This window comes from Haemorhous mexicanus, chromosome 8 (assembly GCF_027477595.1).
Source record: "Haemorhous mexicanus isolate bHaeMex1 chromosome 8, bHaeMex1.pri, whole genome shotgun sequence".
Taxonomy (NCBI): domain Eukaryota; kingdom Metazoa; phylum Chordata; class Aves; order Passeriformes; family Fringillidae; genus Haemorhous; species Haemorhous mexicanus.
In genome coordinates, this window is record NC_082348.1 from 9023865 (window position 1) to 9133941 (window position 110077).

Consider the following 110077-nt stretch of genomic DNA (forward strand, 5'->3'; position numbering starts at 1 on the left):
GAGCACTCTTTGTTGTTCCTGGTTTTGTTTCTGTGGCAAAAAGGGTCTGTGTGCTTAGCTGGGTGTGAGCTCCCAGCTGCCAAGGCCGGGACTCCAAACCCTTGCTGGTCACATTCACTTCTAGCACAATACTGAATACAGCTTCAAAAAAGAGCCAAAGTTTGCATCGTGTACCAGTGCTCTTCCTCAAAGCACGACAGTCCTCAGCTTGTCTCAAAACATCTTTTACCACCTATTCCAATTTGCCACCACCAGACAGGTGAAATTTAATGAAGGGCTGCCCAGAACACAGATGTGCTCCAGGTTTACCAGTAAAGTCAATGACTAGGAAAAATATATGGCTAATTGCCCGTGCACTGAAAATCCTGCCTTTGGATTAAACAAGTTATCCACTGAGCAGCACAATGAAGGAATTTGGGTTGCCTAGCAAGTGCTGCCCTTTCCATGCTCATCCTGGCTCCAGCTCATCTCTATATGTGCTCATGAAGATCGCTGAGCTGCAATGCTCCCTCTTTCCCTGCACACCACCCTCATCTCTCCCCACAGTCCCAGACCAGCAGTCAGGCAAGCAGCAGCATTTACTTAACCCCACACTGGCTCTGTCCTGCTCATCCAGCACACTCACACAGCATCCTTTCCCCCCCAAATGGCAAATGCTTCAGTCTTCCTCGCCCCAGTCCACACTAAACTTGTAGTGATTTTCATTTCTTGAAGGTATCTGCTCCCCCACAGAGTTTGGTTGAAAATATCAAAGGGTTAAACAAACTGTTAAGAGGGGGCCTGAGAGGCAGACAGACAATAGTCGCTGTATAGTCTGAAGAAACCACACTGATAATGCTGCATCATCTCGGTGGGGCGCCAAGTCCTTCTCTCTCTTCCTTTGGCTGAAGGAATATTTTATTATTCCATTCATTTTGCAGCATCTTCCCCTGAAAGCCAGCACTCTTTCTTGCATTTATGTAATTGAGAGAGCTTTGCTTCTGAATGTACTTTGGAATGTGGCACTTTTTCCAAAATAGGCCCAGGAGTCTGGAGAGTCAATGCTGGATTTAAATGCCAACAGTGTGAATTAATATTTTGTGATCCTCCCACTTTATTGACATGCAGGCTGGGTGTTTGAAAGAAGATGAATATAAAATAAAACCTGGGAGATTCTCACCTGTGCAAACCACTGCTTGACTCACAGCAGATGTCAGCCCAATGGGACAGACAGGGAGAGCTGGGAAACCTAACAGCAGCAGCAGACTACAAAGAATTATTACCAAGAATTCACAGAGCCCCAAATGAGGTGTTTGTTTAATTAAACAATAGCTGTGTGCATTTGCTTTTATACCTGCTATGTATACTCCTTGTAAATTTGTCACAGCTGGAATTTATTTTAAGTCTGATATCTAAACCAGGAAAGAAACATCTGAATTTGTTCCCACCATTTCAAAACACTTTTCGCTTTAACTTTAGGAGTAAATAAAAGAAATTGCTTTGTACTATTCTGATTGTAGGATTGTTTACTTATCAAACACTAACCAACTTCGACTATAAACATTTATTTATTAATGCTTAAAAATTCCATTAGTCCTTGAAACAACTAAATTTTCTCCTCCCTTTGCTAAATAATTAAATTGTTTGCAATGACTTTATGACAGCTTGACAATCAGGCCACACAGTTTTCATCTGACACTTGGAATACAGAGACAAAACTGAGGCTAGAATCACCTACTTAAACCCTGGTTAACATTTTTTATTTATATCAGCCTTCCCAAGGAAATCTGAAGGTTTGTTGGCTGATAACCCACTCTTTTCACCTACCTTTTCCACGCGCAGGAAACTTTACAGAGTGCTTCTCCAGAGGTGCATCATGTTTAGACCCTCTGATGTGGAAGCAGACATGGTTTTTGGTTTGCACTCAGCTATCACTGTCCAAACAGACTGATGTACATGTGAATTGTGAGGAGACATATGCTCTATTTTACCTCTATGTTAGAAAAACTGAAAGTGAACAATTTTATTCTTAGAATATGAAAGTAAAAAACTCATTGTAGAAACAATTCTGGCTTTCTATATTAAGCCTCTATTTAAGACATCATGTCAAGGGTATAGGAATAGTTTTTTCTAACCATAAGCAATTACATCTTACTAAGTAGGGGAACTGTGTTCTGGGATCTGAATTTTATGATCTGAAGCTTTTCTGGCTTATGTTTTTATCCAAAATGAATGCACTACTTCTGGACACATTTTACCCCTGTGGTAGAAAAACTGAAAATAAATTATTTTATTCTTAATCCAGATCACCTGTCTGAAGGGGAAAAGGGAAAAAAAATTTTAAAAAGGAAGTAAACTTTGCTTTCTTTGCTTTCCCTTCTCCCCTGTACCCATTTAGTTAAAAAACCCTCATAATTTATGGGTGGTATGAATAATACACTGAAGAAAGGTTTACAGGAGTACTTTCCAAGGGATGGACCTTTAATGCTGAAAGCAAGAACATAAAAGTGGGGAAGGGAAAGGAGAAGGGAGGGGAAAAGAGGGTTTTTTTAAAAAAACAATATTGTAATAAACCTTTCAAAATCTATTTTAAACCAAGTAAGAACAATTTAGGTGTTAATAGGTGAGAGTTTTTAAAGGGAAAGAAGTGCCTCTGCTCTGTCTGCGGCCACACTGGGAATCCTGAAAACGACAAAACGACGCTTACGGGGGAGAAGGATAAAGGAGGAAAAAAAAAAAAAAAAAAAAAAAGGGGTGTGCTTTTTACACTTTTTTTTTTTTACTTTTCGCCCTAAGATGAGCCGGAGTGCCGCTGTCGGGATCGTGCGCAGCCTAACCGCGAGTGGTGCGGCCCAGCCCGGCTGCCCCGTTGCCCAGCGACCGCCGCGGGGCCACCGTGAGGGCAGCGCCGGGCCAGGCCGGGCCGCGGGGCTCCGGGAGGGCCAGCACAGTCCGGCAGGGGCAACCGGACTGTGCCGGGGCTCCGGGAGGGCCGACGGGGGCAATCGGGCTGGGGGCTGTGGCAGCGGCAGGTACGGGCTGTGCACAGCGATGCCTTTTCCAGCATTACAGCTCTCGCAGCTGTAATGGCTTTGCACCGCGTCCTTCGGTGTGGTGAGGTGTGCGAGGAGCTCCGAGAGGCGAGAAGGGATTGGAAAGCCCGAGAAAGGGATTAGAAAGCTCCGCTGAGAAGAAGGGCGATAACCTGGTCTGAGGGCGTTTGGGGTGAGTTTTGCCATGGGCTCCCAGGGTTTCGCAGTTCTATTCACACATGCACACGAAGTCTCGAAAGACACAGCTGTCGTGGAAAATTTAAGAACATCAGGTATTCTGACAGTCCAGGACCTTAAGCATTTGTCCTGTATTAGCCCTTTGAGCGACATGCAATGTGTTACTGAAGTTGGTGAGCCATGATTCCACCATCACTGTAAATTACTGAAAAGTTTGTACCAGGAATCCTTTGAGGAGACTTATGTCTCCCTACACCTTTTCCAGCCTTGCATTCCTGATGCGGAATGCTGACCAGGAGAATGAGGGTGGCAGTGGTGTAAGTTAGAGTTGAAGAACACAAGTGGAAAAAAATGTAAGCTTTATCCTTGTGTTTTGAAATTTTTTTGCAGTGTTTTTTGTCTGAGTTTGGTCTTGCTACATCAGAAGGAATTTACTGTTGTGCACAATAATGCAGCTCCTCTTGCAGGTTTTCTGTTATGAGTGGAAAATTTGTGCTTGGTGTTATTGAGTGGAAAATATTATGAAGTCCAGGGTCCTAGCAGCACATTATTTTAAGCTTCTTGCTTATTTATTATTTAATACTGAACAAAACCATAAATCAAAACAGCACTTTATGAGCTTGAAGCACCTCTCAAGTTGTGCCTGAAAGATCTAAAGCAGACTGGAAAATCAGACAAATACCAGAGATGAGACCATAACATGTAATGGGGGAGGTGGAGTAATGATTCAGCTTTGAAAATGTTGAGTGCTGCCTGCTTGAGGGCTGAAAATCCCAGCACAGCTTTTGAATTCAGTATTTGTTCCAAAAGTATTGTGTCTTTGTCTCCATGCAGTTCTCCAGTTCATACAAGAGCCAAGGGCTCTGTGTGCTCTATCTATGAGGATAATTTCTGGTGGATGGATCATGCCTGGTGTCTTTATTATGTAAAATTTGCACTTGTCATTAGAGAAGTTTATGTTCTGATAACTCTGCATACTTAACACAGGATCTGTAGTGCCTGTGGCTTTCTGTGTTTACAGTTATCTTCACTGAACAAATGACCCAGATGATGCTATCCAAATGAAATATTCAAATGCCAGATTTCTTATCCCCTATATTAATATTTAAAAATTAAAAATTAATCTGCAAGTTAACAACTCAAATACCCAGGAGAGATTGAAAGAACATGTCTGCAGAAATCAGTTCTGATAGTGGAATTAACAGAACCTGCTCCCTTCCTCTCTGCTGGGGGATATGAGGGAAGACAGAGATGTTATACACAGACCTGAAAGGCAAATGTCCCCAGCAGGCCTTAGAACAGATGCCCAGAGTGCTAGGCCTTGCTGTGGGGGCAAGCTTTTCTGGAATCCTTCTCTCCTTGTGCTTAGCACACACAGAGTACTCTACTTCATCAGGGAAAAAAAGTAGCTCCCTCTCCTAAATGTTTTTAGGCAGTTTTAGGCAACAGATACTACCAGTGTGAAAGAAGATATTTTCATCATTATGCTGTTTTCATTTGTCCACAGGCACTGAGGAATTTTAGTGCCCTTGAGAGCCTGTTTCTGTGCTAACATGGACCTGGTTCAGTCAGCCTCCCCAGACATCACGGTCACTCAGGGGTCCTTGAAGAAAGTACCCAGTGTCCTGAGCAGCCTCATGGAGGAACCTAAAAAAAGACCTGCTGTACCCAATCACCTGCTGGAATCAAGTAAGTTCCTGCTCTCTGATACTTCCCAGCCTTGTGGCAATTCTAGGACAGCTTGGCTGTTATTTTTTTTTGCAACTCCCATCCTGTTGCTTAAATTGCAGCTTCCTGAGAGCCTAAATCATGGGAGGGGTAGTCAGGAAAGAAATAGTGGCTGTTTTGATCTCGGCTGACCCTAAAGTTTTGGGAGGCTTGTTGAAGCTGTGATGCCAAGAGATGAACCGGTGGCAGGATCATGGATCTGCTGGGGTAGTGGATGGTGCAATAACTTTCCATTTATAAATTCATGCATGCTTAAAAGGAGAAATAATATCTTTTTTTTTTTTCCTTGATAATTAATCAGTGTAGCATAACTAGACTGCTTCAATGTAAGTACCACTCATGTGGGTTTCTGGTCTCCTCCCTGTTTTGTGATCTGTAGAGATTTATTCAGAACATCAGAGGAGCAGGGTTGTACAGGCTGAGCCTGCCGTGTTACACTATGGAGGGTATGAAGTTGGAAAACATCACCAACAGATGCTGGTAAGTTCTGGAGCAGGGATCCCCTTGGGGGTCATAAAAGAACAGCAGAATCTGATATGACTCCTTGTGGTCATGAGGCCTTTGCCCTGTGGAGTGCTCAAAAAGCAGCACTTTAGTTCAGTGGTCCTGCAGTAACAAAAGAGATGAGTCCCAGGCTGTGAGCATCACCTTCCTTTAAACTCCCTGTTTCCCATGTCTGCATCAGTGTTTGTCATATGTGACTTACACATCGTGAATAAAGGATTTGGGCTTGAACTTCACAAGAGACTTGCTTTCAAAATGTCCTTGGACTGTCACTGTGTCTGCAAACATGTTTACTGGTGGGAAAGTTTTGAAAGCACTTCTGGTCTTTTGCCAAGAACAATTTATTCTGAGAAAGGAAATTCTGTGCATAGATTTGATTGCCTTTCCTTGTGAATGGTTTGGGTATTTCCTTTTCTACTCTCTGCTTTCCCTCTGTGGGTCTTTGTTATTCATGTTCTAAGTGTATGGAGACAAAGGTTGGTAGTTATATTGGACCAGGTTCTCTGAATGTAATGAAAGTAAACAAATGCAGGGGGCTTTGCAGGCTGAACTGTCACTGTCCAAAAGTTTGTTGGTTATACACCAAAACAGAACCATGATGTATTATGTAATTCTTGTAATTCTTGTTGTTAGATATCCCTAAAAGTGATCAATAAATTGTTTGTTCCAAATAAAATATTTGTTCCTTTTGCACATAAGCAAAACAGCATCGTAATTTGATTCAATAGTAGCATCTTTCTAGCAAAACTAACTGTTACTCCTTGGTTAAAAATTGTGACTTGTTTCCAAAGAATAAAAATGCAGGATGTAAGTTTTGCATAGTTTTATTTTAAATTCAGAGCATATTTAGAATTATTCCTGCTAAAGTAAAAATTATTACTTCTTGCAATGGAAGGTTTTACAAAACCTTCCTATAGTTGGCATTCTTAACTGACGTCTTATATTGTAAAGTGTTTTGTGTTTTTTTTTTCTTTTGTTCTGCAGAAGCTGATAAATATTTCTACTAATGCAGTAAACCTTAACATACTACCACCCCAGACAATGTATTTTCAGATCAAATACAACAAAACAGTAAGTGCCAGAAAGTCTTCACACTGCTCTTTGCATGCAGCACAGGTTTTGTGCCATATAAGCAGCTTTTACATGGCTTCTGTCTTGATTTGGGTCATTTTCTAGCACCGGCTTGTCCCTGGTTTGTCCCTTGTGGTTACTGTTGATTTTTGCCCTGATGAATGGAGGTATTACTATGACTGCATCCGAATTCACTGTCAGGTGAGGATTCATTGCAAAACATAGTTAGAGTTGTAATGGAATAAAACAAATATTAGAGCATAATGATAAAGGTATAGTTAATCTTCTAGAGTCACATAGATTTATTCCCAGTGGGTCTTGATTGGAGTGTTTAACTTAAAGCACTAAAAAAATGTTCTCTGTAAACATCCCAGAGCAGTAGGCAAGATTATATAACTTATTCTGCTATTCTTTGCCAGTAGATCAGTCTTTGTGCCACATTGATGCAATGACTTAGCTGAGCAGCTCAGAGGAGCTCTAGAAAGTTGCATAAAATATGGAAAGATAGAAAGATACTGAAAGCAGGTAGAATATTAATGTTCTGAGGTACAACACAATGATAATTTTGAAGATGTTTTATGCCCACTTACTGGCCAACTACTAGAGAAAGTTTTTATTTCCATAACAGGCTGAGAAAGCTGGGGCTGTTCAGCCTGGGGGAGAGAAGGTTGCATGGAGATCTCATTGCAGCCTTCCAGTATCTGAAACCGGGTACCTGGAGAGGGACTCGTCATTAGGAACTGTAGTGGTAGAACAAGGACTAATGGGTACAAATTGAAAGACAGGAAATTTAGGTTAGGAGAGAAGAAAGGAAGAAATTCTTTACTCTGAGGGTGATGAGACCCTGGAGCAGTTGCCCAGGAGGGCTGTGGATGCCCCAAGCCTGGCAGTGTTCAAGGCCAGGTTGGATAAGGCCTTGGTGAACCCGGTCTAGTGTGAGGTGTCACTGCCTTAAGGGATCCTTAATGTTCCTTAAGGTTCCTTCCAACCCTTAACATTATGTGATTCTATGATTTACTAATTGTAAGGTATAAATATTTGCACTTGTTTGTTTGCTTGCAGGGAGATGATACCTTAGTTGTTCCCATGCATGCTTACCCTGCTGTGAATGTTGTAGAATTTCCATCATTTATAAATCTGTCTGATGTATCAATTGGTCAGAGGTGAGTTAAGGACAGACATTTGTCCACATTTTGCAAGACCTGTCCAAACCCTGAAAAATCCCATTTTCCTCTATTCATACAAGATAATGCTGAAAGCCTTAAGAAACTCAGCTACCATCTAGACTGCAAAATAATTCTGTATGAACTGTTTCAGGTGCACATTCACCATAACATAAATGCAATGTAAACTAAACATATATGAAGATGGGGCTGGTTATTTTTGCTTCTTGTATTTAAAAGTATTTTTAATGAGCTAGACTTCATTGTACTTTGTCTATTGCATGGATACAGCACTGACTGTTCTCATGAATTAATCAGTAGTAGTTGCTAATAGGAACTGAGAAGGGGGAAAGGAGAAGGCAGATTCTGTTTATTAGGGCCTAGTTGTGCAGCATATTTGCTATATTAGTTGTAATTATGGTGATTTGTGTTCTTGTAAAGATTTGAGTGAATTCTAGGAAGTGAAAGTCCTAGAAGTGAAAGCAGGTGGTTTGTCTTAGCCTATGAGTTGATAGTAACTCATGAATTTTACTGAAGCACAGAAATATGAATAGGAAAGGTACATACAAGAAACATACAAAATTCTGTAGTAAAAATTAGCCAGCATTGCAGAATACCATTTGTATCTTTTTGTTTGTTTGTTTTTCTATGCCCTTTGGTCTGTTAAACTTCAGTGAATCATAACATTGCAAGTTTTTCACAGGACTGTACATAACTCCTGATATTCTGGGGCCTCTAGCATGATGTGATTCTGTTATTTGCTCCATTTGGTGCTGGAGTACACAGAATTTTCATCTCTCAGATTGCAGAGAAGATATTAGAAAGAGAACACTTGCATGCAAAGGCAAGACAGGTTGAAAAGATGTGTGTTAATGCTCTTCACACAACCTGCATGAGACATAAAGGGCTATTCTGAAAATGAGGCTCCAGCACCATTACTTCTATAGTGGTTAAAGTTCAGCCATTCTGATGTGTTGGAGTTTTCAACACTTTCTTTTCTCATCATCTTTCATGAGGAGGGCCATGGGAAAAGGCTGATTTCTGGTTCTGTACTCATTGTTGCTCCAGTTTGCATTGTTTGTACTTGCTAGATATTACAGTCTGTAAGAATTTGAGGATGGGCATAAATAACTTCCACAAAGTAATTTTTAAAAATTTTATATAATCAAATTCCGTAGGGGTAACAGAAAGTAATGTACAGCATTCAAATCAAGATTTAGCTCTTATTTCCTGGAGGGATGAAAGATCTGAAATATTTTGCTATTTTGTCACAGTGAGAAATTATGATTTTCACATTAATAAGTAACCCACCCCTCTGAATGCAGGTAATTTAGTGTGTGGTGTGTATAATACAATTTCCCAGCTTGTAATTGATGAACAACTGTACTTCGATTAACATAGTTTTTCCTTTCTCTCTTTTCAGTAAGGAGTATGTTATCCCACTGCAGTGCAGCTGTCCCATAGATTTTGAATTCCACATTGATATTATTCAGCCTCACAGAGCCTTCACTGTCCAGCCAACATTTGGTAGACTGACTTCTTTAAAATTCTAAATGTTAAATCTGTATTTATTAAGTGTAGTTACCTGTGACAGTGTATTCAGTGCTGTACAGAAAAAAACCTTTTCCTCAGGCAAAGCTTTTGCAGGTAAGTGCTGCCAGTCATTTTCAGCTTCATGGCAAATAGCCATCTTGGCTGTAAGTTTCTTTAGGCAATGTCCAGCTTTGACAAAATATGGGATGTTCCAAACAGTCCATGCAACCTTTATTTTCCCAGAAAAATATCCCTGAAATAGGGTCATCCCAGTAAAACTTAAGTCAGAAATTTTAGTAGCCTGAAACTATGGCTGAAGGCCATCTGAGAAGCACTAAAAAGTTTCAGCTCCTACTCAAAGCCATTGTGCTCAGAGTAATCATAGCATCATAGAATCACTTAGGTTGGGAAAGGCCCTGAATGTTTAGGGATCTGAATGGTGATTAAAGTGTTTGAGAAAATAATGGAATAAGTAGTAAGGAAATAAGGTCAAGCAGAGACAGGTAATGCATCAAATCCAGATGAGTCCCCTAGCTTGGAAAAGCTCAGAGGAATATGTTTATAAATGCTTTGCCCATGAAAGCAGAAAGTGCCAAAGACTTAAAACTAGCAGATGCAAGTGCAGAATTTCTACGTATAAACAGGCAGTCATTTTCACAGCAGTATGAAATATTATAGCCCTACTGTCAAATCTCTCTGCTATTGCAAAATATCTTCTATTATCTGGCAGCAAGACACAGTTTTTGAAAGGTGCTTTGAGACCAGAAAGATTTTCCATGCTTACTGCCATCCATTCAAACAATTAGGTTGTTTTAAAAAAAGTAGCTCAGAATGAGTTCCAATACATTTAAGTGGGCTCATGTTATATGGACTCTTACTGTTTTTCTCCTCTAATCACAGGAATCATTCCAGCCAATGGAAAAGTCAAAGTAACTGTGAAGTATTCCCCACTTGAGTATGGAACAGCACAAATGGCAATGCAGTTACGGATTTCAGAGTTTCACTCAAAACCCTATGTGTGTGTATTCACAGGAACATCAATACCACATGTGGCTCTGATGTATGTGTGGCTGAGAGGTCTTGGAGTGGTTTTGCCCAGTTTGAAAAGATATTAATGTAATAGGATTTCATACAATTTTGCTATGATCTTTTAAAGCATTGGTTTCTTTTTGAGACTTACAATGCATTGAAGTAATTCTACTGTTGATACATGTACCTGCTTTTTTACACTGTTTGGTTAGAACATCCTTAATCTACATGAAATAAAACAAACAAAATAAATATAATGAGAAGTTACATATCCTTAAAGAAAGGATATGTTGAGGATCCTCAGCTTCTATCATTCTCACTCATTATTCTTATTGTTGAGGCCTTGCAAGATGCAGGGGGTTTTGAGCCTTTTGAACTGTACTTAATGTTTTTGTGAAAAAATTGGACTTATATGCCATTTAGAGAATACTTATGAAAGGAATATATGTCCTTCTGACATCTAGAAAAGAATATTTTGATGAACAACAAAGTCATCCAGAGAAAAAAGCTGTGTCTGGAAAACCTGTGTTGTGGAGAAGAGACCAGTTCAGCCAACTACAGTCAAAGCCTGCTCAAAAACTAAAGGTGTGAAAAGATAATAATAACAAGTACTTTTCTGGGCTGGAAATCTTCCATGTTTCAGTTTCTTCCTATTAATTTATATCTCATAGGAAATCGAATACCAGAACCTCAGATTCCCCACAGACTTGTCAAATCCGTATGCTGTAGCTACTGTTTTGATTCAGGAACCAGGCAAATTGAAGTTAAAGGACATAAAAGAAGGTAAAGTAATTAAGCAGCATAAACTTGGTCTTAGCATTATTTGTAGCTCTGATGAGGAGCTTGGCTTCAGAATTGCTGATGTGATGTGACTGTTGTTTCTGTGAGAACTCTTTCCTTAGCTTTATGTATTAATGGGTACAGTTATCTTAATGGATGTTTTTCGCAATTAAAAATCCAGTCTAGACTGAGGTGTGATATGGCTTTCTGATGTTCCTGCAGCCCTGTCCCAAGGCAAAGAAGGAAAAAAAACAAGACAGATGAAGGATGCTGTATTTCAACTAAAAGTCAAACAAAATGTTCAGGAGGAGGAAGCAAACTATCTAAAGTGGTAAGTGCTAGTTAACCATGTTAATTAACCAAGTTAACAAGACTGGGATTTGCTTAACCAAGGCCTCTATGAATGATATATGCAATGTCCACTAGTGCAGAATGCTGCCATTTTGTGTCTCAATACATTTGGTTTAAGCTTAAATTACTGATGTTTTATTTATTTTTTTTCTCTCCTGCTTAAGAGCAGACTCGGTAGCATCCACAGTAGTACCCAATGAGGACTTTGATTGCCTTATTGTTCCATTCAAAAAGAAACCTGCTGAAAACCTGGTTTGCCTAACCTTGTTCTCAGGCATCTCATCTTGTGCCCTTAAGGTCAAAGGAAGATTTTGTCATGGTTGTCAATAAGTTGTGGCTAAAAATAATGGAGTAAGAGCAGAATTACACTTGGAAGTGTTCAAAAAAGCATGTATATGTAGTGCTGATAGATGTAGACATAGTTTAGTGAAGTGTTAGGTGGTGTTAGGTTAATGGACTAAAAGATTTTAGAGGATTTTTCCAACCTTAATGATTTCTTTATTCTATTGTACATCAACTGGTGCAAAGCAGAACTCAGTTGATCTTTAAGCACATGATGGTTTCATTTGAAATCCACAGATCATCTCATACACGGAATGTCATTGACACCTAGGCACCTCAGGAAGAGGGGAATAAGTCTGCTTGCCTTTGAATAAAGCAAACTGTGCATTAAGTGAAGCATTTTTCTTGTCTCCACTGTAAATGCAGGCAAGTTCATAAGGGAAGTGATCCAATCTCTGCCGAGTTTAAAAAAGAGATTATTGAAAGCCGACAAAGGGAAGAAGAGCAATACAAGGTTAGCCTTTTATATTTTTTCTGTAAATTTAAAATCTTATACTTCAAGATGATGTAGTGAACTGCGCTGTGAACTGCATCAAGCTCTCTACATGTTCAGTTTTTCTTCATTAATCAGTGCAAACCTGTGCTAGTTGTGCTTGTTACTGCAGTCATATCTTTATCTGTGCATCACTGTTTCAGGGCTGGTTTTATCTTGAAGGTAGACAGAGAGAAGGGTAAGGTATTATCAGAAATGTAACAATATTTGCCCAAGTGAGCAGATTTGCACCCAGCCACCTAATCACATCAGAGTGCCACATTCCAGCATAATCCTATCAGAACCAAGGCCACATCCAACATTCTGTTTGTATTGTACCTCTGAGGAGCTGCTGTCCTGAATGTCTTGGATTCAAAGAGCTAGATCCAGTCAGTACTCCAACGCAGAGCCATGGGGAGATAATTCATCGGGTTGCACTTCTGCATTTTCACCCTCTCGCTCTTTGGTTTCTTCCAGTCACTGCAGACTTCAGGTCCTCTTCCACAGAGGTGACAACAGCAATAAGCAATACCTGGTGGCAGGAAATATTTTTCCCAGTGTGGCACAGCCCTCAGGGAGAAGTGAAGCCTGTCCCTCTTATCCTGCCTCCTGGGTATTCAAGTAGCTTCTGGCATCCCACTGACTTCCAGCTGTTTGTGGGAGTGAAATTATTTATACATAGGGTAAAGGCTTGATTTGTACACTGATTTAGGCAATATAAAATGTTATATTTAATACTAAGAAGAAGGAAATGGGTGAAAAAGGATCTAAATTGTGAGATTGATGTATCACTGAATTAGTTGTAGAAGCACTTATTTCCTATCCTGCTGATTTGGCTATGCAAAGCAAACTGTGTTTCATTAGAACAGAGATTTGATTGAAATTCAGACCTGAAAAGACATTATTTTACTTTGTTTGACTTGTTTAAGGGTTGCAATAATCACACCCTAAAAGGGAATGAAATCTGTGTTTCTTTAAACACCTCCAGAGTGTTACATTGTGAGTTTCTCTGATTTTAATGGAGGAAATAATTCACTGGATGCTTTGTGCTAATGTGATTTTTTCTTTAAATTAGCTCCAAAGAGGAGATCCTATCCTAGAACAGGAGTTTCAGAGGGGTGAAGTAGAAGTTTCCTTCAGACGTGTTACCCGGCACGTTGACCAGGTTTGTTCATATGTTTTTAGAGCCTGCTATATGCATGCTAAATTATCACCTCCCAAGCTAACAAATTAGCCATAGATTTTTGATACTGAATACTTTTCCTCCTGATATTCCTATTTCTGTGTCAGTGCCTTATTTCCTATTTTACTTTTAGGTAGGCCAAGCACCATGCTACGTGCACAGCTCATCTTCTAATGTTCTGATCTAATTATGAGAGTCAAGTGGAAATCTTCAGGCCTGACCTGAGATTTATATTGCTTGTTTCTGAAAGACCTCTCAGGAGAAGCTTTTTCATGCCTCATTGTAAGGTCAAGCATATCACAAGATTTCCAACTTTTACCTGCAGGTCAGATTGACAGGAACCTTTCTGGTACTTAGATTTTTTTGCCCTTCTCTTTGGCATCTTTCACTCTCCTTTGGGTATGTGCCATTATGGAGAAAGGATACTGGTTTTGCTGGGTGCCTGATTTGAGTCCTTACAGCTGTTTCAACTTCATGTCTGTCCAAGATAAATTGTGTTTTTGTTAGAGCCCCTGTCCATTCTCTTTGCTGTCCAACTGCCTTGAGAGTACACTGCAGTCCTAGTCTGCATTGGTCATTTGTGTGGATGCAGACCATGCCACCCTGTCTCTGCATTCTCTGTGCTCCATCTGCAAATACTTGGTGATTACCTCCCATTAAGCCCTGCAGTGAAGCCTTCTGGTTAAATGCCAGTGATGCAAATATTTTCACTGGACCAATTTCAATATTTAGAAATAACATACGGATTCAGGCCAAAGTATGGCTTGGGATGGAGAAAAGTTCTACCTTATCTAGTTGTAAAAAGTTGTTTTGCTTTTCTGTTTCCTTTTTTAAAAATACACTGTGCAGCAACCAAGTGTCCATCCCACATTCGACTTGCTCCATAATGACCCTTGGGACAGCAGAAAGAGGATGTTCAGGAAATTCCAACAAGCAGCATACAAGGTAAAATGAACAACCAGAATGCAGTGAGAGGGCATGACACCTGTGAAACAGCACAAAAGAACATGCAACAGGCATGTGAGGACTGTTCACAGCCAGCTAGGAATTTGGCAATTTGATAAATATGCCCCTACCTCACCAGGAAATAAGGATCTGGAGTAAGATTTGTATTCAATTAATCTGTCATTTTGCAATTGATACTAAACAAATGCAGATAAATTCAGATTATTTTTTTTAAGTAAAAAATACTTCTGTACAAAAAAGATTTGAAAATGCATACAGAGTACTGCACCCTGTTTTGAGTCCCTAGTACAAGAAAGAATTTAACAAGCTGAAGTGAGTTCTGTTTAGAGCCACCAAGATGTTCAGGGCTTAAAGCACTTACTCTGTAAGGAGACACTTAATCTGGAGAGGGAAGGTTGAGGAAGAGAACAGCAGCTTCCAGCTCCTCTGAGGTTACTGATGATGGAGGATCTTTGCAATGGTGCTTGATGGGAACATGGAAACAACAGGTAGAAATTCAAATAAGGGAGGTATAGACCTGGAGACTAAAGGATCAATCAGTAAAATAGTTTATTTCATTTGTTTTCAATATTATCTCTCATCACCACTGCTGTTTCCTCAGTAAATCCTAATGTAGCAAGCAAGATGGAAATGTCCTGCTCTTCTAGTGTCCAGTTTGGATATTCTTCAATCTATTCATAATACTGAGGTCTTGAAATTAAATGCTCTTTTTTATTGTACAAATAAAGAGATGAACAAATGGCCCCATCTGGTATTAAAACCTAGAATTCTTCATTTTTACCTTGTAGGGTATGGGCAAAAACACAGTGCAGGTTGTTGTTTACTCTCCTCATTCTCAGAGCTACAAAAATTCATGTGACCCTAGTTAACTGACTGTATATGCCAGTAAACACAGCTGAAGGATTATGATCTAGCCAAAAAAAAAAAAAAAAAAAAAAAAAAAAAAGCACGGGGAAAAAAAAGAAAAGAAAAAGAAAAAAACAAAAAAAACACCCCAAACCAACCAAACAAACAAGTCTGATTAACCTGTAAGACTACATTAAAAATTTTAACTGTATTTTTTGTGTAATGTCATTATAGAGTTGAGATCTGTTCTACATCTTTCCTTCCCACTTTCTCTGAACAGAAAACTATATTAAAAACTCTCAAATAGAGACGCCTGAATGAGCTCTGGAGAATAAATACAGGTGTAACATATACAGTATTTCAATGGCTGTAAATCCTAGGGCGTTTGACTTACATTTAAAAATCATTCTCTCAGATTTTGGTTCAGATTCGTCTAAAACGTTTATTGCTTCTGTTCCGTGGACTGCCCAGGGAGGCTGGAGGTCTGGAGGAAGGCTCTGGGTCTGGTAAGAATTGGAAGAACAAGTTCACATTTTGGCCATGGCTATGATAATTCAGGGTGTGCTGCAGTGTGTTGGGTGCATTACATATAAACATAAAGACAGAGTCCTTATAAAGGAGTCTTCCAGAAAGAAATAAAGTATGACAAGGAAGAGGCATAGAGAGATTTGGATTGCATGGCCTTTAAAGGCCGTCCAGTCCAACCTCCCTGCAATAAGCATGGACATCTTCAATGAGAGCAGGTTGCTCAGAGCCCTGTCCAGCCTGACCTTAAATGTTTTCAGGGATGGGACATCCACCACCTCTTTGGGCAACTTGTTCCAGTGTTTTACCATCCTGGTTGCAAAAAATTTCTTCCTTATCTAGTCTGAAACTGCCTTATTTTAGTTCAAGACCATTGCCACTTATCCTATGGCAACAGGACCTGCTAAAATGTGGAAATGGCTGTAGTCAAGATACATCTATTTTCCATACACATTATTTACCATGTTTAAGAAATGTGATTAGCTATTCTTAGGAACCTTGCAGTTTATCTACTTAATGACAGGGCAGAAGCTGTGGATACTCCATCACTGGAACTGTTCAAGGCCAGGTTGGGTGGGGCTTTGGGCAACCTGATGTGGTGATAGATGTCCCTGCCCTGGCAGAAGGGTTGGACAAGGTGATCTTTAAAGGTCCCTTCTAACCCACACCATTCTGTGGTTCTGTGTGTAGGCCTGAGGAGCAATGAAAGGACAGATGGGACTGTGTGAGAGACAGGGAGATGAACAGATCAGGTGGAGCCCGAGAGGTGAGAGTCGCAGGATGAGAGGAGCTTACGGCAGGGGGGATGGAAGGGGGAAAGACTTGAATGTGATGAAGGGAGGATGTCTGAACTCAGTGAAATGAGACAGTAGGAGCCATGAGACACATTGCCAGGTAGCCAGTACTGGGTTGAGTTTTTGTCTTCATTGTTTTCTCATAGAAGTGTTTTTAATCAATTGGGTTTTTTTACATGAAAACGAAAGTGCTGGTCTGGAAAAGTGACTTGTTATTTAACATCATAGAAGAAAACTGGCTTTGGATGGGAGTCACAGTTGGGTAAATAGGAGACAGAATAATTTGTGTCTCCTATTTCCCACTCCCTTGTAGACACACAACAGCTCCTGAGACACACTGTTCCATATTAGGCCTTTTTCTGCTTCTGCAGATAGGCACTTTTAATTCCCAGGATGCAGGAGATGCAGGAATGCTGCAAATAGAAGGTGTAATGACATTTAGTATAAGAGAGGCCTCTGACTTGACTCAGCTTTGCTGTGAACCATGATGGAAGGAGTGGGCTGTGATGTCTTTTTAGGAAAGGGGAGATTAAATCTGTCTGCTATTCAAAGTATTGTGCTCATATCTTATAGATGTGACATTTAAAGACTTTAGGAAGTATTACCTAACTTTTTTATATTTAAATTACTAGACATCCTGGTTTAGGAAAATGTTAAATACATTTTGTGGCTTGATTCTATTTCTGAAACAGTATATTAAGATATATTACAAAATCTTAATATTTGGTTTCTACTCATGACAGAAAGCAGGAGTTTTGGCAAAGAAGATAAGAGTGAAGAACATAAAGACTTTTCTTCTAGAATATCTGAAGATCATATATTGCCTTTTGAATTCCCCTTTTACAGGTCCCATGAACTACACAGTTATCTGGTATGTACAGTAACTCAAATATTAGTCAGCACTCTAGATAGAATTTTGTTGAAGATATTGGCCCCAGGGCTGATAGTTGTTTTATTAAAATTTCACCGTGTGACTGGTGTTCCAGGGTTCTGGCAAATTAATTCAGGATTTCAGATTTACTAACGGTTCTGCTGAAAACAGTAAAAAAATCTTTTCATTCTCTTTATTGTATCCTAAAATTGTGATCAATATATTAATGCTCAGAGTTAGTTCTAACATCCATTTTTCAGAAGCAAAGAAAAAAATAACTGAAATGCTGGAGTCCAAGAAAGAACAACAGAAATATCAAGCTGTATAAAGTAAATATTTGCATAATTATTTCCATATGTTTTCAATTAGCTGTGCTCATGGATTGCTGCCAATACAAAACAAATTGCCCACCATATTACTGGTTTTAAATGCTGCTCTGTTCCAGGCACCTGATGCTCTTGGCCCAGTTCCTATTGAATCTGTAGACGTGAAAGTTGAGCATGTTCTTCCTTTTCACGACTTGAAGGTGAGTCAGTACAGATCCCTCATGTTTCTCTTACCTGTGCATTTAAAAGGCCTCTGCACAGCCCAGTAAAAATGTTGCCTTAATAAGGCTGTATGATTATCATGCGTTTATTAAAACCAAAGCTCACCAGTTTCCATAAGTACCCAGCTTACAGCCAGCTGTATTCCCCTCTCTCCAGACAGACATTAATCACCTCAGCTGAAATTATTGTATCTCAAAGATCAAAGTCCTGGTGAAGTATGGCTTCTCAAAGTTTTGGTTATGTATCATGTCCTGGGAGAGTGCTCCAAGTGTCTTTTACCATGGAGATGTGATTTGTCCGTGATAAAGCCAAATGTTCCACTCCATTTATGAGTTAACTGAAAGTGATTATTGTCACTTTCTGCAGCACATCTTTTTTCTTTGCACTTAGGTTCCTCAGCATTGCAACATTATGAAGTATCAGCCATTTTGTACACACTATGCAGCTACAAGTTACAAACCTGTAAAACTTTCCCGACCCCTGAGACAGGGAGCCCAGGTAACAAAGTCACTCCGAACCCTACATTTCCACATTTGATTAATTTTGCCTCAACATTTTATACTGTAAGATTTACTACACTCTAAAAATCTTTGATATCTGTGTTTTTCAAGGATGAATTGTTTCAAGTAGCTCCTTCTCTTGAGGGGCAGCTCTCCCAGAGGAGAGATTTTGACAAAGAAGCAGCAGAAGGGGATATCAGCCTGTTAAACCTGGTTCCTCCCCAAGCTTTAGTCCACCCAAGAGAGGGCAACCCACTTCGCATTTTTGTAAGTAGGAGTTGGCTTCCATAAAGAACTTAAGAAAGGAGCAGAAGTGTGTTTGTTTCATCAGAAGCCTGGTGTGGAATTTGTGGGCAGTTTTCTTACTCAGATTGGTTTTAAAACTATCAAGAGTGAGAGTAATCCTTCGTGGTGCAAGTTCTGATAGATAGGAGTCACAGAGTTCATCCCACTGAGAGGGGCACTATTTCGGTTTAGAGTGGGTTTTGATCAGTTTAGGGGAGGGATGATAAGACAAAATTGCAGTGAAAGCAGAGAACTGGAGACTCTTCCAGCCTGACACTCCACAAATTATCAGTGATCACAGGATTTCTGGGAACACCATGGAACTCCTTTCTTTTTCTCCATTTGTTTCCCCATTTGGATGTTAGAGGAGAGGCCATGATCCTTGCATCTCAGTCCATCTGTAACCTCACATTCTTGCCCAGGTAGGTAGAATAGGTGCAGTCTTTTCCTGCTGTTCAGCTGGATGACTACAGATCTGCCTAATCCTTGGGTAAACAGAAAAGTGAAATCAAACTCTGTTCACGTTGCATCCTGCTGCCTTATAGTTTCTAAAAGTTTTCATAGCATCCCAAACCACATTTCCAAGTAGTTAGGCACAGGGATTCAAAAAATCACTGCCACTTGCATGGGAGGGTTTTCTGTTACTGTTGTGATTTTGATTATGCTACAGCTGCAGGAGGTATTTCCCACAGTGCAGCACAGCCTGGAGGTCTGGAGGTGCCTCTGAGCAGGCAGAGACAGCTGTAGGGCTCAGTGCAGGGCTGTGCATGGGCACAGGCAGATCTCCCACCCAGTGTGGCACTGTGCCTGCTGTGGGGGCTCTGGCTCCCAGCCCTGCCCACTGTGCTGGTCTGGTGACCTTGGCATAACATCTATGATGTAGACTCATCCTCCTCACATACAGCCAGGACTCCAGTGGACGTGCTGATGAGATCCTCTGTGCACCTCTTTCATCCCTCTGTCATAGCAGTGTGAGAGCCAGGCACAGCTTGATCCCACACTACCCAGCACTGGGCTTTATCCAGAAACAGATGCTAATGGAGGGAAATGGATGGCAAAATGTGAAGCCATGTGTGCTGTGGCTTCCACCATAGCAAGTCCATTTTCCGTTCTTGGATTCTGAACTATTCAGGAATCAGCAATGAATTTCAGAATAATTAGGCAATAGTTTTTTCTTCCAGACTTGGAGACAACAGCTAAATTGCTTTATTTTAGACAGTAGGGAGCATGAATAAATCAGACAACATTGTAGGATGAGGGGAAGGTGCAGAAAGTGAAGGATCATACCAAACAGAGCAGTCAGAGTAAAACAAAGCTGTGAATCTGGGGAGATTACATTAGTTGTAAGAACTGAATTTTCATCAGTTAGATTTGTTATGGTACTCAGAAATATTTATTAAAATAATCTCTTCATTGTTTTTAGAACCCCCTTCCAGGATTAGTTCCATTTTTACTTCCTTTGGCCTATTGTGAATCAGATATTGAATATCATCTTTGTCCTCATCCAAAATATACTGTTACCAAGAAATGCCCCAAAGGATCCAGTATTCCAGTCACACAAAAGAAATTTCTGGATCACAAGGTATGGCCTTTTGGGTTTATTGTATGAGTACCTGTCTTGGGTATGTTCTTCCTGAGAACTTGCTCTAAGGAATCAAAATGGAAGGTGGAGTCATTCTACATGGAAAAAAAAATTCAAATAAAAATTATGCATACGCCTAAATAGTCAGTACATGGGTCAGAATAACTAATTCTGCTTAGGCTTTATCCATGTCTCTTATGCCTGTTTTATTTTCATGTCCTTACAGTGGTGGAAAGATCTTTGAAATATTCAGCTTCCCAAATTCAATTCTCAGCCAAGATGCTTTGTCCTGCAAGTCTCTCTCCCTATAGTATTATGTATTAGAGATCTGATTATGTATCACTTGTCATTTCAGGAAGTGATTTGTGGAGTAATGGAATGGAGAAAATTCTCGCCACTGGAGTATTCCACTTTTTCTAACATTCCCACATTGACAAATACAGCACTTAGGTAAGAAAGAATTTGAAAATACAAATCCTCTGTCCTGCACTAGTTTCTGCTGCCTGTAACTATATTGATCAGTCACTAGTCCCACAAGTGAAAGTGGGCCTACAAGTGGAATTATTTGCTGCTCATAAATCCAAAACCAACAGAAAAAAAACTCCTACTGAACTCCTAGAAAGGTGGATTAGAAGCAATATCATTAAAAGAAATGCCTAGCCCAGGAAGGAGAATTCCAGTCTGGGCTTTCAATAACGTCTCTCCTGAAAGCTTGTTGTCTCAGTCCGAGAAGACCTCAGGACGTACAAACTCTGTCTGTCTGAAAAACCTTTAACTTATGGACACTTGCACCCAGTGGTACCAACATCTCTCAGGCTCACATTCCCCCATATCACAGCAGTTTCTGATGCAGGCGGATTTTCCACAAATATTTAAAAGCACATCATCTTCATTGTAACTGCAATTGTTGTGAAGCTTCAAAATATCAAAACACCATTAGTATTAATACATTAAACTAATACCATTTCCATCACAGGGATCCTTACAGTTCAGATATGCTTCCAGGAGATGTACCACCAGTGCTGAATGACTTACCTGAGAGAGACAAAGAGAACATAATTGACCAGTAAGTTTCTCCTCTATTCTGTATATGGTGTTATTGTCTGTGTGAAAAACACTTATATGGATGTGCCAAAACCTGCCCCAGGAGATCCTCAAAGGCAAAAGCACAAAGTCTCTTTTGCATAAAACATACTTTTGTTCTTGTTGGCTAAAAAAAAATACTTTCAAAAGGACGAAGGCAAATTGTTCATAATCTTACTAATTTTTAGTGAGACAGATGAAGCTGAGTTCAACATGATTCTTACTCCAGAGATGGTGAAAGCTGAATTTCCACAGATTGGGGGGGCACTCTCAGAAGATGAAGAACAATCAGTACAAATAGAAAGGTAGGTATATTTTGAAATTAGGAGAGAGGAATGGAATCTAAAGTCAAACATCCCTTTCAGAATTGCATAGAAAGTCATACTGAGATGCTCTAGGGGTTCCATCAGAAGTGGGAAGCAGATCTAGTACTTTGAGCAAATTTGTACTGCATATTCAGTCTCTGGATTTTACTTCAGAAAGCAGCTGTGAAAGTGATGCATTAGCCTGTATCTCTGACTGTGGTTATATCAGCATGATCTAACACTTGAGACAGTTTGCTTACTTTCTCTGAGATGTTCAACATTTTTGGACCACTGACTTTTGCTTTTCATTGACCCTTTTGGTTAGATATTTATTAATGCTGGCAGAGAAAAGGGCCCTTAGAATTTCCCCTTGGCCTGGTGCTTTTCTCCCTGGCTTTTCTTAGTAGTGTTTCATGTTTGCTCTGCTCAAAATTCACACTCCCCCCACACACATCACAGCAGGCAGCATGGGTGACAAGTGACTGCAGAGCAGCACAGGTGAAAGTGCTGAGTACTAACCTTGGAGCAAGTGAATTCATTTCTGTCCAACAGTTATCCCCCTCTTTAAAGTGGTCATGATGTGGCTTAGATACCAGGATGTTCAAGACCACCTCAAACTTTCAGAGCTATCAAGAGATTTGAATGTCTGCTTTACTTTTACATGGGAAGAATTTGCTGTAAAAATATAGATGTGTTGCACTCAGTGCTGGTTTTTATATTTTATGACACTGGTTGTCAGAACATGGAGATTTGGGACAGCTTAAGTAACTAAAGAGTGATCTTTTTCTCCCATAGTGATATAGAGCTGGATGGTGCTTTTCCTGGGTGAGTCATTTTATAACCTTCTTTCTTTCTTAAATCTTAGATGTTTTCAGAAAAAAAATTAAAATAATTTTCAATATTAGACAACTCTGGGTATTGATATTTACTTGTTGAAATCTTCCCTATTATTTTGGGTTTGTAAAGAGGGTAGCAAAAATTTCTTATCAAACAATGAAGTCCCAATCCTTTACGTTGTCCCTGAAAGGTTCTTTGTTGTTATTGAGGGGGTGGTGTTTCACTAGGTGACAGAGAACATATTGCTTCTCTACAGCAGTTTTAGCATTTTTGTCCTTAAGGCAAACCAGGTTTTCATGTGGCTGCCCTTGTTCTGGCAATCACAGCATGTGTTCTTACATGGATAAAATGTAATAGCCAGTCAGTTTGTGTTTACCTGTCAGATGGTTAACTTTCCTGACTAGCTAAGCCAAGAGTTAAGTTTTCTTACTCAGATTCACCAGCTTTTCAGTTCTGCATCAGTAATGGAGTACCCTGTGTTCATTATGAGAAAAGAAATCACAAGTGCCTCTTTCTTTGGATTTTGAAGACACTTCTAAGTAGTTTCCCTGATTATTATAAATACAAATGATGCTTTAAATTTCTTGCAGAGACCCAGACAATGGTCCAGATGGACATTTTCAACTCCAGAACAGTGAGATCGGAGAGAAAATTAGAAAACATCTGGAGACATTGAAGCTGAAAGCACTTAATAAAACCCTTATTCTGGGATAAAAGAATTTTACAAAGTTCATGGCCTGGCCCTGCTTATCCTGTTAATGTATGAGGCCTCCCCTGTCCCAGCTACATTTACTTTTGTTCAGTGAGATCAGCAACTTCATATGCAAAGAGAAGAGAACCACCAGTAATGCCACCTCTGTCAAGGACTTTCACTGTGCTCACTACCCCAAACACAAAAATAACTCCAGTGAGAAACCTCAGCCTTGCACCTGCTTATTTTGTTGTGGTGTGAAGGACTAGAAAACCTCAGTACTACCATGTAAATAGTTTGGTAATTAGTTTACAGCCCACAGTTTTCAAATAAAATGTAAAAAGACCTCATGATCAAAATCTTCTGATTTTTTTTTTTTTAAGTTATGACCTGTTCTTGAATTTTTGCAGGTAAGTTGCTAAATCTCAGACTTGACAGTAAACTATACATTTGATATTTTTAAGGAAAAGGAAACCTTGAACACCATTATTGTCTGCAAAGACAATGTCCAAACAAGTCTCATTAGCTGTTCAGGGATTTAATTCAGTGCACACGTCTTGGCAGAAGCATGCATGGGTTGAGTGAATGAACGACAGAGCCTCATGAGAAACCTGTAATGCTCTGGGTGTATTTCCTAGGAAATGAGATTTCTCAGCATATCATCTTGGAGCTAAGATGTCTCCTACTTTCTTGTCAGCAAGCTGGACTTCAGACAAAATTGTTTTTATCCATAGTGAATTGATTACTCATTTTACAGAGTGATCCAGGTTGTTTGTGCTGAAAAGCATAAATCTTCAGTACTAAAAGGCATGCAAATTACAGCAATACCCACTACATTTCTAGGAGCCATACTTCTTTCCAGGCATACTTAAAGCGCCGAGGAAAATAAGTTTCTTTCAGAGAGTGACAGTGTAGACAAGCTGTAAAAAGCCCAGGGAGATAGAAAATGGGAAAGCAGGGTGAAAAAGGTGTAGAATCGCCTGTATTACACTAGCTACAAACTATCTCTGCTCACTTCAAAGAAATAAAAAGCTATTAAGTTTCTGCTAACTGTCTAATTGACAAGGGAGTGTTCAGAATGCAGGTCTGGATATCTGCAGATTTCTCTAACTACAAACAACTGCCTGAACTTGTACACATAGCTTTTTTTCTTCTAGGAGTTCTGAGGGAAGCAGTTGATCTTTTAAAAGATGAGCTAAGAGTTGAGTATATCTTTTAAATGACCGTGACAAAAACATTATCAGAGTTTACAGTGAAAGCATTCACAGTTCATAATTCACTGCTTAAGTAAATCAAACAGATAATTCTTTGGAACTGTTATCTATCAGCTAAATATCTAGTCTAGTAAAGATGGAATAAGTGTCCAGAAACAATAGTGATTAAACAAAGTTAATCTCTTTTTCCTGCAGCAGTATCACCCTGCCTCCCTTCTCCAGAACAGTTTCCTGGTCATCCGAATGGAAATTAATCATGCTTCTCCATTGTCCAGCGAAAGACACCAACCTTTCAAAGAAATCAACTCCCTTTCTGAGAAGTCATCCTCCTTTCTATGTTTTAAAGTTTTTAGGGACCAGGTTTCAGTGTGCAGAGAAGGTAAGAAACTCTATTACCTTGCACTAAAATCTTCTTAAAATTCAAAAGGACAGGTGGTAATGTGCAGATGTCTGTGCCTTATATTTCTCTAGGTTATGGAGGTGATAAACCATCAGAGCCAGTCCAGCTGTGTCTAAGAACATGAAATTTGGCTAAATTATTTGAAGTCTTAGGTTTTCATGAGACCACTTAAGTCAACCCCCGGTTAACTACTGAACACTTCCAGAAATGGGACATAAACCTTAAGAATCATAACCTGTAGTTTGTGGCTTTTCACAGTTCTGTGTTCAGTGTTTGATGAAAAGGACTGAGCTGTTACAGAAAATTAATTGGAAGAGAAAGGAGTGATATAATGGAAAATGTGCCTTATTTGGGGAATCTAAGGGCTGCATTTTTACTGATGAAAGTGGTAAAGTCAGAATGTGTAAATTAATGTGCAGAGTGTGCAGACAAGTTTACTTCCATTCACTGCAAGTAAAATTGCTACTGCTTCCCTTGTTTGGAAAGGATTAATTGGCTAAATGACAATGCAACTGTTTCACTAATTAAGATATATCCGTTTTGCCTGAAAAAGCCTGTCCTATTAGCAAGGTTAATAAACACTGACTCACTCTTCAGCTTTTCTCCCTCTTATTACATAAATTAGCACTAACCTCTAAATCAAATAAAAGGTACATTTAAAAAATTAAGAAAATGTTACTGTGGAAATGATCTATGAGTTTAAGTGCTCAGTAACAGGATTATTGATCTCACTTACTGTTCCATGATGAGAAAACCCATCAAAGTCTTTAAAATGTAAATTAATTATATTTTATTAGAAGGCTGGGAGAAAAACAGCAATGTGTCTGAAGTAAAGAAATGGGGGAAATAGTATTCTCAGCTCATAAGAATATTTCATAAGCTAAAGAAACCTTGTTACCTTTGAATTTGTAATGCAGGGTTCAGTTATTCTAAGGTTCAGTTGAAGGTTTTTTGTCATCTGGTCTCTTTTCTGCACAGGTTTTCTTCTATTTATGCTCACACTGCATCCTTTGCCTTATGGAAACACCTCAAATGCTTCTTTCCACTGTTTAACCATGGAGAATTTTAGCTCTTGCTGAGCCCTCTCCTGCTCTTTCCATTTAGTTGAAAACAGCAGGCAGGTTCATAATTTATTGGGGGATATGCAAATGGTGTCATTTCCTTGGGAGGCTGGATAAAGGTAGAGAATAAGGACTTCTCTGTGTACAAGTGTGGGTAAATTTCTTTGCAAATGTAATTGTAAAGTGCTGCTCTGCAATCTGTGAGTGCATAATTCTTATGGTTCCTTTAGAAACACCAAACAGCCCATGTGAGGGCTTCTATGATCTTTGAAAATCACAGCTCTCTCTGATGTACCTAGGTTTTTTATAGAAGTTATTTTAAGGCAGAATTGGTTTAAAAGTTGGAGTTTTTCCCCTCTGTTTTCTGCTTTTCCTGTTGTCAGTTGTCTGTGCTCTTGGTACCAGCACTGGTTGCTTGGAATAAGTCCTTTTCTTCAAGCAAATGCAGCTTTATAAGACAGCCTTCTCAAAATATTTTTGTTGTTCTGGGATTTTTTTTTCCTGAAGTATAAAAAGCCTTCAGAGAGGAATCTAAGCAGTGACCAGTGTCTGCAACTGTTTGGTCTGGTATGGAATCAGCTCTTCCAGCCTGAGCAACTTCCTTGGCATCCTCCAGCTCTGCCTGCTGCCAAAGTGTGGTCAGTAGTAGCTGCTTTGGTGTGGGGCCTGGAGAGCCATCCGGAGTACAGTGCTACAGTCACACAATCCTTCTCTTGGCCTTGTGGTTTGGAATATTGTCAGTAGCAGAGTCTCTTGAGTTGCTCAGAAGGACCTCCTGTCATTCCCAGGAATGCAGTTCCATTCATACCACTCCCACAGACTGAAGGACTTGGTCAAAATCGTCTCCTGAGTCTTCATTTTTATGGACTTCTCAAATAATGTGTCATTTCTCCAAAGCTGGAATTGGTCAAAAGTTGCATAAATATTGCAGTGCAGCTGCATAAATATTGCTGTACTGAGCCATTCATTGGCTATGTTCCTCTGTGTCCTCCAAGAAAGCTGAATTTGGCCAAAAAAGAAGCCAGGCACATCTGACAGGACTATCTTTACCACTTAACACCTGCAGAAGGTAATTGGTCGTAAGGGACCTACCAGATTATATCTGTATGACCACAGCAGGGACTTGAAAATTAAATCAAGCAGCTCCTGAAAAACTCCAGGTGATTTCAGAACACCTGCAGGAAGTATTTTTCCAAGCACTGGTACATCAGAAAACATCTTCTGAGTTTCTCACTTGTGCCAGGCATGGTTTAATTCCAGCATGTTCATGTTTTACCATCCAAAGGTTAAACTGTGTTTAAGTGAGTGAGAGCTCTCCAAGGTGAAGAGCAATAACATGTCCTTCTGCCTTTAAAGAATTAAAATTTCAAGTTCAGGACTCAAACTTATTTTTAGCTGAGCACATTTTTAAATGGTTACAGTTTTTCCTTATGTTTCTAAATACTTCAGTCAGTTTCTCTGAGTTTTTAATTGCACAAGAGACCAAGTTAACAGTGCATTATTTTTAATCAGTTCATTTTATTTGGCTTCAGAATTCTGAACCAAATTATCACCATCACCAGCTAATTACTGGTTTATAATAATTTCACAGTGTGGTGTCTCCAGTAATCCAATATGCATTGCCTACAAAACAACAATGCACTGTGTCACCTCAGGGATTTTGGCTGTATGTGTTACTGGCTGAATTTCAGAGCACCAGATGAAGAAACCAAGGCTTATTTCCCTTGAGTTTGGATTTGCATGATTACTTCTCTGTATGTTATCCTGAAAATGGACATCAAGTATCAAGAGAGAATTGCTTTCAAACAATTCTCTTTTTGCTTCTCTGCCTCTGAAGTACCTTTCCCTGCAGGCAGCATCACATTTCAACCTCCTTCCTACTTCTGGTGACACAGCAGGAACAGATGTCCCTGTGCAGGTACTGTCAGCAATCACAGATTGTTGTTTTCCACACTGGTACAGGAAAGTCAGGATGCTGCAAAGTGTTGCTGAACTATGTCCACCACCAGAGCTAGTGACTGAAGATCTTCTGATTCCTTGTGTAGGATACAGACCTGAGAATCTCAGATTTCTGAAGTTTGGTTCTTCCTGCTAATAGCCCCTCTATGTCAATGTGAGGAATATTCCCATCCCCTGCTGGAGCACAGCATAATTTGCAGTAGCTGCTTAGTAACACTGTAAAGCAGCTGAAAGGAAACAAAGCTGCTGTGTCTGCCATGACAGCAAAATCCACCTTGGTCATTCATTTATCCCTTCTGCAAGCACCTGACCAGCTGCCTGGATGAACCTTTCCTCTGTGGATCCTTCCTCCTGGAAAATGCTGAAGATCCTACTGATGAGTTGTCTTTCAAACCTGCCTCATAGTGCTGAGGTCCTAATCCAGCAAGGTTTTCCTGTCTGCAGCCTTCCCTTTTAATCTGTGCCACTGGAAATAGTGGTTTATGGAACCAGTGCTGTTCCCAGTGCATCATCCATCATTTTACTATGACTCAAATTAGTACAATCACATTCTTGCCTTGCTAAAAGCAGGTGATACAGAGGCTGTGAGCTTCTATTCATGGTGCAGATATTCACACACTGGCTGAGAGGAGTGATCCAAGCTACCTGAACATTTCCAATCCTGGTAGTAACAAAGACAGGCTTCAGTGCAAACTGGTCATGAACGTCAGTGTCCAGCATCCAAGAAGGCTCATGGTGCTCACATTTAAATCGACCTTGGTTGAAACTGGCATGGACAGCTTCTTGTGCTGCAGTCAGACCTCCCACCTTAGAATAGGCATGCTTGAAGACTCCTGCATTTTGGAGTGCAACTCTGGTTCTTCAGAATTAAAAGTTAGCAGTGACTAATAACGTACATAATAAGTGATCCTGATTACTCAATTAATCAGCAGGAAAAAAGAGAGATCTGAAAGAGCACCCCTGGGTAGCACCATGAAGCTTCAGCTGATGCAATGTGATCCAGCCCTCTGGAGAACACACATGTTTTCTGTGTGTTGGTGTAGTTCACATTTAGAAAGTGAGGCAAGAAGAGGTTCACATGATTACAGCTCTAGGAATGAATGTCAAAAGGCAAAACTGCTGCCCAGATCTTACCCAATGTGCTCAGTATTGCCAAACACAGACATTTAAAGCCCAAGACAGATATCCAGAATGTTGGAATTATATTTAACCAATCTGTACTTCTTTCTATTTTATTTCTGGTTTCTGAGCTGCAGATTCTGCTCCAAGTATGTTTTAAAGCCTTTCCTGAAGTTGTGAAAGCTGGAACCTTGATTTAATTTATATTAAAAGATGTATTGCTTAATCATCTGCAAAACAATTATTTATAACAACACCAGACATTATTACTGCTGATGTCCTAAAACTGGTATTTCTCCTCTAGTGTCAGTCAAGGTGAAGCTTCATCTGAGGACTGGTTTAGGATCAGATCCCATTTTTTATGGAGATAAATGAGCCTCTGAAGAGTGATGGATGGTTACATATATATAAGTTCTTTCTGTCTGTCAGTGTTGTTTGAGAATACTGGCTGTCATCTTTGGTGCTTTCTGGTCCAAAGAAGGTGCAGTAAGGGAGTAGCAGCCCTCAAGGGAACTTCAGCAGAACACCTCTATAAGAAACTGTAAACAGCAGGAGCTCTACTAACATTAAAACTCCTCTTCTGCATTTCCTATGGAGACTCTAACACTGTTGGTCACAAGTTCCTGGTCACATCTTGATCATTGTGGCTATTTCTAGTCATTATTGGATACATTATCCTGATGTATTATTTAGAAGACTGTTTATACCAATAGACAGATAAAAAGAAAGTTAGTTTTGCAAAAGCCACATACTGAAATGTCTTCAGAAGTTCTGAATTTCAGTTCTGATGTGCCTTGGCTGAAAACCAAGGGAATTGTGTCACTGGCATCAATGCCATTTGCATTAGCCTTTTCACATTTGGATGCTTCTCACTGCATTAAACCCTTTGCCATGGACACAGTCCTGTATTTAAGGTGATAGATTGGAACTTGGTTCCCGAGAGATCACTTCACCCTGCTAGGCTGGAATTACACAGAAGGGACCTGACAATAGCCGGCTTCCCTTGGAAAGCCTTTCTTTGTTCTGCTGTTAAATGCTGCTAAATGTTCTTTGTTAAATCTTGTGTGTTTAAGATGGCATCATATGCTGAGGGAGCAGATGGAAAAGAATTCAAGTCCTGTCTCCCTCTGATGCCCCTGGCAATGAAGCATCCAAATATCTTCATAGATCTGAGAGTAAGAGCTGTGCCAGAATGCAAACAAAGGAGTCTTTAACCTCAGGCATTACAGCAGCTTGCTGATTGTGGACAGTCCTCCTTTCAGTCTCAGACCCCACAGGTTGTTTGTGCTTATTGCTCCAGAGTGTTCTAGACTCCCCAAGGGACAGAGGGACATTACTAATTTATACTAATCACTCTAAAAATAACCAACAAGCTGTGGAAAATTATCAGGGAGGAGACAGTGGGAAAGCACAGTGATCCTATCTGCTCCCCTGTAAATACAGCACATCACAGTGAAAATCTCCTTTTTAGCAAAACATGGTGACAGAATTTTGTAAGTACCCTGAAGGACATCACAATTCCCTACTCTGTGTACTGCTGACATCTCACATGGGAGAAGTAAAACTATTCTTGTACTCTGAGGAAAGAAGTAATAAATTGCTGCTGTGCTTATGATTATTATTTAAAGTGAATGTCTGTTGCAGGAGTTGGAGATTGATATACAATTGAATCTCACTGCTGAGGTGGAGTTTATGTACTAGATTAAAACAAATATTCAAGGTAGGGGGGATAGATAGTGGAAGAAACTGCTTCCCAAAAGGATGAAGTGAAAATAAAGGCCACAAGAGTGGCCCATATGAAAAATATCTTCTCTTCATCAAATCAGAGTAACCCAAGTCTGATAAAATGTTCATAAAGAAAACCAAAAGGGAGCATCTGTGATGGAAAAAGGTGCCTGTGTTTGATCACTGAATTTTTTGGCTTTATGCTGAAGTTACTGGATGAGACTGAACACACTGACCATGCAAGAGGTTGTGACAGTTTCTTATCATTAACACAAGGGAATATATACAAGTCTGTCCCTGTTAATCTATGCAAATGCGAGGTGATGTTTGCAATTTGATTTCAGGCCTCTGAAAATGAAGAAATCCAGGCACAATGACACAGAGACAAAAATAGCTATTTACATGAGCTATTATTTTTTTTAACCTGAAGGCAGAACTCAGATCAACCTAAAGTAATTTATACAAAGCTTAGCACTGGAAAGTCTTGCATGTGTCCAGACTCTTGTTTGGTTTTGTAATTTCAACATTTGCCTACCTCTTATCTTGTTCCCTTTGAGTATTTGTTGCACTTCCAATGTGTAACAGAAACAGTGTCATAGATAAAAATGTTCCTTGGCTTGGACATAAACTCTTGGAAGGCCCATTTACAGGTAGTATGCCTGAGGTAAATTCTTACACTGCCAACAGTAGGGCAGTCATGGAGTTTCATAGAGAAGACCCTAATAATGTTTGATTTTTTTATCACTCAATGTAATATTGGAATTACCAGTCCTTTGATTTCACTCATGGTGGTCAGATCTCAGACAGCTTCTTGGACTGTCCTTCACCTAGAAAGATTCCTGGTCACTTGTAACACTTGCACTTCTGAATGCTTTGAGGAGTGTTGCCTTTTACAAATATTCCCCAGAAGAGTCTTTTTCAAATACCTTCTTCCTGTGACTGATACGTAACATGCTGGTTTTGCATTTTCTTGTGTTATACTAAACACTGTCTGGGAGATATTTTGTATTTTTATAAAATCTCTCTCTTTTATCTTTGTTTAAAAATATGATTATACTTCTGGGTTTCTTCTGTGTGGAAAGCCTGACTGTCTCTCAGACCCATGTCTTCAAGATAACATACTTTCAACTGTTTATTTGGGGATTTAACTGTTTGTTTGAGGAATTCTTTCATGTGTTTTCTTTCATGAAATAAGCCACAGCAGCTCAGCTCTAAACACATCCAGAGTTATTCCTAATGAAAGCACCAATATCATCACCTTATTCACATCTCCAGATAAGACTTCAATTCTCATTACAGGAAACAGATTATAATACATGTAAAAACTGCAGCTGTTGACTTGAACAGAAGTCTCACTGGCTTTTAGCAATCTCAGATTGGAGTTGTTCTGATTTATATCCTGATTCTGATTGACATAGACTCTAAACATTTTTGTGACCACTATTAAAAACTATGAGACGTCTATGAACTTACAGACTCCATGGGTTGTAAAGTGTCTCCAGCCAGGCCCTGAGAATTTCTAGTTGATTTTAATATTTGGCTTGATTGATTTCATTAAAAGGCAGCAATTACATCAGAAAACTACTTGAAATAAGGCTGACTGTCTCTGAGCTATGTTTCTAATGCATTTTGAAATCTTTTAACTTAATGTATTTTAGTTTGTCTGCAGCTATTTGAGTAATGTAAGAGGGAACAGCTTGTTTCCTTTGGAATGGAGATACTATTTGTGAAATAGCCTTTCTAGGAGTGAGTCACTGATGAAAGGAGGAAGTTCATTTAATGTACTCCCATAAAAACTGCAAAAAGAAAACTTTTCCGTTTTCTGAAAAGTTTTCAGTTTATCTGAAAGAAAACAAAGGGTTGATAAAGTCAGGCAGCATTAAATATGGGATCTTCAGCTGCCACATGAAATAAACTCTTTCCTTTTGTTGTGAGTTTGATAGCACTTAAAGTCAAAAATGATGTGTGGAGTGCCAAAGGTTTAACATCTCAAACTGCTGAGCCAAACTGCATCCTTGCTAGAAACAAGTACTGCAGGAAGTGCTTGGTCCAGTCACATGTAATTAACTCTGAGGCACAAATACCTCCGTGGAAGCAGGGGGCCTGGCAGTAAGGAGTGCACAGATTGCAAGTCCAGAGAGTGGACATCAGGTACCCACCCAGAGCAGTTCTTTGCTGAGCATGCCCAGGGGCTGGTCTGGCTGTGAGCATGAGGTGGAGCCAGGCTCTACTTCTGCCTGTGCACATCCCCTGTGCCTCTGCATTGCCTGCACAGCATGGAAAGGACCTCCCAGGAGACACCTTTCACCCCAGAGAGCTCAGATCACAAGTCCTGCAGGAGGGTGGTGCTGCCATGGGAACACAGGGAGCCTATAGGCCAAGGTTTGGCTGGACTTCAGCTCCACTGATTGCAGCTGGTGTTGTCTGATCAGCACCATGGGGATCAGTCCTGTTGGGATTTGCTGACTTTAACTAATAATTGTCATGTTAAGTTTGTTTTAGTCAATGGTAATTTTGGTCAATGACAGAAGCTTCATCTAGGGCCCTTATTAGACAAGAATTCTTATTGGAGCCTGTTTTGTAGGCTACAAATTTGTAGTCATGAATCCATTCAGAAAAAGGGCCATCTCCTAGTTCTTCACTGTCCAGTCCTGACTGATTCATGACAGCTTTCATTCAGCAAAATGGAACTTTGGTGTCTTTCCTCCTTGGCCTTTTCAGCACATTCTGCCAGATTCAGGCCTGCCCTCCAGTGGATGCATTTTATGCACTTTGGTCTGACTTGAATTTCCTGTAGGAAAAAACATTATTGAAAAAAGCCAACGAAAATCACACAGTACTACTGGAGAAGCTGAACAGTTTTAAAGGAGATAGTTAAGTCCAGTGGGCCTTTGCCCTGCTGCTCTGAACAAAAGATTTTGTAGTAACAAACACATTAGAAACAAATGCAGTACTGGAAAAAAAGGTTTTTCTAATCTAATTTCTAAGGTAATTTCCAGAAAGAAGATGCAAATAAACTTGGACAGAGAGAAGAATTAGTGCTACTGTTGTGTTTCCAGTTTGAAATCAATCATGACTTTATTGGGTTTTATTTATAGTATATGAAGCCCAAATTTTGTAGGAATTCTCTTGAGCAGAAAAGGAGGGGGTTTTATTATAATTTTTTTTTAACAAAACAATTAACCTTTCACTTTTCTGTATCAACAGGCTTTTCCATAGGCAACTAGTGGAGTCAAGGGACCAGTCTGTAGGAGAATGGAAACAGATTGGAAGGTAAGTGAAAGAACCTGGAGCTATGATACCTCTCAAAGATAAATCCTTCAGTGAAAGAACACCAAACTCCCCCAGAGAAACAAAGAGAAGATACCTGTTTATAATAATAACTTTATATTCTTCTAGCTGCAGAGAATTTACACTCTCTAGAAAAGTAAAATAGAGGCTGGGAAACTGAGTTTTCACTAAGGGAGAACACCAGGAAAGCAGCCCTATTTTTCTTATGTTCAGAAAACAGCAGACATAAGCTTTATGCCTTTTTTTTTTTTCCCTCCCAAGATCTCTCCTGAAGTGCTGAGTAAGCAGAATGATATTTTCCATATTTTTGAGAGCACTTGTATTCACACCTTTACCATAAAAATGCTGTTCTTGGAAAAGTAGATCACTCCCATTCTGTCTTCTTTTGGGCTATTTCTTCAACACCACATAAAGCTGAAGGTTTAAAGATGACTCAGTTTCAAATCCAAAGGCAGCAGTCACATTCAAAGTTTGTCCTCAGTGATTTTCATTTGCACCCATCAAATGATTTTTTTTTTTTTTGCCATAAATATTCCAAGCCTAAAACAAACAGCTATAGTGGAACAGTAATCTCCAGTGAGAAGCTTCTGCTGATGATTAATACAGTCCTGGTGATGTTGTCTCTGCTGCTGTCACCAATAAAATATCTATGTAAATCTTAGCTGGATTCGGGACTGGTGACACTTAAACAGATGCCGGGATCTCAGTCCTGGCCAGCAGAGGCCACTAAAAGATCACTACAAGATCCTGGAGGCCTTGTAGTTCAGCATGCTCACTGCTGAAGAGATAGTATCTGGTATGTGGATCAGGATTTTCCCAAAAAGAATGAATTTTTGGGAGTTTTTCAAACTTTTGAAGATTTTTAAAATAACCTTTGGGTGAATATTGCCTTTACTGCTGATCTGCTCTCTATGTAGGCTGGTACTTGCCAGCAATGAGCTGGAGCAGGTGCAGAGGGAAAAACTCTATAAAAAGTTCCAAGATACTCTTTTGCTTGTGCCCAGTGCTGTGGAGGACTCTGTAACTACACCGTGCAGTTTGGTACAGTCAGCTGAAAAGGCTAAACTCACTAAGCAGAAGATCAGCAGAGCTGGGCGGTGCAGCCTCACAGCGAGGCAAGATGCTGTCATTGCTCTTCTGCAATAAGTTGGCTCAAGGAAAGAGGCTTTGAGTGGATTCCCAGCCCTGTGCCAGCCTGGTGTGCCATTGCAAACTGTGCCTGTGCTGTCCTTGGCAGCCCATACTCCAAGTGGGAGATGGCAGGCAGGATGTTCCTGTGTCAGGATCCATTACAGGGAAGGGATGTTGAGCGGGCAAAACTGGGGACAGCATTCCTCACAGTTTCACATGCACTGCCCTGTTGTCACTCTGTAGGTCTGGATGTGATCTGTGTCCCTTGCTGAGTCAAGCACAGACCACAGACATGGAGAGTCCTCTGGCAAATCTGAGCTTTCAATGCACTTTAAAGGTGTTGTTATGTCTGAATCCTGCAGAAGACAGAGAGGAGCAGAAAGAGTCAGGTTTTACCTCTCTCCTTTCAGTCTGGGGAGAGAAAGTAGCAGATAATGTATCCATTACTTCTTCAAAGCCTGAGTGTGAAAAACACTAGTGGAAGAGGAATAGTGTAATTAGGTAAAGCATAGAATCATAAAATCATTTAGATTGGAAAAGACCTTTAGGATCGTCAAGTCCAATCAGTAACCCAGTGCTGCTGAGCCCACCACTAACCATGTCCCAAAGTGCCACTTCTACACATCCTTTAAACTTCTCCAGGGATGGTGACTCAGCCACTTCCCTGGGCTGCCTGTTCCAGTGCTTGAGAACCCTTCCAGTGAAGAACATTTTCCTAAAATACAATTTAAAGCTCCCCTGGCACAACTTACCCTTTCCTCTCATCTTGTCACTTATTATAAGCAACAAATTGCTACAACCTCCTTTCAAGTAGCTGTGAAGAGCCATAAGATCCAGTTTATTGAGAAACACCTTTGTTTTGTGGCACTCAAGTGGAAGGTGCCAGATCTACAAGATACACTTTCAATGCATTTCATGAAGGCTGAGCACTCAAATTCCTTTAAGATGTTTCTATGAGCTCAGAAAAGTCCCTTAAGCACTTGATACATGGCAAAATCTAAATTGTTCAGATTAGAGACTAAACTGTAGATTATTAATAAGATTGTTCTGGAAATTCATCATGCACTTGAAAGGTAATTTTTATAGCCTAATATCTATCAGTAGCCTGTACCAGCAAGCTCTTTCACTTAGCAGAATCAAGAAGGATTTAAAAGGATGGGAAGACAAATTTTTTTCCTAGGCTTTTCTTGCTTGCCTTTCACTAACTGACAAGAAAATCTCTAAAATACTTTATCCTCCAAGAAATGCATTGTACAAATTTTAGACCAAAGACTTTGTATATTGTGCTCCCAAATCCTGTTGCAGTAACAGTTGTTCAAACAGAAAAAAATAATAAATTCATGTTATAACAATGGCAAAATTTAAACCAAACAGATTTAACAGGCTTTGCTTCTGAGACTGAAATACATAGTACAATAATAGAAGTTTTACTTGGCAAATACTTTAAAAAATAAACTGAATTGTCTCGGGCTCGTTGTAGCTCTCTGATTCTTCTGTGTGTAAAATATAGTTTAATTTCAGCAAGATTTGACTTTTCTGGTGGGAATTTATTTTCCTCAATCCAGATTATAAATGTTCAAATGTTCAGCAGGTGGCACCAGCTCCCCGTGGCCAGTGCTGGCTCCAGGATGACGCCAAGGTGTGCTCATGTGCCTTGTGTGAAAATCTGAGTGGTACCCAGAGCCAGGGAAGTGACAGCTCCACCTAGGCCACCTACAGCAGCCCTGGATAATGCCCTCCTCACTGTAAGAGAAGTTTATTTTTTTCCTTTCTCTTATGCCATTATATCTTGTGCTTTTATTCTTTCACATCCTTGTGCCTCACTGTGCAGTTACATAATTTGTGCATATACAAGGCACAGCTTTTCTCTGTAGGTACACAGTTTGTGGTAATTGGGAGTGGGATGGCCAAGCCTTGTCCCCAAGGGGTACAGCTGTGAAAAGCAGGTGAACAGCACTTAAAGCAATGAGCCAAGGAGTGCCCAGGTGCACTGACCAACCACCAAAGGGAGCAGAGGGCACACAGGTGCAGTGCATGAACATGAGGGGATAAAGGGTTGGGCTAAAGTACAAGAAGGGCAGATGCTTGAAGTCTTCTGATGTGGTGTGACTCTGTGTGGGTGAATGCTTAAAGCCTTCTAAAATTGAATGATGATACTCTGTGTATTGTGGCCACCTCAACTGCAGCATGTGCTGCAGCACTAACCCTGCTGGCCAGTGCCAGGGCAGTGTGGGATTTGCTGGCAGGAGGGGCAAGGCTGGGCAAGGGGCTGTGGGCCACACCACACTCTTGCCTCCTTTGGTGGACACTCTCCATCCTCCTGCACAGCCCTTGCATTAATGAATCTGTTGCAAAATAACAAGTGAATATGTGAAATAAAGTGCTGTAACTGGCTTTGTTATCTTGCCAAAAGTCCCAGCCCTTCAGTGCTTCTCTTCTGCTGGCTGTACAAAAGCAGTGAGGAGCCACCAGCCAGGCATACATGAGGCACAGTATGGGGAGTGAGCCCAGTGGAGCAGAGCCCTTAAAGCAATGGTCACGTACTCCCAGCCTGGCTTTGCACATATTCCCAATGAAAGTCTTGCAGTCTTCTGCTTATTATTTTTCACAGGAGAAGAGATTCAGTAACTTTTCCAATCCAGACCATATTTATAGATAATACCAGTTAGTCCTAGATTTGTAATTTTTATGACAATGTGATGATTGCCAGAACAGGACATATATACATTATTATTTTCATTACCAAATTACAAATGTCCAGCCAGAATAATATCCTTGGCTGAACAATGTAACTTAGACTCTTTTGAGTTGCCCAGCTGATATTTAATTTCTGTACGGAAGCAGCCAGCTTTTCCTGGAGAATTGCACTCCTGATTTGCCTGAGCACAGACAGCAGGAGTAGATACAAGGCCTCTGCCCTAGGATAGAGAGGGTTTGGATTTGGCTTTGCTTGAAGTAGATGGATGGAGAGTATGAAACCACTGAGGTTTCATAGGGGGGAGGAAGCTAAACGAAAATGTTTACACTCTTTGTAAAGTGACTGGGAGTGCCAAAAGGGGCAATAGCTTTAATCAGATCTTGATACAGAAATAATTCTGTTATCACAGGGAGTAAGGTTTTAGCCTTACGTAAGTGTTTTATATTTTGCTATGGAGGCACAGAAAAGACATACTGCACCTCTAACACTTGTTAACACTAAAGTGGGAATCTCACAGTGGTCACAAACCCTGAAGCCACAAGAAAGTTAGAAAGTCATCTTCAATAAACCCTTTCATAGCTTGGTGTGTGCTCCTGTTGATTCCTCAGGTTAGTTCCTTTGCATGTTCTCTGTGGTTAAAAAGCGTTGGCAGTTTTTCATAACTCCCCACCTTTAAAATGGGTTGCCTTAGTTACCATGGCCAGCTTGAGAGACAGCAAATTTAGTACTAATACATTTTCAAATCTCTGCAGTTTCTGTAAAATCTCTGTCATAATCAGCTACAAGACACACTTTTATCATAGTGTTAATAAGCGTAGTGGTGATGCCTAATCAAACTAAATAAGGAGAGAATATTGTCACAGGCCAGAAAAATGGCCTTGGCTCATTACCTTAGTGACTGTCCTGTGAATATTAGGTGAAACAGCTTGTGGACTTCCCCTGTAGCTGGAAATAAGGTTGGCTTCAAGTGGCTGAGATGTCTGGTGCTTGGAAGCAACATGCTGCAGTCAAGGTCATACTTTCCCCAGGAGGAAATTGATAAGTCTTAAGTTGTCATCTTGATTGGTGATTCAGTATTTCCTCTGGCACTTCAGCGAAACAATTAGTATTTTAAAGGTTATTTTTTAAAGGATACTATCCATGATAAACAGAGTTAACAGTTGTCTCAAAGGCTGTTGATTTATCTTGGTCTCCTCAGCACAGTATTTGGTTTGAGAATACCTCTCTGTGTAACATGACATGATAAAAGTAACTTTTCACTTCTACTCTTTTTCTTTTGTTCATCCTTTAAAATTTTAAATAGAGTGAGCTAAACTTTGGTGAGATTTTATATTACTTGTGTAGTTGTTTAAAGTTCCTAAAACCTCTTTAAATTACAGAAAGATATTTCTCAAGCTAAGGAGTTGGCAGTAAAGGAGCAAGCAGTGCCTGAGAAAGTATGGCTGTTTGCAAGCTCAGGCTCTTAGGGGACAGTGGAGGAAGGAACTTGGAGTTCTGCTTTCATGGAAGCATCTCCTTCTGTAAAGAGCAGCTGTAGGCTGTGCTGCAGGACTGGAAGTACTCTGGTCATTTGTACAGAGGTAGTGCTTTTATTGTCCTTAAACCTCAGCCTAGGTTGTTGTGGTCAGCTGAGTGAAGAATAAGAAACCAAAAACTGTGGGTTTATTATTTATTAAATTTAATTGATTAAATTAGCTGGTATGTATTCCACTGCAGCCCCACTGTTTTTCCTGCTCAATAAATTGATACTTTTTGATGCTTCTAAACTGCATGGCTCTCTGAGTTTGAGATAAATATCTCAAACTCAGTAAGAGTAATAATGTGAAGGAGGAAAACACTGAATCTACCTTTTATAGCTTCTCCTAGTAGCAAAAGCAACCTTCCAAGTCTTCAAATCACTAAGAATCCACTTTTTCTTAGAAGCTTCTGTTTTTCTGAAAGATGGGGCTGAGTCTATCCTTGTGAAGCTTCACGTGGCTGAAATGACTTAATGAATACGTTTTACAAAGTTTTAGATGACAGTGAGGAAAAATAAGCAACAAGTCAGCCTCAGTCCTTGGTCACAGTTAGGACAAAACCAGGTGGTTTTGTGCATGTAGATTTATATCCTGATGCATGTAATTGTGCAGACTAACCATTGTGTGTTTTTTAATATATGGTATCAAGAGAGCAGGTACTACTTCAGCTTCTGCCAGTTTCGGGACTTTCCTTCACAGCTTTACAAACAGAAATGCCCTCTGGGGTCAGCCCACTGGTCCAGTTGCTCCCAGTGGTGTTGCTGTTTAGGGGGAGGGCATGAGCCCAGGCATTTCCTGCAGTCCTTTCCCCTCAGCCTCCACAACTGTTGTGTCTATGATGTTAGGGAATACATTTATGGGACCTTTCCTTGAGAGTGTACCTAATCCCTTTCTGAACCTATTGATTACCATCTGCCTTGCAGCCTCTTGCAAGTTCTAGAGATTTACTGCCCACTGTGTACTTAAGTGTGTTTTATAATTATTTAGCTTTGCAACATCCCCAGGAAGAAGAGCATAGTCATCCTCATTTGACAGTAGGGAAAGATTAGGAGGGTTGTTTCCAAAGCACCTGTTAATAGATGTCTCATGCATGAGTTTCTCTAATGTGAGGCATTTGAGTTTTCAGATGCCTGAACTGATTTCTAGCCCAGAGCAGTCATGTGCAATGATTAACAAACAAATGAGGATCACTTGTGGTGTTGTTTGATTTATTGACTGACCCATAATTAAATACTAATTCTGTAGCAAAGCAGAGACCAAACTTCATTCTCCCAGTCATGGTCTACTTCTTTTTCTTGGATGTTTTTATCTGGCTCATCATTTGTTATCTTGTGCAGCCAGTATCAAAAAGGGGCCACAATAAAAGCTGGCATTATTCACTGATGTTCCAGACTTATCCACTGAACAAAGAGTGGCATTTGCCTGATCCAGGAAAAGCTGCAGTGGAAAACACAGTGTAGAACTGTACAATTACAGCCCATCTGTTAAGGCATGTATATAAAGGTATAGAATTAATATTGCTAGGGTGGAAAGCATCTTAAAGAGTGTCTTTGAGAAAACATGTCTTACAAGGAATGGCTGAGGGAGCCAGGCTTACTGAGTGTAGAGGAGATTTAGAGGGGACCTAATCACTCTCTACAATTACCTGACAGGAGGTTGTAGTGTCGTGGGGATCAGTCTCTTCTACTGTGCCTACAGTGAGAAGCCTAGAGGGCAATGGCCTCAAACTGAGGCAGGTGAGATTCAGAATACATGTCAGAAAAAATTTTTCCCTGTGGTCTAGGGGTGAGAGTGCTAGATTGATGGTTGGACTTGTTGATCTCAAAGATCTCTTCCAACCTTGGTGATTCTGTGATTCAGTGATTCCACGATTATCAGTATTTCAAAATCTAAACTGCCACAACATCTCCTTCAAAATCAAAAAGGGACGAGAAGAAAGTGCAAAGGAGGAAGGAAAGCAGAAGTGTCCAGAACCAACAGGTGGTGTGTGCCTCATGTGGTTGCACATCCAGCCGTGACGATGGGTCACAGGGTGACCGTAGCGCCGCAGGAGAGCCGAGCGCCCCGGGGTACCGGGCTGGCCGGGAGGGCGGCGCGGCGGGGCGGGGCGGGGCGGCGGCGGGGCTGGCCCGGGCGGGCGGAGGAGCCGCGGCGGCGGCGCGGGGCGAGCGCACTCGGCAGGGGCGACCCCGGCTCGGGCTATCGCCACCCCGGCTCGGGCTGCGGCCATGGCCCCGCGCCCCGCCGCGCTGCCGCGCCTGCTGCTCTGGTCCGCGGCGCGGGCGCTGCTGTGGCTCGGGCCCGTGTACCTGGCCGGGTACCTGGGGCTGAGCGGCAGCTGGCTGCTGCTGGCGCTGGCGCTGTGGCTCTGCTGGGGACTCAATCGACGGGGGAAGCGCGACCGCCTGGCCGCCGCCTTCGCGCTGCTGGAGGACGAGCGGGAGGCGGTGTGCCGGGGCCTGGCCGCCCGGCACCTGCCGGCCTGGGTGAGTGAGGAGATGCTGCGGGTCCCGGCGGTGCTGCGGGTCCCGGCGGTGCTGCGGGTCCCGGCGGTGCTGCGGGTCCCGGCGGTGCTGCGGGTCCCGGCGGTGCTGCGGGTCCCGGCGGTGCTGCGGGTCCCGGCGGCTCCGGGCGGCCGGAGCAGCACAGAGAGCGCGGTGTCCCGGAGCGAGCAGCCGAAGGGGTGGCAGTGATGCCTTGGGCCGAGCAGTAGCGTCTTTGATTTTGAAGTCTTGCTCAGGAAAGCGAGGATTGAACTAGGAGTTGTTTTAGCCCAGGAGATGTGCTGTAAGTGGGTATGTAAAACAGACTGATGTATCGCCGGAGACACCTCCATTCAAATACATGTTGTTGCATTGCAGGTATTTTGCTGTTGAAGATACTTATTTTAGACTTTCTCATACAGCAGATTTTCTCCCCTTTAGTGTCATTTGGTAACAAACAAAAAAATATATAAACCTTATATTCTCATTCTGCTAAAAACCCAAATATTTAATTTTAAGGAGTCATCTCTGGACAGTATGAAAGGCCAACCCCTGTTTGTTGTTCATATTTGTTTCGAGTCACTCTATATTTTAAAGTGAAGAAACTAGAATTCCTGCCTGCCATTTTATTCTGTGTCTTGGGTTATTAATTGGGCAGCTGTGATTGGCTAATGGAAAGGATGATGAGGTGTTTAGATCTTTTTTCTTTAATCATCATTTACTTAGTATTTAAAAATCTGTCAGGGACTGGTAGGAAAATGCTTTTTTTGTAAAGAGTGTTGCATGGAGGCATTTATAGTTGGCAAACTTTTATATAGCCTACAGCACTTGGCTCTCCTTAATTCTGTGGGAAATTAAGGCAGCTGGCAGTTCTGAGGAGTGAGGCCAGGGTCTCCTGCCAGGCTGATGCAGCTCTCTGCACACGTTCCCTCCTGCCAGGCACTGAAGTCTGTCTCTGAATGAGGTTTCTGCTTGTTTGTATTGACAGAGCGTAAAAAAAAAAAAAAAACAAAACAATTCAGGGCATTAATGAATATGGTGGTGTCAGCTCTTGCCCTGATGCTCTGAGAGCAGTGTTGTGTTTTATCCTCAAGTGCCCTGAATCATTGTAACCAGAAATTGAGCCTCTTATTCACTGTTGAAAAGTCAGGCTTGCCCCCACAGTGCATACAAATGCAAAAAGTTCTGTTTAGTTTTGTGGCTGAAAGTTTCAGGCTTCATTAGTGTGGGAGCAGGTGGTCCATTATTGATTGCCCTTCACAAGGCTGCCCAGAGAGCACTCTGTGACCCAGCCCAGGAGAGGTTTGGGCAAATGGGGAGAATGCAGCAGAGACCACTGAGATGGTCAGGGGCTGGAGTACCTGGGGTCTGACAGCGCTGAGGCTGTTCAGCCTCCTTCAGGAGAAGGGAAGGTTTAAGGGCTATCTCATTTCTATCGCCCACCGCCCAGCATGTGCTCATAGAGATAGTAGAGTCAGACTCTTTCCAGAGGTCTGATTTGTCACTTGTGAATTCTTGGCCCTTACTCCTGGAAGGCAGGATGTAGGACATAATGATAAAGGGGCTGCACAGTGTGGTTTTAGTTTTATCTATATTGCCTCTTCCTTTCCTTTTGTGTCTTGGTAACTTTTGTTCATCAGTTGGGTGTTTGCTTCCACACTACTTGTCCTTGATGCTTTTTAACTCCCCAGTTTTAATTTTCCTTCCATCCCCATCTTCTATTTGATCTACTTCTTCCATGTGCCCATCTTGGAGGCTGATTCTCACCTGATATCTATTCAGTTTATTCTCTGTGGTGTTGTCTTTTTTTATCTTTTGGTTTTGCCTTTCAATGTTCATGGACCTTCAGTTGGGAGCTCTAAAATTGTGCTGAGTTCTTCTCTCCTGTCACACAGAAGTGGCAGTAGTAATACAGTTCAAGGGGAGCATGGTTTGCATTTGCAGTGTTGTAATCTTAGGAAAGGTTCTGAAGGTGTGAAATGATGGCAGTGTCTTGGGATTCATAAATCTTTGTCTCTTCATATGGTCTGTAATAAAATGAGGGGATCCATACAGTGAAGACTTAAGAGCAATCATTGATTTTGCTGTTGGTTAAAAATTGTTCTCCCTAGGAAGTGGCTTCTTTAAATTGGCTCAGGTTCTGCTCAGTCCTGGTATCAGTTGTTGGGAGATATACAGAATGCAGCCTTTCCTTTAGGGGGGCTGCTGGGAGATTTCCCTAATCTACTCGAGCATCTGTTTTGGGGTATTTGCAGGATTGTTTTTCAGCACCAGTTTCTTGGCTGAAACCAGCCAGTGAGTTTGGAATAGATGCATTCCTGTGCTAGACAGTGTACGTGGGCAGGCTGTGCTTCCTTAGGAAACCAGGCTGGAAAGCTGCTCATGGCAGGCACAGTCAGATCCATAGCTTGGAGAGTTGAGACCTTCTGACTTCAGCCTTTGCAGCCTTTAGCATGACTTCTGTACAAGTAGGCAGTGCTTAGAGCAGAGGTAGCCAGGCTTCCACCTTCATTCCAGCTCCTGGGGTGGTGGTGACTACTCTAGGTTGCTTTTGCCACTGGTTATCTGGCTGCACATGGCAGAATCCAAGTATGCTGCATTTTTTTCCTGGTGTTAAACTCCTTTTACCAGGCAAAATACTACTGGGTACAGAACTGTCCTTTTAAAATGTTGCCTTTTAAGTCCTTGTTCATGCAAGCCTTGTTTACACTTTTTTTTCCCCCCCTCATGTATGAATAGCTAAAAACCCAGGCTTCTTGTAAAAAGAAACAAAACACCAAAATTCCCAACAAAACCCAAAACAACCAAACAAACAAGCAAAAAACCAAACCAAACCCTGATGGATAGATTGCTGTGTTGTATTTGAACAGAATGGTGCTGTTGTATCAGACATGGGTTTTGTTGTTGCTGTGATCCTTGCTGTGGCTTGCTCCAGGGCAAGGTGGAGTCATGCAGAATTTACACATTTTCCTTACTTGCTAGTAATTGCCCCTTACCTAGTGTTTTTGATCTTCAAAGCTCTTTTCAAATGCTAAGTAATTTTTACTGCATTCCTTAAATTTTGGCAAGAAGTATGCCTGCTTTTGTAGATAGGTTAAACTGATTCTGATAGTGGGACTTGCCCAAGGCTACAGGATTAAATCTTACTCTGTGTTAGTATTAATTTTGGCAGCTCCTGGTGTCTGGTTCTGGGATTAGTAGGAAGTGTTTTGGTCTCCTCCTACCTGTGCTGTACTGACGACAAACTCGGGGCAAGACCTTGCTGACAAGGCTCTCACCAGTAACAAGGGCCAGAAGGGAGTCTGAAATCCAGAAGTATGGAACTGCAGATGGTTTTACTTTCAAAACATATTAGGACACAATAAATTCTTGGAATAAATGGTTGGGTCAAGAAGAGAGCTTGGTGGTGTCACTGAGCTGAGCTAACCATGTGACATGCTAGCTAGCATGTGTATTATGGGGATGCCCCATGGGTAGGAAAGGACTTGCTCAGAGCTTGTGTCTTGTTACACAGTGGATAATACAGTTGCAAGACCTGGAGACTGAGCTCTGCTTCCTCACAGAACTGCTCATTTAGTTCATACCATTGAGTGGAGCTGAACTTTGGTATTGAGAACCCACTGAAATTTGGTGGCCTGTCATAAAGGACAAAAAGCTGGTTTTCACTATTCATGTAATCAGCCAGTTTCTGTAATGTTCTCTGCAACAAGAGCCCTTTTTGTGTCAGCCCGGGAGCCCCTGGTGGCCTTTGGTCCCAGCCTTTGAGCTCCAGCAGTGCCATTCCTTCCACCTGTCAGAGGAAACTGAGGCGCCAAGTGCCTGGGTGGGACCTGGGTTGCAGACACCTGAATGAGGGGGTGTCAGCTGGGGTGGAAATGTACCTGTACATTTGTGTATAAATGTCTGCTATCACAGCATCTGAGGTGTGACACAGAGCAGTGTGATTCATTGCAGTTGCTTTGGAGGTTTGCTGTGGGCCATTGGTGGTTCGGGTGACTGTGGTGCAAATAATAAATTCAATTTTACTTTTTCTAAAGATGGATCTACCTACAGCCTCATTCTCATGGGTTTTGCCTCTTTCCTGATGCCCCTTTGTGCTGTTTCAAGTCTCTAGGAGCCTTGCCTCTAGTGAATAATCCCAGACAACTGTAATGGTTTATAATGCCCCTGCACAAAAGAGCAGTGACTTTCTCTCTGGGAAGGGGTAGCCTAACTGTTGTCCTGTCCTTTCTTTTGGGTCACATCCCTCTCCTGTCTGTAAGGTGTTTTGAAGAACAAGCTCACCATGCTGCTTCCATCCCTGCTCTATCCTTCCTACATCTGATCCCAAGTTGTGGCCCAAGTGCTCTGCAGGATGTTTTTGCTTGGCAATTACATTGGAGCTGAGAACCCCGGATTTGTGTGCCCTGGTGGAGAGCCTTTAGGTGGAAGATGAAAGGCTGGCAGATGAAGTGGAGGTCCCCTGATTCACATAATCTGCCTCACTGTAAAATATCAGCAGCAGTTTGTCTGTGTTGATTGTCCCTTTTGGTGCTGACATCATGCAAATAGACCTGTGTAGGCTGATATTTCAGTGAACTTCTGTTGTCTTATTTAATGTAAAAGTTGTTATTTAGAGCATCAAAAGAAATTTCTTATAGAGAATATGATAATATTACTTTGGGTTTTTTAATGACATCATTTGAAGCATCATTTGAGCAAGGAAAATAGGCTCTTCAATCATATATGAAGCTGTACTAAAAAACAGGCTACTGTCCATTCCATTCAAACATCGGTGACACCTCTCTGAAAGCTGATGAACAGTAAGGCTTTGCCTGAAAAGTGTAATTCACAGGTCTTGTAAGAGGAGGTATTGTCCTACCCAATTACTATTGTCAGGCTAGATGTTAGTCAGATTCCCTTTGTATTCAGGTGCTCTAATGTCTATTTTAAGAAGCTGCTGCAGTGTCCTTCCCTTCTGCAGTAACATGCTACCAGCTTGTAACACCAGCTGCAAATACCACATCCATAGGCTTTAATGTGTGATTGTAGTAAGGTGATTGTAACTCTCTTCACTTAGCAACTTCTTGCAGGGGTCTGAGAGATCAGTCACTTGAGAGGGTCTCATACCCAGTTGTCCTGATCGTGATTAAGCAAGTCATCACTTCAGCGAACTTGTGGCGTTTTGTAATGGACATAAACACTTCTTGTTGGCATTTAGTGTGTCCAACTTGAAAACATGATTTATAAGTGACTATTTCATTTTAATTTCTCCTTAAAGTCTTAAAAAGCTCTGAGAGGTGAAAACACTGGACTGTTACACATGATAGTGTATACTAACAGACTTGAACTCTTACAGGGCTTTTTTCCCCTGAAGCCATTGGCACCATGTTGGTGTTAGTGGAGAAATGCTGCCACAACATTGAGTTTCCCAAGCAGGTTCTTGTTTTCCAAAGTGTGGTGTCCTGGTTGAGGAGAGCAAGTACAGGAAACAGGTCCTGCACAGCTCATGGTCTTAAAGGGAAGTAGGTTCTCGTGGCTTCCCAAGGCATGACGAAGAGAAGGATGAGAAATCTAATGCTGCTTTACATCATGAACAGGAAGTGACACTTGCTTTAATAATGTAAATGTGCCCAGAGGCATACTGATACATCAGTGCACGTGAGTTCTTTTGCCTTTTACTATTCTCTACTGGCTTCTTTGCATTTTACAATTTTTCAAGGAGGTAGGAAATTATAAAAGATGTATGTATAAAGGCAGAGGGATCTCAGCTTACTTTAACAGTTGTTCCACACTCCCTGCTATCTTTTGCATGTGTTGCAGTGTGCTCAAACAGATGGGACATGGCACTCACTTTATTTTTCTTTGCATCCAGGTTCACTTCCCTGATGTTGAACGAGTGGAGTGGCTGAACAAGGTGAGGAGCTCTGAACTCCAGCTGGTGAGGCCACCTGCTCCCATCCAAACTCTGAGGAACAAGTCTGAGAAAGTTATCAAATTACTACTAAATTAGTGTAGTTCAATTGTATCAGTGTCTATACAGAAGTATGAAGTTACTTAAGTGTGGGGTTGGCACTGAGGTTCAGAGCCAGTGTGAGCCTGGTTGATACAAGTTTGATAAATTCAGCACTTCATTCTGAGACTAAAAAGAAAAAGCGAGTGTTTGTCCATATGTATGGATACCTACATGTGTATGTTATTATTTTAGCAAACTTAGTGATATCTCCTCTTACCAGAAAGGTTCCCAGAGAGCACTGAGGCACATGCTTCCATCAGCAGGTATGGTCAACCTCTCAGAGTAAAACAGCTGAACTTGCAAATTGGCATCCAGTGACTATCTTCTTTTTTGGTGTGTTTTTTATCAAATTTTCTTTTTTATATAAAAGCTCATCTCAATCCTCTAAATAAACCTAACTCCAGGGAACATTGTGACACTTTAGAGTAATTAGGGATTATTGTACTTAAGAAATTTAACCGTGGGCTTCGTTGGCTCCTGTGGTTAGAAGCAGCCTCCATGGTACTGAAAACTCACCCTTCAATTCCTGAAACAAATTCCAGTTCTGAGGAACAGAGATAGATCCTTCCATAAGGATGACTTAAGTGCACAAAGTTGACTTGGTATTTTAAAAGGACAGATATTAATAGCCAGGGTTCTGTAATGGGTGTGCCTGTTTCTCAGCAAAAGTTGTTTTACTCAAAGAATCTTCAGTGTGTTTATGCTTTCACCCTTCTTTAGGTCCTTGTACAGGCTTGGCCATACTTCGGAACAATTATGGAAAAAACGTTTAAAGAAGTTCTTGAACCAAAAATCAGAGCAAAGAGTGTACATCTGAAAACATGCACCTTTACCAAGATCCACTTTGGCGAGAAGGTAGTGGGAGTCTTTTGTAACTCTTATGGTTCACTCTTTTTTGAAAAGTTCAGGGGTAAGGGGAGTGAGATGTTCAACTCTGTAGTAGCTTTGCTCCCTCCTCATGTTGACTTGAGCATCTTCACCATGCTCATGAAGGAAGGATCATACAGGAGAGACACACATCTCTTCCCACTTGCTGATAGCATCCTGGTACTGGAGATAGAAAAAAAGGACCATATCCATATTTATTTCTGTTGTACCCTTGCAGCAGGAGTTTTCAGTGCTTTCTAAGGCTTGCAGGATGGCCTAGGGCTATTTGCAACTAGCCCTGTGTTTGAGGACTGTCAAGGTTGTTCTGTCTTTAAAGGAAAAAAAAACTAGCATGGTATACTCATATTTTACATGCAGTTTTGCAAAGTTTTTAATTAATGCTTCTGTACTCAAATTCATCAAAGTGAGTAGGACTTTTCACTTGTGCTTAGCTTGATAGGTGTTGACTATGTTGTAACTTGTTTGTCTCTATTTCAGTGCCCTAGAATTAATGGAATAAAAGCCTACACCAAAGAAATTGACAGAAGACAAGTTACCCTGGACCTGCAGATCTGGTAACATTGCATCATTGATTATGTTGATGGTTCTTAACTTACTGCCTGTGTATGTGTCATGCTGGACTGGGCACTGTATACTAAGATTAGCCTAGAATGATGTGAGATAATCTGTCTCCCAGCTGGATGTCCTCACTTGTTACAGAAGTGAAATGTGCATCAGCCTCTAGACCAGAAATAACCAGCACAGCTCCAAGTGTTACCTCCTCTGGCCTGTCAGGGCTGCCATGAATAAGAATGTGTCCTTTGGCTTTGCCATTGATGGCAGTGAGAACCCAAGTTTTCAAACTGTTTCCTCTTCTCTGGAAAGCTCTCAGGTCTGGAGATGCTCGGTCTGTCTTGCCTACTGTGGTTTCTCATTAGTCCAACCTCTCCAGTTCTTCCAGAACTACTTGCACTATTTATTTTTTAATTCCTTCCTCTAGATTAATCCTCTGTTTTAGTCATTTGTTCTATGTGCCATCTAACACATTTGCTTTTTTGATTACAGCTATTCTCTGAGCAGAATACTGCCTCTAGCTCTATTAACAACAACAACAAAATTGGATAAAACATTTAATACCTCCCAGGGTGTTTTGAATCAGCTTGTATGTTTTGTTAACATCAGAGCCGTTGCAGAGCTAAAATCTCTCCTGGTTTAGCCCTGGAGAAGGGAATTGCTGGGGGAATTACCACTTTCATGCTTCTGTAGCTCTGTAAGTTTAGTGGGTGACTGAGCTGCCGAATATAAATGGCTTTTCATGGTAGTGCCAGGAAAAAGCTGTGAAATTATGGAATGTATTGGCAACAGCACAGAGCTCCTTAGAACTGTGCCTGCTGCTCACCATGGCAGTGGCATGGCAGCATCCCCAGCCCTGGCAGAGCATCATCACTCCCTAAATTCACATGCTTGATTTTCAGCCAGATGTATCAGTGCTGTTGTAATACCCAGGTCAGTGTTGGGGCCTTTGGCAAATCATTCATGCTTTCCATGTTGAGATTGAGAGATCTGATGCCTTTTAAGCCTTGCAGAATGTTGCTGCTGTTCTCTGCTAAACTGCTTCTCCCACATGCTCATTTTCACTTTCTTTTGCTAATCCTCTGCAGAGGGATTCCCCCACCTCCACATTCCTGTCCCTCTGGCAGACCCATCAGCATCTCCAAACTGGCCAAGCACTTCTGTTCCTCATGCTGATGCTGATAACTCAACCTGAGCTGGTGCCATCTGATAACCCCAGTATTTTCTGTATTCACACAAGAGTGTGGGTTTGCCTTGCCTCTCTGGTGGGGGTCTCTTCTCTAGGGCTGCATTAAGGCCTCAGCTTCATTTGTGTTCATATGTTAACATCAGTGTCTGCAACTAAGCTGTGTTGTGCATCCTGCAGTGTCTGCAGGAGATTGTGTGTTGCTTTCAGGAACAGGGAGAGGCAAATCTATGATCAGTGCTATTATTTCCCTGCCTTTTCCTGGATTGCCAATAGAACAAATTTTTTTGCTACTTAGAGGAGATGGACTTGAGTTACCCCGGTGTGAGGCTGTCCTTCACTCCATCTCTTGGTCACTGTGCTGTTGAGGTTTAAATGTCTGATCTTTTTACATGGCTATGTGCTGGCATCACAGCACTGGAGAGGACTGTTAAGTGCTGTGGGTGCCTGGGGGGTACACTGTGTAGTGCTGACACCACAGTGACTCTTGTGTCAGGTTTCAGTGCTCTGTAAATGCTTCTTGCTTTCAGTCTCTCAATAGTACAGAAGGACAGATTTTTTTCCTCCAGTTTTATCAAGAAGGCAACTAGTTGTTGAAGTCCAGAGTCTTTGATTTGACATGGAGACAATACAGGAAGAGGGTAGGAGTAGAAAAAACCTTTCCTTCTTACCCTTCCTTTGTAGTCTGTATGGAACCATTTGTGTAGTTTATTAGCCACTCACAGACATGTGATCCATGAAGGGCTTTGTTTCACCTTGTGCTCCTGATCTCACCAACATGATGCAACACTGAATGCTGTGGTTCAGTTCTATGGGCTATGTGAAGAGGAGCTTCCTTTCCTCTGTGTTAAGTTTGTGGTATCACAAGTTGCATCCTTTGCTTTGGGAAGTGTGAAAAATAGCACTTAGAGGTCCCTTATTTGTATGGGCTGTAGCTGTCCTTGAGGAGGCTGGGCCAAAGGGGGCTTTCAGCATGGGGGCCATGAGAAGATGGGGCCCTGGGCAGTTGCTTTACAGGCAGGGAATTGCCTGGGCTTTTTCTGAAGGGAGGTGCAGACATCCAGGTTAGTTCAACTTACCAGCTCTGGTAGCAGCCCTGCCTTCAGCCAGTGGATTGCCTTTGTATCATTAACACTGGGCCCAGCTTTTCCAGACAAGTACAGAAGAGACACAGATACTTGCACTTGAAAAAGGTTCTCACCCACAGCACAGGCCTATCTGCATCACCTTGTGCAACAGGTGATGTAGGAGAGAAACAGGTGATTCTTTCACCCTCCACAGGTGGGTAGAGCACAGTCCTATGTAGGGTGGAGGGGCTCAGCATTTTAAGTATCAAGGCTTGAGTTTGGCTCAGGTGTGCTCTGGGGCAAGGCGGCAGAGAGCACAGCAAGGTTATGCTGCACAGAGGAGCAGATGGAAGCATGAGCAGCTGGGACTGGAAATGAGGAATAACTAATGAACAAAGAGTTCATCCTTCCTACCAAGCACCCTGGCAGGGGGTGCTACCTGTATGAGGCAAACATAAGGCTAATTTAAGGCTCAAGGTCTGATAAGACTTCTCTTCTTGAACCAAGTGGGAAGAGTTTTTGAGTGTGTGGAAAGGTAGAAAGGCTGTAAAACACCACAGCTCTTACTTGTGTTGTGTTAAACACTTGCAAAAGCTGAATTAAATCCTCTTGGATTAATTACTGCAAATTAAGGAACTAATTTTGGCTCCTCGTTTAGAATTTTATTGTAACAATGCTCTATTAGCACACAGTGTAATGTCCTGTAAGATAATGTCAAAATTGTAGAAGTTAACAAACATAAAATAAGTTTAATTATGTCACTAGCTTTTAAGAAAGATTGTGTTAATTTCGGCATGGTTTATGAGCTTGGAAATAAGAAGTGAGGATGCTCTAACATTAAAGGCTTTATTCTATGTGTTATGAGCTCCTGAAATTCTGCTAGGTGACTGCCTGTAAACAAATACACAAAGAACTTTGCTTGCAAAAGTGGAGGCAGATTCACAGGGTTGCAAAGTCTTGGCAGGTTTTTTAGGGATGGGAAGGAATCTGTCTATATGCAAATTACAGTTTGGATTTGTGGCAACTGCAGCGCTATTTGCCCATATACATGTGGTTAGAGCAGAACTCCTGCCCTTTTCCTTTGATTATGGAATGAAGTTATGCATGCAAGCAGCAAGCACAGCACATTCACTGCTGCAGCACCTTTACATCCTGCTTTACCTGCAGGGTGTTTGTGTGTTTGCAGCCAGAGCTATTTCTCAGGGGGCTGAAAGGGAACTTAGTAGCTCCCTTCAATTGTTTTCTGCCAGAGGCATCAACAGATCTGCGAAGTTCTGCTCCCTGGGGTGTGGCTATTGGTTTCTGCATAAGGTGATGCTTGTACTTTAATAACAGTCTAAGGTGCTTTCCAAATTGCCAAAGAACCGCATTCAGCATTTGCTTTATTTAAAACCTGATGTTCTCCATGGCAACTAACCAAAATCTGATCTAAGTCACTGTCTTTGAATTCAGCCTCAAGGAAAACAGGTTATTTTTAGTGATAAATTTGTCCTTCAAGTGGGTTTTTGGGTTGTGGGCTTGGGTGATCTATGGCCTTTTTGGGTGTGGGCAAGGTGAGAACCCCATAAGTTACGGCAGGATAGCTCTGCACCAGCCTGGGGGCTGAGTCACCAGGGTGTGGGGTGGGATCAGGCTTTTGGCAGAGAAGGGAGCAAGAGGGCAATGGCTCTGACCTTGAATTTTGAATGAGCATCTTGGTCCCCTTCTTGGAGCAAGCTTGCTCCAGCCAACCCCCAGTCTTAAGAATGGAAAAGTAACTTAGAAATATGGAGGTTGCTTCAATGTTTTACAGGTACATCAATATTCCAGCTGACTGCAAGGTTTCTCTTGTGAAAGACCTGACTTTTGTTCAACTTCCCTTTCTCAGTCACTTGAAAATCCATCTCTCTGCCTGTGGGATCATGTTGTCAATCCTTAAACTGATTTCATTTATACTCTGTACAGCCCCAGATTTCTCATGGGACTATTGCAAACTGTGGAATAATGTGAGAATTTTCTTTCAGTTACATAGGGGACTGTGAGATTCACATGGACATATCGAAATTTAATCTTGGCGTGAAAGGTGTACAGGTGCGTGCAGTGCTAACATTGTCTGTTCAAGGCTGTGTGGGGCAGGAGGTAGCACCTCCCAGTGGGAAGGTCATGACACTTAACTGGGAAACTAGCAACTGTCAGGCTTGGAATGACTGGCTTTCTCTCCTTGTTCTTGGCTGGAGAAATGAGGCCTTCCATGGAAAGCACTTAAATGCCACTTCTAAGCTTCATAGAATGACTCTTAAACAGGGTCGGTGCTGGAGCATTGAGTATGTGTGGGCCAGCAGCTGCCACTGGAGTTCAGAGGAGCTCAGAGTGTTGGTAGAAAACTTCAGAAGAACCATGATGTTAATAAACTGGTGTAGATTAAACCAAGAACCTGTTCTTGGAATGTTGAAATCTAGTAGACAAATGGCTCTATCGTACAGCAGGATTGCAGAGAGACTCCACAAACACAGAAAGCATTGCCTGATATCAGTAGCAATGGTTTGGGAGGAAAAGTTTTTTTTATTAAATTCTAAATAAAATTCAAGTAGAATTTCTAAAATTATCTCAATCACTGAAAATCTCACAATTTTGAAGCTGCATCATGAGAATATCTTAACCCTGAGCTTTCCTGTTCTGTTTGCAGTTGTATGGGACGTTGCGCGTGATCCTGGAACCTCTCCTGACCGATGCCCCCTTTGTTGGAGCAGTGACCTTGTTTTTCATGCAGAAGCCGGTGAGTCAGGAGTGAGGTGCTCTCTGCAGACTTCTTGGTCTTTAATGAGTGACACGAGCTAGCCATCACTGATAATCCATACTGCATAACTGTGAATACCTCACAGTTCAGGTGCTTAAATGACAAATTCCTAATTGTTCAGTGTCCCTCTTGAATTCTGGGAGGATGTGAATTAATTCACTCTATACTTTTGTAGTAGTGCCTAAATAATTACTCGCTTTGCTCTAAGAATGGGAGCACTGTCTTATGGTGGCAGCACAGGAGCTGTTTCTGCAAGGTTTCTGGCTGCTCTACCTTCCCATTCACAGATTTTAAATGCAGTCATTTTGGAGACCATTCATGGTTGCCTTTTGAAAGCTTGCCTGTTTAAGGTCGTGTCCCTTGTACTCAATTGCGGTTTAATAAAATATGAGAAACCCTCTAGTCTTGTAAGAAGCAGTTATCTTACAGCACACAGCTTTGCTTGTGGTTTATGCTCTGCTTGAGTTCATGGAAGTCATACATTTTTGATCTTGTATGAGGTGTTTTTGTGTTTAGATGTAGCAGCATTATTTTAGCACATGAAAGAACCTCTTAAACAAAAATAGGAATACAGACTCCTGAAACCGGTGGTATTTGTAAATCCCTCTGCCTCAGGGCATAGGCCAACCCCTAAAGTGAAAGGATGAGAAAACAACTTCAAAGTCTTAATAGAGTTGCAGAATTTCCTTCATGACCCCAGGGCATCTGCCAGTGGCCATTGCTAAGGACTGAGTGCTGACTTTGCATCTTCTTGCAGATTGAGAACCAGGGATACCCTCAATTCAGGATGGTGGATAAAATAGATAAGGGAATTGATACCAGCTGTTGATTTTAATGTAGAGATGCAATTGGTGGTGCAGGTTTTCCTTCATTTAGACATCTTCTAGAAGCATTTCCCTTTTAAATTCTACATTTATTTAAAAAAAATTTTAATAGACCTGTATGATATTTTCTCCCTGATCTTCTTGTAGCATTTGGAAATCAACTGGGCAGGCATGAGCAACCTTCTGGATGTCCCAGGGATTAAGTGAGTGTCTACTTTACTTTATTCTTTGAAAAATTTTTGGAAGTTGGGATATAGTTCTTGAGTAACCAAAGCTGTTGAGAGCATTGTGTGCAAGATGTTGTGCTGATGTTCATCCCATTGTATCTGGCTGTGGCAAAACCTGAGGAGGGTTCTTTTTACATTCTGTCAAAACTGTTTCAATCACTTCATTGCATTTAGGATGGAAATAGAAAATACCCCAAACAACAATGACTTATAAACTAAAAACAAGCCCTTCTGTTTCCCATGTGCAGGTTATTTGCAAAGGTAGATGAAGTAGGTTTAGTCTGGCAGACTGCTTTTTTTAATTTACAGTGAAGTGTAAAAAGGCAAGGTATCACAGAGTTGCAGTCCCTCTGAAAAACTCAAGTACAATCCATGATAAAGAGAACTGCACCAGATTTATAAGGAGAAAAGTTTTCTTTCTATGCAATCTGCTCACCCTTTAGATGTAGCTCTTCTCCACTGCCTCTTGGGTTAGTATTGCATACATAAAACTTGCACAGCAAGGATGAAAATCTTAGTGGGTTTCAGTATTGTTACAAACTGTTTCACTGGATTAGGGATTCAGTTTGTTCTTTGGTGTAAGGAGACAATTCTGTTGCACAAGAGGAAAATTCATGGGGTTACACAGCCATTGCCTTTGTCCCTTTCACTGCAAATGCAGACACTTCTGTTCCTCTCTGCTCCCCTGCAGCTCATGGTTTGCAGACTCAAGAAGAGTCTGGCCACTTTAGGTGCCAGTTTATGCATTAAAGAGCCTCTGAAGGCTTTTGATGTTGAATGAGAGGAGGTTTCCTTTTTCTCTTAATTTGAGGCCTGAGTGCCCTTTTGCCCTGAAGTTTAGCCTGAGAGCTCCAGTTTTTATCAGAGGAATTTATCTGTTCTTTTCTAACTTGGTTTCCCTAATCCTTGCAGGAGAAGGCCTGTAGGTGTTCCAGCCTACAGCCTCTCATATAATTAAGTGCAAATTTGGTGTCCTAAATTTTTACTGCCTGGTTCTCCCACAGGGATTTGCACACAGAAACCTATGCTTGTTCCTCACCAGTGCAATGAAAGCTGGAAGCAAAACATGCCTGACCATGAATGGGCTGAAGTACAGGTTGAACAAGAGCCCTCCCTGTCAAATGAATTTGGCTCACTTAAGATGGGAAAGAAACTGGATACTGTCATCTGTCCTCACATACAAGCTGTGTTTAGTTGGGTGTACCCTGAGACTTGAGAGAGGGGATAAGTCTGTGACAATCCTGTGGGTTTTTTTTTAATAGGAAAACCAGGAGCCTGACCAAGGTTCTTGGTTTACCATGCGGAGTAGAAGACTTTCTTTATGTTCTTTATGTGTGAATTCAGCCTCCTCTGTGAATTGGGACAATTTTGTTACACAGTCATACCAATAAGCACTAGATCTATCAAGAGGAAGAGTCTTTCAGATAATTGGTGCTCTTGGGTTTTCCTCTTAATATTGTTTTTTGCTTATGCCAGGTTGTAGTGGTCATTAATCACCTGGAGAGTACTTGGACAACTCTGATAGCCGTATACTTCTTGTACCTGCAGTACAAAAAGAGCAGTTGTAAAGCAAAGATTGGAACTGAAAAGCTAAAAATGTGCAAGTTGTAATTAGGCTGCAAAGTTCCTTGAACTCCAAGATAGTGTCCTCAATTCAGCCAATGTGATCTGTTACTTCAAAAGAAATTTTCCTTATTAATGCAAATTCTGTCTGGAACCTCATCTGAGAAATGAGCTTGGCTTTTTTTTTTTTTTTTTTTAATGTATCTGCCTGCTTCAATTTTGTGAAAAGGTCTCAGCAGGTGGCCAAGAGTAGGCAGCAGTGTGTGCTGTGGCCATTTCTAAGTCTAAAAACAAACTAGCTGGAGGCCTTGAGCCCCTTGTGAAATGCTGAAACCTCCTGATTCCCTTCTCCCCTTGTCCATCTCTAGTGTCATTCCTAAGGAAACCCAGAAGACACTTGAGTTTGACATGTTTGGGTGTGTGCATGAAGATTTCACACAGCCTGAGATCCCATTCATCGTTTACACTGATGAGCCAAATTCACACCTTACAACAGGGATGCTCCATATTGCAAACCTGCCCCACTAAATTGGAGTTGAAGGGCCACTCTGCAGCTCTTTCATACAATCATAAAGTTTGGAAAAGATCTTTATAGCTCATCAAGTCGAACCATTAACCTAATACTGCTAAGCCCATCACTGAACTATGTGCCTAAGCACTTTTACAGGACTTTTAAATGCTTCCAGAGATGGTGACTCAGCAATTTCCCTGGCTGTCCTGTTCTAACTCTTGACAATACTTTGGGGGGAGCTAGGCCACACCAGTCACTTTGCAATGCCCATTTTTTCTGCTGTCCCTCACTTTCTCTCCTGAGTTGTGACTGATTGTTGCCTTTTTCCCCCACCCGCAGTGTAATGTCAGACTCATTAATTCAAGACTTCATTGCTGCACGGCTGGTTCTACCCAACAGAATCACAGTGCCTCTGAAAAAGAACATGAACATTGCCCACTTGAGGTTCCCTGTCCCCCAGGTGAGTTTTTTCAGTGACATAGTGTTTATCTACCTGAGTGATGCATCCAAGCTTAGTGTTTGGATGCTGCATCAACTCTTTCAACCTGAATTGTGGGTTTTCAGTAGGTAGTATTTCAGAAATATAAAAGCAGTGTTGGATAATAATTTGGGAGGGAGAGACACAGGCCCTGGGAGTTCCTACCCTCTCTGCATGTCATAAGGAGTCAGTTTGTACTCTGAGCTCATTTACCAATTAAATCTTTAGTCTGTAACTGCAGATCTGTGGTACATGCAAATGAGAGGATAAATACATAAGCAATGTCATGCTATTTGATATTTTTACTAATACTGTGAAGTGTTGTAAATAGGGAACTTGGAGAGTGACATATCATTGTTACAAAAAAAAAGTCCTAAATTCTCAACATATCCAGGTCTTCAATCTCCTTCATCCATCAAATACTTAATACACTTACTAATGATAAACATAAATGAGTGACAAAAGCATGCTCACTGTTGCAAACTTGCATCACTAAATTGAAGTGGAATGGCTCCTGTGCAATAAAATAAGAGCCTGCCAGTGAGTGCTTAGTTCCTCCTTCAGTCAGTGGGAGTTGATCTTTACACTTGATTTGACTGTGGCTGTAATGCTGTGTGCATATGTATATTTCTGATTTAAAAATAAATAATATTTCCTATACAGTTATCTAGTTTGAATTTTACATCCTTTTAAGGGGGCTTTTTTCCGCTCTAGGCAAAGGGTGGAAGAAGTGCTTTATTACAGCTGTCATTGGAAATGTACTGCATCAAACTACGTGTCTTTGCAGAACCGTCATGGTGACTACCCTTGCTGCCTGAAATAAACAGTTTTAGGAGGCAGCATATTATAATTATCCAAAGATTGCATTTTCATGACCAATTCTGTATCTTATTTTATGCAGGGAGTAATAAGGGTTCATCTGTTAGAAGCTGAAAACCTTGTCCAGAAAGACAATTTCCTTGGTGCCATCAGGGGGAAGTCTGATCCATACGCTCTCCTCCGTGTTGGCACCGTGCAGTTTCGAAGCAAGACAGTCTCCAGAGATCTTAATCCCATTTGGAATGAGACATTTGAGGTACTGAGCCTTTTGATCTTTCCATCTGTAAATGGCTGTAGGATACACAGCCATTTACATCCCTGTGCTTGCAGGACCTTTTCTTAGCTGACTGCACAGGGCAGGTGGACTTCCTTGTTTCTTGGTTGAGGCATTTGTGTCTCTTAACCAAGTTCAAATTTACATTCTAAACTTGAAATGTCATTCAGGTTGATCTGATTTACATGTGTGGGTTTTTGGAGGAGGTGCAAAGCCCTGCTTTAAATACCAATCAATGCATCAGCCTGTGCAGCTGCAGGCTGCTCTAGTATTAATTCCTCTCTGCTTATTAGGGATACCAGTTTGAGGGGTTTAACTTGTAGCTCAAAAACAAGCAAACAATGTGAAGCATTTTCACCTATAACCAATTGTATTTGTTATGCATTTGACCATAACAACAGGGAATGTCCTTAATGTGTTAGACAGTTGTCAAGTGTCCTGTTCTTGTCCGCAGCCTGAGCCTGAATATGTATATGTGAATACTTTTTATTTTTAATCAATACCTCTTTCTCCTCCAGTTTGTTGTTCATGAAGTGCCTGGTCAGGACTTAGAAGTGGATTTGTATGATGAAGATCCAGATAAAGATGACTTTATGGGCAGGTAAATTAGCAAGACCTTTGATCAGGGTCCAGTAGCCTCTGCTGTGGGACACCTGGATTACTCATGTTGGAAATATCATACTGTTGGAAGAGATTCCCTTTGCCCAGATAATAATACCACATAATTAGTTTCTAGTGCAGCTAATGTTGAACAAGGTTACATCGTGCAGAGAATCCTGGGAAGCCATTAGAAGCAATAGTTACTTGAGATTTACTTCAAGTTTATTTTAGTTTTGGAAATATTTCAAGGGGGAGACTTCAGGAGTATAAGTGTGCTCCTGCACACACGTACACAGGTAATGTGGAGTTGTTATTTGGAACAGACTTGACAGTGGGCTTTTTTGGTGGTTTATGCTGTATACCTCATAATATTGAAATGTTTGCTTTTTTTCTTTCAGCTTGCTGATAAGCCTAGTGGATGTAATGAATGACAGAACTGTTGATGAGGTAAAGATCTCAGCTTATTTCTAAATGTGGCTGGTGGTGTCGGCCTACATGCACTCATTTGTGCTTCTCCTCTGCTTCTATGGTGTTTCTTTGTACTTAAAGCTTCCTTGCACACTTGCACTGTGGTATTTTCACAAAAAGATAATACCAAAGTAGCCACTACAATAATTATTACAACCAGGCTGGTAATCCCAGAGAGCCCTGAGGTTATGCTGAGCCAGCAGTGGGGTATCTTGTTGGTACCTTGTGCCCTGTGTGTACCAAATGTTTTGTACAAAGCTGCAGATAAATTTTGGTGAAGCAGCCTGTTTGCTGAGGGAAGAAATGATCTGACCTTACTGTGGTTCATCCTGCAATCCAGCACTCTACAAACAATGCCAGGGTGCCTGTCTTGTGCTGCTGCTGGTTGGAAATATCCACATACTTTGCCTGTTCGTGGGCATCTTATTTTAATTTTCTTCTGCCTTGTACCTAAGTAGGTGAACGTGCTACAATCTAAGTGTCAAAACTTCAAGCTAAGGTTCTGAGTAAAATTCATGTTGTCTGTTGTATGCAAGTCTCAGAGTCTGCACCACATATATAAAAGCTACTCTGCCTGTCAGTTCTCAAGGTGCTCTTTGTTATCTCCATGTAGTGGTTTCCGTTAAGTAAGACGACAAGCGGACACTTGCATTTAAAACTGGAGTGGCTTTCACTAGTAAACGACCAAGAAAAGCTGCACGAGGTGAGTGTATTTGCTTAAAGGATTCAGGTGCTCTGATCCTTGTCCAGGCATCAACAAAAGAGTGTGTAAAATTAGAAACCCCAGGCAAAATCACAAGAGTTTAGTTTTGTCTGGCAAAGTTTTGATGTGATTCCCTCCCTGTCACTCGTGCAGAAGAAGGGCATTTGCTTGTCCCAGGTCACTTGGTAATTCAGTAGTAACTCAAATCTGGCAGCTCTTTTTGCTTGAATTAGCAAACCTTTGTTTGACTCACTGCAAAGTAGCTTTTCAGGGGTTCTTTTCTTTCACAATTTTTTTCCTCCATCTTCATCTAGGATTTGTGTAGGACCCTGGACCCCTGAAATAATCTGTACTAGTCATAGGCAAATACCCTGCACTGGTGCTTGGTAGGGCTTGGTAGTGTTTCCAAATGGTGTGTAGTTTGTCCAGCAGAATTGCTTAGATAAAGCCCATCTTCCAAAGAGGCTGTTTCTTCATAACCAATCAAAACCAATTGAATTCCACTGAAGTGAATAAAATTGTTCCCAGGCTTTGTTCTGCTGACACTGGATTCATGTTGATGTATGTGGTTGAACATGTTTTTAGGTGTCTTGCTGCACTGGGGAACCCAACCAGTTCTTCACTGAGAGATTGACAAACATTAAAGGCAGGGAATTGAAAAGAGTTACACATCTTCTTACTGGTCTGCTTTGAACTGTCCTGCTGTGTTGACTTGAGCTCCTCTAAATTGCAAGTTTTAGGAGAAAGGCAGAGAGCTGCTTAGCCTTCAGAAGCTGCCCTTGGAAATTTGCTAAGTTTTGCATTGTCCTTGGTGGGTGATCCATGACTACTTTGTGTTTTGATTTGTTTTATCTTTCCCTGCCTTTGCAGGACAAGAAGGGTCTGTCTGCAGCAATTCTGATTGTCTACTTGGACAGTGCCTTCAACCTCCCTGTAAGTACAAACCCCATGCAGCAGCCTTCACTCCTCCCTCCTTTTTTTAAAAAATAACAAATGAATTGTTTTAAATATTCTTTCACCAATTCAGAAAAACCACTTTGAGTATTCGAATGGTGAATGTGGAACAAAGAAGATCAAAAATAACAAGTACCTCAAGGTAAAATTTATATTCTTCACCCGCACTTGCAAAACAAGGTTCTGGATTATGTGGTATCATAGGAACTGAGACTGGTGGTGGTTAAAAAGACATAATCTCTCCACTATCAGAATCTAAGTGATGAGCAGGGACTCAAAATAGTGATTGAAAGCCCACCCCAGTGAAAGCCTAGGAGGCCAAAGTGGGAGTGCAACACGGAAATGCTTGATTGTGTGTGTGGTTGTCTTTCTTTCTTACGCAAAAGAGAGCCTCCAGACATCAGACTAAGTCATAATATCCTTGCTGCTGCTGCTCTTTGTTCCCTTGCTGAGCTGTTCCAGCTTGACATTGAGCAGGGAGGAATATGCTCATTTGTGGTAGCTTTCCTGTCCACTGGAGACCTGACCAGATTCCTCCCCCCTTGGCTTTAGAGGGATTCAGAGGCCTCTCTGTCATTCATACCTTCTGTCTCATAGCTTCTGTTTACTTTTTCCACCATGTACTGCATTTTGCTACTGTGATGTAAATGGCAGGTAAAGGGAAGAATGTCTTTCTCCCTTCTTTCTTGAACAGGCTACTCACAAGTACAGCTCTGAGCTGTGGAGAAAGCTTCCCATTCTCTCCAAGTAGCTCCTCTCCTAAAGAGCATTTTTACCATTTAGATGAGTTACCAGCACTGTGATACACATCACAGTCAATAATCCTTAATTCTGGACCTCAGTGTGTGCACTTTGTTTGTAATGTTGTGCCAAGACCAGATTCTCAGCCTTAACTTCTATAGCATTAGTGCAAAGAGGAGCAAGAGGTTCACTATTGTTGCTTCCAGACAGGAATTGTTATTTGATGCCAAGGACTCACTTCCAGCTGCTTTGGAGCAAGTCCTGAGCCTTGGAAACCAATTCTGAGAGTCCTGATTCAGTAAGGAAAGACCAAGATTTCCCACTGAGCCTTCAGCTCTCCTCTCTGTTTCCTCCCAGCTTCTGACAAATTTTTAACTGCTCACCTGTTGAAACCTAAATACATAAAGCTTTGGCTTAATTGTGTACTCTTGATGATGGAGAGTAAGACTGCTGTGTTACTGCTGGAGGCTTTCCTGTGTGCTACACTCCTCAGGGGTCCCACATCCAGAAAATACTGTCAGCTTTCCAGCAACTTGCTTCAAGTAAGAGTAGTGGTTTGATATTGCTTCCTGAAAACTATAAATTTCTTAATGGTTTTTTTCTGCCTTGTTCTTTCTTACTTGTATTAAATGACAGAACATGGAACGAGAACCTTCCTCCTTTGTCCTGCTTACAGTTGGGAACAAGACTCAGAAGAGTAAGGTGAGGCTGTTTAATTCTTCTGCTTTCATTAGATACTTTCAATCTTATGGGTGTCCCCAAGTATTCCCTAGGAAGGAAAGGACTTCTTGTGAAGCTGATGTGAAGAGTTGTACTTGTAGTGATAGCTGCAGAGCCTGGGAGTGGAACCACTGTGTCACCAAGTTGTGGTGGTGGAGGGTGTCTTACCAGCTGCTGTACATGTGTGTAGTTCCATGCCTGTGTCTAAGAGTTCATCTTGGCCCAGGCACTTTAGATCTATAAACCTCCAATCCAGCTCATGGTTTCTCAGAGCAGGGTGTAATTTGCATCAAGCTGTCTTTTATTGCTTCCTCAGAGTCTTTCCTTGCTCCTGTGTATCACACTTTTACTGTTTTGATTTGTTTTTAAACCCAGACAAGATGGATCTGCATCTCCTCTACTTCACTTCCAGTTCCTTTTTCATTATTTAAAAATTACTTTTGCCTCATGAGTATGAGTAACAGCTGAGCTCTGCCCTCCCTGTAGCTGCCATGTTCCCTGTCCTGCAGCTGGATGTGGATTGAGCCCTTTGTTCTTTTGGACTCCCAGCAAATAAGAATGAATCCTGTTGGCTACACATGAGCATACAGGACTGGCACCTATTTTCCTTTATTCCTTCCACCTACTCTACCCAGAAATCGGGTTCTACTTGCATTTTTACCTTTTGTGGCTTTCCCTTTCCCTACTACATCAGCTGCCTCTCCTAAGCTAGGTCAGGCTTCCAGGCTTTCCCTGCTCCTTTCCACTTGCTGCCTGCACTCATGGCCTGGCAGGGACAGCTGATTTACAGAGCAGCCACAGTCCCCTTGGGTGTTTTTCATGCTCTTTCCTCTTTGAAGTGGATGGTGCTGAAGCTGTGCCCTCCTACTCTTCCCACAAGTTCTACACCCCTGAAACTGCCCCTCCAGCCTTCCTGCCCTTTCCTGTCGGCTCACTGCAGCTTTGGGAGCTGGCTCAGAGTGCTGCAGGCTGGAGCAGTGCTCTGGCTCTCCCTGGGTGGGAAGGTGGGAGGGAGGGAGCGGTGCCTCGCTGCAGGTGAGGCAGGCTGCTGGTCCAGGCAGTGCTGGTGGGGCCAACTGCAGCTCACCAGACTTGTTCTTTGGCATTTCCACGCCCCAAAGAACTTGTTCTGGTTTTGCCAGAGACTTCACTTCCATATGCTTCTGACCTGGAATTTCCACTCCCTCTATACAGCTGGAGTGTAGCATCACTGAGGGCCACCATGGCCCTCTCTGGTGATCAGTGTCATGGATTCTTTGCTTCTCAGAGACTAAGCTAATGCATGTTCTTTTTGCAGACCTGCAATTTCAGCAAAGATCCGAAGTGGGGCCAGGCTTTCACCTTCTTTGTCCACAGTGCTTATTCCCAGTCACTCCACATTGAGGTGAGAGAAAAGCCTTTCCTTTGAAGACCAACTGCACATCTGTAGGAGGAAACATCTCCTATGGAGCTCAGTGCTGGTTGTTTCTGTGTGGGATTGTCATATACTAGGTTCCTCCTACTAAATGGTGGAAGAAGCACATTTTGCACAGACAATTCTGTATTAGGTGGTGGTGGTATCTACCTATGTTCTAGCATCATGTAATGTGCAGTATCTTAATTCAAAATGTGGGATGTTTCTGGCTGCAAAGTGCAGAGGACATTTCATACAGGTCTGTGTGTAGTAAAGACATCGATGTTTTGCTGTCAGAAATTGCAGCCTTCATGATTCTCTACCTCTTCACCTCTGTGTTGTGGCTTGTTAAGTAGCCCTGTCTCTCAATAGCAGCATTGCAGCCACAGCCAGTTCTGTGGCTGGTCACTTGGGTACAGAAAGGAATTGTACTTGGAAGGTGTATTGAGGTTAAATAGGCTAAACAAACTGTTACCTGAAATACATGTAAAGATTTAGACCAGTTGCCATCTCGGCTGCTTAAGACATTGTCCCCAAAGTGAGCAAGGAAAATCAAGTGAATCTCGGGGCATGATTTTTCTGCTAAAGCAGTTCTTTCTCTGCATAGTTAGAGATGGGATTTTCACTCCAACTGCACTAACCTGTTACCCTCCTGAAATAACGGCATCACCCATTTGGATGTAACCATACTGAAGCAAACAAGCTAATTTTTGTTTCTGTCTGAAATACTTTCTTGCTTTGCTTTTGCATTCCCAGTGGTGCACTTCCCAGTTTGCGAGCTAATAAAAACTTTTGTTTTCTTCCATCCCCCAGATAAAAGACAAGGAGCGGGATAGTGCCCTGGGAACTTCAGTGGTATGTCTCTCTCACTTACTTAAGGACCCAAGCATGACTCTGGACCAGAGATTCCAGCTGGACCATTCCAGCTCAGACAGCTTCATTAAGATGAAACTCGTACTGCGGGTGAGTTGTTCTTTCCCATATTCACTTGGTCTCCCCTGCAGAAGCATCCATTTGTAGCCAGGCAAAAGAAATGAAAGGTGGGCATGAAGAAAGGCAGCGTTGCTACACAGTTGAGTAGAAAGCAGAAGTGTGAGAAGGTATTTAAGTGAAATTAGAAGTGTATGGTGGAGTTGAGAGATATTCCTGAAGCTTCATAAAACGTAGTGCAGTGCCATGGCTGAAAATTTTCTCACAACAATAAAGAGCTGGACTGAGAAAATCTAAGCTGGGGAAATCAGCACTGATGCTTAGGAGTTGTTTCCTCACCATGCTGTGGATCAGTGTTTATACAGTGCTCAGTACAAACACAATAGGATAAGAGGAGAGAACACCACAGTGAATCCCAGGGGCCCCTTTCATCACTAATGGCAGAGTCCTGCTGTTACAGTTTGGTGGTGAAATTTCCTTCTGGGTGGTAATGCTGGCATTCACCCCAGTGCTGTGGGAGCAGCACTCACTGTCTTCCCTTGTGATTTTTAGGCACTGAATGTTGAAGAACCTGATCCACAAAGAGTCAAGGCTGGTGTCAATGCCTCGAAGCTAGGTCCTGTGTGTGTCACAGAGAAGGCTGGAAACTTGCAGAAGTTTTCCTCTCCACAAGTCTCAAAAGTACCTCCCATGAGCAAAGACTCTGGAGCACTTGAATCTCTGCCAAAAAAGGACAGTGGAGAAGACCTGGACACTAAAGACAGTTCAGGAGCCCCTGTACCATGTGAAACTGTGTCTGGCCTTGATGAAGCAGAGAGCAAGCAAAATCCAGAGCATGGCCCACCATCAGCATTGCCCAGTGGAGCAGCAGCCGTGCCCACACTGCCCGTCCTGCAGGAAATGAGGGTGGCACCCAGTGTCACTTCACTGGGGTCCCTGCCTTCTTCCTGCTTTGAATTAAGTAGCAGCAACCTGGATATTCATAAGTAGGTGTCCTTCCAGCTGAATTGTTCTTCTCTTGGGAAATTTTAGGGGTTAGTGTTGCATAGAGGTGAATTCAAGGCTGCTAAATCATTTGGGGTGTTGGGTCTCAAGTCACCTTAAAAAGAATTGACCTAGGTATTCCAGTCAACAGCAAAGTAAATTACAGGGCATTGTCAGAGCAGGTATAAAGGGAAAGTATTCACTCTATGGCTCTCCTAAGAGTGCTGCATGTCTTGGTATTATATTGTTGAAGAGCTTCTCAACACTCATTTAGCAACAGGATTTTGAAGTCTGAAAATCCCACTTCTGTAATAACCTAAACTCTTGATAAGCACCTCTGCCTGCTTAAAGCTCTGAATATGTTTGTCCAACATGTTTAAGACTGATAATGCAATGAACAGAGTTTTTGTGTGCCTTCTCACAGTGTTGTTTGAGGCTGCTCTGTCAGGAATGATGGACAGAAGGATTTGTTTCTCCTGAGGCACAGAATGGAGCTTGTGGACCCCTTAATCAGCAGAAGTTATAAAGATCCACCTCACTTAAGAGAGACTCAGAGTAGTTATAAACCTGAAGATAAAACTCAACTCCAGCTGCAATTTGGAGAATTGATGACTGGTGAATTTTCTAGCTCTGAACAGGGCTTAATTTATAAATTATTTTTAAACCATTTTTAAGCAATGTTTTGGATTTGAGCCACCTTAATAACATGCAGAATGGAATATGAAAAAGGTCCCATTTTGCATATACAGACATTGCTGAGGGAATGTATGACACACTAACCTGTACTTGCTGCTCCATCTACAGTGGGCCACATAGGGGCTTTTTTGGCAGTTTGTGTTAGGGGACTGAAATCAGGTACCTGCAGAGAAGGCAGGGATGGGGCTTCTGTGGAACCTCTGTGGTCCAGCTGCTTCCTAGACAGCAAATCTTAGGATGCCCTGAAGAAGAATGGTGCCCTGAAAGCTGGTTTTAGTCTGCTTGTAGGCTGCTCAGTGGCTGTATTAAAAGCCTTGACTGTGCAATGTCTTGCAGCGGGACTGAGATGCCTCTGGGGGAGATCCAGCTGACCGTGCGCTACGCTTCCATCCGGCAGAGCCTCGTCGTGCTGGTCAATGGCTGCAGGTAATGCTTGTGATGGCTGACAGAGGGAAGAGCTCTCTGAGCTCTGCCAGTCATCCAGCAAAGCTGGAGCAGAGCCACGTGCAGCAGGAGGTGCCTTAGTGCTGGCTGGCTTCCAGCTGTGCAGCCTCTCTGTGCCCAGCTCTGGTCAGTGCCAGCAGCAGGTCAGGGAGAGAGCCCAGCAAGTTGTGTTCACTGCAGTAGAGATGCTTCAGCTGTCAGCAACCCAAAATTTCCTCTGGACAGCACTGACAACTGGTGTGTGTCTTGCGGTGTTGGGATAGGCATTGTGACAAGGATTGATACCTGTGACCGAATTTGTAATTGTTAATTTAGGAACCCCAGTAAGTGGCCACACCCTCAGGAGTAAAGATTTTAACTAAACAATCTTAAAGTTTTATTTGCATATATTCCAGCTCCTGGGATGAATGTTTTTGGCCTTTGAAGTGTTGGTCTGATGCCAAGAGAGCCAAGGTATTAAAACACAGAGTGAGAGAACCTGCCTTGATTGTCTGTTTTTCTTTTAACAGAAACTTGGTACCCTCTTCCAATCGTGGAATCGATCCATATGTCCGTATATACCTGCTTCCAGATAGAAGATGGACAAGCAGGAAGAAGACTTCTGTGAAGAAAAAAACTCTGAACCCCCAATACGATGAGAAGTAAGAAAATGTAAATTGTTATTATGGTTGGAATAGTTATGATCTCTGTGTAATAACAGGGCTTCTTAAGGAGTGCTCGTGTAGCTCCTAGGGACTCTTGTGAATGTTTCCAGCTTTTCTGAAACAAGTGCCACTTGGACTATGAATTACAAGTACTTGGGGCTGGCCTTGCTCTGCCTGTGGTGTTGCAAGTCCCCCAGAAGAAGGGTACACCTTCTTCCCTGCCACTTCCCTGCCCCAGGCTGCATTTGCTTCTTTGCACACTGACATTCTCATGCTGTGTTTAACTCCCTGCCATGGCAGAGGCAATCTGCCCATTCAGGTACCTCCCAGAGCCTACTGCTTTGTTCACACTGCTTTGCCTGATGCTTATTCTGACATCTTTCCAAAGGTCCAGTCAGAAGTACAGCACCTTTTGAGGCTGGAGCATCCTTTGGGCACACAGGTGGATGTTGTCATCAAGGCCTGGTGGGAGCAGGATAAAATGCTCCCACCTCTTTGCTGACAGAGTCACAGCTCTGCCACTGAAATTGAATGTATTTTGCATAAACCCAAACACAGTAACACTTAGAAGTAGAGCTCTTTTGAGAGATGGTTTTAATCCCATAATTAGAGGAAGGTATACATCAAAATATGTGAATTGGGTGATCCTGGGTGGCTTATATTTTTCCTGTGTTATGTCCTTTCTGTGTAAGTCAGAAATGGAGAAATGATTTTAAAATATTCCTTCTTAACACTCAAAACATCAAAGCTGAGGATTTTGCTTATATCTGTTCTTAAGTAACTGCACTGATTTAGTGCCATCCCAGCAGCTGGGAAGAGCATCTCCTTTTCCCCATCCTCAGTACTGACGTATCCTGTACATCCTCAATTAAAGATAATGCTTAGCTCCAAAACACGTTACCTGTTTCACAGCTCTGACTTGAGGAAAAGCTATTCAGGTGGGCAGAACTGGAGTGATTTAGGAGTGATGGACAAAACTCACTTGACATTAGCCATGTGCGCCAGAGGCTTGAGTCAGAACCATTAAGAATTTAATTGCCACAGGTTTCAGCCTTTGTCTGTTCTTGGTATGGTGCAAGGCTGCTCTGTGAACTTGGGGGGTTGGCTCATGACTATTTCCTCTTGAGTAATGAACATTGCATGGAAGACATGCTGATCTTCTGTGGAGGGGGGAAAATGATGTTAAATGGCATTTCATCATGGATGCATGTTTTCCTCCTTCCCCCTGGCATGGTGGACAGTCTGAACACAGTGTTGTCATCTTTCATGAGGCCTGGAAAAGGTTCCCTGCAATGTGGATAAAACCTCACTCCAGAATTGCCTTTTCTGTGTGTTCCTTCCCTGTTAAAGTCCTGGCCATTGATGCTGTACGCTGTCACTGGTGCTCACAGGATTTTAGGTTTTGCTCTAAGTCTCTTTTTAAACTTTATTTCAAGGTTTGAATTTTTTGAATCTTTGGAAAATGTCAAGAAAAGGACACTGGACATTGCAGTGAAAAACAGCAGGCCATTCATTTCACAGGAGAGGAAGGAGCTGGGGAAAGTAAGTTTAAAGAATTTCCATTACAGATAGAACAGAGCTAAACACTCTGGGCTATTCCTGAAATCCTGAAATGTGGCTCCAGTTACTGATTCTCAGTGGTAGGACTGGCAATATGGAAACAATTTTTTTTCTGCCAGATTTTCATCTCAAATGAGGCTGTATCCATGTGGGAGCTGTGTGGTCTCATTTCAGAAAGGTGCTCCTGAAGTAAGCCCTGGTTCATGGGCCCTGGTGCTGCCCATGTAGGGAACAGCTCCAAGAGTGCAAACACAGAGCTGAGAAAGGCATTGGGACTAAACCCCACAATTTGCCAACCACTGCTCTGTCTTTCTGTGAACAGCTTTGATTCTGTGAAAAGTAAACTGCAATTGCTTCTTCAGTGACAGATAAATCTCCAAGTAGTGCTATAGGAAAAGGAGCTGGTTCATGCCTACACTATCCTGGGAATGTGGGAAGCTCCATTTTTCCTCAAGCCTGAGCTGCAGCCCCACAACTGGAAAGTGGGTCTGACTTGGGAGGAGTGGTAGCTTAGCTAATCAATTATTATGCTGAATAACCTACAAACAAATAAAATTTGCTTTTTAAAGGTGCGTATTGACTTGTCCCGGGAGGATTTAATAAAAGGCTTTGCCCAATGGTAAGTACTCATCTCCACACTTTCAAACCTGCCCACTGCTTGGCTGGGAGCTTGCATGACTGCTGTGGGAGTGAGTGCTGGTAACTGGGCTGTATTTGGGTGAGGAAGAAGAATATCTGACCTACAAAGGCAGGACTAACTTGAGCTAATCTAGTAGTTCTATCTAAATTGTGTGTTAATCCACTGGCTGTGCAGTGCCTGCCCTGTGAGACAGCTTTAATGAGATGCCTGTGTCAATTATAGTCTTCAGCATATTTTAAATTGCCATAAAAGCCACAGGGACACATAAGTAAAAGAATTTTGTTTATTAAAGTAACCTGGCAACAAATTTTAACTTGAATAAAGATCTTAACTAAATACTCTGATCAGCAATATATATGTATGATAAAACTTTAATTACAAAGCATTTATAGAAACTATTATAATAAGCCACTTACAGTTTTGCTTGTGCATTTGTTGTGGTTCTGAGGTTTGTATGTTCCTGGTCTGAGGCAGAACAGAGAACCAGGCTTGGGTGTTTTTTTTCACTTTTGTGTCTTTAGTAAATGGCAGGAGTTCTTCCTTCTTTCTCCTTCAGTGGAGCCCGAGGAATGTAGTGTGGGTAGTCCAGGAGCTTGCCATCTGCACAGGCAGTGAGCCAATATTCCAATAGGAAAACCACATTTCTCTGGCCAGCTTGTATGTGTGTCTCTGGTCAATTATGGGAGGAGGAAAAAAGGATGCACCCAAAGTTCCTGGTGAAGAGTTGAAGTTTGAGGCCATCTCTGGAGCCTCCTTTGCTGTGCTGCCTGTGAAGCAGAAGCAAGAAAGCAGCCCAAGTTTTCTCTACTGTGCCAGTTAAAACTGTTAAGAAGGTTTTCAGCTACAGTAATTACTTATTGTGTCTGTCTTGCAGGTATGAGCTGACAAGGAGCAGACGCAAGAAAATCTGATTTCTTCTCATGTACATAAGTTACTAATTTTTCAACTTCCTATGGATGTACATATCTCTTGTAATTAATGTGTTTTGCACAGTCATTGCAAATTTGAAGCAGACTCCAGCTCAGGACATGTAAATTAATGATCCTATTCAGGGATTAGTTCTCACTGAAGTTAAAACTATTTTCCCCCACACAGGGAATAATTTGTCCTTAAAGAATAAGACCTTTATTTTTGCTATTTCTGGCAAATCCCTCCTCAAAGGACCTCTAAGTGTGAAACCTCTCTTAAAGAAGGGTTGTACCTGGGGAGATTTTAGACTGTCAGCCAAGTGTCATTACTTTGCTTGGCAGTCTGATGGCCCTAGGAACTTGTTCATGTTATTTTAACATGGCAGTGGTGTACTTAAAAAAGAATATATTTTGACACAGTATTCTTCAGCTATAGGGCTACAGAACCTTTTAAAAGAGAAACTCTTTAACAGCTATTTTTTTTTGAGAAACTAAGAAGTTGGTAGTCCACTGTTCAAAAGTACCTTAGCTGACTGTGGCTGCAGGTATGTAAATAATGAGCTTCCAAAAGCAGGGATATGCACTTACCAAGATGTCATTAAGGTTTTAGTTTGTGACACCTTAACTGGTTTTGTCCTTTGTTACAGTACATTTCAAAATCTCGTAAACCCAGATTCCGTCTGATGAACAGCAAAGTTTTGTAAACTAAGCTTTAATAATAATGAGGCAAAATATTTTTGGAAGCTTGGTGTACTTGTTTCTGTACAATAAACTTCTAATTGTCTTGCATAACAGACTTGATTTAATCCTTTCCAAAAGTGACTTTGGAAATACAATGATGGTAACGTCAAACCATCGCCTGAAGCAAATTTAAGTATTTTTGGCCTAGATTACATTAATCCAGTCTGCCTCAGTCCATAATCAGAGAAAATACTCACTGAGTAACAATGTGTTCCATCCCAAACTGATCTGGAAAGGTGAACAACTTTTTAAAAGAGGCTCTCCAGAAAAACCAAGATGGAGCACTTGTGTAAGTGTGATGGCTATGGCAGTCAGGGCATCTTTACCTCATACTTACTGTGTCAGCAATACTAAAAATGGTTAGAGTTTGCTGGTGTTGTGCTGGGTTCAGTTTCCTGGACTGATACAGAGTATATTGGTTCTCTCTCTGGGATGAAGTAGACCAGTTGACAGCAGTTAAAAGTTTTTCTTAAATTGACCAAGAAAAAAAAAATTAAAAATGCAGCAACTTTTATTTAAGTAAAAAAAATCTGGAATTGTTGCTTAGGAGGTAGCTGCAATGTTATGTGCACCAACAGGTGCATTCACAGGTAAGAGAAATCTCAGGAAGAGCAGAGTCACCCATAACCAGCTCCCCATTTCAGGTTTTGCACTGCAGGTAAAATGTCATCCACGTTACTGATCTCTGCAACAGAATGGAAAGCAAAAGGGTTAGGCTTAGGAACCCAGAACACCTTTGAATTCAACCAAAATTCTAACTTAAACAGATGGTGAATTAATAAACTCCTCAGACCTTTTAATGCTTTCGGAAAAAAATCAATTTTGCTTATAAGTAATATGCTTAAGTAAATGCAACCCCATGTTAAATGAAAATAAAGTGTTTTGGTCACTTCCTGAAGAAAGGTGGAAAGGAGAGTGAGGCAAAAGGCAGCACCTTCCTTCACATCCTCCTCCTGTTTTAGCACAGCAGGAATAAAGAAAACATTTAACTGTTTAGAGTTATATGAGGAAGTGTTGGCATGAATTACTGTTGCAAATTTAACTCACCTAGAAGACACAGCAAATCTTGAATGAGAGCTTGGAAGGGTGGAAAGAAGCACTCATGTTCTTCAAGCTTACTGATGATACTGGAACGGAAAGTGAGACCATCAGGTAAGAGGTGCAAGGACATGGCAAGTTCATCCCTTTGGCCATTTTGTCATTCTGTGCCATGACTTTGTGAAAATACTGCTACTTAGTATCTAAAACCATGGACACCAATGTTCTGTTCTCCAGTTCTGAACCCTGCAGCCAACAAGGGAGCTGTCAAAAGGATCTCTGATTTCACTACTCATGCTGTATACATATCCTTCCTTTCCCCCTCACATGGCTCCAGGTAGTCTGGGGCCTGGAACATTTGTCTGCGTATGCTAAATAAACTGCCTGGGGGTGGCTGATATAACTGCCTTGGAGGTAGAGCAAGAAATGCTTTATAAGCAGCTGCTCTCCAGTTAAAACTGAGAAATGAGTGCAGAAAGGCTGAGGGAGTGAGTATTGTTAACTCAGCATGTGTCAGACTTGCTGCCTGCTCCCTTTTTAGCTTGTCTGTAAAGCACATGCTGAATGCAAGCCCTTAGGGTCTGCTACCACCTAGATGTGGCTGGTACCTGTTGAATGTATAACTGGATTTGTCCAGTTTCTAAAGTATTTGTAGGCAGCTTGAGGCAAACCCTGCCTCGGCAACTAGAACACTTCAACATTACATCTGAGACTTGCATCACTTTCTCCTCCCCACCCAAGTGTAGGATTTGTCTCCTGATGAAACATGTATCCCATTAAGGCTTGTTTGATCACATTATCCATGTAAACCAGAGAGTGTTTTGGAACCTTCTGGCCTCAATTTTTCCCTCATTCAGCTTTATTTTTTTTTAATAGGATACAAGATTTGTTTCAAGCAGGACGGCAGTAACTAATATCTGTGCTGTTGCAGCTCACTGACTTTGTAACAAATGATGAAAGTTTCTTTCAGCATCAGTTTTTGCCAGTTCTCAATTACTACATTTGATGTTTGCAGAATGGTCAGCAGTGGAACAGCCCCACATACCTGTGGATGTCTTGGGTGCCCAGAAGCTGCTGTACCTGCTCAGTCACGTTCTTATTAATGATATCACACAGTTTCCCAACAGTATTCACTACCACAGTGGGTGGAGCTGAACTGTCTGTGGAAAAACAAACACCTCATGATTCTTTTAACAGTAATAACAGGGAAGTATTTTAGACAGTTGAATTTTTGCAGGTGCACAGATTTTATTTGGTTTTCATAGATCTAGACCTATACATTCTATCATTCACAGAAAACAGAAATAAACAAATGGTCAGAAATAAACAAATGTTAGCTAGGAATGGGGATTCTCTCAGTAATCCTTTAGTGGCTAAAAAAACCTTGGCAGAGTTGTGTGTTCACAGCAGAGAGGGTACTAAAGTGCACCCTTACAATGTCAGTGGAAATCAGCCAACTGAAATTATATATATAGAGAAGGGGTTATTCATTAGGTTCTTGTGACCCAGCAGACACACTGTAGGGGCTAGGCCAATAAGTAACCTGCTTAACAAACATGGAAATGTTTGGAGGAGGATGTTTTTTGTTAACACCCAGAACTTGTTTTGGTATTGAATTTTAACCTGTCTGTAGTGCTGTGACTGAAGGTAGCAGCCTCCTTGTCCTTTTCTCCTTCAATTTCAGAAGAACTAGGCTTGGAGAAGGCATCTTCTGAGCTGCAGTTATTAGGGGGAGGTGAGGTTTCCTCATCTCCCATGCTGGCTGCAGGCAGGAACACTGCTTCCCTCCTTACACAAGCCTCAGCAGTTCAGGGGCTCTGGGGCTGGACACCCTACAGCCCAGCCCAACCTTTTAACCCAGAAGCAGCAGCAGCTGCTGTTCTACAGAAGTTCCTGCCAGAAGGGAAATAACCAATTATACCTCTGAGTACTGACAGCTTTTGACATTCAACAATTTGTTTCAGTTTTTAAGTTTAGGAGCATAAGATGGAACTTTCTGAGGACTGGACCCAATTACAGTTGAATGAATTACTGAGTAGAAATCTACATCTGAGACCAAGTTATTTTCTTCTTCAGCTTGTTATCTTTCAAGTCAAATATGAACAACAATTATGAAGTCAGCTCACCAAAAAAAAAACCTTTGTGGGGACAAAAAAAATTCTATTTCCCCTGTTATTCTCGTCTTCTGCCTCCCTGTTATTCCTCAGCAACTGCTAAAGGCTTACAAATAATGAGATTTGCTATTTGAGCTATAAATTGACAGGAACGTATTTTTGTCTTCCCAATGAGGGAAACACCTAGTTAATTCATTTCTCAACAGCTCAACATTATTTTCTATGAAGAAGGCAACTTTTCACATGTCTCCTTTTTTTTTTTTGAATGGTGTGAACAAGCAGCAGGTGGTAAGTCTTTACCTAGTTCCAGGAGCTCTTGCAGGTTCCTCATGGCGTTGGTCATTTCCCCCAGCTTTATGTACACCTCATTCATCCGTGGATAAACACCATTGAGAGAGTTCACATCAAACAACTTCTGGAAGTGAGAGACTATGGCAGACAGGGTTTGCAAGGATGGTGTCTGGCTGTTCTGGAGCAAGCAGGAAGAACTCATCAATGGTACTGCTTAACAAAGCAAGAGTACTTTAAGCTGTAAAACATTCTTAAAACCAGTCTGAAGAACATGTGTAACTTCCCTTATGAAATCTCAATGTTTCAAATATTTTTAAATCTGAAGACATAGTTTCAATAGTTTTCAGGCACAAGCAGACACCAAACACAAAATACTCTTTTGAAAGCTTCCTTCTCTGTTGCTAAGAGAAGCATTTATATATTCTCAGCCCTGAGAAACAGAACAATTCCTGAGACTACAGGGCAATGCAAATTCACTGCTGGTCAAGTGCCTTTGATTAAAGCAATCTTGCCCAAGATGAATTTATCCATTATGTTAAAACAGTCTTTGACTATTGAATGTCTTCAAACAGGTATTTCTTCAATGCTGCAAGGCTTTCAAATGCACCAATCTAATCACTGTGTGAAGAATGCATTTAAGAATTCCACAGTAACTTGTGATTATAAATCTCTGGTTAGAGTTACCTTTTCCTTATGTTCTAATTCTTCCAAAATTGCATCTACTATCAACTGGAGGTCTTCAACTCGTATGGATTCTCTGTTATCCTGTGGATCTTTAGTGTTCCAAGGCAGCAATTCCAGAGACAGTTTTCTCAAGGACCTATGCAAATCCTTTTAAAAGAAAGGAGGGAAGCCAACTTATTTTAGAAACTGCTTTAAGTTTTTTTAGTATAGAAACAGGTGTTTTTCTGTTTCTCATATGCAGAAAACATTCCAGCACTGGAGAGGTTAAGGTTTTCATTTTCATGAATTTAAGGATAGTGTCTTGCTGACATTCTTTGATTTGAAAAGAACACAGTAAAAAATACTATATATGCTATGTATTACAGTTTCAGTGAAATAGGAAGTATTGGTCACAAAGAGTTTGGCTTTAAACAAAAATATTTCACTTGTATTTGGAGCAAAAAGTCACTGGTCTCCAGCAAAGGAAGGAAGAGAATGCACCCTCATCAATGTGTGAAGTCCAAACTCTAAAGCTTAAGTTTCTTCTCAGGGATTTAGTTAATAAAATGAAATAAAAGATTTACACAGAGAAGTATCTCTGGTACATACTTCACATGGATAGCAGATTATTTGTAAAATTTAACACCAGGTCAGAAAATAACAAAAGCTACACACAAAAACCCCCCACAACTGCTCATAAGGAGGGATGGAGGAGAGGAGAGCAGATGAAAGGAAGCCAAGAAACAGAGTACAACAATGTGTTGTTACCTTTAGGGCTATGAGCTGATCTGCCCACATTTCTACAGTGAGTGGAAGGTGCTCATATCCACATCCCTGTCCATTCTCTTCAATGTCATTTTTCACTGGCCCTTTGCAGGGCCGGAATATTAATGGAGGAGCTCTTGGGCTTTGCAAAATAGAATCAATATGGGACAAAACCTTCAAGAACAAATAACAAATGTTATTGCGCAAATATGTATGATGTTTTGTAATAAAATCCCTCTCTATCACAGTCATGATTGTCTAAAATTAAGTCATAAATAGCTCCAATATTACTATTCACAAATTTAACACAAGCATTCCAACATGCAATAGACTCAAAGATTTCAACATATACTAGCTAGAAGATAGGTAAAAGTAATGCAAAATTACTTTTACAAAAAATACTTCCCTTTGAGGGACAGTTAACACTTATCCACTCGAGGCATTATAAATTCCACAGTTTGCTAAGTTTTATTATATTTAGGCTTTTTAATTACAAGAAAAATAAAGGCCACTATCACCCAAGATCTCGAACAAATTCCCTGTCCTGAACAGACTTCAGCTAAATCATATTTACCAGCCTAGAGTCTGCTGCCTTGCAGTGTTTTCAGGTAGTTTACACTGAGACAGAACAAGAACCAGCCTACACTGACTGCCAAATCCAGAACTTGACTCATCTTGCACAGAGGATCTGACAGGCATTCTTAGCCTCAGACCAGCACGCTCCAGTCGACACAGCTAAACACAACATGTAAAACATTTCACTGTAACAGTACTAGAAACATGCAGAACAGATACAATTTGGATACCTGCAAGTATTGCTGGCAAACTGCCTGCAGCTGATCCACGCTTGCAACTCTCCCAGAATCTTTCTTTTCTTCTTTTTTTTCTCCAGTCTTGGTCCCTGAAAATCTGCACAAAAATACACACAGTGGGTCACACAAGCAGCCTTAGCAGGAGATGCTACCTTTTTACTTGGTGGAAGAACCAGGTGTGTAGCACCTAAACTCAAACATACAAAGTCTATACCCATGTTATGATGCTGGGCAATAGAATTCCATCTGACCCAAGTAACACAGATTGATAACACAATACCTAATGCAAATATTATTAATTTATCTCAAGTCTCCAGACTGAGGCTATGCCAGACTGCTTGCTGATCAAGAAGGGACACCACCAGTTTTTCTGTTGCCAGAGTTCTACTATGGCTGAAGACCTAAAATCCAGAATTTTACTCTAAAGGCTCAAATTCCAAGCTCAGTTGTTATCCACTTCTGCTGGAACATCTTTCCCGGCTTATTATACAAGCTCACTACTGCTTTTCATCTAAATGATACCTACTGCACAAGAGAATAGACAATTTAAATATACACACCATGTCTATTTATTTTCAAGTTTAAGTGATGTCTTTTTCAGGCGATAAAACATTTAGCACTCAGTATACACAAGGACAAATGACTAAGTGAAATTACAGTTAAAACCACTTCATTAGTACTAGAACTTTTTATATCTTCCATGTATTTTCTTAGCAATATTTCAGAAAAAAAACAGTCAATTTCTAAGAATAATATGGACATAACTTCAGTAGCTGCAACATTTTGCCAACTCACACTTTCCCATTTATAATCCATAATGAAACCAATAACTTTCTTTACAGCTTGTGGAAGAAGAAAACACCAGAGATGGCCCTGTACATATTGCCAGCAAAAGAACTCACATTAAATCCAGAAAGACAAAATGAAATAAAAAACCCCACACTGCTGTGCTCCCGTTTGGAGACCCTGCCATCATTTCAGAAATAGAGGGCTTTAGAGGTCCAGCAGCACTTGCTGCCCATAACCAGGCTCCAAAGAATGCTGATAAGGCACATGCTCTATAAGCTACTCTCTACATTACAGGTTGCAGAGTAACCTTGCATTCAGATATCCAGAGGATTCATGAAAAGTCCCTGAAAGAATATACTTACTGGGCAGTTTTCTTTAAAGCTTTCTGTAGTTTCTTCACTTGGTGCTTGTAAAATTTTAATTCCTGTGCAGTTGGCCTGCTAGACAGAAAAAGTACCATGTTATATGTCTTGCATTGGAAGGTATCTATAAAATCCATCCAAGCAAAAAAGTAAAAACGCTTTGCCAGTGCCAAAAAATCATTCTGGAAATTACACTCTGCTACATTTCTACATGACAACAGCAACAAAGAGCAAACTAACCATTAGCAGCTGTTATTAACAGTGTAGGGAGAAGAGTGTGGCTGTTGCTGCCATATCTCATTTCTCTGATCACAGGTTTCACACTTTACATTTACAATTGCTGGTGCTTTGTAAAGCAAAGTCTACTGAAATGGTCTTACAAAGGATGATACTTATCCTTTCTCACCTGATTTCCAAATTTTTCTTGAGATTTATATTTTCAAGCAAAAGCTGTTCATTCTTGGTTTTTGTTTCAGTAAGCTGCTTCTGGAAAGACTGCAACATAGATGGTTATTGCTTTTATTGCCCTCATTTCATAAGGAACAAGCTTCAACAATTTAAAGTGTGTGCATGTTAAGAAGGGTTCCCAATTGCCTGGACAGCAAAACAGCATAGATGAGAACTCAGATGGTTGAGACCAAGAGCCTGGTGCATTAGACCCCAGGTGGAGCACTGTGACCAAAGGAGGTCTATGCAATCCTCAGCACACTCACAACATTTTGTTGAATCTTTGCACAAGGACAGGGAAGTCTGCCCTTGTAACAGAGGTTACAAGTTCAGAAGACATGACAAGAATAAGGGGCAGAAAACAAACATGTTTATGTTTCTATGTGGCTCTTGAAGGGTTACCATTGAGAGGTCTGCACTGACTTATTCTTGGCAGTTCCATACCATGAGCAGTGCTTTGTAATTAGGGGTAGCATCTAGATTTAAAAACTCTTCCTTGGTTTTTACTTCTCTCTCCACCTCGTCTTCATCTTTTTTACATTGCCTATTGGGAAAAATAAATTGGTTCAGCTTAGTGCAGTTCATTTAGCTCAAAAATTCAAATTGGTTTAGTTAGCAGTTACGTATGATAATAATGTTTCTATGAACTACCAAGTAAATAGAATAGATATTCTGCCCTAAGATTCCTGCTCTAATTTCAGGGAAAGCTGTTTCATATGCTAATGAAATGCACTTATCCACAGGAGAAACTCCAGTACAGGCAAATCCCATTTCAGTTTTATCGACAGTAATCTCAAACTATAGGAATGTCTCAGGTATCTGTTTGTTGCTTTGTGCCATGCAGGCACTGGGACAGAGCTGAAAACCTTTAGTTTTGGGAGATCAATCAACTGAGCACAGCTAATGCAGTAATTCTGCATGTGAACCATGGCAAAAGAAAAAGGGGAAGGAAAAGAAAGAAAGCAAGAAAGAAAGACATATAGCTCAAGTATCTGAATACCCCAAGCCTCCTAACTGTCATGGTCTCCTGACTGAGAAGCCTCTTAGCCTGACTCCCAGTTGTTCTCTGGAAAAATCTAAATTTCCATGACCATCATAACTCTTTGCTATTTCTTACATGCTAGTGATACCTGGAGCACAGAATATTAACCACTATAAGATTTAAGAACAATAAGGGCTAAAAAATTTTGAACAGTAGAACCACAGGGCATTCAGTGAGACCTACCTCAGCTCCTTTTTAATCTGACTAATTTGAGATTCATAATAGTCAATTAGACAAAGGTACCTGAAGAAAGGAAAAATTAATTTTGAATTTCAGATATTCTCACAAAACTCATACTGTGACCAACCCAGAGGAACAGGTCAGCTTACACAGCTGCACTGCCCTTTGGAAGTGGCTGCTCCAAACAGTGGAATACTCTCATACCAGACAACCACGGTCACACTTTTCCAAAATGGAAAAGGAGACACATTGAATCTGAACTGGTTTAGAAACAGCAAAATATTCAAGAGAAGAAAAAAGTTAAAGCTGCCCACCAGCCTCCTCATCTTATGCTTGTGGTTGCCCAGCAAGATTAACAGAGAGGCACAATCAAAATAAAGTGTCTTGAGCACTCTGAGATTGTCTGGTTTGGAGAGACAGATGAGAGAGGACAGGGAACCAAATTCAGTGATCCTTCCTCTGGTACAGTGAGGGCTCAAGGAAAAAGCTGAGCCCACACAATCCCTCTCAAAAGCTTCCCAGGTAAACACTGCTGGCCAGGCCCAGACAGCCGATTTTTTATCAGCACAATAAAGCAATGGCTCCCTGAGGCCTAGGAATTGGCAAGTGTCTGATTGTAGCAGAGCTATGGAAATCCTACTAGCAAGACACACAGCTTTGTGACACTTTGGGAACTTACCCAAAAGTACTTGGAAGCTTACAAGTAAGCCTGCAGTCAGCAGTTGCAAACATCACTTTCCAAAACTGGAAAGGCTCTTTTTTGGGGGGGCTAAGCATGGTGTTTGTTGGAAGGTTTGTTCATGTTTAACTTACATGTTTAAATGTTAGAATCCCAGATGAGAATCCTAGTGAACACCGCAGCTACAGAGCAGAGTGAATCATTCCCTTCCCTTTGCTGACATCTAGTGTGGGCAGTGGGTGGCAATTTTTTAATTTCTGCCATGGATTTATCTGGTTTACATATCACTGCACTGAGGGACCTTCACAAGAATTCGTATTTCATCTTGTACTCCTAAAGTCTCCAGATTACTTTTTTTTCCCCATGTAAATATCAGGAAGCATTACATTAAAATCTGTTTCTTCATTAATCAGCAGTAGAAGAGAATCACTTACCGCTGATCCAGGACAGACTTGGGAGCTCTTTTGCAAAACTGACAAAACATTTTGTTTTGGGTGTCTGCTCGCTGCTGCTCCTCCCTCCCAACTCTGCTCAGCTCCTTCTGCAAGCGGGCAATGATCTCTTCCTGTTCTTGCAGCTTTTCCTGCTGCTGTTGGTATTTCACCTGTGAACAGGTAATGGAAGTGTTACTGAGTTGTTCTGACCCACAAGCTGACTGTACTGTACAAGCCCAGGTACACACTTAGAACCAAGGAAAATGAGCTCTTGGGTTTTAGCCCCGCTAAAGAGACAGTGGAAGAGGGATACAGACATTTTTCTAAATTATTTCTAGAAAATTCAGCATAGTTTGAAAATACTTAGCTATAAACAGTGTACTGTAAACAAGATTCATGTTTATTTAGATCAATATAAATATTTTGAGACCTTCCATAAGTCAAAAGTTTAAATCCTCAGGCAGCACTATCTGAATTACCCGTGAAGCCTGTTGCTCTTTTTGAAGTTCCTTGACTTGGTTCTGTTGCTGGCATGCTTTAGCTATTGTTTCATCTTCCAGCTGACAAATTTTGGCCTTAATGTTTTTCACCACATTTTCCAAATCATTAGCCCGTTGCTCTTGCCGAGATGCCCGACCTTGTTCCAGTCGTACCACATCTCTGAAAAAAGAAATGAATCCTTGCTTTTAAATTAAACTCATTTCACTATAGACAGCACAGGAAGCACACGCCTGACAATATGGGATGACCTTTGATAACATCCTGTGGAGGCAGGTGTGGGAAATACAATGATATGAGAAGAAGCAGCAGATGAAACAAGGGAAGAGCTTGAAAGGAACTGGGACAACATTGCTGCATACTGAACAATAACCTCAGGAAAAAGGTCTTGGGCTCTGGTGAGATAAGAGCTCCACCAGGCTGGAGATGCAATACTCCAATACTGATAATACTTTTACTCTGCAGGTAAATTCCTTCCACTGTCTTACCTAAGACATCGATTTGCCTCCATAAGTCCCTGCATCACCTTCTGCTGTCGCTCAATGTCTTCCACCAGCGTTTTTAATGCAAGTCTTATTCTTTGAGAAGACTGATGGTCTAGGACAATCATATCTGGAGATATAAAACATAAGCAAAGTCACAATGAAAGGGTTTTAACAGCTAAAGAAGATTGCCTGTTTGCTGCCACTAGGAAGTGACAGTTTTGGAGATGCCTTATGAACTTAGGGTTACTATTTCCAAATACAAAAATTACATTTCCTTACCTGATGTATCTCTGCAGCTTTGGGGGGCAGCAAGACTCACAGGTTTCAACCCATGACGCATTAATATCCTGTTTAGGTTTTCCCACTCTGCTTTCTCCTGCTGCATTGGGAGAAAGGGAAAAAGAGGCAGAAACTTGAGTACTGCAGCAGAAGGTAACAAAAGCCCACAAATTAAAGCAAATCAACCCCAAACCGCCAAGGGGCAACTACTAGAGGGCTTTTGAGAAGCTCCAACAGGATCTGCAAAGCATATTGGGGAGAAGCGTACTTAACACCACACAGCACGATCAGTTTCCCTGATCCCTACTTAAAAGCAGAATACGCCAGTGAGTTAAATTCGCCTCTTTAGGGACCCCGAACCACCGGCCCTCCGCTCCCTCCAACGCACCCGGGGCGCAGCGGCCCCGCCGCGAGCGGAGCCCTCAGGGAGGCGGCGGCGGCTCTGGGGGCTCACGGACTGCTCCATCGCGTTTTGTCCCGCTCCAACCACCCAGCAGCGACACCCGGGACCAGCAGAGTACCTCGGTCATGGCGAAGGCCGCAGGGCAGGAGAGGGGCCGCTCCTCAGGCCGCGGAGCCGCTCGGGCGGGAGCGGAGCGGCGGGAGCGGTGGGTGGGGGACCGCGGGGCGGCGCTGGGCGGGCGCCGCCATTTTGCGGCGAGGGGAGGAGACCGGGCGGAGGTAGGAGCGGGAACGCGGCGGGAGCTGCGGCGGGCGCGGGGCTAATAAAAACAAAAAATAAAGACAGGAAAAAATGGAAAAAGCGCGTTGCTGGCGGTAATGGCGGGGGTGGATCTGCCGTCCTCGGAGCTCATGCATTTCCCGGTATGCTACCCCGCGATGATCGCTGCCGGGATTAGGTGGACGGTCTGGGAGCTGTAATCCCAGCCTAGTTTTCAGGAGCCTTTCCGTGTAAAGGAGTCAATACCGCCTCGAGCTGCTGAGTTGGTCCGTGAAAGAGGCGGTGGGTGCGGCACTGCTGTGTGTCCGTGGTTCGGAGCAGGGGGGCCCCAGGCGCCGCGCCCGCTCCCTCTGGAGAGCGCCCGGCTTTCCCTTGGGATGCGGGGGGATCCGCTGGCCTTCAGCAAACACCCCTGGCTAGAGTCTGCGTTCGGCCTTAGCGTAAAATAAATGCGTATCGCTTCATTACCATGATTTGAGGGGAAAAAATAAAAAAGGAATTTGTGTGTTCTGGGATGTTCTGGACCCTTTCAGCACTGATCCTAAATGATGCCTAAAACGCACGCCGCAGGATTGCGGCCTGCGGGGGGGATGAGGGCTGTGGCCTGTCCGGGACACCTCTTCGGGCATCTCCTGCGTGCCCGAGGCCGCCCCTTGTGCTGACACACCTGGGTGTGTGCCGAGCCTGCTCCCTGGAGCGGAGGAGGGAGATGTTCCCTGCCTGATTCCCACCATGTGCTCGGGGATGCCGCCTTCGCAGGAACCAGAAACTTCAGGAGCGGCCAAAACAACTCCTCGGCATTTATTAGCACGTGTTATTATCTGTTTGTTTATTGATAGGTACAGACATGACAGATCATGATGAAATTAATGAGTGAAAATAATACATTAAAAAGTGGTAGTTGTAAAACACCAAAGTGGCCTAAAATCCTCTTAAGTAAGAAATTAGTTCCTTGTGGCTCACATAGTTTTTGTGACTGAATTGCCGGGTCAAATTTACTAATGTGCTTTTTGAAAGCTGCTAGAGTGGTTTAGAAAAGGAAGGAGGTGAAATTACTGCCTGTGCTATTTCCAGTCCCAAATTCATTATGGTCTGGGTCTGGGATGGGCAGCTCTGGATTGGTTCCTGCTTTGGTCAAGCTGTTAATTTCTAAGCTTTGTCCTGCAAATCAGGCAGCCTATTTTTCCATCCAGTAACTGACAAAGTTATAAGGAGCTAGTAAAGGTAGGAGAAACTTTACTAGCACTTATTTGGTTTAGTAAAACACATTATTTTTTAAAATACACTTGCCTTTCTGTCTTAGAGAAAGATGGTTGTATTTTAAGTGTTTTTATTTTATCATATATATGACAGCACTGCATGTTAGTTAATGATGCTTTTAAAAATGTCCTCTTTCTTAGCTGGAGAAAATTATGAAACTTTAGACTTCAGTGCTTCTCTCCTACTATTCTGCTTTTCTATTTTTTCTTGCTGCTAATTGGATTAAAAGCTCTTTTGGCTTCTATGGCATCCGGTGAGGAGATTACTGTCTGTGACGATGAAGTAAGGTAAAAAATCAGAACTGTGATATGAGCACATTTGGAAAGATATCCACAGTTCCAGTGGTCACTTATGAATATATCTCAACTTTAAAAATTACTTGGAATAAAAGGATATCTTGCCAGATCCCTTCCCCTGTGTCTGTGTGTGCAGAGTTGCATATCCAAATGATGTAGATAGTGTTTATGAGATTAGAGACAAATCTGTTAACACGGCAAATAGCTAAACTGGTCATACTATTTTTTCACGTCTAAAAAGCTGAAATACTTTCTTTGAGACCAGTCAAATAATATATTTTAATGCCTACCAAGAAATAGCAGAACTGTCCAGGAGTATCTTAAAACTAAATATAATTTTGTTACCTATTGTCACCTGAAATAGGAGCTTTAGAGGTTAGATCGGTAGCTGTGTCTTTGTACTGTTTGTCAAAATGAGTCTTTTTAACTGTTTATATTTTGTGATGTTTTGTCATATTTGAAAAACATGAAAATATAAGCAGTTCTGTAAGCTTATTTTTTCTAGTCTCATTTTGTATTTGAAAAAAGTGCAAATACAAAAGCAGAAGAAGCAGAAAAGTTTTGAACTGCAGACATTGGGACTTGAACTTTCAATGACAATTAATTTACTTTGTTGGTTTCTCCTTAGGTCTCGGTACAGCCACTTAGAGAAGATGACAGATTTGGTGGCTGTTTGGGAAGTAGCTTTAAGTGATGGTGTTCATAAGATTGAATTTGAACATGGAACCACTTCAGGAAAGCGTGTTGTCTATGTTGATGGAAAGGTGAAATTGCTATGTGCTCAAAATTCACTGTGACACAGATTATATAAGTGTACTTCCATGCAACACACATCACAACAAACAAAAGGCTAATAAATGCAAATTAGGTACATTCAGTTAATTATCTAATTTAATAAAATGCATCATTCTTTTTTTCAGTTTCAATTAAGGTGTGAGTATTCCTGAAGTGCTTTGCTGTCCTTGGGCAGAGGCACCCTGTGCATACAAAGCACTGTGTATGCATTCATTCCAAAATAGTAGTTCAGTACTGAGCTGTCTCCCGAGTTCCAGTTCAATTTTTTAATACTAAAACATGCACTCAGGTTTTTTAATTAATACCTACTGTCTTTGGGTTTTTTTTCTACAGGAAGAAATAAGAAGAGAATGGATGTTTAAATTAGTGGGTAAAGAAACATTCACTGTTGGAGCTACTAAAACTAAAGCTGCTATTAACATTGATGCAGTCAGTGGCTTTGCATATGAATATACTTTGGAGATCAATGGAAAGAGTCTCAAGCAGTATATAGAGAACAGGTTAAAAACAACCAATACTTGGATATTGAACTTGGGAGGTACAGACTATAGAATTGTTCTAGGTAAGTAAACATTGAGTGACTGCATCTTGCTGCCTTTGAATAAACTTGTGTGCATTTAAAAACTGGTAATTAAGAGAAAGCACAGTTCAGTGGGGAGCTCTGATGCAGTATAAAATCCTGAGGGATGTGGAAGTTTGGAATGAGATGCCAAAGACAGTCTGAAAAGTAATGGTCTTGTTATACACATGTGAGTCTACAGTCTAGATTTGTGGGGGGTGGGGAAGTTGGGAGGCATTACTGCTGCTACATCCATAGAGCTGCCCTAGCAAGGCAGTTCTCCAGGTGAAGCCTGTTACAGAAATTTTACCTGCATTGTGATCAAACCTCACATGGGTCTAAGTTTGTTCAGCAGGTAACCAGGTTTCCTTCCAAAAATCATCAGCCATGGTCAAGAAATCTTTATCTGAAGTGCAACGATGTTATTCCATATTTTTCATAGATTGATGAGTATCCTTTTTTCTGCGTCACTTCATATCCACAAACTTAAACTAAAACCTTCCAATGATGTTCTTTCACTTTTTTAATAGTAAGGCAATACATTGCTTCTCTTCTGCCCTCCCTTTCCCAGTTACATTACAAGCAGGTGGGAGGAAGGGATGCCTTGAGGAATTTGTCCTTGGCATCTAGTGGGAAAATTTCCACTTGGGCATTGCTGTATGGTTAGAGCTGGAGACAAGAGATCTCAGACTATGATTTCTTCTTAAACCTCAGGACAGAATGAACTGTCCTAAGATGAAGGGGAGCAATGCAGAAAGACAGTTTTAGTGCTAGAAACAGCTAAGTCTTCACAGAATTTTAATCTCCCTATGTTTACTGGAAAGGCAAGCAGGGTTCAGCTCTCTGCTGATGTTGTATTCAGAACAACACAGTATTGATAGCCAGGGTTAGGGTGGGGTAAAAATGTATCTTCAAAGCAAAAGTTGATGACAGATCCTCCTCTCCCTCCAAGGTGAGAACAAACCCTGTAGCTCAGGTACTACAGCTACTTAGGAACTTTTTTGGGAATTAAAAGTAAAAGTCAACAATAGATTTTTAAAATCCCTAGATTAGATCCTTGTTTGTAGGGACAAAGAACAAGGTTGTTGTTTTTTGAGGTTTTTTCCTACCTTGTTTTTCTTTTCCTTCACAGAAAAGGACACTATGGATGTGTGGTGCAACGGTCAAAAAATGGAAACAGCGGTATGTGATCCTTTCCAAAGGCTCTTCCCAGGCTGTGGATACATAACCAAAGCTTGGCAGAAAAAGCCCCAGAGGGGCACAGTATCTCTCTTTGCCTAAGAGGCCAAGGCAGCCAGGATGCTCCTGATCTGTTCCAAATGACCTTCACTGAATTTTATAATGGGCGGTATTTCAGTTCATATGTCAAACATCTGCTAGTTAAGGATAAATTATGGTTTTCTTTACCCTTTTTAGACAAACAGAAGAAATTTGAGTAAGTTGTGCAGGGTTTTTAGGGAGAAAACTTTCTGGTGATTGGGAAGGATTTGAGTTCGATGCTGTGTGTAGAGCCACCGCATCCAAACCTGCTTGTAATAGTTCTCACTGAAAGTTGAACACATGTAGTCTGTTATGACTCGTGCTTTTTGCCATTTTGAGATGTTCCTAATACTTAGGTCTTAAGCGCCTCATTGGAACAAGTCCAATCTTTTATCTTAATCACATCTGCATTAATTTTCAGAGCAGGCTGACAGCTAGGTGGTTTAATCTGTTTGGTGTCTTTCTGGTTTTTGATGATTTTCAATATGCACACCAGGTAGGCTTCCCCATCCTTGAAGGATGTGCTCTCTCACCGGGGGGGGTGTCAAAGTTTTTACTGCTGCCACAAGGAAGCCCCTGGATGAGTACAAATGGTAAAATCAACAGTTCTGCTGTACCTGAGAGCAGGATGAAAAGATTCACCAAATGTTTCCTTAGTAATCAGTGGAAGAAGCCTCCTCTTCCAGTAAGTCAGGACTTCTGCTCCTGATGGCTCAGCCTTTTCTACAATGTACTGAAAGCACTCAGAGGTGTCCTTGCAAGCTGTGAGTGCAGGTTTGGTGCCAAACTGTGCTTCCATTTGAGCAGCACCCATCAGTTCTGCTGTCACAAACATCATGACAAAAACACAGCCATGCCTGGGAAAATCTGTAACAGGAAATTCCAGAACTGCAGCAGGAGATATGTATCCAAGATACACAACTCTTGTACTCAATTCAGGGATCTGCTGCAGAAGGCATCCTAAATACTTCACCTTTCACTGCCACTTGAGCACAGGTTTGTGTGGCACCTGCTGGCTGTGAAGCACAACTTGGCAGGATGCTGCCTTTTTTGTTTTTGTTTACTGACATGAATCAGTAGTACTGATTGACAAACTCCAACCTTACCATTTCTGATTGTGTGACATTTTCATTGTCATCTGATACCCACCAATCTTTACCTGGGCACCTTGACAGAGCCCTGCCTGAGATTCAGCAGCTTTGTTCAGCTTTCAGGCAGTACTTGTCACAGGTACCTAAAGCTGCTGTAACTGTGGGAACTGCAAGCGATCTTGACATTGATGCATTTGAGCTTTTCATTTATGAAAATATCAAGTGTCTGTTTTTATTCTTGTCTCCTTTCTCCCAGGGTGAATTTGTGGAAGATGGGACTGAAACTCACTTCACTGTTGCTGACCACAGCTGTTGCATTAAGGCTGTCAGTAGTGGGAAACGAAAGGAAGGAATTATTCATACCCTTATTGTGGACAACAGAGAAATCCCAGAGGCTGTGGAATAGCCTCTGGTTAACTGATTATGGTAGGACTAAGATCAGGAATTTTCAATTACTGTGGTAATTATTTTAATATGTACTACTTGGTACATCTAGTTTGTGCTGGGTTTATTTTCTAGTTTCTGTACACAAAATTACTCTTTCTGAGGACCAGATGAAAATAATTATGTACAACCTCTTACATTACCAGTTTTTTAAAAAAACTATATATATCTAGAATATATAGCATATCACTACGTGTGGAGAACACTGGTGAAACAGAAATTATACATCAGGAAAAATCATGGTATAATAAAATGAAAGATAAATATTCAGTAACACTGAATCAATCCTTAACTGCAGGTGTATGTGGAAGGAAGAGAAAGCCTGTACTGGGCACAGGCGTAAGATGTTAAAAGCTTTCTCTAGAATTATTTTTTCTATTAAACTGACTACAGACCTTTTCACATACAGTTAAGGAAAACTACATAGTTAATAAAAAGTTAATAATGAAATACATAGTTACCAATACTTGTGTTACAGTATTAAATTAATACTGAGTTATGAAAACTGTTCTCTATTCCCACTAGGAGCAAGATGTTACATTGTGCCAAAAATAACATTCCTTTCTGTGTTGTGAAAACTGATGCTGTAGTTCAGAAACTCATTACTGAGTTTTTTCAAAAAAGAAAATAGAAGAACAAAAAAAAATTCCTGCCATGAAACCCCTTTAAAAATATCTCTTGGAACATGCTGACATAAGAACTTACCTTTGTTCAGTGCTAACAAATCTTAAATCTAAAACTGTGTGTTTTTATGGCAGTAATGTGTGAGTCAAGAAATATAAGGAACAAGGAGACAAATGGAAAACAGTTGATTACTTTAATGGAATAGTTAAAATAGGAATAGACTAATTCTGCTTTCAGAATTGCAGCATAATTTCTAAGAGCAATCTTTGGACTTCTTGAGAGCAAAACTCTTGTGTTAGAGACTCACACTACAAAACTACTTTTGAAACAGCAAGCAAGCATAGCTAATCTTAAAAATAATTTTTAAAAGAACCAAAATATTAATACATTAGTCTAAAAGTTTATTTTGCAATGGCTAAAAAATATTTCCAGTTGCAACCTCAGAATAGAGAATTAAACTTTTATAACTTAATTTCTTTTGGACTTGTGAATGGTTCCTAGCACTACAACTGCTAGCTCAGGAGTTGCAGGTGCAGTACAAGCATCCTGGGAATCCATTAACAAATTATTTTGAAAAGTTTTATTAAATGCTAATTTCATCTGTGTTTTAGAGATCAGATTGCTCCCCATCAGCAGGCTTTACTAGAGGAAGTTTCCAGGTACCCAAGTGCTGGACTGAATTACAGTCAGGAATTACTGTAACAGCTCTTGGGCTTTTCCGTGTATTTGCTTCAGGTCACTGCAGAAGCAATGTGGGGATTCCTGGCTACAAGGCTGACAATGTAATCTTTAAAAGATGTTGGTAAAGATAGATTAATTGAAAAATAATTTCAAGCTGTAGCTTGAACCAGTTCTCTACTATTTTGTAACCTTTCAAAGAGATTGAATGCTGCTGAGAAACCTGAAGCTCATGTACAGTACAAATCACGTTCTTAAGACTACAGAAAAATACAGGTTAACAGATAGTGACATTCATACTTTTTATTTTGAATATGTGCATCTACAATGCTTGAAGTAACTAATAAAAAATGTACAGCAACCACTGTAAGAAATCATGAAGTATTGCCTCACGTTTGTCATAAGCACCTCCCCAACCAGAAAACAGCTCTCATCTGCTACATTCTCCTATCTTAAGTCAAAAGAAAACTTAAGACTCAAAAGGCACAACCAAGATTTCTTGTGTTTCCCTGATATATGCAATATGTCAGATTAAGAAAACAGAGTGGAAGAATGACAGCCTACACAAACATCAAGCATATAGTCACAAGCTGAGATCACTTTAAGGAATAAAGTAAATGATCAGGTATGTTTAATATTAATGTTAAAGGTTACACTGTATTTTGGAATGCTTTCCCTTCTGCTTCCATTCACAGGCAATTTTGTCCTAATCTCTTTAAGACGTTAACTTACTCTTTTGTTCACAAATATTTCAGAGAGCTTCTCAGGAAGCACTGTGACCATAGCACACTACTAAGCAGAGCATACTCTTAAATCTAAGCACTAGACTTTGTTCTCAGAGGGTCTTCACCATAGCTACAGTTCTGCTCTATTCCCACTGAGGATCCTGCTTGTTTCCTCCAGGAGCTACATAACTCTCAGTGGGGAACAAGTCAGCAAATACTGTGGAAGGGCTGCAAAACCATTGAAAATGACAAAGGTCTCAGGATTGTGCAAACTATCTACTAAACTGTCATAGAATGTAAAGGCATTCCCATCCAGTGCTGGTGGCATAATACAAGATGGCTGGCCTGTAGTGTATTTGCCAGTTACTACATCAGCCTCAAACACGTACATTTTAGAATCCATTTCCCATGTAGCATTATCCTCAGTCAGGTGCCTCAGTTTCTTTGTAAAGTAGATGCCAGCTCCATATTTTTGTTCTGGAAAGAGAAAGAAAAATTTTCAGAAGAGAAAGCATTTAGCAGTTGGTTCTTTCAGGGTGGTAGTTCCAAGACACTGCTGCTTGATTCTGGGTTAGTGATGTGACTGCTCAATGTGTGCCATCCTTTTGGAAGTTAATTTTCATGGAGTGGCTCTGATGCTTGCACTGACCTCCCACTGAAACCATGAGCAATGACAGCTGATGGCCATTCCAGTTAACTGCTACTCCAGTGCTAACTGGTCAGATTTATCTCTTAATGCAGTGATAGAATCATCAAGGACTAAAATAAATACATGACTCACACTTCAGTCATCATGTACGAGGGACTCTGATAAACAATAAAAGGCAGCAAGATCTTGATAATGTAAACTACAAAAAAAAAAAGCTTAGAGATTTATATGGAAAATGTCACATTAAGTGCTGTTACAGTATCAAATGGAAAAGTGCAGAGAAATTAGACCATCATCTTACTGCTTTTAAAGTGTGGAAATGTGCCATGTACATTACACAGACAAAGAAAGGCAAATCTCCACTTTTTGAACAGTTTATTGCTTGAAATCCCATTCTGCAAGACATGCAAAATATCACACACTTCACTTACTGCAGGATGAAGCGCTAAATGCTTATTCTTTCCCTTTCTGAAAGCATCTGTCTACTACAATATTTCATGGATTCACAACTTTCCTCCAAGTGTACTTTACTCCAAATGGAAGCCCAAGCAATTAAATCATCTGCTCTCTCTGACCACACCTGATCTGAGCAGGGGCCTGGGCTGCATGACCCTCAGAAACCCCTTCCAGCCTCAGTGTTCTGTGATGCCCTTGAACATGCTTTAGAGCACCAAGCTGCTGAATGCATGTTTGCAGCAGCTACATAAGGACACTGACTTTCTTTACAGAGATGCAACAAAATAAAACTGGGACGTGGAATTACATGTATACTAATAATCCTGTCTAGTGTTTGGGCTAGGCTTGAATTCAGGCTTATCTTCCTAGAGCCTTGCTGGCTCTACAGTATCAGGAAACCTTACTGTATATAATAAAGTAAGCTCATACCAATCTAAATACAAGTAAAAACAGTTCTTGTTGACGAATGCCATTTTTTCTAATTTTAACCTGAGTTTAGTATTCAGTCACTGTTCATTTTGATTAAAGATGCCAAAGCAAGTTATTACCTTTTGGTGGAGAATACATCCTGTGAAATCCAGTTTGGCAAACTGAGCAACAGAACTCAGGAGGAACATTCTGGTACAACTTTTGAGTTGTTTTGGAGCGTCCATCTACTTTTTTTTTCATTTGTTGGAATGCAGCAGATAAAAGTGGATTATGTATCTTTTCAACCTGTAACATAAATAACAGCTTAGCATAAGCAGATGGAGACCATTTATGAAATCCGTAAGTGCTTTTATTCAGGCTATGTTCTTCAATGGAAGAACCTTTACTTTAGCCTATAAGCAGTGACCACATACTGGACAAAGGATCTGAAGTGTGCAACTGATCCAAATAAAATAATTATACCACTATCCCAGGCCTCCCATTGAAATAACTGGGAATATTTCCTGGTGTACTGACTTCCTGTACTTGAGTTGTGCTGAAGAGATTAAGTCCACCTCCTGTTCAGTAAAGCAGTGATACCCAAGTACGATTCCAGCTTTAACACATAATCAGATCAGAACTCTGGCACATTTTTAGCGTCAAGCTCACAAAAAGAAAATAGACACTGAATTAGTGTCCTGGAATATTGTACTTAATTTACCCTACCAATCTCATATTTCTGTAGAATTCTATAAAGGGGCATTTGAAGCATGAAGTATGAGGGAGAACATACAGTACAATTAAAAAGAGTTCCCAGAATTTAATAACTTTTTGAATGACTATTTGCATTATGTTTTAAATACTACTAATTTGGATTAAAGACTGGATCTGTTTTAAGGATGAGGTTGATTTGATCTTAATTTTTAAAAGCAATGCATTGAAATAGTTAATCTGAATTTTTTACGCTTACATGAAATATGTTAGTTCAAATATGTGAGCTGAGATTCAGTTTCTCCATTAATATCCTCTTTACCCTGAGAACACGAAGTCCAGCTTTTTCAAACTCTTTCTCTCTGTCTTTAAACTCCTGGAGGTGGCAGTCTACCAGTGAAATCTGGATGCAGTGAGTGGTACTTGTCTTGTGAAAGTCTCCTTCTGAAAGCTGGTCTGCTTCTGCTTGGCCTGGATATGAATGAGGGAGTAAAATTTTCATATATCGTAATGTCCAAAGCAAAGGCAAGGGAGGCAGATCCACTACTTTAGCTGGTGGATTAATTAGGAACAAAGAATGTAAAGTGTTCTCTGAAGTAATGTCAGAGGCTAATATTGAGAGGGACTAGTATATACATACAAAAATGTATGTAAATGAATTCTATTTTTCTGCATTTATAATAAAGAAACCAGGAGAGAAGAAACTAAAGAAAAGCAATTTATGATCTCCATGACACCTCTTCACAGCTGAGCTTTCATATAAAGGTACCTACATTTAATGACTATCAAAACACAAATTAAAATTGATCACTCAGTAGCTTTCTGTAATGCCATTAGTTGTATCAATTGTTCATGACAGCTCTGCAGAACAAGTCTACTGCTGAGCCCTGCAACAGTGGTCCAGCTGTAGCCAGCAAGAGCTCAGCAAAGGTGCGTGTTAATTAAGTGCAAAGTTTGTAAATCTCCAGTGGCCAGGCTTTAGAGTGAAGGTATCCTGGAAGGAGCTCCACTACCGCTGGATATACATCATGGCCAGCCCTGTATAAACTGTGCCCTACTGGGAATACTGCCAAGTGAGTGACCACGGCTAACAAATGGTCTTCCAGGGGCTCACATGGAGAAAGTACAGAGATATCAGTAATTAAAGCAATACTCAGTATGTGTGTGTGAACTGAATGTATGTCTGTCCACTCTCAGCAATACAGAGATATATGTTGCTTCACTTAACCTTGTTTAGGCACTTATTTACTTAATTAGTGTTTAGGCACTATTTACTTTACATACACATTGAGTAGAGCACTATTTACTTTACATACACATTGAGGAGAGCAGTTTCTCTTGTTCAGCAATAGTCTTCTCTTGCACACGAAGCAGTAATTCTTCAGTTGCGAGCACTGTATCAATCAAAACATCAGGAGGGCCCTGAAGTTTCAGTTTTGCTCTTCCATCTTTCACTTTTTCTGACACAGTTACACTAGAAGGCTGCTGTCGAGAGAGTTCTGCAAACTCCTCTTTACCAAGGCAAAAAATGTAGTTGTTTTTAATAACAGCATGGGAACCTTCCTGAATTTTCATTACATGTTGGAGCCACGATTCTGCTGCTCCCAGTGCTGTGGGTGTGCAGCCTCTAAGTTCAATCACGGGTTCACTGCTTGCAGGCTCCTTTGCAGTCTGACTGCCTGACTCTGTACCTGGAAGATATATATATTTTTTAATACAAGTACATTGAAAGAGTGAGGAGCTTTCAAGGGCTGACACAAATTCCTACTTGTAATCACAGCTGTACAGTGCAAGAAACACACTACTCTTCTGGTATGCTCAAAAAAGAGATTAGCTACAAGAAGGTAAGGTTTCCAGGATATACACACACATATGGAGAATTTATCTGCCTTTCACAAAATTACCTCTAAGAAGTTAGGCAATGACAATGGGTTTTAAGTCTTAAAGGGACTGCACAGTTCCATTCCTATAAATGTAAAAATACGAAGTGCTCACAAGTTTTTGCTTCCTCCTCTCTCCAAGACACATATGTAAATACTAAGTTCCCTATTTTAAAGGAATGTGATTACAGATTCTCAAATTGGGAGTACTCATTTACTGGAAATGCGCCTTTTGTTCATTACTTACTCAAAGGATCACTTCTGTTTTCCAGCTTGTATTTTGCTGAATAAAATTTTCTCAGGACAACCTTGAAAGATAAAAGTTTAGGAGCAGTTTGCAATCTCTAATCAAATATGCAATTAGTATCTTCAAAACTCTGTTAAACAAGCAGTTTAAACCCCCACCCCTGATTCTGAAATTGTTAACACTGGCATTTTTCAGCTCTTCTCAAAATGTTATTCCTGACAATATCAAATGCATTCCTGTTCTTCTGCATCTCCTAAGGTAACACACCTTACACACTGAGTGGCACCTTTACCAACTCCTTGAGGTTATGGCCTATATCATGCTATCACATAAGATAAAGGTGTTCATTACTTGTGTTTTAATGCTGATGCATCCTTACTCAGTTTTAAAATCCAGACTATTCTCCTGCCTGTCTACTTGAAATCCTTCTATTATGTTAGCTCATATATGTTGATAGTGTTTTGCCTTAGGAGCTCCATACAAAAAAACAAAACTGACTGTAAAAATTTCCTGAGGAGGCATGTTTGTTCCTTAATGAGTTAAGAGGAGACCCTTTCTTATACATTCACTGACAGACATGAGAATTTTAAAGTTCTCTCCCCTTTTTGTCAGATTACAGGCTGAAGACTTCTAGTTTAAGTGAGGAGAAAATAAGTGTTTGCAAAGATTGAGTATCTGTTAACGAGAGTAATAGTTTCACAAAAGGACCTGCTGCTCACAATCATTGTTACTACAGAACAGACCATCATCATTTTTGGTCATCTGTGGAAATACTTCTAGAGATTTCTGTCTTCCTTATGGGTAGTTAACAACAAATTGGTTACCTCCCAGGCAGCACGGTCATCTGGGCAAATGACAAACTGCACTTCTCTCTTCTTCGCAGGACATGCCCTGGCAAAACTTAAAACTGCTTCAATCATAGTGTCTGCCACTGTGTCAACAGGCAACTTTGGTGACCAATTTATTGGAAAAGAAACTGAGGGACATGAGTCTTCCTTAAAGTGACCCAGGCATCTTTTCACTGCATCCTCCAATTCCTGCAGGAAAAACAAAATCTTTCAGTCCTCACATCACCCAGTATGAAAATCCATTAAGATCCAAAGTAAGTGATCGTCACCTCAAGCTGTAACACCGGGTGCTGGTATTGCAATATCATGTGCAGGACAATTGTAGAGGGCAGCTCACGCCTTTTGGTTACCATGGGCTCCTTTAAAAGTGATGGATGTCTAAGACGATTCTCAAATTTCCTCTGAAAAGCTGGATCCTCTTTTTCCAGCAGTCTTGAAGATTGGGAGGAAAGCTCATCACTGGCACTCACGAGGTTAACAATAGCTGTATTCTGCAAGGAAAGAGTGCAAATTTCAGCGTACTTCAAACTGACTATTTGCAAGCCTTGCTATTATAGAGAGCATTCTTTCTAAGCACGATTCCTGTACAGAGGCCTGACTGCCACACATCAGCTGCTTGAATTTTCCTACTACTTACTACTAGAGCACTGGAATACATCAAACTATGCACTTTGCAGTGGCAGTTCAGGAATCAACAGCGTGCACAAAGCTGTTCCAGTCATCAAGAGTGCACTGAACAGAATTATTACTCTCACTATGTGACCCACGTGCCAATTATCAGCAGGAGAGAACTATGTATGTGGCTGTCATCCCAGCCTTAGGGTAGCAAGGACACATCAAACAGCAGTGTCAGTACACATAAGGGAACTGCAAAGCTATGATTGTTTCCAATACAAATTGTTTCCAGTAGAAAAAGCAGATTCCCATAAAGGGTGCCCTGTAATTCAAATATCGAAAACACAAGAAACTGGTTTACAGAATGCTGATAACAGCAGTAATTGTTCTAACCTTAATTGCTGAATATTATCTAAAGACACAAGAACATGTTTTCTTCATGGTCTTGAGGGCATGTGCATCTTTCAGTGCTGTAGAATTGGTTAATAAAATTCCCTGCAAGGTCAACTTTGCAATCCTTTGTTCTTCCACCAAAAAAACAAACTTCCTTTAAATTATGACACTTCTTCAAAATAAAAATTTATTTATTTTTTAAGATATATTATTTTCTAAATGTAAATGCCATTCCTGTGATGTACCTTGCAGTCTCAGAACTCTGTTGAATTCCTAGGACTGAGGTAATCTATTTTGCATCAGATTTTCTAGCTAAAAAGTTAATCAATTGAAGTAATTCTCTATTTAAAGGTAAGGTGCACATCATCTGTGTAAGGTATTTTCTGCTGTTTCAGTGCTTGCTGAATAACTGCAGTAATGGAGTTATGAGAACATAAATTATAGGAAAAAAAAGCAGGGCAGGAAATAAGAGAATACTTCTTTGGAGTACACTGTAAAATGAGAACCCCTACATAAGAAGAAGAAAAACCTTAGCATAGAGATGTATTATTAAATCATTCAGTCTTTAGCTGCTTCCTGTTATAACAGCATGTACACAAAAACAAAATAAAAACATTCTAAAGTTCAATACCCATTTAGAAAAAAACCCAATTCCTTGCTACTATGATTTAATTACAATGTGTAAATTCTAATCAAACTGAGAAGAAAACCATTTAGTGGAACACAAAATGTGATCTGAACTTTTGGGCGCCAAATCCTGCCAAGACTTGGAGGCAGCACCATGTTCCACAAATGACAGGACAGACTTACCTTCAGATTTTCAGGGTGTTGTTCTATGATGCGCAAGCGAATGTTTTTATGTACGAGGTAAGATGGAAACTGGCTTAGTGAAGCTGGCACAGTGCCTTCAAGTGAACTGGGATCACCCAGAAACTTTTCACAGGCCTTCTTTATTTCTGCGACTGTAGACTCTTCAATGTTCACCAGGCGGATCTCCCTGAGACAGCTTGGTGGACTTGTCTCAACAAATTCCTTTACAGCCATTACAATCACTTTAGAACACAAATCAACTGGGAAGCCATAGACACCTGAACTCACTGCTGGGATAGCCACAGACTTTAAAGCTCTTCCTGGAGCACTAACATAATGCAGAACATTCAAAATAGCGTTCCGAAGTAGGTAACAGCAACTTTCCTTTTCGGAAGCATACCACCTTGGACCAACTGCATGAATAATTTCCTTACAAGGAAGCTTCCCTCCACTTGTCACTGCTATATCACCAACTTTGACCTCTCCATGCATTTGAACATAAAGCTCGCTTTCCTCTCTTATTTCTGGCCCTCCAGCTGTTACAAGGGCAAGAGCAAGACCTGCTCTGTGTTCAAGGTACTCATTGGCTGCATTCACCACAGCATCCACCTTGTGTCTAGTGAGATCATCCTTGTAAACACAAACGTCAATGCCCGACTTTACTTTTTTCCTGTATACTTCTGTTGTGCTTTTTGCTGCTTTTCTTAAGGCCAATGTACAAGCAAACCTTTTGGAAACAAGATTATTTAGACAGTTTTCTCTTCTCTTAAGAGCTTCATAGGCATCTTTACTGATGGGCATCATCAAATTGACCTCATGCATTACGATGTTTGACCCTAGGATACAGAAAATAAAGTGAAATAGAAGGTATCACTATCAAAACATTTATTTTTACCTAGAAGTGTGGTTTATAGCTCTCAGTTTTATCCTACTGTCATTGCTAAACAATATTTTTTATACACACTCTAATCTTTTCTCTCCCCTTTTCAGAGGTTTAGAAAACCCAAGGAGGGTCATTTAACTGTACCACAGAGATCTCATACTGAGTTTTAATTCTGTGAGTCTCATTTGGTCTGCACTTAAAGCCCGCAAGCAAGTTCCTTCTTTGTATGGAACTTCGTATGAACTCAGAAAGGCTTTTTAAACCACATTTTTTAGGGAGCAGTTTTTACATTATTACTATGGCTATACAGCCCTCTCCTGGCAGATGTCAGCAGTACTATTCTACAGCAGTTATATTAATTAGTTTAAATCAATTTGTGTGAGTTTAGTTGAACTTTCCTCCGGGGTATACTACCTGCTTGTAAAAAGTCTGACGTTTTGCACTTATAAAGTATACATGCCGACTCATCAAAACACTTCTGAGATCTTGCTTTTAAAAGAGAAATGCAAGCAAGTCCTGTTGAAGTTAATTCATAATAATGTTGATTCATAACCGTGTCTATTTCACATTAATTATGAATTTCAGGTTGCTTTTGGCTTTTGTTTTCTGGTTTGCTGGCTGTAGCTGTCAGTTTTCAACTTATATACAAGTACACACTTCGCAGATGGCTAAATGAGAGGCTTACCTAAAGCGGGCTTCCCTCTAAGGAAATCTGAAACGTAACTCTATTGTAACAAAAAGAGAAAAAAAGGAAAAGAGAAAGTAAATGTTACAAGCAATAAAGTACGTGGGTTGCCTTCCTACAGGAGAGATTCTGTTGCAAATCAAACCAGCACCAGCTTTTCAAACATCTATACGAAGTTTTCTAGTTTTTAAAACGCTGCTCGGAGCTGCGGGAGCTCTGTGGGCGAAGCTACCCTCCGCCTCCTCCGGCTCCGACTAACTCTCAGCAGTGAGAGGCCGGGAAGTCATTCCCGAGCGCCAGGCCAGAGGACGGGACCGTTCTGTTCCCCTCAACCCCGCCGGGAGCTCCCGCCGCACCCGGACCCCTGAGGCAGCCGCCGCCCCGGGCCCCTGTCCCCCTGCCCCCCTGCCCTGCTCCTCTACCTGGACGACCCCCATCTCGCTCAGGGCGGATCCTCAGCGCTCGGAGCCGAGGGGGGAGCGGGAAGCGAAAGCGAAAGCGAGCGGCGGAGCGGGAAGCGAAAGCGAAAGGGGGCGGCGGAGCGGGATCATGGCGGCCGCGCCGCTGCTGGTGCGGGTCAGCCCTGCGCCCGCCGCCAGCGAGAAGATGATCTTCAAGCTCCAGACATACTTCCAGTCGGGAAAGCGGTCGGGGGGCGGCGAGTGCAACGTGCGCCCGGGCCCCGAGGCCGGCACCTACTGGGTGGACTTCTTTAAGGAGCAAGGTACGGGCCGGGTGCCGCGTCTCGGCCGGGCGAGAGGGCGTGGGGGGTGGCTGTGAGGGGACTGGAAATGGCCGCCGAGGCACCATTTAGTGTCTCTGGGCAGGGCGGCTCTAGGGCCGGTGGTAGATGTCACGTTTGCAGGTAACTTTATCAGCCCTATCTGCCTTTGTCCAAATTCAGAGGGGATCTCATTAATGCATATAAATACTTCAAAGGCGTGCCAGACTTTTCGGTGGTAGCCAGCGACAGGACAAGGAGCAGAGGGCATAAACTAAAACACAAGAAATTTCGCCTTTACATGAGGAAGAATTTCTTTACATCGAGGGTGGCAGAGCAGTGGAACATGCTACCCAGGAGCCTCTGTCTTTGGAGACATTCCAGAAGACCCTGCCTTGGCCCTGGGGTTGGGCAGGATAATCTCCAGAGGTTTCTTCCAGCCATAACAGTTCTGTGATTCTGTCATTCTGAAATTACCGCAGATAGGAAGCGTGTGGAAGCCCGTTCAAAACACACCTTGGAACTGGGGGCAAGATGCTGGGAGATAGTCATCCTGCCGGGAGAAGGGCACCCGGGCAGGAGCCGGGTTACAGCACACGCCTCTGCCTGCTACAACAAGGTCGCTGCCAGCCCTTCCCTGCCCCAGCAGGAGCAGCGGGACAACGGTGGCTATGGGGCCACAGCAAAGGAAGACCTTACCAAAAAGGTACATCAGGAGGAGCAATGTCACAACCTGCCCTGCTTGTAGTTCCATGAGTTCTTTATGTTGCGCTTGAATATTTCCTGCCAAAAAGATATCAGTTACACGATTTTAGTTAATGAAATGGGGGCCGGGAGTGACATTTGCGTGCCAGACCAGAGGTCAATCTACACGTGTTTACAGGCAGCGTGTTTTCCAGCCTGACTCTGGCAGGTGCCAACCACTATTCACCAAAGCAGCACTGGCAGGTTTCAGGGGGTAGCATGCACCAAGGGCTTCTCCCAAAAGGTAGAAGAATTGTATGAAATTTGGATCCTTTCCACCTACACCTTTCACCTACTCTTCCACCTTTCCACCTACTCTTTCAACGTGGTTTGCACCTTGAGGCAACCCTAATTATCTCCATCTCTTTAGCATTAAAAAAGTCTGCTGTGATGTGATGTAGCACTGCAAACATGATTTCAGACACTTTAACTAAAAGTTACACAGAAAAGATTAGCTGTGTTTAGGGACATGGGATAGGGCAACGTGGTGTGGATGTGGCTCTACGAAGACACTGATATCTGGCTCAGGGGGTTTTACCCTGTTTTGCTTGGTAACATAGGTGTAGCTTTTGAAGTATAGCATGTGCTAACATAGTGTTTACCTGGCATCTATACTGCAAATTTCCCTGTCCTTCTGTCTGTGTGAAGTACAGAAGTGGACGTGTTTATTATTATTTTTCAGAATCATGTTTTCTGCCCTAACTCTTGGAGTTATTAAAGCATGACTTCTGGGAAAATTTTAAAGAAAGATAATAAGTGAAAACTAGAAAGTCTAATATTAATAAGAACAATGAAATATAACTTATAGGTCATGGTAAAATATGTTGTGTCTGTGTAACCTAGCTCTAAGGGGATAGACAGATTCTCTTGGGGATCCTTGGCAAAACAATGATGTAGTTACACGAAGATGTAGTTACAATGATGCCTCAGGTTTTAGATTTTATATTTTTCAGATTCTGTACTGCTTTAGTGTGTAGTTCTGAGCTTCATACTAGGGGATAGTAAGCTTTCTTCACAGAGTATGTAGACAAAACAATTTCTTCTCTAGCTGGGGACCAAGGACAAATGATCCAAATTTCAGGCCCAAGAGCATAAACAACAGTGGACTATAAATGGACAATTAACTCCAATATGCAAATGGACCAAAACTTACAAAAGTGAGAGACCTCATGACCCTTGTCCATTTTGTGACCATTTTGGGTTCACCTTGAGTGTAACCCTGGCTGGATTCTTGTGCTGCCCAAGATGTATCCATTGAGGATTTATAGTAAACACCTACTTTATTCTTTAGCTCTGTCTAGTCTCTGTTCTAGGTCAGCCTTCACAAGGCACCAACAACTAAAACTTTTTGCTTTTTAAAAAGCATAGAATTAATGATCAGAATACTGCAGGATTTCTACAAAGCAGAATCAATGTAGGACAGTTTTATAAGTACTGTAGCACTGTGCTAGATAGCAGAGCTCAGTTTATGGTTTCTAGTCACCTGGACCCTCTGCAAATCATGTAAAATCCTAATACTTGGGTTGCTGTATTGATAGAACAATCACAATCTAGATTTGAAAACACATAAAAGCATCTGGGTCATCCAGTCCTCAAAGGAAGCAGAGGGTAGTGGAGATCTTCCTAGCCACCAAGGGGTCCTATGGGTTTCACTGTCCAGCCACAGTTGTGGTCTGCATTCCCAGTTGGGAATTGTAACTTGTTGATCTTGTAGGCAGTGCCATTGAACCTGCCTGCTCTGGGATGAGGTCAACAGCACCTGGTTGGCAGGGTACCTGGGACCTTCGAGGCCAGTAAGGAGGACACTGGTCAGTCTGGTGTCCAGAAACCTTGAGGGTGATAGGGAGGGAAAGAAAAAAACCTGTTTGCTTTGTCTGCTTGGTGCACAGGACTTTTAGGGCCTGGTAATAATGGGAAAAAGGCCTAACACACAATGAGCTCAGCCACAGAGGTTGCCTGCCTTTAGTTATGCTAACCCTGTTGTCAGAGGTTGGGAGCAGAGAGTGCTGGTCACAGTCTCAGCCTAAATAGCAGAGTTACTGTCTTTCATCCTGCAGTGCTGGTGACATTTAGGCATTTAATTTTTGCTGCTGACTTAGAAGCAGATTGTGTTACTCACCTGTTTGTACTGTTTGTGTATGTGACATAAAAGAAATATTGTGTGCAAACTTGTTTGTAGTAATCTGGCACTACTGGGATGGACAGAGCTTCTCCTTGCTGAAAACACAGAAGAAGCAAGCAGAGAACCTTAGGGAAAACTAATGTTGATGTATTCTTGTCTTTTCTTTAGATATTTCTTACAGTATCTGCTACTTTGAATACCAGTATGTTCACTGAAGACCAAAGGGAGAAAATTACCATTATGTGTCCAAACTTAAAGAGAGAAGGAAACCCTGGCATGGATGGCTTTGAGAAATTGACAGGAGATTTTACAGATATTGAAAAAGCTTATCACTACTTTGAAGATATCCTTGCAGGCAAAGACCCAAACCCTGATTTTTCACATTCTGAATGTAAGAATGGTTTGAAAGATGAAAATGGCCTGAATACTGAAGAAATGGATGAGTTTACAGTTGTGACAGCTCTCTATGAATATTTTATTCATACCCGCAAAGAGGAGATCAAAGAACTACACAAAAGGTTTGGAGCGCATATAAGAATTAAAGGTCATGATGAGGATAACACATTCATATGCATATCTTCTGATAAAAGTCCTGCATTGTTAAAAGCAGCTAGTGATTCTTTTATCAGAACTTTCCAGGAAGCTACAAAAGATCTGACAGAGGAAAAAGTTCCCATAACAAAGAGTGACACATTAAAAGAGACAATAGTAAAATTAAATGAAAGGTTTAGAAATCTTCTTGCTAAAGAGGAAGGGAATCAGTTGCTACTCTGTGGTCCAGGGAGTGAGATTTTAGCTGCCCAAAAATTTCTAGCAGGGGAAGGTGAGGACAGCCAAGCTGAAAAGAATATGAAAATATCATCTGAATGGTACAAATACACGTGTGGAATTGAAGTTGATGCTTCTGTGTTTAAATTGTTGGAAACCATACTAAGCAAAGAAATTGAAAACATAAATGGCAGATTTGATACACTGGTAAAAATAATAGAGAAGTCATATGGCCAGAAGGTCATAATATTTAGGCCTAAATCCAAAAATTCTGATATGTCATCACATGCTACTGAAAGTTTCATCAGTGCATTTCACAGTGCCTCTGCAATGTTAAGAGAAAAAGTCATCAGTGTGAAGCTTTCAGAAGATCAGAAGAAAAATTTAAATGTGCTACGTAATGCTAAGAAATTTGAAGATCTTAATGTAAAACTTAAGAAGAATGAAGATAAGTTAATCATAAGGGGTTTACCAGACCATCTTTATGCTGCTGAAAAGTACCTGAAGTCCCTTCTTAACATTGAAGGGACACAAACTAGAAAGAGGGCACCACTGTCCTCTGACCTCAGCTCTCAAGAACCTACAGGATCATCTAAGAAGTCCAGTGTTAAGCAAAAGAATAACCTTTCTTCTGAAGGACAGACTCAGGCAAAGACAGAAGAAAAAGAAGATGATGAATGTCCAATTTGCAGGGACACAATTGAAAATAAAGAAATACTAGAAAAGTGCAAACATGCATTTTGCAAAACTTGCATTGACAGAGCCATGGCTTATAAACAAGCTTGTCCAGTTTGTAATACTGTCTGTGGAATCCTGACAGGAAACCAACCAGAGGGAACAATGTCAACTAGAACAATCAATTTGTCTCTTCCTGGTTATCCCAACTGTGGCACTATTGAAATTGTCTATAATATGAATGGTGGTATTCAAACTGTAAGTATACTTAAATATTTCTTAAAGATATTTTTCCCACAACTAAACCAATATTGAATACACAATTAATTATTTTCCTGTTACTTTAATGCATGTTCAGGGAAGACATTTCTTTGTTTTGTACAAATCTGCAAGTGTTTAATTCAATATTTTTGGGCGTGATTAAGTAAATACAGTAGGAATAAAATGGTCAGATGATCAGCCTCCATTTTATATACACCAGGACAGACTTTAATTTGTACAGTGGGAATAACTGAACTGAAATCTATGCAGTGATATAAGCGAAATTTTGCAAATATAATGAGCATTTCTGGGCTGTTCTCTTTGCTGTGGACACCAATGGACAAAAATAAATAGTGGGCTGGCTTGGTGAGAGCTTTCCAGGTGAGAAATCTCCTTATGTTATGTGCTTGGATTCATGACTAGGACTGAGAATGGAGTAAATTAAAAAGTCACAGGTGCAGCACCATGCATTTGGGAGAGAAAAGAGGGAAAAGCAAATTTAGAAATAACAATGGGTGCATGAGCGATGACAAGAAAGTGTGAATGAAATCTGTATGAAAGAAAGTATCTAAAGAGAAAAACCTCTGAATCTGTTATCAGTCATGCTATGTCCTTATGAATGATTTATGATATACAATGAGTTTCTGTTTTGTTTTCTACAAAACAGAGCAGCCATCCAAACCCAGGGCAGCCTTATGGGCCAGCTCACCGAATAGCGTATTTACCTGACAATGAGGAAGGGCGAGAAATTCTGCAGCTCCTCAAAAGGGCCTTTCACCAAAAACTGATTTTCACAGTGGGGCAGTCACGTACTACTGGTGCACAAAATGTAATCACATGGAATGATATTCACCACAAAACTGCCATGGAGGGAGGACCTTCCCAGTAAGTAGTCTTGTCTTTATGCAATACTGTTGTTACTCAGATGTGTCAGGAAGACTGCCTTGAATAGCTTCCACATTTAGAGCTTTCAGATTTTGTCACTAACAGAGTGATTGTGGAATGCCCTATGGATCCAGATGTTAATCACCTTCCCCTATTTGGACACTTGGAACAAGGATGAGCTTAGTGTTCTGCTGTCCCTCAGACTACTCATTCATCACTGAGTTTGTAAGGCACTTAGTTAATAACTGCTTTGATTAGAACCTTCAGGACAACAAGCTTTTGATGACACCTAAGGTTGGACTCCTGATCTATGCCTCTCCTGTTACCTGCTGTTCTGCACCAGGAGGTGCTGGTCCATTATGATCCCGGTAAAGATGGCACTCATCATGTTGTAAAACACGATTTCAAATTCTTCTTAACAGAGCTAACATCAGGAAGTGAGATTGTAGTACAGATATGGTCATGTCCTTTTAGATGCTAGGAGCCAGGAGTTGTACAGCACTTAGTGGGTCAGAGCACAGGACACAGTGCCAGCCCCACCCATAAAAAAGGTTACTCCATTTTGGCTGTTCAAGCTGTCAGAGGATTTTCTGAGTAATGACCACCCTATCCAGTATTTCTTGAGGACTTGCTGCACTTAAATGAAAGGAGCAGTCACCAGGACAGAGTGTGAGCTGCCTGCAGCAGAGACAAGAGGGACCAGTCCTTTCAAGCTTGTTGCAGCTTCTAAGGGTAGGTGCTGTCTTGCAAGCTCTAAAGGTTCGTGTCTAGATCCTCCTAACTGGGCTAGGATCATTAAAAGAGCAAAAAGTATCAGTTTTACTTTATCTTTCACTCAGTGCAAATTCTCTCTTTTGCTTATCACTTGCTTCATATGCAGTTCTGGTGTTCACTACTTCAAGTCCAGAGGTGCCATTGTGTTTCTGATTTGAAGGCTCACTTGGATATGCTTCAGGTCTAATTTTCTTTTTAAAAGATATATACCCAAACACCCTATCATTTTGAAGGGAGACCCTGGGCAGCTTTGAAAATCAAGTTCTTAGTGTCAGTTTGGACAACAAAATGTAGCAGCTCCTTAAATTCGTAGCTTTATGCTGTCTGCATCACTTCTGTGACTGGCAGTATGGGTCTGTTTTTTCTCCAGGGAAAGAACTGCATAAAATTTGTGAAGAGATTTCTAAAAAGACTTTGAGATGATTTTGTAGAATTGTCAAGTGCTTCATTGCAGAAATAGCCCAAACAATTCTTCTCTTCTTCTCCTAGGTTTGGCTACCCAGATTCTTCTTATCTGCAGCGTGTTCGATCAGAATTGAAAGCAAAAGGAATTGAATAAGGAAATCTCTCAACTCTTAAGTGCAACGACTAAACATACAGCAGTTAATGTGTACTATTCAAGATCTGAGGGAAGTTGCTTTGTTTAACTACAGTACCTAAATCGCTTGTACTTCACAGTTAGCTAAGTACTCTTTTCTCATCAAACAATGTTCTTTTCACAAATCGTTTACTTGCCTATATATGTAGCCTTTACAAAATTTGGTTCTTGTGAGTGTAGTATCAGTACTGTTTGCACTTCGAATATCTTGCTTTACTAGCAAATCTGATTGGCACTTTCCCCACAACTCTCCAGTCTGATTTCCAAAACCCTTAGATCCACTACTTTTACTAGATGAAACACTTCTCTTAGTTTTGCATTATGATGTCTGTCAGCATGGCTGGCATCATGTAACGTAATCTAATCTAAATCTAAAATTTGTATGCAGATATGACAGTATTAGCTGTGATAAGGTTATGGACTTTTGCTTCTTTTCATGATAGAAATTGCCTTAGTGATTTGGGTTTTGCATGTGAAATTAGCCATGGATCGTGTACAAGTGGGTACATGGATACTCAGCTCTGCAGAAGTGCTGAATACTGAGAGCTGTGTTGGAGCAAACGGGAAGTTGCAGTGTCTGTGTCCAGATCTGATAGTGGGCTCCTGGTTCTGTGCCTGCCATTGTTCTTAGACTTAAATATAACTTTTAAATCAGTTTTTCAACTATAAAACTGTATTCTTTCAATTGCATCCAATATTGGTTTAAATTGTATCATAAAGATACTCTGCAGTGCCTAAATAACCTGCTAATTACCTGTATGGTGGTATGTCACACAGACATGATTTTTAGTAAGTTGAACCATTTCTCTAAGGCTACTGAGCGCAACTAATAAAGAAAATACAAAAATACCACATGTGTTTCTTCTGTACAGGTTTTTCCTCCTTTTTGCAATACATATAGCTGTATATACTTTTTAGATTTAGGAGCTTCCCTGCAACACCATGTTTTGGGGCAGTTTGGACTCCATGCCACCACACTTTTTAAAAATGTATTACTTTTTTTTATTCTTTTAAGATTCCCACATTGTGAATAGGCACTGCAACTTTGCCACCTTGACTTTACGAGTGGGCAGCATTTGGTTTCCATGTGGGTTGGATGTCTTTCCCGCCCTGGTTTTGTGTTACTGTATTTGTTTTAATATTTTACATGATTCCATGCAGTAAAATAGCAGAGGATGCAGTAAAATACCAGCACTCCAGTGGTTTCTAAGTGACTGAGCTTTTCTGCACATGGAAACAAGCTGTCACTGTGCTTCAACCCCAGCCAGCAGCTATGTACCCACACAGCCACTCACTCACCCCCCAGCCCCAGCAGGCAGAGAACTGGAAAAGTAAGCCTTGTGCATTGAAAAAAGAACAATTTATTAATCAAAACAAAATGAAGTATACTATTACTAGTAATTGTAATGAGAATGAGAGAGACAGGAGGATAAAACCCACAAGAAACAAGTGATGCAGAGTATGGCTGTTCACCAGCTGCTGGCCGATGCCCAGCCCCTCACTGAGCAGCAATGGTCCCCCTCAGCTGCCTGCCCCCAGTTTCTGTGCTGAGCATGATGCTCTGTGGTATGGAATGTCCTCTTGGCCGCTTTGGGTCACCTGTCCTGGGCATGCTCCTTCCCAGCTCCCTGTGCATCTGCTTGCAGGGCGTGGGAAACTGAAAAGTCCTTGGGGTAAACACCCCTTAGCAACAACTAAACTGTCAGCATGTTATCAGCATTGTTCTCATACTAGATCCACAATAAAGTCCTGTACCAGCTACTAAGAAGGAAACTAAGTCTATCCCAGACCAAGACAGATGTGAGGATCAAATCTCAGCTACTTTTGGTCTCATTTCACTTTCTGTCCCTGTAAGCCAGTTCACTGATGTCAGACCCCTGTTGGGTAACTCACCAGCTCCCATTTTGTCTGTGCCAAAGTTTTCAGGCTGAATTGTGCAGCAGAGTCCTGGTGGCTGTCATGGAAAGTTCCTGAAGCCTTTATCCTTTAACCTTCTGTACCATCTGTACAGACCTTTATTATCTAATCATAGCTGTACAGGTTAGGATTAAATGTGCTCAGTTTACAATCACAGGAATTTTTTCAGGGCTACAGCAAGGGAGGAGAGAATGTACCTGGGCTAGTTGAGGGGAGAACAGAGCACTAGGAAATAACAGATAAATCAGTCGCCACCAAGAAACAAAGGCATCCCCATGGGTCATTCAGTAGAGTATCCGATGACACCTAGGCTTAGCTGGATGCTTATAATTTTTTATGACATTTATTTATCCATTTCTTAAATGAATGTCAGTGAAATTAGGGGGGAAAACTTCATTTATCTGCTATTTTAGTGCCCCATATTTGGCCACAAGGGTAAAATACACAGCACGAGGTAGCAACAAACCTTTGCAAGAGAAAGTTCTGAGCACTCGGTTGAAAACTTCCCAGCTAGCTGAAAAGTTGGTCTGAAGTAAACACCCATTGCAAACTTCCACGGTTGTGGAAGCATCTCTGGCAAAGAATGATGAAAGTGGTAATTTTACTTTGCATCAAGACTTCATTTGAAAGAGTAAGGCAGGGAGAGCGAGTGT

At 41.3% G+C, this 110077-nt stretch overlaps 6 protein-coding genes across 12 annotated transcripts; 4 read left to right on the plus strand and 2 right to left on the minus strand.

Annotated features, from left to right (window-relative positions):
* The first annotated feature begins 3057 nt into the window (after positions 1–3057).
* CFAP221 (cilia and flagella associated protein 221) lies at positions 3058–23544 on the plus strand. Its single transcript, XM_059852624.1, has 25 exons — positions 3058–3204; positions 4717–4898; positions 5317–5417; positions 6426–6512; positions 6618–6713; positions 7575–7675; positions 9099–9202; positions 10109–10268; positions 10702–10822; positions 10909–11020; positions 11240–11348; positions 12077–12164; positions 13258–13347; positions 14215–14310; positions 15593–15683; positions 17240–17367; positions 17813–17893; positions 18306–18413; positions 18527–18682; positions 20124–20282; positions 20638–20732; positions 21259–21348; positions 21554–21670; positions 22466–22495; positions 23098–23544. Exons 2-25 carry the CDS (start codon positions 4763–4765, stop codon positions 23219–23221), a joined length of 2580 nt encoding a protein of 859 aa, XP_059708607.1. The 5' UTR covers positions 3058–3204; positions 4717–4762; the 3' UTR covers positions 23222–23544.
* A 17997-nt stretch (positions 23545–41541) lies between these two features.
* On the plus strand, positions 41542–72133 carry ESYT3 (extended synaptotagmin 3). Its single transcript, XM_059852353.1, has 23 exons — positions 41542–41799; positions 47651–47692; positions 48512–48646; positions 49157–49233; positions 53488–53554; positions 54150–54239; positions 55232–55287; positions 57725–57845; positions 58765–58938; positions 59475–59557; positions 59955–60003; positions 60638–60727; positions 61598–61660; positions 61755–61823; positions 63059–63124; positions 64440–64526; positions 65349–65498; positions 66018–66451; positions 67482–67571; positions 68099–68230; positions 69670–69775; positions 70363–70412; positions 71308–72133. Exons 1-23 carry the CDS (start codon positions 41542–41544, stop codon positions 71342–71344), a joined length of 2526 nt encoding a protein of 841 aa, XP_059708336.1. The 3' UTR covers positions 71345–72133.
* Positions 72134–72575: 442 nt separating this feature from the next.
* On the minus strand, positions 72576–83623 carry CEP70 (centrosomal protein 70). Of its 5 annotated transcripts, none has more exons than XM_059852633.1 (16): positions 83482–83623; positions 82961–83060; positions 82685–82808; positions 82178–82358; positions 81699–81868; positions 80589–80648; positions 79808–79907; positions 79323–79411; positions 78917–78991; positions 77760–77862; positions 76957–77127; positions 76210–76356; positions 75535–75703; positions 74166–74280; positions 73130–73209; positions 72576–72767 (listed from the first exon to the last, which is right to left on the minus strand). In XM_059852633.1, exons 1-16 carry the CDS (start codon positions 83488–83490, stop codon positions 72700–72702), a joined length of 1761 nt encoding a protein of 586 aa, XP_059708616.1. In that variant the 5' UTR covers positions 83491–83623; the 3' UTR covers positions 72576–72699. The 5 variants fall into 5 exon arrangements, with proteins under 5 accessions (XP_059708616.1, XP_059708615.1, XP_059708612.1 ...); XM_059852632.1 differs by having other exon boundaries at positions 78917–78994; XM_059852629.1 differs by lacking the exon at positions 83482–83623 and adding an exon at positions 83349–83480.
* On the plus strand, positions 83585–91023 carry FAIM (Fas apoptotic inhibitory molecule). Of its 2 annotated transcripts, none has more exons than XM_059852635.1 (5): positions 83585–83641; positions 85827–85962; positions 86327–86555; positions 87685–87734; positions 89160–91023. In XM_059852635.1, exons 2-5 carry the CDS (start codon positions 85852–85854, stop codon positions 89307–89309), a joined length of 540 nt encoding a protein of 179 aa, XP_059708618.1. In that variant the 5' UTR covers positions 83585–83641; positions 85827–85851; the 3' UTR covers positions 89310–91023. The 2 variants fall into 2 exon arrangements, with proteins under 2 accessions (XP_059708618.1, XP_059708617.1); XM_059852634.1 differs by lacking the exon at positions 83585–83641 and adding an exon at positions 83650–83785.
* PARP9 (poly(ADP-ribose) polymerase family member 9) lies at positions 90938–100489 on the minus strand. Its single transcript, XM_059852625.1, has 10 exons — positions 100382–100489; positions 99960–99999; positions 98392–99227; positions 96843–97064; positions 96550–96762; positions 95726–95786; positions 94915–95289; positions 93921–94069; positions 93028–93193; positions 90938–91851 (listed from the first exon to the last, which is right to left on the minus strand). The coding sequence occupies exons 1-10, from the start codon at positions 100394–100396 to the stop codon at positions 91556–91558; spliced, it is 2373 nt and encodes a 790-aa protein (XP_059708608.1). The 5' UTR covers positions 100397–100489; the 3' UTR covers positions 90938–91555.
* Positions 100490–100508: 19 nt separating this feature from the next.
* On the plus strand, positions 100509–108356 carry DTX3L (deltex E3 ubiquitin ligase 3L). 2 transcript variants are annotated; one of them, XM_059852626.1, is made up of 5 exons: positions 100509–100683; positions 101163–101386; positions 103715–105247; positions 105918–106135; positions 107399–108356. In XM_059852626.1, exons 1-5 carry the CDS (start codon positions 100509–100511, stop codon positions 107466–107468), a joined length of 2220 nt encoding a protein of 739 aa, XP_059708609.1. In that variant the 3' UTR covers positions 107469–108356. The 2 variants fall into 2 exon arrangements, with proteins under 2 accessions (XP_059708609.1, XP_059708610.1); XM_059852627.1 differs by lacking the exon at positions 101163–101386 and having other exon boundaries at positions 100544–100683.
* Positions 108357–110077: the final 1721 nt, after the last annotated feature.

Coding starts and splice junctions, on each gene's coding strand:
- ESYT3 (XM_059852353.1), top strand. CDS start 41,542: ATGGCCCCGCGCCCCGCCGCGCTGCCGCGCCTGCTGCTCTGGTCCGCG. Junction 60,728..61,597: donor ACCAAGAAAAGCTGCACGAG/GTGAGTGTATTT, acceptor CTGCCTTTGCAG/GACAAGAAGGGTCTGTCTGC. Junction 64,527..65,348: donor CCCAGTCACTCCACATTGAG/GTGAGAGAAAAG, acceptor TCCATCCCCCAG/ATAAAAGACAAGGAGCGGGA.
- FAIM (XM_059852635.1), top strand. CDS start 85,852: ATGACAGATTTGGTGGCTGTTTGGGAAGTAGCTTTAAGTGATGGTGTT. Junction 85,963..86,326: donor TTGTCTATGTTGATGGAAAG/GTGAAATTGCTA, acceptor TTTTTTCTACAG/GAAGAAATAAGAAGAGAATG. Junction 86,556..87,684: donor AGACTATAGAATTGTTCTAG/GTAAGTAAACAT, acceptor TTTCCTTCACAG/AAAAGGACACTATGGATGTG.
- CFAP221 (XM_059852624.1), top strand. CDS start 4,763: ATGGACCTGGTTCAGTCAGCCTCCCCAGACATCACGGTCACTCAGGGG. Junction 9,203..10,108: donor CACTGTCCAGCCAACATTTG/GTAGACTGACTT, acceptor CTCTAATCACAG/GAATCATTCCAGCCAATGGA. Junction 22,496..23,097: donor CTGGATGGTGCTTTTCCTGG/GTGAGTCATTTT, acceptor AATTTCTTGCAG/AGACCCAGACAATGGTCCAG.
- PARP9 (XM_059852625.1), bottom strand. Junction 95,787..96,549: donor ATGACCGTGCTGCCTGGGAG/GTAACCAATTTG, acceptor TTATCTTTCAAG/GTTGTCCTGAGAAAATTTTA. Junction 91,852..93,027: donor GATGTATTCTCCACCAAAAG/GTAATAACTTGC, acceptor TTCTCTTTCCAG/AACAAAAATATGGAGCTGGC.
- CEP70 (XM_059852628.1), bottom strand. CDS start 83,426: ATGGAGCAGTCCGTGAGCCCCCAGAGCCGCCGCCGCCTCCCTGAGGGC. Junction 83,061..83,348: donor GCGGGGCCGCTGCGCCCCGG/GTGCGTTGGAGG, acceptor CTCCCAATGCAG/CAGGAGAAAGCAGAGTGGGA. Junction 78,995..79,322: donor AAGAAAAATTTGGAAATCAG/GTGAGAAAGGAT, acceptor TTTTCTGTCTAG/CAGGCCAACTGCACAGGAAT.
- DTX3L (XM_059852626.1), top strand. CDS start 100,509: ATGGCGGCCGCGCCGCTGCTGGTGCGGGTCAGCCCTGCGCCCGCCGCC. Junction 101,387..103,714: donor AGGAAGACCTTACCAAAAAG/GTACATCAGGAG, acceptor TCTTTTCTTTAG/ATATTTCTTACAGTATCTGC. Junction 105,248..105,917: donor TGAATGGTGGTATTCAAACT/GTAAGTATACTT, acceptor TCTACAAAACAG/AGCAGCCATCCAAACCCAGG.